The sequence below is a fragment of the Mobula birostris genome, chromosome 29 (assembly GCF_030028105.1).
Source record: "Mobula birostris isolate sMobBir1 chromosome 29, sMobBir1.hap1, whole genome shotgun sequence".
NCBI classification, from domain to species: domain Eukaryota; kingdom Metazoa; phylum Chordata; class Chondrichthyes; order Myliobatiformes; family Myliobatidae; genus Mobula; species Mobula birostris.
The window spans coordinates 18,555,450-18,677,345 of NC_092398.1; the positions used below are offsets into that span (position 1 = coordinate 18,555,450).

Consider the following 121,896-nt stretch of genomic DNA (forward strand, 5'->3'; position numbering starts at 1 on the left):
AGTCAAACGCATCTCTCCCATTTCACGCACATCTGCTCTCATCTCATCCTCCCGGCACCCCACTAGGAATAGGGTTCCCCTTGTCCTCGCCTACCACCCCACCAGCCTCCGGGTCCAACAGATAATTCTCCGTACCTTCCGCCACCTCCAACGGGATCCCACAACTTAGCTCATCTTTCCTCCCCCCCTCCGCCCCCCCCCCGCTTTCCGCATTCGTCCCCCCACCCCCATCCTTTCCTACCGATCTCCCTCCCGGCGCTTATGCTTGTAAGCGGAACAAGTGCTACACATGCCCTTACACTTCCTCCCTCACCACCATTCAGGGCCCCAGACAGTCCTTCCAGGTGAGGCGACACTTCCCCTGTGAGTCGGCTGGGGTGATATACTGCGTCCGGTGCTCCCGATGCGGCCTTCCATATATTGGCGAGACCCGTCGCAGGCTGGGAGACCGTTTCGCTGAACACGTACGCTCTGTCCACCAGAGAACGCAAGGTCTCCCTGTGGCCACACATTTTAATTCCACGTCCTATTCCCATTCTGTTATGTCCATTTATGGCCTCCTCTACTGTCAAGATGAAGCCACACTCAGGTTGGAGGAACAACACCTTATATTCCATTCGGGTAGCCTCCAACCTGATGGCATGAACATTGAATTGTCTAACTTCCGTTAATGCCGCACTTCCCCTTCGTACCCCATCCGTTATTTATTTATTTGTTTGTTTGTTTGTTTGTTTGTTTTTTTCTCTCTCTCTCCTCGTACTCCCTCGTTCCCTCTCACTATACTCCTTGCCCATCCTCTGGGCTTCCCCCCTCCCCTTTTCTTTCTCCCTAGGCCTCCCGTTCCACGATCCTCTCATATCCCTTTTGCCCATCAACTTTCCAGCTCTTAGCTCCATCCCTCCCCCTCCTGTCTTCTCTTATCATTTCGGATCTCTCCCTCCCCCTCCCACTTTCAAATCTTTTGCTATCTCTTCTTTCAGTTAGTCCTGACGAAGGGTCCTGGCCCGAAACGTCGACTGTACCTCTTCCTATAGATGCTCCCTGGCCTGCAGCGTTCAGCCGCATTTTTTTGATGTGTGTTGTTTGACATTTAAAATTCTGTTTTGCTTTACAATGCCATTTTACTTTTTTATTGCTTTTACTGCAATATTTATTGTGCATCGTTAGACATAAATCGATTTTGCTGTTTCATATAAGTTATGCCGCTGTTGCTCTTCTGACATTTTATTGTTATTTTCAGGGCTTCTCCTTGCTGGTTGCCCATTTACTTCAGAAGGTTAGTACGGAAATAACTGTTAAGCTAACCTGTGCAGCAAACACAAAATGCTGCAGAAACTCAGTTGGTCTGGCAGCATCTACAGAGAACAATAAAGGGACGATATTTCGGATCGAGAAATTTATTCCTTTCCATGGGTGCTGTCTGCCCTGCTGAGTTCCTCCACCATTTTATTTGTGTTGCTCTGGATTCCTAGAATCTCCAGCATTTCGTGTGTTTATGTTAAACTACTTGGCCTCCTATTGCCTAAACTCCATTGTGAATCCAGAATACTTGTCAAAGTCACTGAAGCTCCAGGTGAAGGTGAATGAGGAGAACAAAAATAGAAAATACAGAAAACAGGCTCATAGAGCAAAACACACACCGCATGGTGACTCCACGTACTGTAATCACAAAACAGACAGACATCTTCTCTGGTTACTCGTCCTCTCAGCAAGTATACACAATGCACTGGGATATACAATAATCACGTTTGCCATCGACATTTGATGACTAGCTTTTTGTCCTGCTCATTTCCTTTGTAAGTATTGTGCGACACTCGCAGGATTCCTGAGGAAACTCCCCAGTTTCCCATTTTTAACGCGTGCCTCGTGCCTATTTTATAGTCATGATGTCCTCGGTGTTCCATCTCATGCCATGTTTCTATGTAGAGAAAAAAAAATGCTCTGACATCGAAATTAAATACTTACGGTGGTGTGTATGTTTGGTTCTGAGTGTGTTAGCATGAATATATTAATGTGTTTTATTTGTTTTGATTAGTTTTCAATCATTTTCAATGCTTCATTTTGTCCAGTTTTAATGGACAGACATTCTTAACAACAAAACAGCAATACGCACCCATGGCACCTTTTGAAAATCGCCGGTCCATAATAGACCATTAACGCTTAGACCATGAGTCCATAAGCCAATATGCCATTTTGTTAAATCTATTTGACAGGATATAAATTTATTTCGCGAGGGATAGTAACTGAAGTAATAGTGCTGAGGGTGAGGTAGTTTGTTTAGTTGGTTTATTAACAGAGGCAGTTTGTAAATAGACAATATAGACAATAGGTGGAGGAGTAGGCCATTCGGCTCTTCGAGCCACCACCGCCATTCACTGGGATCATGGCTGATCATCCACAATCAGTATCCAGTTCCTGCCTTATCCCCAGAACCTTTGATTCCGCTATTTTAAGAGCTCTATCCACCTCTTTCTTGAAGCATCCAGAGACTTGGCCTCCACTGCCTTCTGAGGCACAGCATTCCAGATATCCACCACTCTCTGGGTGAAATAACCGCCTAACAAGGAAAGGTTGATGAATTTACCGTCCACAGCATGAATACAATGTAAAAGGCGGACAATATTGGAAAAGGTGAATACAGAACTGAAGGTTTTATATATGAACGTGCGCAGCATACGGGTTAAGATAGATGAACTTTTAACACAGTTACAGGTCGGCATATATGACGTTGCGGGCAATACTGAAGCGTGACTAAAAGAAGAAGGTTATAGAAAGGAGCTTAACGTAAGTAATGTAAGATCAGCAGCAGCAGACGGGGTTGCGTAGCTCTGTTGGTAAAAATAAATGAAATCAATTTATTAGAAAGAGGTGACATAGGGGGATAATAAGTTACAAATTACAACGGCTGGAGGTGGGGGTGGTGGAAAATGCATGCCAAAAGATCAATGCTATGATAGTTAGGGGGGATTACAGGCTGCTGGTAGATTAGGAAAATCAGGTTAGTGCCTGCTTCCAAGACAGGGGTACTTCTAGAATCCCTACGAGATGGCTTTTTAGAGCAGCTGGTGGTTGAGCCCACTAGAAGATCCGCTATTCTGTATTAGCTGTTGTGCATTGAGACGGAATTGATTACAGAGATTAAGGTAAAGCAACCACTGGGGACAGGTGACCATTAAATTTTAGTATTCACGCTACAATTTGAGAAGGAGAAGGTAAAATCTGACGTATTGCATTGCAATGAAGTAAACGGAATTCCAGTGGCATGAACTAAGAGCTTGTCATCATTGTTTGGAAATGAAAATTGGTGGAGATGACGGCTGAGCAGTAACGTCTGGAATTTCTGGGACCAATTCTGAAGGCGTAGGGTATATGAATGATAAAGAAGTATTCTAAAGGCAGGAAGACACAACAGTGGCCGACAGGAGACTTCAAAGCCCGCATAAAAATCAAAGAGAATGCAGATAATATACCTCAAGTTAGTGGAAAACTGAGGGGTGAGAAAACTTTTAAAACCAACGGAAGGAAGAAGGATCTTGAAAGGCTGAAATATCTAATGATACACAATCACCTGCATCGGATGGCACATAACCCTGAGGTATTTGGCTGAAACAATTGTAGGTGAATTAGTGATAATCTTTCAAGTTTCAATTCATTCTGGCATGATTCCAGAGGAATGGAAAATTGCAAATATCACTCCAGTTTTCAAGGCAGGGAGAGAGGCAGAAGTGTGAAAATTATAGGCCAGTTCATCTAAACTCAGTGGTTTGGAAGATGTTGGAGTCGATTGTTAAGGATGTGGCATCTGAATAATTGGATGTTAAAATAGGCCGCAATCAGCATGGTTTTCTTTCGAGATGGTATTCTTTGAAGAAATAACAATCAGAAATGACAAAGCAGAATCGGTATATTTCGGTGACTTGGATTTTCATATGTCCTTTGACAAGTTGCCACATGAGGCAGCTTAAGAAGTTAAGATCCTATGGTATTATAATGAAGATAGGAATATGGATAAAGCATTGGTTGATTGGCGGGAGACAAAGAATGGGAAAAACGGACGATTTCCTGGCTGGCTGCCGGTAGCCTGGGGTGTTCCACAGAGGTCTGACCGCTTGGTGTTATGTTTAAATCCATGACATCGATGACGGAATTGATGGAATCATGGTCAGGATCGCGGACCATACTAAGATAGGTGGAGAGGCAGGTAGTTTTTAGGAAGTAGAGAAGCTGCCGAAGAACAGAAAGACATTAGGAGTATGCGCAAAGCAATGGCAAATGGGATATAGTGTCAGCAAGTGTATGATCATGCATTTTGGTTGAAGAAATAAAAAGATAAACTGTGTTACAAATGGAGATAAAATATAAAAGTCCGTGGTGCAAAGGGACTTGGGAGTGCTCGTGTGGGATTCCCTAAAGGATAATTTACAGGTTAAGTCTGTAGTCGGGAAGGCAAACGCGATGTTCGCATTCGTTTTTAGAGGTCTAGAAAATAAAAACAACGATGTAATGTTGAGGTTTGATAAAGCACTGGTAAGACCTCACTTGCAGCATTGTGAGCAGTTTGGTCCCATTATCTGAGAAAGGCTGTGCTGATATTGAAGAGGCTTCAAAATAAGCTCACGAAAATTATTCCGGATTGTCATATGGAAGTGTTTGATGTCTCGAGAGGGCGTTTTCTACGGCAGCGGTGTCGAACTCCGGAGCACACAGCCTCCGAGTAGAGCGGCGTCCTTTTAAAACGGGCATTAAGGGGAATTCCTTGAGGCAGATTGTTGTGAATCTGTGGAATTCATTGCCACAGGTGGCGGTGGAGGCCGATTCATTGCCTATATTTAAGACGGAGTTTGAGAGGTTCTTGATTAGTCTGGGAATTAAGGGTTTCCGGGAGAAGGGGGCTGAGAGCGAAAATGAATCAACCATGATGAAATTGCAGGGCCGACTCGATTGGCCAAATGGCCTAATGCTGCTCGAATATCTCATGTTCCTGTGGCCGTATAGTTCCTGCTCAGTCCTCCAGCACTTTCTATGTGTTAATCTCACTCGTTCGCTTCCGCCAGCCATTTGCTTACTTCTCCAAATTCCAGCATCTACATTTTCTTGTATCTCTGGCAGCGCTGAATAACATTCGTAACATTCAATTTTTTTTTGTCATTCCATGTTGATTTAATTATATTGCAAAGAGCGAGCAGATATAACTTCCTAAATGTTCAAAGAGAACCAATCCTGTAATTCCGCGATATCCTACGTCCAGGGAATAGCAATTTGAATTGAATGATTGGCTGAGCAATGGGAAAAGGGGAATTTCTTGATTATTTTCAAAATAATCAAAATATTCGTCAAAAAGCACATTAAAGCCAAAAAAAAAATCTGCATTGCAAAAAACGCGTGAGTATGTTTTTTTTTTAATTCCCTCTGACCAAGGACGAGAACGTTTGATGTTTACTTTGTCTGTTGCCAGGCATATTCCAGATACACCATTTTGTTTATCGCCGCAACTTTGCTTCATTAGTTATATTTTTTTCTGCTTATTCAAGGACAACGTAAACCGACGATGATGATGAATCCACCCCTGCAAGGTGTCGTTAAAGGGGAAACCGTTAACCTGGAATGCGCTGTTGGTTCTCCGTGTTCGGGTGGATGGCTTTCCTTGCACAAGTACAAACAGGAAACATTTGACGCTCAAATACGAATCTCGGAATCAAAATGTTCAAGCGCCTTTACAATTGAAGCGATTATAGACACGGTTTACACATGTGTTTTCAACTCAGTTGGAGCCCCATACCCGAGGAATGTAGTGTACAGTGATCCCGTGTCAATTTCTGTATTCGGTAAGGGATGCCTCTGGACGTGTTCACGCTGTTTTAGGAAGTTTTTTGTATCTATTCAGCTGCTCTTATAATGTTTTTAGACATTTGGATACAGCAGGGAAGCCAATAGCTTACAATGCTAGGCACCATAGATAGAAATTAAGGATGCAATTAATGAAAATATCCTTATAAACTGCGGGAGAGACACGAGAGACTACAATTGAATCTGGAGAGAAAAAAGGCATACCGTGGGATGAACTCAGTGCGTCGAGCACAATCTGTGGTAGGAAGAGATTTGCTGACATTGATTTCCAAATGAACTTGTTTACAGTGTATAGAACATATAACAGTATAGTCGCAAGAACAGACCTTTCAGTCCACAATTCCTTTCCTCTCATAAATGTGGCTTAATTCTGTTACACCCTACAGAAATTGATTTGTAGATTGAATACCAACCGCCTAGGCAGGTAAGTGGAATTATAGCATAGAAACAGGGCATTGAGTTCACCGAGACCATGAAAATCATAAAGCACCAATTTAAACAGACTCTACCTTAAACTTATTTTATTCTCGCCCTCAGTATATAACCCCTCACCAATGCTCTCAGATGCTTTATATTTGCCAAATAATCTAACACCTAGGAGGCATAAGTATGAAACGAACTACGTTAGGGAAACCCGTTCAGGAGAATCCTGCAAACACCATAGACAGAGAGAAAGGAAAATCACAAATGAGCCCGCTTTGCTGCCTCTGTGAGGCAGCAGCTGCTCGGTAAATTCAGGAACTTAAAAGCGATTTTGAAATTATGCTTAGTCTCAATATTTACTCTCACTGGCAGTCTGTTGGACACAGATAGGAATTTTGCAAAGTTATGGGTAAACGCTGGCAGATGCAATCAAACTTGGTCTGAATCATTGTGCTTGTCGAAATATACGTTCACATGTAAGTTAGTGTGTAGGTTTAATTTGAAATGCTTCTCGGGAACATGACCCCATCACGCATTCGCCAATGTTGCAAGGAAAGACCAACAGATATTTGCAGCGATAAGAAGCTTAACTGAATCCAGGTATCTCTGCGTATGTCAAATAAGCAATTTTTTATCCGAACAAACTAATGGATTCTCAAGCACGAATGAAAGTATATTTATTTTCCTCATTTGTACCAGCCTATAACATCAATGCACTGTGCTGCTTGCTGAATTCTCACCTCCCCACCCATATACACACGTACATACGTACGATTTATTCTCATGATAAGAGTCTCATAACAGCAAAAAAAAAAACAAAAACCTTTCGCCCCAATTTATGCACGGCAACCAGGGATAATATAATTTAGTATCACGGATTCATGAGGTTATGCAGCTTTGAATAAGGCCCTTTGGCTCATTTGGCCCATATCTGTCTGTTTATCCGATTTTCCAACGCGTTTGAACGATATCCACCTGAGGTTTTCGTACAGATATACCTGTCTCTTCAATTCCAGCTTGCATTTGTGCTCTCCAGTGTCTGCATTAATGACTTGGCCCCCGAGTCTGTTATTAATCTTTCCATTCTTAAGTTTAACCTCGGCCTTCTAGTTTTGATTTGCCTTCCTCTTCCATAGAAAACAATAGTTTGTCCATTAATGGTGATTATTCCCATCATGATTTCTACGCCTTCCGAGGGGTTACCTCTCAGCCTCTCATTCTTCAGCGAATGAAGTCCTAACCTGAGAAATTCATTACAAATCAACTTCTAGCAATATTGCCCTCAATGCATTTCCTCTTTTTGCCCCAAGTCCTCTGAACATTTTCTATCGACATGCCACTTCAAAGATGTTTTAATGTTTGTACTTATTCTAGCCTGAACCACATCGCGTGGCAACTTTTTCCATAAATCCACAGAAGTTTGATGCTAATCTACCTTGAATGTGGCAATAATAGAATTAGCCTAAATGGCAGTGCGATAGCAAATGCATACTGTTATGTTGCACTGTTTGTTTCACCTTTACCTTCCACTAATTTCAGATCGTCCGATGATGCCGGAAATACATCTGAATAGCCAATTTACAATATTTGTTAAAGGAGAGACCGTGAAGATTGCCTGTCTACTGAGTATGAGTTTCTCGTGTAATCAGATGTACTTGCTTAAAAACGATAAGAAAATATCCAAACAGGGAGTCCAACGTGGCGTCCATAACCATTTTGTCACCTCATTTGAAACTGTACCGGATGACTCCGAACATTACACCTGCCAATGTGCTTTGTTAGTATCTGGAAAGTGGCTGACATCATATCCCAGTGATGCGATCAGTATATCTGTTATAAGTACGTATGTTTGAGGTTTATTGCTTTGAAGAGTGCTGTACAGCATTACACCAGGTTTTCTACATCAGTGCAACAACTTTTTCCAATGTGTTTCGCGGCGACAGGGAGTGGATTTATAGTGGTTGCGAAGTTCCAAGGCTATAGACCTTTTATTTAAACTGTAAATATGTTTTCTAGGACACTCACAGCCGGCACTCTCCCCTTCCTCCACCCCCCCCCCCTCTCTCTCTCTCTCTCTCTCTCTCTCTCTCTCTCTCAGAATCACACACGAAAGAGGACAGGAAGACAGTGATTATGTGATTTCTATGTTGAGGTAACAATTCACTTACATTTCTTCCAACCTTGTGTGCTGTTATTCAATACCATTTTACTCATCAATGGCATCCCGTTGTGACCTATCGGTCTGTTTTAAAGCGCAAACATAAAGCAGCGCGTCTTGTCTCCGTGTTGAGCACGTTCGGAATTACAGTTAACTTTAATTTCTCTCTGTTACACTTGTCCGTACATAACTTTATATCAGGTTACACACATCAAAGTTGCTGGTGAACGCAGCAGGCCAGGCAGCATCTCTAGGAAGAGGTACAGTCGAAGTTTGAGGCCGAGACCCTTCGTCAGGACTAACTGAAGGAAGAGTTAGTAACAGATTATTAACTCTCTTACTAACTCTAACCAATCTCTTACTAACTCTAACCAATCTCTTACTAACTCTTCCTTCAGTTAGTCCTGACGAAGGGTCTCGGTCTGAAACGTCGAATGTACCTCTTCCTAGATATGCTGCCTGGCCGGCTTCGTTCACCAGCAACTTTTATGTGTGTTGCTTGAATTTCCAGCATCTGCAGAATTCCTGTTGTTTGCGTTTATATCAGGTTGTCGGTTTTCTTTTTATGTGCGTTTTTCGTCGGGGGCTAGAGGATTTCCTCTGCATTCCGCAGCCTTGCATTCTTTTACTAACGGTCCATCCGCTGCTCTGCACCCATTGAATAAATAATGTTCTAGTACCATGCGTCAAACGACATCCCCGACTGTCCCTGCAGTATTACACACATCTTTTGTCTGATAAACAATATCCGACCTGTAACATCGGTTCTGATTCTCTGTCTCACAAATGCGTCCTGACGTACTGAGTGTTGCATTTTCCTTTTTTAGTTTCGCAGTGATAAACCTTCCCCTTATCTATCTGCTTACCTGTCCTTAGGTCGGCCCACGAAGCCAACCCTCTCTCTAAATCACACAGAAGATCTAATTGTGAAGGGCGAGTCCGTGGAACTGAGATGCGCCGTTAAATTTTATGCTTCTTCTACGAGATATTATTTATACAAGACTGAACTCCAAACATTCGATTTTCAATATCGTACTGAAAAGGATCGACATTTCATGACGTTTCTGATTACACCAAGCGCCACTGACTATTACACCTGCGTCGTTGCAGTGTACGTGCTGGGACACTGGGAATATTCAGAACACAGTGACAGAATGATTGTCTCAATAATCGGTAATAATACCACAGATGAAATACTATATCACTATTGATCGTTAATGTATTAGGCATTAAAATAAGGTTTCCAAATGTAATAGTATTGCTTGTTATCCATTAATCAGATCGCCCACGGAAGCCGACAATCAGTACAAATTGGAATGGAAATGCGCTTCTCAAAGGGGAGACTATCCAGCTGAAATGCGAAGCTGAAAGTCAGTATTACGTTCGCAATTTTGCTTTGTACAAAGGCAAAGACGGCCACTTGGAGAAGAGCATACGTGTTGACTTTGATTACAATACTGTCGCGTTTGAAACTTCAGTCAATCACTCAGAAATCTACTGGTGCGCCTACCAAGCGGTGATATCAGGGCACATGATAGACTCAGAGAGAAGTACAAGCTTGTATGTACCCGTAGTTGGTAAGTCCAGCATTCCATAACAAATATTTTCTACATGACTAGAATCCATAAACGTCTGTCTAGATGTTTCAAAAACAGGTTTATTGCTGGCTATGTACTAACACACACAATATGGATCTGCCGACCTACCAAGACTCATATTTCTTTCATCCTCTTCAATCTCTAATTTTTAAAGATTATCGTTTGTTTATTTTTTAAGTAATCTGGTAATTTTCTCATTATCGTCTCAAGTGCCTAGATGCGGTTTAAAAGGAAAGTCTGTGTGCCCGAAAATAGATAGATAAATAGATAGATAGATAGATATACTTTATTGATCCCGAGGGAACTTTAATTAATTATCCCGTATACAAATAGGACGCCAATCAAATAAAAATATATTAAAGGAAAACATTCCGTTTTCAGGCTACAAAGAAGGCAAAGTTTAAATAAAGGAATGAAGTGCAAAATCTACGACAAAAGACAATGAAAGTTCAGTAATTTATCATTAGCGTATAAGTTAGTCCTTTCTATCAGTAAGATGTAAGATCACGGATTCAGTATTCAATTCAATAGCCCGTAGTCATCAAAATTAATTTGCAACATTTTTATTCAACTATACTAAGTTTTATTGATATGTACTCTGTCGATTCACTTAACACATAGGGTTTCCTGAGATTATAAATTTAGTTCCATGACATACGAAAAAATGAAATAAACATTAAATAATGTGTTTCTAAAAATAGCATGCCATTTAGTATTACTGATTTTATTTTATTTTAATTCATTTCAAGATTCATTTTGGATCAAAACCATCTGTCCCATCGTGCCGCACCGCCCAGCAATTCATCTATTTAACACCAGCCTAATCACGGAAGAATTTACAAATACTAATTAACCCACTAGCCTGCACGTCTTTGGAATGTGGGAGGACACCTAGTTGCTCATGGGAGAACGTGCAAACTGCATACAGACGGCGCCGGAATTGAACTATGCAATGCCCCGAGACATAATAGCGTCCTGCTAACCCATGAAGTACCGTGGCGCCCTTAGCTCCGTTTCAATAAATATTTCCAGCGTGTTTTATTTCATGCACCTCCAAAATCCTGACTAAAATGTTAAATTGCAGGTGTCTGACCTACGACAGCATATTAATGATAATTGAAATTGTTATATGATTGCAGGTCCTCTCAAGAAACCAGAGATTTTCCTGAACGAAAATTTCCCTATATATATAAAAGGGGAGATGTTGCTACTAACATGCAAAGCACCAGTGCGGGGTCCAAACAGAACATTTCACATCTACAGTGTAAATAAGACATTTCCAAATACGACATTCTGCATCATCGAGGGGACACTTTCGGTAACCTTGGACCTAACAGGGGTGTTGCATGCCGGGAAGGAAATCTACAGATGTCTTTATAAAACAATGGTCCGAGGACGTCAGATTGACTCGGAGCAAAGTGATCCATTGGTAATAAGTGTAACAGGTCAGTGGCTTCTACCGCATTGTTTGTTTTCATTTGCCTTCAATTTATTGTGTTCCAATCTATGTACTTTGGTCACACGGAGGCATTTCTGTTTGTTTTCATTCAGAACACCTATTCTTGCTGGCATTCTTATTAAATCATTTGGCCATATTTATAATTTGTTTCTTACTGTCACATGCACAAAAATAGAGTGAGCATAGACTCCGCAAAGACCATTCCTCACATAAGATTTCGTGGCAGTACAAAAAATTAGTATGCGAAATTTTCAAGTTTCAAAGTAAGCTTTATTATCAGGATACATATATGTCATCATATACAGCACTGATTTTTTTCCTGTGGGCATACTGGCCAAATCTATAGAATATGAACTATGACAGGATCAATGGAAATCAAATAGAGCTGAGAAAACAACTCTCTGTGTACATGCAAATATAAGCATATAGCAATATATAACGACAGCAAGACAAGCCAAGGTAAAGAATGGGATTATTGGTTGTGCAAACATCTCAATATGTGAGTGCAGTTATCTACTTTTGATCAAGAGCCTGATGACTGAGGATAGACAACGTTCTTGAACATGGTAGTGCGAGTTCTTAGGTTATTGGACCTTCTACATGATGGCAGCAGAGAGAAAAGAACATGGCCTGGGTGGTGAGGATCTTTCATGATGGATGTTTCTTTCCTGCGACAGCGTTTCATGCAGATGTGCTCAATAGATGGGAGGGCTTTACCCGTGATGTACTAGGCCGAATCCATTTTATTTTAATGGATTTTCCTTTCAAATGCGTCGATGTTCCCATATAAGGCCGTGATGCTGTCAGTTAATACACTCTCCACTATACATAGCCATAGTCATAGACAAAGTCATACTTTAATGATCACGAGGGAACTTGATTTTTGTTACAGTGGCCCCAACCAAGAATAGAGTATACATATAACAATATAAACCCATAAATAATTAAATAGTAATATGTAAATTATGCCAGGAAATAAGTCGAGGACCAGCCTATTGGCTCAGAATGTCTGACCCTCCTTGGGAGGAGTTGTAAAGTTTCATGGCCACAGGCAGGAATGACTTCCTATGATGCTCAGTGTTGCATCTCGGTGGAATGAGTCTCTGGCTGTATGTACTCCTGTGGCCAGCCAGTACATTATGTAGTGGATGGGAGACATTGCCCAAGATGGCATGCAACTTAGACAGCATCCACTTTTCAGACACCACCGTGAGAAAGCCCAGTTCCATGCCCACAACATCACTGGCCCTACGAATGTGTTTGTTGATTCTGTTGGTGTCTGCTGCCCCAGCACACAACAGCAAACATGATAGCACTGGCCACTACAGACTTGTAGAACATCTATAGATGTTTGTCAAAATCTTTGTTGCCATACCGAATCTCCGGAGACTACTAAGGAAGTAAAGGCGCTGACGTTCTGTCTTTGCTATGACGGTTATATGATTGGTCCAGAAAGAAATATCTGCAGCTAGACAACTGAGATGCAGAGGCCATGACGTAATACATCGAGAGTACAACACTTCATCGCTATTCTCTAGTTGCCAGTTCAATAGTCTTACCACAATGGAATAAAAACTGTACATGGGTCAGTCGGCAAGTTTTAACAAGCTTCCGTATATTGTACCCAATAGTAGCTGTAGAAGGTAAAACTGCTGAGGAGAGAAGGGTCTGAGATCATGTTGGTTGTTTACTGAGGCTTCGGGAAATATAGTCAGACGTGAAGTGGCAGATTTTCCTGATAGACTGGGTTACGTTCACAAGTGTTTGCAATGTCTCTCTGGAAGAGCTGCTGCCATACCATCCGGTGATGGATCCGGGTAGGATGCTTTCTATGCTGCATCTGTGAAAATACTGCTGAAGGTCAACGGGAATATATCGAATTTCATCAAGCTTGTGAGTACGTAGAGGCGCTTGTGTCCTTTCTTGACCATAGAATCGAAGTGGCTGAAGATGCAAATTATAAGTGATATGCTTACCTCGGGATGTGAAGCTCTCAAAGTCATGGACACAGACAAATTTGTGAATGTCACTGTACTTTCTTTTCATTGACGGGATCTTCAGTTTTGCTAACATTGCGGCAGAAATCGCTACCTTGTCCTCGTATCACTACATGCTCTCTACTTTCTTCCAAAATTGCAACTCGGAGGACTATATTTTAGAGACGCAGGAACATCATCCTTCGTTTTATCTCAAGGCACACTTGCCAATGTTACAATTCCAATATTTGAATTCTAATATTTCAATGTAAAGCTCTTCTGCATCCCTGGATGTATCAGAGTCTGAGTCGCAAAAAAAAAAATGGTTGTTATATAAGGTAGATATTTCCCCAGAAAAAAACGCAGTGGTTTTCATTTACATTTGCCATTTCGTAAGACTAGTAAAAAAAAATAATACTGAGGTTGAAGGACGACAGAGCTTGTGTGGTAGTGTTTTCTATAACGATGCCAATGTTTAACCAACTATGCATCACTGTTTTTGCGCTGTTTTGCAGATCGTCCGTTAAAACCAATAATTGCGCTGGAAAGTGATTACCCTATGACAGGAAGGGAACAAAATCGCAGTGTTCGTTGCACAGCTCCCCAACATTACACTGTTAATAAGTTTTATTTATACACAAATTATGGAAAACAATCTTATAGATATAGCAAATCAAACGGGTTACATTCCGCAACATTCAACCTCACGGAGCCCCTTTTAAATTGGAACGTCGAATATCTTACCTGTCAATATGAGGTATGGATATCCGGTCGATCAATAGTTTCAGAGATGAGTGATCGTCTGTTTTTCATCCGATCAGGTAAGAGAGACAATGCTCATACAACCCTTCCAGAATTATGGTATAACTCATAAACGGTAACTCATTTACAGAATAATTTAAATTTACCTTCTCCTTCCGTTGGAGCAGATACCTTTAGAGATCAATTACCTAATTCGTTCTATGTCATGGACTTTTCAACTCTGAAAATAAACCTTAACTGGGATTTAAGGTTTGAAATTTTTTGAGATTTGAAATGCAAGCTATAAATATCAAGAGACAGGAAGAAACGCAGTTTCTGTAATGTTCAAGCAACGAAGTTAAGACTCGGAGGTCCAAATACATATCACCCAAAAAAAAATAACAAGGCCATAAGATCAGAAGATTTAGGCTCAGAAATAGGCTATTCTACTTTTGGACACAGCACTGTCATTTCACCATGGCTAATCCCGGATCCCATTCACCCCCATACACTTGCCCTTCACCATAACCCTTGATACCCCAACCAGTCATGAATCGATCAATTTCCACTTTGAAAATTCCCACGGACAAGGCCTCCACGCAGTCTGTGGCAGAGCATTCCAAAGATTCAGCACTTTTTGACTCAAAAAGATTCCTTCTTATTTCTGGTCTGAATGATAACTCCTCAAATTTGAGGTTCTGTCCTCTAGTTCTGGAAGCATCCATCAAAGGAAACATTCTCCCCACATTTTCTATATCTTGTCATTTCAACATTCAGTAGGTTTCAATGAGATCTCCAAGCATTCTTCTAAATTTCAGTTAGCACGGGCTCAAATATGTGGAACACTCCTCAGATGTTAACCCCTTCATTCCCGGAATTATCCTCGTGAAATATTTCTGAATTCTCTGCAATGATAATAGATTTTTTTGAGATGGGGGGTCATAACTATTGACAAGACACCAAGTGCGGCCTGACTAGTGTTTCATAACGCATCAATATTATCTGCTTCTCTGTATATTCTATTCCCCTTGAAATAAAAACCAACGTTGAATTTGGCTTCTTTACCACAGACTCAATCTGCGTATTAACCTTCTGGGATTCTTGCACGAGAACTCCTAAGTCCCTTTGAATCTGTGATTTTTGAATTATTCCCCATTTAGATAATACTCTGCACTATTGTACCTTTTACCAAAATGCACTTTCATACACTTCCCAACACTCTATGCCATCTGCTAGATTTTTGTCCATTTTTCGAATTCGCCTAACTCCAGCTACAATCGCATTGCTCCTTCAGCACTACTTACCACTCCACCTACTGTATCATCGGCAAACTCTGCCACTGCCACAAAGCCATCTATTCCACTATCTAAATCATTGACAAACAACTTGAACAATAGTAGCCATCCCAATTCTGACCGCTGAGGAACACCACCAGTCATTGACAGCTAACTAGAAAAGACCCCCTTTATTCCCACTCGCTGTTTCCTGCCTGTCAGCGATCCCTCTATCCGTGCCTGTATTTCCTGTAACAGCATTAAGATTTATCTTGATAAGCAGTCACATGTGAGGCACCTTATCAAATGCCTTCTGAAAATCTAAGCAAGTGACATCCGCTGCCTCCCCTTTGTCCACTTTGCTTTCCATGGGACAGGATCATGGGACACCTACCCCTCGTACCCCATCCGTTATTTATTTATTTATATACACATATTCTTTTTCTCCCTCTGTCCATCTCACTATACCCCTTGCCCATCCTCTGGGCTTCACCCCTCCCCCTTCTCTTTCTCCCTAGGCCTCCTGTACCATGAACCTCTCATATCCCTTTTGCCAATCAACTGTCCGGCTCTTGGCTCCATCCCTCCCCCTCCTGTCTTCTCCTATCATTTCGGTTCTCTCCTCCCCCTCTCACTTTCAAATCTCCTAGTTGCTCTTCTCTCAGTTAGTCGTGACGAAGTGTCTCGGCCCGAAACGTCGACCGTACCTCTTCCTATAGATGCTGCCTGGCCTGCTGCGTTCACCAGCAACTTTTTTGTGTGTTGCTTAAGAATTTTCTGTCTGCCTATCACTGTTTCATTTGTAATAGCAATGGCACTCACTTTTGCTCCCGGACACTCGCGGATCTCCGGCGTACAGCTAGTGTCTTCCACTGTAAGACTGAGACAAAGAACTTATGAAGTACACCTGCCAATTCTTTGTCCCCCACTATTACTTCACCAGTATATTTTCCAGCGGTGCAATATCAACTGTAGCCTCCCTTTTATCATTTATAAAAGTGAAAAGAAATTTTAGTTCCCTGCTTTATAGTATCGGCTAGTTTGCCCTCAGATTTAATCTTTTTTCCACTTATAGCATTATTACTTGCCTTTGATCATCCAACTTCCCTGGCTTTAGTGCAGTCCTTAACTTCCCTTTGTCAGCCATGGCTACCTAGTCCTGCGATCTGCGAACATATTCTTCCGGGGACCTTAACTATCCGCCACCTTGTGAACTATTCCAGAAACTTCAGCCACCACTGTGCTGCTGTCATCTCCCCCAGTATCTTTCTCCAATCCACCTGGGCAAGCTCCTTTCTCATGCCTCTGTAATTTCCCTTATTCCGTTGGGATACTGATACATGTGACCTATGCTTCTCCCTCTCAAATTTCAGTATGAATTTAATCATGCTATGATCACTGCCTGCTAAGGGTTCCGTTACCTTAAGCTGACTAACAAAATCGGGTTTATTACACAACATCTAATCTAAGATAACTTTTCCCCTAGTAGGGTCGAGCACAAACTGCTCTGAAAAGCCTTCAACGTAGGCATTCAACAAATGCCCTCTCTTGTGATCGGACGCCAAACTAATGCCCTAGCTTATTGAAGCTCGCCATTACAATTGTGACATTACAGATATCATGCGGTTTCCAGCTCCCTTTGCAATCTCAACCCCACATCCTGATTACTATTTTGATGTCTATCTATGATTCCCATCACGATTTTTAACCTTAACTCCACTCACAAAGATTGACGATTCTCCTGCATTATGTCAACAGTTTCTAAAGATGTAATTCAATCTCTTACCAACAGAGGCACACCATCTCCTATGCCTTGCTGCCTGTCTTTTCGATACAAAATATGTCCTTTGATGTTAACCTCCTAGATATAACCTTATTTCAGCCACGACTCAAAACATTATACCAAGTAATTTCTAAATGCACCACGAGTTCGGCCACCTTGCTCCAAACGCTACGTACTTTTAAGTACAACACATTCAGTCCTGCATTCTTCGCCTTTTTGATTTTTGCCTCTGCAGTATGACTTAACTCTTTGCCCTCTCTGCAGTTGTACCGAATCATTGGCTTGTCCTTCATTACATTAATTTTACATATTGCATCATCTACTTGTAAACCTGCTGGTTTATCGTCAGTTCCATCATCTGGTTCCCATCACCCTGCCATATTAATTTAAACCACTCCCAATAGCTCTACCAATCCTGCCCACAAGGATATTGGCCCCCTCGGATTCAAGTGCAACCTGTCACTTTTGTTCAGGTCACATCTGCCCCAGAAGAGGTCCCAATGATATAAAAATCTGAATCCCTATACCCGGCTCCAATGTTTATCCGGTACTTCATTCTATTCCTATCCTTAACCTCACGTGGCACAGGATGCAATCCCGAGATTACTACCCTTGAGGTCCTGCTTCTCAGATTTCTCCCTAACTCCCCGTTTTATGTTCTCTGTATCTCCTCCCTCTTCATGCTTATGTCGTTGATACCAATATGTACCACGACTTCTCGCTGTTCAATATGTACCACGACTTCTCGCTGTTCACACGTCCTTTTCAGGATTTTGTAACCGCGTTCAGAAAAAAATCGTGGACCCTGGCACCTGGAAGGCAAACTTTTCTCCGTGTTTCCATTTCGCATTCAGAGAATTATCTTTCTGTCCCCCTCACTACAGAGTCCCCTGTTACTGTTGTCCTACTTTTCAGTTTCCTACCTTTCTGAGCCACAGGGCCGGACCCTGTGCCAGAGGCACGGCCACTGCTGCTTCCTCCGGTAGATCCCGCCCCCTACCCCCCCAAGAGTACACAAAATGGAGTACTTATTGTTGAGTGGGACGGCCACAAGGGCGCTCTCCATTATCTGACTTCGTCCCTTCCCTCTCCTAACAGTCACTCATTTATCTGTCTCCTGTAGAATTGAGATAACTACCTCCCTGTAGCTCCTGTCTATCATTGCTTCACTATCGCCAGCAAGCCGACAGTCATCGAGCTGTAGCTTCAGTTCTCTAACACGATCCCTAAGGAGTTGAATCTCGATGCACCTGATGCAGATGTGTCCATCGGGGAAGCTTGCAGTCTGCAGAAAATCCCACATCTGACACCCAGAACAGAATACTGGCACTGCAGACATAACACTATTCGCTCAAGAGTAAAATAAGAAATAAAGAATGAACTTACTTACTTACTTTGCGTCTGCCTGTTCCCGCCGAATTACTTGTTGAGCCAAAGCCTTATTACTCTGTCTCAGGCTACTCCAACGACGACCGTTCCCATGATAATCGCGAGGCAGTACCTTTCTTTTCTAGAGACTGAGTTTTAAAGCTCTTCACCGGACCTGCGCAGGGTTGCTTCTGATGCATCCGCACAGTACTCCAATTGAAGAGGTGTCCAGAAATATCCGCCAGAGGATTCATTATTTGTTGTCCGTTCTCTTGCCATCCTCCCTATATCCAGTATATTTATATTACAGTACATGAGTATTACTGCTTTCCGTCCTGACAATGTTCTCCTCAACTTTTCCTTCCAGCCTCCACTGCAGGATGTCAATTGAGCAATGGCTGGAACTGAGTTCACGAAAAAAGTTCAGACATTCCATGTTTTTTCCTGTAGTCCAGCCATACCCTGTATAATATCATATTATTTGAGCCATAGACCAATGGAACGCGAATACGCGTTTGTCGGCTCATTAGGCCATACGAATCGCATTGGCCGCATGATCCCAATTTCCTGCATTCGGCTTATAACATTCCAAGTTTCACCTTTCCATTCACGCATTCAGTGACTTCTTAGATGTATATTGATGTACATGCATTATCTGCTTCTTCTGGATGCTCATTCAGCTATTTATTAGATTTTGCTGATAAAAATTGGTCCTTGGCCCCCCACGCGTCATAAAGCTATGCCCCTATTTGTAAGATCTTGGACCTCGGGGAAAAGACTTTTGCCATCCACATTATGTCTCTCATAGTTAACAAAAATGGATAAGTTTTCCCACATTCTCCATCTTTCTAAGGAATAAAACCCTAGCTTGGACAGTCCTTCCCTATACATTAGTTTCTTTTGCTTTGGCAACGCCTTTATATATCAATCTAACCCCGGCTTTCCGATAGCATGGTGTTGAAAAGAGTGCACATTGCTCCAAGCGCTGTCTGGCCACGGTTTCGTACAACCGCAGCTCCTCTACTCAGTGTCTTATTTGAAGACGCCCGGCGTACTAACAACAATTCGCTACCTTCTCTACCTGTGGCACCACTATAAATAAACTAATTTGTCCCTCTATTCCATGACTCCCACTAGAGGTCTGCAATTTATAGTGGAATTTCTACGCTGGTTTAGCTTTCCATAATGCATCTGTTCACATTCATTTTTTATTGAAATGCATTTACCACTCCACGACCTGGTTCCCCAATTAATAAATCCCCCTGTAATCTACAGACGCCTCAGTCACTATAATGAAAACCTTCAAATTTCTGAACGTGCTGTAGAAAGAAGAAAATTTCCACAAGTGGAAACCAAAACTTGCTCCCAAATTCCTGCAAAACGAATGAAAGATCGACTGGCATGAGAAATAGATCTCTTCAATGAAGCTATTGCATAAATAGAGTAATATATTTAAGGGTTCAGCGAATCCATGACGAACCCAGTGGGGATTGTTTGTTAGTATAAGAATAAATTTACTTTAGTGCAGAGTAAAACATGGTCAGAGATTTGTTTTTTGCCCTCGACCGTATAACGGGTGAGAGCAACTCTCTGTCTGCCTGTGCTAGTCAGCTGCGCTTGAGACAGACAAACATACTTAGTGCTCATGCTGCAGACTACATGAACGCTGCTATGAGGGGCTATGGGCAGACTGCTCGAGGTATGACGCCTAGTTTCTAGGTGAATCATATTGATGTATACAGTGATTATCTTTTCGTAAGTGTGCATCGATAATTAGCGTGAGTCTGTTTGTAAATTGTTACTATTCCGTGCCTTGTTGCTGAAATAAAGAAACTCATTGTGATTCTTCCTCAAGATTCAATTTTCGAATGGCATTCCTGGCAATTCATGCTTTCCGTGGGAGCAGCGGTGCTTCTGTTTATGATCGCCGTCCTTGTGTCTGTTACTGTGGCGAGAAAGAAGAGAGGTAATTAGTCCTTGACTAACAGTATGCACAAATTAGTAATATAACTATATGGTAGGACGCATTGTGCAAAGTATAATATTATTATATTTGACAGTAATTATAGACTATCGGATGAACTACTCCGCAAAAAATCTCAGCGGGAATTAAATGAGATGATTTAATGGAGTTTTCTGAATATTTTGCAGAAGTGTTGAGAATATACTACATACGCATTAACATGAAACTTATGTATATGTTTGAGTTAATCGGATTTGTCGGGTGTAGCTGGGGCAACGTAGCTTGAAGGTCCGGAAGGGCCTTCTACGTGACGTATCACTAGCTAAATAGATAAAAATAGGTGCATGGGAAGGAAATCGTCCATTTCAAACCAGGATTATTTATTTCGACGAAGTTCTTCATCCATCTAAACGTCGATCTTCTACACTGCCCCCCAGATTTCCTGATTTCCTTACAGTTAGAGAGCTTAGGACCGAGGTGGAGCCCACAGGAATCAATATTGAACTTTTCATAACTTGTTTTCATTTATCTTTTTATCAGAAGTGCATATTATGATTTCATTAGTTTTCCTCTGTACCTTCTGCTATACGTGTGTATCTTGCCTACTAGGCATGTCGCAAGTATCACATATTATCACCATTACATAGACATAGACATAGACATAGAATAGTCCAGCGCAGTACAGGCCCTTCGGCCCACAATGTTGTGCAGACCATCAAACCCTGCCTCCCATATAAGCCCCCACCTTAGATTCCTCCATATACCTGTCTAGTAGTCTCTTAAACTTCACTAGTGTATCTGCCTCCACCACTGACTCAGGCAGTACATTCCACGTACCAACCACTCTCTGAGTAAAATATCTTCCTCTAATATTCTCCTTGAATTTCCCACCCCTTACCTTGAAGCCATGTCCTCTTGTACTGAGCAGTGGTGCCCTGGGGAAGAGGCGCTGGCTATCCACTCTATCTATTCCTCTTATTATCTTGTACACCTCTAGTATGTCTCCTCTCATCCTCCTTCTCTCCAAAGAATAAAGCCCTAGCTCCCTTAATCTCTGATCACAGTGCATACTCTCTAAACCAGGCAGCATCCTGGTAGATCTCCTCTGTACCCTTTCCAATGCTTCCACATCCTTCCTATAGTGAGGTGACCAGAACTGGACGCAGTACTCCAAGTGTGGCCTAACCAGAGTTTTATAGAGTTGCATCATTACATCGCGACTCTTAAACTCTATCCCTCGATTTATGAAAGCTAACACCCCATAAGCTTTCTTAACTACCCTATCCACCTGTGAGGCAACTTTCAGGGATCTGTGGACATGTACCCCGAGATCCCTCTGCTCCTCCACACTACCAAGTATCCTGCCATTTACTTTGTACTCTGCCTTGGAGTTTGTCCTTCCAAAGTGTACCACCTCACATTTCTCCGGGTTGAACTCCATCTGCCACTTCTCACCCCACTTCCGCATCCTATCAATGTCTCTCTGCAATCTTTGACAACCCTCTACACTATCTACAACAACACCAACCTTTGTGTCGTCTGCAAACTTGCCAACCCACCCTTCTACCCCCACATCCAGTTCGTTAATAAATATCACGAAAAGTAGAGGTCCCAGAACAGATCCTTGTGGGACACCACTAGTCACAATCCTCCAATCTGAATGTACTCCCTCCACCACCACCCTCTGCCTTCTGCAGGCAAGCCAATTCTGAATCCACCTGGCCAAACTTCCCTGGATCCCATGTCTTCCAACTTTCTGAATAAGCCTACCGTGTGGAACCTTGTCAAATGCCTTACTAAAATCACATCCTCTGCACTACCCTCATCTATATGCCTGGTCACCTCCTCAAAGAACTCTCTCAGGCTTGTTAGACACGATCTGCCCTTCACAAAGCCATGCTGACTGTCCCTGATCAGACCATGATTCTCTAAATGCCTATAGATCCTATCTCTAAGAATCTTTTCCAACAGCTTTCCCACGACAGACGTAAGGCTCACTGGTCTATAACTACCCGGACTATCTCTACTACCATTTTTGAACAAGGGAACAACATTCGCCTCCCTCCAATACACCGGTACCATTCCCGTGGACAACGAGGACATAAAGATCCTAGCCAGAGGCTCAGCAATCTCTTCTCTCGCCTCGTGGAGCAGCCTGGGGAATATTCCGTCAGGCATCAGTTACAGACATCAACATTATTCAATCGATTACATTTACTCTCATTCCCTGTATCTCAGGTAAATGCGCGTCCTCTGATTCACAGTCCGAATGAAAGGGCTTCGTTCAGAAATACAGAATTTTACCTATCCACAAACACTGCATGATCTGCTAGTTTTCTTTCCAACTTCTGATTCTCTTTCAGCATGCCGGTTTCTGCAGACGAATTTTTACCTGTTTATTTTATTTCCTTCTATTCATATTTGACTCAAGTGATCTCAGAACTTCTGCTCTGCACAGAGTGCTTTCTGAAACTTCCTGCCGCGAGCATGAAGAACCTTGCATGTCATTTTTAATCACGCTTTCAACCAGAGGTTTTACACTTTCCTGACAACTTCTAACGATCCATACGAAGCCTCGCAATCAAAAAAGGCGAGCGTTTCATTTCTGTCCACCGATGTAACATAACCAGATGAGGTAATCAAGTCATTTAATTGCTGCAACGCACACTTAGTAATGTAGGAACTCAGCAGGTCAGACAGCATCTATGGAAATGAATAAACAGCCAAGAACGTCGCCTGTTTCCATCGGTACTCATGACCTGCCGTGTTTCTCCGGCATTTTGTGTGTGTTGCTTTCGATTTCCAGCATCTGCCGACTTCCTCCGACTTCCTGGTATTAACTATGTTAAAATATTAACTATATTTAATATTTGATCCCAATTCAAGCGCATACAGTCTCTTGTACCTCCAATTCCATGATCCCCCTCCTTTCTACTCCTCGCGACGAATAGTAACTTTGTTCTTCCATGAAAAGTGTCGCCGTCCACAAACTCTTCGTGAAATTCATTGAAATCAATTATATTTTAAGTAAACCGTGTAGAATCTTACCCTGCGCAATCTCGGTTCATGCGATAAATTTCCCTTCCCTGAAGGTATAGGTCCAATGAATTAAATATTGCCTCTCTGTGTTCGTGTTCCCCTGTTAATTAAACAGACCAGCACTGGCCACGTTACTCGAGGTCCTATTTAATCAATGTTTTCCAAAGTTAGAGTAAGGAATCGTTAAAATCCTGCTCAAACCTTTTAAACATAAATAGAAAAGTAAACTCTGTTTTTTCTAATTGATTGAAACTTTGTATTGTCATTATTTAACTGTGTTGGCCTGTATTTACTTGTTTTCCTGTGAATAGCAGCATTATCCATTTGTTTCAACGCTATAAAATTCATTCTGTTGTGTGTTTAGTGACTTAAATCAGAATCAGCCCAAATGTCCAAATCTTGCAACTGTCCAAATGTGTATGAAACGTAAGGCCACTACCAATTCTTATGGCAGATTCTTCGCTATATCATCGCAGGCTACCTGATAATGATTCCAATAAGGTCCCTTTTGAACTTTTTTTCACCTCACTTTAATTCTACCATTTCGTGGCTTTCACTGTTCTGAGAACAGATTGCGACAATTCGTGATAGGATACCCTCCAATGACTTTATGAACCTCAATTACGCTACGTTGTGACGAATGCCAACATTTCACAAAATGTACTGATATTTTTTTCTCTGTCTTTTTTTTATTCTACCATGCGAACCGAACGACTCAGCGAAGAAAAGGTGCGATATTTGTTTATTTTCTTTCCTGAAATACCAATACACTGCTGCTCCCTCCTACGTTTAATATAAATACAGAACGTAACAATATAGTAGATCGCTCGACGCTTAAGTATATTTATAATTTTAAAAGTATGCAGTTATTGTTTACGCTTGCCAAGGATATGTTATGCAGTAGATTATATAACATTATTTATACTGTCAACTATATATATTTTTATGTCTTGACTAAGTAAATGCTTAGCATTGCGTGAGTTCATTGTAAGGAACAAGAGATGGCTATCATCTTATTTCTTGACATGTCGTTACTAATATAAGAGTATCTTCAGAAAGAAAAGCATACATTCCTTTTTCATAATTAACCTTGAATTAGCGGTGTTGGACGGCTTTACGGATCTGCAGCTTATTTTATTCCTCGTAGACGTTTACAGTATGATTTTGCTTAGAGAAGCCAGGGATAAATTGCAACAGTAACAAAAGACCAGTAAACACCGTGTGCGTTGCACCAAGAACGCATTTTTCAAGTCCTGGTCGAGGTGGACTGGAAAGGACACCCTCAGTATGTATATTCCACGGCAGCAGTAGATCTTGTACTTCCTCCTTGTATACGATGGTGGCAATAAAGCGCTGCTGCATTTTATATAGTAAAAAAAAATGGAAGTCTATGTTTTTATTTCAGTGTGCTGTTGCTGATAGTCTAATTAGAATAGAGACGCTTAACTGGATAATCACGTCAACTGTTCCAGAATTATAATTTTTCACAGAGCACGGCCGAAGTCATGATCCATATTTAAACAAAGGGCATTGATTCCAAAAGACAATGGATAATTTCCTAATGCAGATAAAAGAAACAAGATGGTATCAAATGAAACTAGGTACCGTTACAGATTTCATACAGAATTCATGGGGAGTAATATATCATTTTTTTCCCAATTTCTACTTTAGAATCCATGTTGAAATAACTGTCCTTCAGACTTGCGCCAGTTCTGAACAAAGATCACAGTTCACAGTAAATTCATTACCAAAGTACATAAATATCTCCACATACAATCCTGAAATCCATTTTCTTGTGGCATGCTCAGTATATCCTTGATAGAATAATAACCACAATAGAATCAATGAAAAAAACACAACAAATTATGCATTCAACCAGTGCGCAAAGAACAACAAGCTGTGTCAATCCAAAATAAAGGAAAATAGTAAAAAATAAACAAATAAGCAATAAATTTCGCGAACATGAGATGAAAGTGTGTCTGAGGGTTCTGGAAATTTTTCAGTGTTCTAGCAAGTGTGGTTCGTTGATATTATTCGCTTTCGTTCAATAATTTGATGGTTGAGGAGTAATAACTGTTCCTGAACTTGGCGGTGTGTGTCATCAGGCTCCTTTGCATTGTTTTTGACGGTAGCAGAGAGACGACACCATGGCCTGGGTGTAGTGGGTCCTTGATGATTGCTGCTGCTTTCCTGTGACTTTTTGTCGGATTTTCCATTCAAGAGCATTGATGATTCCTTAATAGGGTGTGATGCAGCTAGTCAGTATAAGCACAACCACGCACCTATAGAAGTTTGTCAAAGTTTTAGATGTCATGCTGAGTCTTCGGAAACTCAGAGGGAGTAAAGACCTTGCTGCTTTTTTAGATTTTTTTTAGATTATGAGGACACTCAGTCGTCGTTTATTGTCATTTAGTAATGCATGCATTAAAAAATGATGCAATGTTCCTCCAGTAGATATCACAGAAACACAAGACAGACCAAAACTAAAAAACTGACAAAAACCACATAATTATAACATATAGTTACAATAGTGCAAAGCAATACCGTAATTTTTGGTATGGACCATGGGCACGGTAGAAAAAAATCTCAAAGTCTCGAAAGTCCCATCATCTCACGCAGACGGTAGAAGTAGGAAGAAAACTCTCCCTGCCATGAATCTCCAGCGCCGCAAACTTGCCGCTGCAGCACCCGACCACAGCCGACTCTTGAGTCCGTCGGAAAAATTCGAACCTCCGACCAGCCCTCCGACACCGAACACCGAGCACCATCTCTGCCGAGAGCTTCGACTCCGTCCCCGGCCGCCAGCAACAGGCAAGGCCGGGGATTCGGGGCCTACCTCCCCGGAGATTCTCGATCGCACAGTAGCAGCGGCAGCGAAGCGGGCATTTCAGAAGTTTCTCCAGATGTACCTCAGTGCTTTTCACGTCTGTCTCCATCAAATCAGGATTGTAGACGGCATTCTACTTGATAGATACCGATATCATTCACCGGAGAGGCCGTGCGCGCTGCGTCGCGCCGCCATCTATTTATCGCGCCGCCGTTTATTTTCCGTAATTGCTTTTACGTGCTATTGCTAAGTAATTCTGGACACACATATAATAGAATGTAACCTTGCGTCTTCACCCTTTCAGAAATGATTCTTTACCATTGGGAGAAAGCAGACCTCCTGTTCTTATATGTGAGTTAAATATATTTATTCACACTTAACAAAAATGTTTTATTATTCTATTCGTTTCTTTATTCCAGAATGTTTTAACTTTCGAATTTGGCTTAAATGGGAGGCAAGAATAGCATAAAAAGCCAAGAGTTTTTTTTTTTTACTTGTTTATTATGCAGGGGGAAAAACGTATTGATTACCTTGATACATTGATAATTTTACCATGTTTTTTTCCGTTTCGAAGCATTGTTGTGAACCGTTTTTCATGATGTAGTAAAATCTGCCGTTATCACGTGAAAATCAAATGGAAAATGACAATGTTGCTCTGGTACCTGGTTTTTCACCAGGTAGAACTTCCCATGGAAATGAACAAATAATCAAATCCAATAATCCAAACAACCAAGTGGCATTTTATTCAGAAAGACAGATAACTGAGCACTAGATTATTAGTCACCAAGAGCTTGCAACCAACAAGTAGGACATAGGAAGGAAATAGAAAAGAATACTCAGACAGCTATCCAATATTTTTAAACAACAACAGATCCGAATAGAAAGACATTGTGAACCAGAACAAGGAACAGTCAGTAAAATGGACAAAGTATATGGAAACATTCGTAGAATCGACAAGGGACATAAACTATATTTAGTTAGTCTAATGTGCATTAAGGGTTCAATATATCAATATTATATTTCAGACGCAAACGTCGTTAATGAAGGGAGGACAGTTCAGTCAGATGTAAGTCTATTCAATTTAAATAAGTGCCTGTATACTATTCTCCATCCCTTTACCTGTTGGTCTCTCTCTCTGTCTCTCTCTCTCTCTCTCTGTCTCTCTCTCTCTCTCTCTGTCTCTCTCTCTCTCTCTCTCTCTCTGCCCGTCTGTCTATCATTCCATCTGTCCCTCCATCCATCCATCTCTTCATCTATCTACCTCTCTGTTTAAATATCTATCTATCCACCAACCTATCCATCTATCTACAAGGGCCTACAAAAATACTAACTTTCCTTGGAAGTTTTCATGTTTTATTGTTTTATAATATTGAAATCACAGTGGATTTAATTTGGCTTTTTTGACAATTATCAACAGAAAACGACTTGTTCATGTCAAAGTGAAAAGGCATTTCTACAAAGTGATCTAAATGAGTTGCAAATGCAAAACACTGAATAATTGACTGCATAAGTGTTCACCCATTTTATTGACGCACCAAATCATCATTGACGCAGAAAATTGTTTTAAGAATTCACAGAATTAGTTAAATTGAGATAATCTGTGTTCAATCAAAGTGTTTCAATTGATTGTACTAAAGATAAACTTGTATCTAGAAGGTCCAACTGCTGGTGAATCAGCATCCTGGGGAAAAAAAAACTCCATCATGAAAACACTCCAAGCAACTCCACGTAAAGGTTACTGAAAAACACAAGTTAGGAGATAGAATTATACAATAAAATTTCCACTGAATATTCCTTTTAATACTATGAAGTCAATCACCAAGAAATGGAAGAATCTGACTCAGCTGTAAATCTACCTAGAGCAGGGTTTCCTCAAAAGCTGAGTGACCGTGCAAGAAGAGGTCTAGTGAGGGAGGACGCCAAGACATCTATGATAATTTCTGGAGGAGCTGCAAACTTCGGCTGAGATGGGAGAAACTGCAAACGCAACAGCTGTTGCCCGGTGCTTCACCAGTCGCAGCATTATAGGAAGTGTAGCAAAGCGAAATCCACTATTGTAAAACAGATCTCATATGATATCGCGGCTGGAGATTGCCAGAAGGCGTGTGGGAGACTCTGAAGTCAGCTGGAAGAAGGATCTATGGCCAGATGAGAGCAAGATTGAGCGGATTGGCCATCAGTCCAAATATCATCAGATAAACAACCCGCATCATCAAAGCACACCATCTCTACCTTAAAGCTTGACGTTGGCAAAATCATGCTGTGGGGATGCTTCACTGCAGCAGGCTCCGGAAGGATTCTGAACGTATAGGGTAAAATGACTGCAGCAAAATACAGGGAAATCTGATGCAAGAGAACTGCGTTCTGGTAGAAGGCTTGTTTTCCAACAAGATAACGAACCTAAGCATAAAGCCAAAGCTACACGGCAAAGGTTTAAAAACAACAAAGTTAATGCCCAGTACAAGAGAAAATCTGCAGATGCTTGAAATCCAAGCAACACAGACACAATGCTTGAGGAAGTCAGCAGGCTAGACAGCATCTATAGAACGGAGTACTGTCGATTTTTCTTCCATAACACTTCATCGGAGCTGGAGGAAAAAAAAAGATGAGAAGTCAGGGTTAGAAGGTGGAGGTGGGGGAAGAAGAAACAGAAGGTGATCTGTGAAACCGGGATGGGGGTGGTTGAGAAAGGAGCTGGAAAGTTTATCGGTGAAAGCGATATAGGGTTGGAGAAAGGGGAATCGAATAGGACAGAACAGAAGCAATGGGAGAAAGAAAAGGAGGAGGAGCTCCAAGATAGCAGAAAGGAAAATGGGGATGGGGAATGGGGAATACGGAGGGGTGTCTATTACCAGTTGGAGAAATTGATGTTCGTGCCATCAGATTGTAGGCTATCCAGACGGAATATAAGGGGTTGCTCGTCCAACCTTAGATTGGCCCCATCGCGCAATACAGGAGGCCATAGATTGACATGTCGGAATCGGAATTGGAAGTGCCATTAAATGGGTGATTACTGGGAGATCGAAGAAGTCTCCCAATCTACGTCGGGTCTCACCTATATACAGAAGGCCACACCGAGAGCACCAAGTACCGTAGGTGACCTGAACGGACTCACAGGTGAAGTGTCACCTCACTTGTGATTACTGTTTGGGGCCCTAAATGGTGGTGAGGGAGGAGGTGTAGAGGCAGGTGTAGCATTTGTTCCGCTTGTGTAGGGTACGATCCCCTTGGAAATCAGAACGTTAGAGGGAGGTGGGGTGGAGGGAAAGACGTGCCTGCTGGTGAGATCTCGTTGGAAATGACGCAAGTTATTTGCTGGACGCGAAGACGGGTGCAGTCGTAGACGAAAACAAGATGAACCCCATCCCTCGTGAGTGCAGGAGTGCGTGAAATGGAAGAGTTCCGGTTAAGCACAGCGTTGACGGTGGAGAAAGAGAAATACCCAAGCTTTGAAGAAGAAAAAGGACATCGTTTTCGTTATCGAATGAAAAGTCCCATCCTGAGAGCAGATACGGCAGAGACGGAGGAATTGAGAGAGTGGGGTAGCATATTTACCAGTAACAGAAGAGGTACAGTACAGAGTGGGCAAGTCTGTGTCCAGATCTCAATCCAATTCAGAGTTTTTGGGTGGACTTAAAAAGGTACTACTCACTCAGGGCTCCCATGCAATTTGACAGAGCTTGAGCTGATTTGTGAAGAAGACTGGAGAAAGAAAGCAGTTTATAAATGTGCAAAACTGTTAGATACTTATCCACACAGATTTAAGGCTGTAATTGTTGCCAAAATTGCATCTACTAAGTACTGACTTGAAGGAGGTAAGTAATTATGCAATTAATTATTTAACATTTAATAATATTTACTAATTTTAGAAAAAAATTGTGGAAATTTGTTTTCACTTTCACCTGAGAGAGTCTTCTCTGTTGATCCACTCTAAAGCCAATTTATATCCACTGTGATTTAATGTTGTAAAACTTTAAAATATGAAACCTTCCAAGGGGTGGGGTGAATACTTTTTTTATAGAGGCACTGTATCTACAGTATCTATCTAGGCCGGCTGGTGGCGTAGTGACATCAGCGCCTGACTCCGGAGCGAAGGTTTCCATCCGTGCCAGGTGGAGTGTCGAGCTCGCAACTCTGCCTCGTAAAAAAAAACTGCGCTGTGAGAAGGAGGTGGGGGACCCTCACAGAATCTTTCCACCAAGACAACCACTTGGGAAAAAAAGTGGTCGCCGAGGCTGAGGCAGATTATGGCACACGAAAAACAGTCTATATATCTATCCATATCTTCCTCTGCCTTTCTATCTCACTATTTCTCTCTCTCTTTCTCTTTCTTTATATACATCTATGCTTGTGTCTATCCATCTATCCTTTCTGTCTGCTTTCCTATCTGTCCAATTAGCTTTTCAATTAGCTATTTAATTATCTATCTATCTATCTAGCTATCGTTTGTGTCGATTTATGATCACAGTGAATGGCGATGTTGGCTCGAAGGGCCGAATGGCCTACTCCTACACCTATTGTCTTTTGTCTATTTGCTCAGTAGGCCATATAATTCCTTACTTTTCACTTCGTTTATGTACCAGCAGCAAATACGTATTGATAAAAAGTTTTGAATTATGTGAAATATGTGATAAATATTCATCAGGTTGAACACGAATATGCCACGATCCTTCAGCCTGAAGAAACTGAAGCTTCGAACACCTTTTGGACGAGACAGGTGTCGCTCTATGCCGCAATCAAATAAGCCCTATGAATGAACAGGTTTGCGGATTTCCTATGTGTCTATTCATTATATTCTGAAGCAGATTCTCGACCACAAACATTGACACTTTCCTTTCCTCATTGATGCTGCCAGATATGCTACGTTAGTCCTGCAGTGTTGTTTTTTTAATATTTCGCTCCAGACTCCAGCAACTCTAGTCTCTTGTACCTTTGCTGTAACTGCTATATCTATTAGATCTCCATTCCTAGAACTTATTCGTTACAACGATGATTACCTCTAAGAATTTCTATTCAGCATACTTTTTTGTTATCCAATTATTCCAATGTATATTTTCAGTACAAGGGAATGCCATTGTGCTGCCTGAGGGCCTGGAGAAGCTCCGCATAAAAGAAATAAATGTATTTAGGCATTTTCTATGTCTGAGTGTTTTCTTGATCAGAAATTATTATAACATGCATCTGCAATGTTCTATTTTTCGGCAGTTTTACAGTGCAGGACGTAAAAATAATGCAAGTTTCGAAAGGGGATTAATGATGCGGTGTTCATTAGTTCACGAAACGTTCAGAAATCTAATGGAGGAAGGGAAGAAGATGTTTCTATGATTTTAAGCCTGACTCTTCCGCCTCGAAAACCGCTTCGACGATAAGTAGTGACGCAGAGGGAATATCCTGAATAGTGAGCGTCTTTAATGATCGATAACCATCTTGAGGCTCCACCTCTGTAAGACGTCCTCAATTGTGCTGAGAATCGTTGCTGTGATGGAAATGGCTGAGTCTACAACCCGCTGCAGCTTTTTGTGATCATACATATTGGGGCCGCTACAAATGACTTTGATTAGACCAAACACGATGCTTTCTACAGAATATTGTCAACATTCTAAATCTACTCAAAGTCCTCATGAGGGATAGCCGCTAGCGTGCTTTCTTCGTGACCGCATAAATATGCTATGCCAAGGTTTATATTTTAGAGACGTTAATGCTAATTAACTTCAATCTTCTCATGCCGAAACCCCACTGACAAAATGTATGTGTTCGCCAGGATACCCTTTCTAAAGGGCACAAATAATAGATTGGTCTTGCAGACGCTGAGTACGTAGATGATATTAGTAGCATTGGGGATGTCCTTGTATTCTGAACCAGTCATTATTGAAATGGATTGAAGTGAGTTGGAGTAAATCATTTATTTTTTACATTTAGCAGCGGCCACGACACATTCTGTCCGCAACAGTGCAGTTTGCATATAACATAGTGAGGCAGCAGGTTAGGATGCTCTCCACCGTGGATCTGGAGAAGTGCTTGAGTATAGCTGTGCATATTCCAGCTTTGTCCAGATTCCTTAATAAGCAGAGGCTTTGCTGAGAATTTTAGTTGTGAAGAATGTGCCCTGAGAGCATGAAATGCTGTTAGAGATGTGTACTTCCAGGAGTTTGAAACTGCTGTCAGTTTCCACTGTTATACCGCCGAAGAATTGCACTGTCCCTGATCTTTCTTGTAAATGTCAAGAATCCTATGAGATCTACCGCGTCTGCACAGTCACAGTCCAAAGCGCCTAGTAATATTTTTTCCCATGATTCTTCTCTTACGGAGATTCGAGGATAGAGTACAACATTGCAGAGATATTTCAGGATTTTGGTCTGGTGCGCAGCTGTTAATGTGCAGCGCCACTGCTCCAGGCACCAAGTTCGATCCTGACCTACAGTGTTAATACGCGCACATTGTTCATTCCCCGTTTGACGCAGTGGGTTTTCTCCACCTTTTCTGGTTTTCTCCACCTTTACTGGTTTCCTCCCACTTTCCAATGACGTCCGTTTAGCAGATCAACTGACCAAACTACATTGCCCGCAGTGTGTAAGCTTCTGGTAGAATGAGAGAAAGGGATTAATTGAATGCAATCTAAGTCCAACGCATGGAATTTGTGTTTGCTGGTGTTTGATTATTGGGCTAGATATTGTAGGCTATATGCTTTCTTCACGGCTGTATGCTCCTGTGAACTCGGCTGCTGATTCCATGCGGGTAATACATGGCATAGGATTCATTGTTTCAGGAATATCTTTCGGGATTGGGAATGAGGGAATGAAAACTAAATTGCAATAAAATTGGTCTTGTTTATTCTTGTAAATACTTGCTTCTTAAATATTACTTTTCTGATTTGAATTATACTGTTGCTCACTTCACAGCTATTTAAGATAGAATTTACAGTTTACATTGCTTTTCCTTGATAGCTTTACCAGTCGAGGATTAGGGGACAGGTTAACTCAATTGAAAGATACCAAAACGCATTACTTTCCAGACATCGCCGCGAGAATTCAAGAGACTTCGAATCAGACCATTGATATGGTGTCTTCCGATTCATAATGGGACATTCTGCTGTAGGTGGACAGTTATCAACTGATCAGTGTTTTTTTTTTATCTGTGGATATCATTCTTTACCTGCGTTTGAAATCAGTTTCGATCCTACCCTCCTCACCAACTAAACGCTGCTCGTTAGCACAATTGATGTGACTTCTATACGTTTGTAATTTCCTTGAGAAATATATTAGTGCATGTTTATAACAACCAGGTGTATAAAACCCTGGTGAGGACGTTGAAATAATATGAATTTGGCGAAACGTAGATTTTCTCCTTAATTCTGCAGCTTGTAGTATTTACATAGGTAAAAATGTATCATAACGACATACACTTTTATCAACGTGACTTAACTAAAATAAAACATTAAACCTGTGAACTTTTCATAAAGACATGTGTCTATGAGACGGTGGAAAGTCCCATTCACTTTCAAAAACCCGGCTTGGATAAGGGTCCATTTCACTGCGAGAGGAAATCCACAGCGGTCAGGTCTCTGCCGCTGGGTTTGGCTCTGTGGCTCAGAAGTGTAAAGGGCGTAGAAGAATGCTGTAGTGACAGTGGTTTCCATAGTTAGGGGAGCAGAGCCCCGAAAGGCTCCTCGCCCAACCCCGGAGTGCAATTTCAAATGAGCTGGTCCGCCACTTATTCTTATACGCTGACTTTTAGATATCTTCATGCAGGTGAGTGATGTTACCGGACCAGTCATGAATGTAGGTGGGCATTCTTGACTAATAACACTACAAGTTCCACTCTCCTTTGTGTGCAGGTAAGAGAAGACCGTGGAAATTAGTACCAGGGACAGCTTGGCCGTACATGCTGAGAGGGTATTATTCAAAACATCCTTTCTTTGTAGTAGCCTTCCTACCGACTAGCATGAGCAAGGGGTTCATCTAAGGCACAGCAGCGGCATACATACGGCACCAGATATCAATCGCAACACCCTTTGTGAATAATCGGTAGACCTAGGAAGTGCATATCCAGAAAGTGTCATTCATCTTCCAACGAGTGACCAGCTTAACAACACAATTTTTCATAGACACTGCCTTTCCAGGATATTGCTCCTGCTCACACTTGCCATCCACCTTGCACCTTGTACCTGTACCTAACATCCCATCTGCGCCAACACCCCCCAGCAGGTGGGGAAATCGTTTTAAGCGTCACGGAATTCCAATTATATAAATGGTGCGTCGGGAATTACGAGCCCTTAAAGCACTTACTCCACCAGTACTATTAAGGCTGTTCCCATTGGCTGGAATATACTACTGCCTCTCAGCTCCCCGAAAATGATAAAACCCAAGAACCAGATAATTGCCCCCAATAATCTTTTTATTTGTCATCGAAGGAATCGATATCAGTGGCATCCCTTCTGTGATGTATTAAGGAGTCTTCATAGACATTCAGCAATATGACCCGTAGGTCCAGTGTGCAAATTCAAACGCGATCTGCAGGATCGACACAACAAATCAGCATTCACCACCTTGCTATTCCGTCGTGCAATGAGGTACGAATACACTCGCTCCTGATTAATCACTGGATACGCAGAAAATAGAAAAGCAACAGAACTACCAATATTGCTCCCCAAATGCTCAAATCCCTCTGAGAAGCACGTGCTGTACCTCATATCAGAAAATAAAGTTGACCAAATTCCTACTCAAATTTCATATGGCCAGTATGAAAAATCCGCGATCCCTAAAACTAATTATATGGGGAAACAAGTAACAAAGTAACAAATGAAGACACAATAAACACATACCAGATTTAAAAAAAAAACAAGAAGCAAAATAACTGCCTGAATAAACGGAGGAAACAACGTAACCGATTAAAAAAAAACTCAAAGCAAAGAGCCCAAGCTGTACTCCTCTTCTTTAAAACTTCCTATGCAACTGCAAAAATGTAAAACAGACAATTATTTTCTCACAGAGATACAGCACACTTATCAGAGAACAACTGATAAGGATAAGGAAACTGGGCAGGTCCCAAGACATTCACAGACTCCCTTAAAGCTCTTAAAGGCTATGTCCTTTCTCCGAAACACACACACACACACACACACACACACACACACACACACACAAACTAGCCGTCTGGCCACACTACACGTTTCTCCGCATTCAATTTCTCACACTCCGTTTAGCGGAAGAGGGATGCAGGTCGAATACCCTCCTCCTTACAACAATGAGGCACTAACCACCGCGATTCCCTGGCGAACGTTAGAAAATATCATTTGTAGGGAACACGGAATGTAATGGGAGGACTCTGGCAGTGGACAAAAGTAACCCTTATCCACAGAGGACTTGAAGAATGACCCTTCCCTCTCAGCGGTGTCCCTTTTTTGCTTCTGCTGACACTATTTCGACATTGCATAGAGGGTGGAGGTTGGACATCCATTTATCTGCTCCTCCAAAGTCTCAGCTTTACGCAAGGCTGAAAACATTTTTTACGGGACATGCGGGATCCCCCACTCCCCGGCTGCTTATCTAACTTTCGTACTTGGCTACACGCAACCTCTTCTATAAACTCTAAACCTTTTATTAATTGAATGCATATAGGATAACCAACACCTGGTGCTATTAAAAACAACACTAACATTTTCATTAGAAAAATTTCGGAAGTAATCGCGTGTCCTACCATTCCAAAAGTTAATTCAACATTCTCTGGTGGGATATCGTAGTAAATTTCTGTGAAAAAACCCACTGGTGTAGAACTTTAGTGCCCGCCTCTACTGTGCTGTATTCCTTGTTTTTGTCTTAGAAATGTGCATAACAACAGATATCCTCACATTATAAGCAAAAGAGACTGTGCAGATACTGGAATCTAGAGCATGAGTCACAAGATGCTGAAGGAATTCAGCTGGTCGGAAAGATTCGACGCTTCGGGCTGAGACTATTTTCAGGACTGGGAAGGAAGGGGGACGACACCTGAATAGAAAGTTTGGGGGAGGGGAAGGATAACTAACTGGAACGTGTTAGGTGATGCCAGGTGGACGGGAAGGTAAAGGATGCATAAGAAATTTGACAAGAGAGACGCGTGAACCATGAGAGAGAGGGAAGAAGGAAGGATCCCAAAGGGAGATGATAGGTGGGAGACGAGAAGAGAGAAGAGGCTAGAGTGCTAAATACAATAAGAGGGAAAATGGAGGAAAAACATGTACTGGAAGGAGATTTCAACACCATAGCAACAGGTTGAAGGCTACCTTGACGAAATGTGGGGTATTCCGTCGAGGGAGCGTAACAACACAGGTGTGCGGGATAATGAAAATAGCATCTTTGATCCTCGCCTTTGTTATCCGGTGTATAGGCTACAGAACCCGAACTGCCATAAAAACCCAGGTTGAATCAAGAGCCTAGTTTCTACTTGTGTTGAATTTCCTCCTTACTCTGGTGATTACACGGCTTTCTACAGTGTACAAAGGAATTCTCGTACTTCCTAAGATGAGCGGGTCGATAGGTTAGTTGGCCCTCTGACTTGCCCTTATTCTGCTGTTGACTGGTTCAACTCAATGTAAGTAGATGAGAATGCGGAGATAACTCTGAAATATGGGGTTACTGTCAATTGGTATCAAAATTCTGCATCATCCTCTTAGGAGGAACGACGTGTTTATATATTGTATATTGGAAGCAGAAGAAAGGAAATTATAAACACGAGAAATTATGCAACACATACAGAATTCTGCAGAAACTCAGCAGGTCAGGCAGCATCTATGGAAATGAATAAACAACCGACTCTTCTTCATGCAACACACATCAAAGTTGCTGGTTAACGCAGCAGGCCAAGCAGCATCTCTAGGAAGAGGTACAGTCGACGTTTCAGGCCGAGACCTTTCGTCAGGACTAACTGAAGAAAGAGCTAGTAAGAGATTTAAAAGTGGGAGGGGGAGGGGGAGATCCAAAATGGTATGAGAAGACAGGAGGGGGAGGGATGATGCCAAGAGCTGGACAGGTGATTGGCAAAAGAGGTATGAGAGGATCATGGGACAGGAGGCCCAGGGAGAAGGAAAAGGGGAGGGGGGGAAGCCCAGAGAATGGGCAAGGGGTACAGTCAGAGGGACAGAGGGGGAAGAAGGAGTGTGAGAGAAACAATGTTTGTATATAAATAACGGATGGGGTACGAGGGGGAAGTGGGGCATTAGCGGAAGTTAGAGAAGTCAATGCTCATGCCATCAGGTTGGAGGCTACCCAGCCGGAATATAAGGTGTTGTTCCTCCAAGCTGAGTGTGGCTTCATCTTTACAGTAGAGGAGGCCGTGGATAGACATGTCAGAATGGGAATGGGATGTGGAATTAAATTGTGTGGCCACTGGGAGATCCTGCTTTCTCTGGCGGACAGAGGGTAGGTGTTCAGCAAAACAATCTCCTAGTCTGCGTCGGTTCTCGCCAATATATAGAAGGCCACATCGGGAGGACCGGACGTAGTATAGCACCGGAGGCTCCGGAAGACTTCTGATCGTATAGGGTAAAATTAATGCAGCAAAATACAGGGAAATCTGCTGCAAGAGAACTGCGATTTAGGAGAAGACTTGTTTTCCAGCAAGATAATGAACGTAAGCATAAAGCCAAAGCTACACGGCGAAGGTTTAAAAACAACAAAGTTAATACCCAATACAAGAGAAAATCTGCAGATGCTTGAAATCCAAGCAACACACACACAATGCTTGAGGAAGTCAGCAGGCCAGACAGCATCTATGGAACGCAGTACTGTCGGCGTATCGTCGGTGACACTTCATCAGAGCTGGAGAAAAAAAAAAGATGAGAAGTCAGGGTTAGAAGGTGGGGGTGGGGGAGGAAGAAACAGAAGGTGATAGGTAAAACCGGGATGGGGGTGGGTGAGAAAGGAGCTGGAAAGTTTATCGGTGAAAGCGATATAGGGTTGGAGAAGGGGGAATCGAATAGGAGAGGACAGAAGGCCATGGCAGAAAGAGAAGGAGGAGGAGCTCCAACGATAGCAAGAAGGAAAAAGGGGTGGGGAATGGAGAATACGGAGGGGTGGCCAGTACCAGAAGTTGGAGAAATTGATGTTCGTGCCATCAGATTGTAGACTATCCAGACGGAATATAAGGGGTTGCTCCTCCATCCTTAGATTGGCACCATCGCGCAATACAGTAGGCCATGGACTGACATGTCGGAATCGGAATTGGAAGTGCAGTTAAATGGGTGGCCACTGGGAGATCGCAGCCGTCCCCCAGTCTATGTCGGGTCTCGCCTATATACAAAAGGCCACACCGAGAGCACCAGGTACCGTAGGTGACCTGAACGGACTCACAGGTGAAGTGTCACCTCACTTGTAATTACTCTTTGGGGCCCTAAATGGTGGTGAGGGAGGAGGTGTAGAGGCAGGTGTAGCACTTGTTCCGCTTGCGTAAGGTGCGACCCTTTGGAAATCAGAATGTGAGAGGGAGGTGGGGTGGAGGGAAAGATGTGCCTGCTGGTGAGATCGCGTTGGAAGTGACGGTAGTTATTTGCTGGACGCGAAGAATGGTGGGGTCGTATATGAAAACAAGATGAACCCCATCCCTCGTGAGTGCAGACGTGCGCGAAATGGAAGAGTTGCGGTTAAGCACAGCGTTGATGGTGGAGGAAGAGAAATACCCTACCTTTGAAGAAGAAAAACGACGTCGTTTTCGTTATCGAATGAAAAGTCCCATTCTGAGAGCAGATGCGTCAGAGACGGAGAAATTGAGAGAGGGGGATAGCATATCTACAAGTAACAGGAGATATAGTATAGTACAGAGTGGCAAGTCAGTGTCCAGACCTTAATCCAATTCAGAGTTTGTGGGTGGACTTAAAAAGGTACTACTCACTCAGGGCTCCCATGCAATTTGACAGAGCTTGAGCTGATTTGTGAAGAAGACTGGAGAAAGAATGCAGTTTATAAATGTGCAAAGCTGATAGATACTTATCCACACAGATTTAAGGCTGTAATTGCTGCCAAAAGTGCATCCACTAAATACTGACTTGAAGGAGGTAAGTAATTATGCAATTAATTATTTAATGTTTAATAATATTTACTAATTTTAGAAAAAAAAGTGGAAATTTGTTTTCCCTTTGACTTGAAAGAGTCCTCTCTGTTGATCCACTCTAAAGCCAATTTAATTCCACTGTGATTTAATATTGTAAAACTTTAAAATATGAAACCTTCCAAGGGGTGGGGTGAATACTTTCTTTTATATAGGCACTGTATCTACAGTATCTATCTAGGCCGGCAGGTGGCGTAGTGACATCAGCGCCTGACTCCAGAGCGAAGGTTTCCATCCGTGCCGGGTGGAGTATCAAACTCGCAACCCTGCCTCGTAAAAAAAAACTGCGCTGTGAGATGGACGTGTGGGACCACTCACAGAATCTTTCCACCAAGACAACCACTTGAAAAAAAAGTGGACACCGAGGCTGTGGCAGTGTCTGGCACACGAAAAAAAATCTATCTATCTATATCTTCCAAACAACAGGAATTCTGCAGATGCTGGAAATTCAAGCAACACACATCAGAATTGCTGGTGAACGCAGCAGGTCAGGCTGCATCTCTGGGAAGAGGTACAGTCGACGTCTCAGGCCGAGACTGGAACGTCGACTGTACCTCTTCCCAGAGATGCTGCCTGGCCTGTTGCTTTCACCAGCAACTTTGATGTGTGTTGCTATCTATATCTTCCTCTGCCTTTCTATCTCACTATTTCTCTCTCTGTCTCTCTCTTTCTTTATATACATCTATGCATGTAGCTATCCATCTATCCTTCCTGTCTGCTTTCCTAGCTGTCCAATTAGCTTTTCAATTAGCTGTTTAAGTATCTATCTATCTAGCTATCCTCTGTGTCGATTTATGATCACAGTGAATGGCGGTGCTGGCTCGATGGACCAAATGCCCTACTCCTGCACCTATTGTCTATTGTCTATCTGCTCAGCAGGCCATATAATTGCTTACTTTTCACTTCGTTTATGTACCAGCAGCAAGTACGTATTGATAAAAAGTTTTGAATTATGTGAAGTATGTGATAAATATTCATCAGGTTGAACACGAATCTGTCACGATCCTTCAGTCTGAAGAAACTGAAGCTTCGAACAACGTTTGAACGACACAGGTATCGTTCTATACCGCAATCAAATAAGCCCTATGAATGAACAGGTTTGCGGATTTCCTATATTTCTGTTCATTATATTCTGAAGCATATTCTAGACCGCAAACATTGACACTTTCCTTTCCACATTGATGCTGCCAGATATGCTACGTTCGTCCTGCAGTGTTGTTTTTTTTAATATTTCGTTCCAGACTCCAGCAACTCTAGTCTCTTGTATCTTTGCTGTAACTGCTATGTCTATTAGAACTCCATTCTTAGAACTTATTCGTTACAACCCTGATTACCTCTAAGAATTTCTATTCAGGATGCTTTTTTTGTTATCCAATTATTCTAATTTATATTTTCAGTACAAAGAAATGCCATTGTGATGGCTGTGAGCTTTGAGAAGCTCCGTCTAAAAGAAGCAATTTTATTTAAGCATTTTCTATGTCTGAGTGTTATCTTGATCAGAATGAGGATCTGGTTTATTATAACATGCATCTGCAATATTCTATTTTTCGGCAGATTTACAGTGCAGGACGTAAAAATTATGTAAGCTTAAAAAGGGGATTAATGATATGGTGTTCATTAGCTCACGAAACGTTCAGAAATCTAATGGAGGAAGGGAAGAAGATGTTTCTAACATTTTAACCGTGTGTCTTCCGACTCCAAAACCGCTTCGACGATGAGTAGTGACGCAGAGGGAATGTCCTGAATGGCGAGAGTCTTTAATGATCGATAACTATATTGAGGTTCCACTTCTGTAAGACGTCCTCAATTGTGCTGAGAATCGTTGCTGTGATGGAAATGGCTGAGTCTACAACCCGCTGCAGCTTTTTGTGATTATGCATACTGGGGCCGTTACAAATGACTTTGATTAGACCAAACACGATGCGTTCTACAGAATATTGCCAACTTTTTAAATCTACTCAAAGTACTAATGAGGTATAGCCGCTGGCGTGCTTTCTTCGTGGCTACATAAATATGTTAGGCCAAGGATTATATTTTAGAGACGTTGATGCTAAATAACTTCAATCTTCTCAAGCCGACACCGCACTGACGAAATGTTTGTGTTCTCCAGATTTCCCCTTTCTAAAGGGAACAAATAATAGACTGGTCTTGCAGGTGCTGAATGCACAGATGATATTCATAGCATTGGAGATGCCCTTGTATTCTGAACGACTCATTATTGAAATGGAGTGAAGCAAGTTGGATTAAATTATTTATTTTTTACACTTAGCAAGGGCACGACACATTCTGTCCACCGCCCTGCAGTTTGCATATAACATAGTGAGGCAGCAGGTTAGGATGCTCTCCACCGCGGATCTGGTGAAGTGCTTGAGTATAGCTGTGCATAGTCCAGCTTTGTCCAGATTCCTTAATAAGCAGAGGCTTTGCTGAGAATTTAAGTTGTGAAGGATGTGCTCTGAGAGCATGAAATATTGTTAGAGATGTGCACTTCCAGGAGTTTGAAACTGCTGTCAATTTCCACTGTTATACCGCTGAAGAATTGCGCGGTCCCCGACCTTTCTTGTGAATGTCAAGAAGCCTATGAGAACTACCGCGTCTGCACAGTCACAGGCCAAAGCGCCTAGTAATATTTTTCCCATGATTCTTCTCTTACGGAGACTCGAGGATAGAGTACAACGTTGCAGAGATATTTCAAGATTTTGGTCTGGTGTCGCAGCTGTTAATGTACAGCGCAACTGCTCCAGGCACCAAGTTCGATCCTAACCTCCAGCGTTAATGCGTGCACATTGTCCATTCCCCGTTTGACACAGTGGGTTTTCTCCACCTTTTCTGGTTTACTCCCACTTTCCAATGACGTCCGTTTAGCAGATCAACTGACCAAACTCCATTGCCCGTAGTGTGTAAGCTTCTGGTAGAATGGGAGAAAGAGGTTAATTGAATGCAATCTGAGTCGAACGTATGGAATTTGTATTAGCTGGTGTTTGATTATTGGGCTAGAGATTGTAGGCTATATGCTTTCTTCACGGCTGTATGCTCCTATGAACTCGGTTGCAGATTCCATGCGGGTAAAACATGGCATTGGATTCACTGTTTCAGGAATATCTTTCGGGATTGGGAATGAGGGAATGAACACTAAATTGCAATAAAATTGGTCTTATTTATTCTTCTAGATATTTGTTTATTAAATATTACTTTTCTGATTTGAATTATACTGTTGCTCACTTCACAGTTATTTAAGATAGAATTTACAGTTTACATTACGTTTCCTTGATAGCTTTACCAGTCGAGGATTAGGGGACAGGTTAACTCAATTGAAAGATACCAAGATGCATTACTTTCCAGACATCGTCGCGAGAATTCAAGAGACTTCGAATCAGAATATTGACATGGTGTCTTCTGATTCATAATGGGATATTCTGCTGTAGGTGGACAGTTATCAACTGATCAGCTAATGCTCTAACCATATTAGTAACTTTCCTGTAAAAGCACAGGTTCTTAACTTGGTAAGTAGCCTCATGTGTGGCATCTTGTCAAATGCCTTCTGAAGGTCAAATATACGACATCCACTGTATCCCCTTTATCGATCCTGCTTATAATCTCCGCAAAGGACTCCGTTAGGTTCGTCAGGCAGGATTTTCCCTTAAGGAAATCATGCTGACTTTGTCCTATCTTGTCCTGTGTGACAAGGTACTCCATCACCTCATCCTTACCAATTGACTGTAGCATCTTGCCAACTACTGAGGTCAGGCTAACTGGTCTATATATATTTTTCCTGCTGCTTTCCTCCTTTCTTAAAGAGTGGTGTGACAGTTGAAAATTTTCAGTCCTCTGGTACCATGCCAGAGTCCAATCATTTTTGAAAGGTCATAGCTAATGCCGCTACAATCTCAAACGTAACTTCTTTCAGAACCCGAAGGTGCTGTTCATCTGGTCCGAGTGACCTGTCTTTTTAGGTGTTTTGGCTTTTTTAGCACCTTCTCCCTTGCAATAGTAACTGCACACACTTCTCTTCCTTAACACACTACAACATCTGGCACACTGCTTGTGTCTTCCACAGTGAAGACTGGTACAAAATATTCATTTAGTTCATATGCCATTTGCTTGTCCCCCATTATTTTTCGCCTGCCTCATTATTTAGCGGTCCTATATTCACTCTCATCTCTATCTTTCTTTTATTCTTTGTATTCTTGAAAAGCTTTTACTATCGACTTTGATATTATTTGCTAGATTCCTTTCATATTTCGTCTTTTCCCTTCTAATGATTTCATTAATTGCTCTCTGTAGAAGCTTCCAAATCCTCTATCTTACCACTAATTTTTGCTGTTTTGTTTTTACATTAGCTTTGACTTCCCTTGTCAGCCACAGTATTACTATTTTGCCATTTGAGTATTTCTTCATATTTGGAAAACACATGCCCTGCATCTTCTTCATTTTTCCCCAGAAATGCACGTCATTTCTGCTCTGCTGACATCCCTGCTTCCAGCTCCTTCAAATTTACTTTGGCCAACTCTTCTCTCATACCACTGTAATTTCCCTAATTCCACTGAAATACATCAACGTCAGACTTTACTTTCTCCCTGTGAAATGTCAAATTGAACTCAAGCGGATTGTGATCACTGTCTCCTCAGGGTTCTTTTACCTTAAGCTCCCTAATCGCCTCCGGTTCATTACATATCACCGAATCCATTATAGTTGATCCTCGAGTAGGCTCACTGACAAACTGTTCTAAAAAGCCATCTCATAGTTATTAAATAAACTCACTCACTTAAGACTCATTAGCAACCTTATTTTACCGATCCACCTGTAAATTGAAATCTCTCATATCATGACATTGCTCTTTTGACACGCTTTTTCTATTTCCTGTTGCAATTTGTGGTCCACCTCCCAGCCATTGCCGGGTCTCCTATATATAACTGCCATCAGGTCCTTGTGCATTTTCAGTTTATTAACTCAACCCAGAAGGATTCACCGTCTACAATGACGTTGTCATCTGCATATCGGATCACCATGGTGGAAATAATTGACACTTTGCTCTTTGCCTTGAACCTGTTAAGGTTAAAGAGCCCCTTATCTGTCCTATAGAGAATCTGGACTCCTTGTGGAAGGTTTTGGCCTGAGAAGTGAAGAATAGGTGCAATGAAAACGGCAGAGTTGAGGCAATGATGCACCCTTGTTTAACCCCCGTCTCACCTTTAAATAACAGACCAATCGCAATAGTCATGTCAAATCTGGAGAGTTCCAAAAGTTGCTCACAGACCCAGTACCGCAGAAATATCACTAAGATAAAGGTCACCAGTTCACTTATCTTGGATTAAAGCTGCACATCATCCTCAGGACATCGCCTTGATCCTTCATCTTCCTCTTTAGATTTACGAGTTCTGCTCTCAAAGCTATAAAAAATATCTTTATTGATGGTAGATTACAGGGAGCGATCCCTATGAGAAATATTGCATTCCACGGACATCTTAAAATGTTTTCCTCCTGCACAACTTCCATCTGCACTTCCCTCTTTCCTCTCTCTATTCCATGTTCCACCTTCCTGTAGACTTCATCAACTTCATCCCTTTGTCACTTCCACCTATCACGATGGTCCTGTTATTTCAGTCTCTGAGGCCAAGCATCCTTCAGGAGGGCACTTGGCCCAGTCAGGGGTACTTGACCATGGACGAAAGACCCGTGCTGATCAACTGACTGGAGTGTTCGGCAATATCTTTAACCTCTCATTTCGGCAGTGCGTGGTACCTTGCTGTTGCAGGCAGGCTCCATTTATACTGGTGCCAGGAAAAACAAGTTAATTTACCTCAATGGTTATCGCCCAGTGACACTTACATATACAATAATGATGTGTTTTGAGAGGTTGCTGATTAGATATATCAACTCCTACCTGAGAAATAATTTAGATCTGATCCAATTTGCCAACTGAAACAACAGGTCCACTGCAGATGACATTTCATGGGCTCTTCATTCTACCCTGAAACATCAGGCCAGCAAAGATGCATATCAGCTGAGCTCAGTACTTAAGACCATCATTCCCTCAAAACAAATCAATAAGCTCCAAGACCTTGGTCTCATTTCTACCTTGTGCAATTGAATGCTCAGTGTCCTCACTTGCTGACCCCAGTCAGTTCAGATTGGAAACATCATCACCTCCACAATCTCCATCATCACAGGTGCACCACAAGGCTGTGTGCTCAGCCCCCTGCTCGACTCACTTTATGCTTATGACTGTGTGGCTATGCACAGCTCCAATGCCATATTTAATTTTGCTGATGACACCTCTGCCGGTGGCAGAATCAGAGGTGATGACAAATCAGCATATAGGAAGGAGATTAAAAATCTTGCTGAGTGGTGCCACAACAACAATCTCTCACTTAATATCAACGAGACCAAGGAGATGAATATTGACTTCAGAAGGAGATAACTGGAGGTCCACGAGCCATTCCTCATCGAGAGAATCAGAGATGGAGAAGGTCAACAATTTTAATTTCCTCGGTGTTATTATTTCTGAGGATCTTCCTGGTTAAGTGCACTACGAAGAAAACAGGCCAAATCCTCTACTTTGTTAGAAGTTTGCGAAGACTTGGCATGCCATCTAAACCATTGACAAACTTCTATAGATGTGAAATGGAGAGTACATTGACTGATTGTATCATGTCCAGGTATGGAAACACCAATGGCCTTAAAAGGAAAAAAAAAACAACAAAAAGTACTGAACATGGCCCAATCCACCACAGGTAAAGTTCTCCCCACGACTGAGCACATCTACAAGTGCGCTATTGAAGGATAGAGGCATCCATTATCAAAGACCCACACCGAGACCATACTCTCTTCTCACTGCTGCCATCTCAAAGAAGGTACAGGAGCCTCGGGACCCACATAATCAGCTTCAGGAGAAGTTATTACCTCTTAACCATCAGGCTCTTGAAGCAGAGAGGATAATTTCCAGCATGCGTAGATGTTCTGATGTTTGTGTAACTTCATTCAACTTCTCTTCCCCTATCAATGAACTGTTCCCACAATCTATCGATTCACTTTCAGGGACTCTTCATCTCATGTTCCCGATCTCTTTCCTTATTTATTTATTTAGTCATTCATTCATTCATTTATTTATTTTTATTGTTGTTGTTATTGTTCTTATTTGCTTTTTTGCTTTTTGTACGAAATCACTTTTTATTGTGCTTCAACGGAAATGCGGCTTGTTAGCCCCTCGTTAACAGCCACTGGACTCCGCAGCGAGAAACCCACCTTTCTCATGCTTCGTACATCTAGGGTAAATATGCTTTTAGTTCCACCAAATCAGTGAGGCCCATCCAGACCACGGTTTGTGCGACTGTTGTATAATGTTCTGACCATGATAATTGCCCGTTTGGTAGAAATAACAGATCGCACACTGCATGCAGTTATAAAGTAGTATATTTACGAATGTTAACTTAAGCAAAAAGTTATTAAAGGAAAGAAAGCAAAAAATGAAAAAGGCCTATTATTCTTAAACGGTCAAATGTGCACTTAAGACCATAAGGCAAATGAGCAGAAGTAGGCCATTCGGCCCATCGAGTCTGCTCCGCCATTTTGTCATGAGCTGATCCATTCTCCTATTTAGTCCCACTCCCTTGCCTTCTCACCATAAACTTGATACCCTGGCTACTCAGATACCTATCAATCTCTGCCTTAAATACACCCAATGACTTGGCCTCCACTGCTGCCCGTGGTAACAAATTCCATAGATTCACCACCCTCTGTCTAAAAAAATTTCTTAGCGTCTCTGTTCTGAGTGGGCACCCTTCAATTCTTAAGTCATGCCCTCTCGTACTAGACTCCCTCATCATGGGAAACAACTTTGCCACATCCACTCTGTCCATGCTTTTCAGCATTCGAAATGTTTCTATGAAGTCTCCCCTCATTCTTCTAAACTCCAAGGAATACAGTCCAGAGCGGAGAAACGTTCCTCATATGTTAACCCTCTCATTCCCAGAATCATTCTAGTCAATCTTCTCTGTACCCTCACCAATGTCAGCACATCCTTTCTTAAATAAGGAGACCAAAGCTGCCCACCGTACTCCAAGTGAGGTCTCACCAGCTTAAGTGAGGTCTCTCCACTTAAGTTGGAGCTAATCTTGAATTTGTCTTTCACTCACCCGCTGGACCCTCTGTCTGCGGAAAAGAACACAGTACTTCCGAATGTCCCTTGAAATACATCTCGAACAATGGGACTACTGGTCCTCCTTGAAGCCATTCATCCGCCAAAGAACCTTGTGCAACAGGGACGGCATGCTCAGCCATCTTCTCTCCTGTCTTCCCAAGTCCCGCCCAAATAAGACCTCAACTAAGCATTCTCCTGAACCTTCTCCCAATTCCACTATCCTGATTGACTGACAGAACATTGTTAAGTTGAACAACAAAGCCTCTTTCTCTCAGCTCAAACCCCAACAGGCCGAAAGGAGAACAGAAAGCTCTTACAGAACTGCTCTAGTGAAATACCTACAACATAGCAATATATACAGTATCTTAACCAGGTCATTACATGTGTTACGTAACCGGCAACAATGAATGTCAATCGAGACAGGTTATATAAAAACAACCAAACATTTATTAAACACGGATAAACAATTTAAAAAAAACAGCCCAAGTCTCTAGCCAAGCCTCGCCTCAAGTCTCTAGCCGACCCTCGTCTCAAGTCTCTAGCCGAGCCTCGCCCCAAGCTAAGCTTCAAGACCCCAAGCCTCAAGCCTCTGGTCTCAAGCCTCGCCTCAAGTCTCTGGTCTCAAGCCTTGCCTCAAGTCTCTGGCCTCAAGCCTCGCCTCAAGTCTTTGGTCTCAATCCTCGCCTCAAGTCTCTAGTCTCAAGCCTCTCCTCAAGTCTCTGGTCTCCAGCCTCGCCTCAAGTCTCTGGTCTCAAGCCTCGTCCTGCCTGCCAGCCAAGTCACGTTCTTGCCTAGTTCTGGGATCCGAGCCAGAGGCAAGACCCAGGTTCTGGGTCCTTGTCCAGTCTCTGGCTCGCAGTCCAAGTCCGGGCTCCTAGCTTTCTTGTCCAGTCCTGTTCTGGTTCCCAGTTTTCGTGTCCATGTCCTAGCCCTCACCCTGTATCCTAGTCCTGTTACTAGTACTTCAGTGTCTGTTTCTTGTACTTGGGTCCGTTCCTAGCCACCATCTTATGACAGGAACATCTGGAAAGATAGATCTGTGAGCACTGACACCAGGATACACCTCCTCAAGAGTCTCGTCTGGCAAGTTACCCTATATGGCTGTGAAACATGGACTCTAAAAGCAGCTGATGGAAAGAAGTTGACAGCATTTGAGATGTGAACGTACAGTCAGATTCTCTGGGAGTCAAACATTGAAAGGAGGTCCAACAATTTCATCCCAGAAAAGATGGCACGAAACCAATACTTCTGGAAACCGTCAATTGGAGTTTTGTGCGATGTACAAACTAAAATAGAAGAGTATCTGTTTCGTTACTTTCCCAGATTTGCTCCCAATTTCTGGACCGGTCTCAGTCAATATTACAATGGGGTTCAAAGTATACTGCTGGTGCCAGACATGAACGTTTCCATGCCAAAACCTACTCAGGTATTTTGTTTTATTTACAACTGCGGCTTTTACCAATTTACTGCAGTATTGAACTGCTTAGGGAGAGAACGTCCTGCTAAAATATATTTTAATTTAAAAGTGTAGCTTGAACTTCCTCTAGCTTCTGATACATTAACGTAGCCACCGTGCATGTTTGACCTAAGCATTGTTCGGAAAAGGAGATCTGCTTTAGCAGGAGACAGCATATAAATTGTTGAACACCTCCACTCCATGCACATTAAGATTATCTTCCGGGGTGGTCTTAAATTTTAATTCGGACTCCCATTCCCTCTTTTTGGTGCCACGATGATGCTACCTTCATGGTGGAGGAAGAACGCCTTAAATTCCGTCTGGGTAGCCTCCAAACTGCTGGCACGAATATCACTGTCTCCTTACCCTAAACAACAAAAAAATCCTCACCGTCCACTGTCCCTCTATTCTTCACTTTGGTCACTTATTCTTCTCGCCTTCTTATCGCCTCCTCCTAGGTCCATCCTCCTACCCTTGCTCCTATCAGATTCCTTCCTCTCCACTCTTTAACTTTACTACTGACCTGGTTTCAGCTATCAACATTTAGCTACCTTCATTTCCCCTTCCTTTCTAGTTCTGAAAAAGGGTTGCGAATCCAAAAGTCGACTGTTTGTTCGTTTGCATAAATACTGCCTGACGAGCCGTGTTACTCTTGTGTTTTCTGAGTGTTACTGTGGATTTCCAGCACCTGCAGAATGGTTCGTGTAACATTATTAATTTCAAGTCCTGAAGGTTTTCTTTATCATTCTGTATTTTATTGCCGCTTTCTTTATCTGACAACGTAAACTACAATGCATTGCACAACACTATATATGTGCTCCAAAAGGTAAGAACTGTGTTCAGGGAGGTCAAGACTGTGGCTTTTCCTTGGGCGTCGTTGCTTTTCATTTATTCCAATCCCATTTAGCACATTTCCCTTTTCCTCCTGACTGGGGGAAGGAGCGGCGGTGGTGGGGCTGGAAGAACAAATTGCTGAGTTTCCCAATGACTGATTGTTACAGGTGTACCATTTCCAACTTATGGCAGGCATCGCGAAGCATGACGCGAAGTGATATAATCGCATGTCTTCTACATTTTCATACCTTGGCAACAAGTCGAAACAGACTCTCTCTCTCTCTCTCTCTCTCTCTCTCTCTCTCTCTCTCACTCACACACACACACACACACACACACACACACACACACACACACACAAAGACAGAAAGAACCGCCCACGAGTACGCACACCCACACAGGCAGACACATACAAACACTCACCGCGAGACAAGCACACCAAAACACACACATAATCAAAAACAAGCGCATTTAGAAGCTGACATAGAAATGTACGCACGCAAACAAATATAGATATCGAGGTGGATCGATGTACAAGAAAATGAAGGGCAGGCACAAGTACACACACGAGAAACACACGCAGAGTGACTGAGAGCACATAAATTTCTTACAGTAATGCAATAGAAAAACGCAGTAAAAGGTCATCTCACTTAACATGCCACTAAGTCTTCAGACGGCAGCCTGCAGTGGTTGAAAGCTCCTTCTTGAAAGTTTCCATTCTGCAGACACGGCAGGAAGTGCACCTCTCTATATAAAGACATTGAAATTCAGTTATTCCACAGCTCTGATGCACGAATGCTCTTCAACACTTTGGTGAGAACAAGCACTGCGGTTTTGTAAAACAACAGATAGCCTGTATTTGTGAAATTGTGAAATGAAACTCATGGTATTTTGCAGCAGGGAGGAAGTTTTGGCTGTGTGCATTGCAGCGGTGTTCCTTAAGCCAGCTTCAATTGGCATTTTATTCATGTTAACCGTGTAAAACAAACTTCTTTCAGTACATGCCCGTTCATCAATAAACGTTGCTAAAGAAACTGGCTATGAGTCGCAGATCTTGTGCGTAGATGTCCCGAGTATTTCTACAGTTCATTCACCAACTGCTCCTGCTCTGCGACTGCTCGTCCACTTCCCAAAGCTTTGCATATCGTTTACTAATCTTATAGTCACCCGCAATTTTGCTGAACGTATTTTCATGTCCATCGATAACTCTTAGAGCTTTTTAGACAGCAGCGACAGGCTGATTTTCCGAGTTCACAAGGGAACTAATCAACATAGGAAAGCTATTTAATACTGGTCACATCAAGTCTCGGTCTTCGTTTAGCTTTCCCAGCCACACTATCCGTCTAAGCATCCAATAGCAGTTTGTTTGAAGCATGTCAGTTAGTCAGACAGCTAATGCTTTCACTATTGTACTTTTTAATCCCTTGTGCCCCTGAATATGTTCTTCCCCTTGCAATGGTTCACCTTTTGTGAAATACCATCAGAGTGATCGGTTTCCGTTTAATGGCCCACCCTTCATTCTGTTCTTAATCACACATTTCATTCACTTTCATTTGCATGTGGCGTTCAGAAGTCACTTTATAAAAAAACTGCAGCACATTTGCTCTGGAAAAGTCAGCATGCTGACACTGTTTTCAACGAGATTTAAGCGTGTGTGCTTTAGGATCACCATGTTCTTCTGGCTATTTTGCCTCTCATTTGGGCTAGAGTCCATCTTGTACTTTTGCACAAAACTCATTTTCGACGGTGCTGCCTTCCATATGCAACAGATGGTATTTCATTCAAATTATTCACTACCACCACCTCCCTAAAGGCACAGACAGACACACAATAAAATAAATTGACACAGGCGAAGCGCAATTGCGCTGTGCTTTTCATAGTTACGGTCTCTGACGAACACAAATCCATCGCTGCCGAGCACATAACTTCTTTCATAACTGTAGAACCAAGCGGTGTCATGTTGGTGGTCAGATGTTGCGATTTTTCCGTTGTCACATAGTGTTGTCATTTGAGTGAACATCGGAAGTAACCATTTCCTTTCACCAATCCCTCAATTGCAGGTTAATTGTCCCCTGCCAATTCTGTTGTAACAGAATGTTGGGTGTTGTGAAATCGCGGGACCTTCAGTCATCAAGACGATGCAGAGTAAGTAATTTATTAAGTAGTCTAAATGCGAACTCTGCAAGAGCATAAAAGTGTGAAATATTCTGAACACACTACTGCACTAAAAGTTCAATTGTTGTAATTGGTCGTCGATGTGGCTAAAGAAAGATGAGTTATGATGGCCAGTAATATCCCTCATATTCGGGTTAATTCTGATATCATTAATATTTTGAGTTATTCTGATCTTAACAACAATAACACCTTACAATTATTGTAAGAACTGATGTACTTTATTCTGTGAAATATATTAGCAGTACGGCCTATTGCCAATTTGCCTACTTGTTATGTTCCTGAAGGCACAGAGCGAAACAGCATGGAAATAAACGTTTCAGATCGACCTGCCTATGCCAGTCAAGAATGTGTTTTGTATATTGCCCCATCCGCGTGTGTTCCGCCTGTGTCTGGGTCCTTCAAAATGGTCTCGGCCCGAAACGTCGGCTGTACCTTTTTTTCATAAACGCTGCCTGGCCTGTTGAGTGCCTGCACCGTTTGTGTGTTTTGCTTGGATTTCCAGCATCTGCAGATTTTCTCTTTATCGTGTCTAACAAAATCTTACCTCTCCAAATACCGTTCGGACATTTGAATTGGAACTTCCGCTAACATTTCCTCTGGGAGTTCGTTCCACGTGACATTCACTCATGTGTGAGAAGAATTCTCTCTCAGTTTCTTTTCAAATTTTGTCCTGTTGCCCTGCTGAAGGGTCCCGTTCAGAAATGTCGACTCTTTGATCTTTACCGTAGATGCTGCCCGACCTGCTGCATGCCTTCAGCATGTTTTGTGTGTTATTCTGTATTTCCAGCATCTGCAGAATCTCCAGTGCTCCAAGTATGTAACCTGTATTTTTAGATTTAACCAACCTGTGTCTGGACTTTCACCTTATTTAAGCCCCTCACTATAAATGCATTTGTGTTGCTACATCTGCAATATCTCCGAGCACTTCATAAAAGAGTAACACAAACAAAATGCTGGAGAAATGCAGGTCAGGCAGCTTGTATGGAAAGGAATGAACTGTTAACGTCTCAGAACAAGACCGTTCATCGGGAATGTAAAGAAAGTGAAGGAAGCTATAATAAGAAGTTGGGAGAAGGAGAAGGATTACAGGCGAGAATGTGATAAGTGAAGCCAGCTGATTGGAAGACGGCAAAGAAGAGAAAAGCTGAAGGGTGGCAGGTGGAAAAGGTAAATGTCTGAAGTAAAAGGAATCTGGTAGGAGAAGATAGTGGACCGTGTGAGAAAGAGAATGAGGAGGGGCACCAGGAAGAGGTGACAGGCAGGAAAAAAGAAGAGAAGACGTAAATAGGGAGCCAGAGTGGAGGATGGAAGAACAGGGACGTTGTATGTTAAAAAAAAATCTGAAGTTAGAGTAATTGATGATCCGCTGAGTTTATCCAATACGTTGTAGGTTTTACTCTGGATTTCTAGTATCTGCAGAATCTCATTAGTATGAACCAGTTGGGCTGAAGGTCTTGACTCCGTGATATATGACTCTTTGAATCTTCCATAGTCTAACAATATTTGAAGGACGTACGTTTGGTTGTTATGAAAATGGTTGACTTAAATCCCCGTTGTTATTAACTCCTTGCATACTTTTGTCAATTCCGGTTTCATCATCCTCATCTGTTGTTGTTTTTTCTTCTTGAATCTCTTTGCCGGTACTGTCTGAAGATTCTTAGTGAGATCTTGCAGCTGATTCCATCGACGGCACAAACCACTGCTAATATAGGTTGGCGGTTGTATGCGTGAATGGTTGTAGACGGAGTGCCTATCAAGCGGGCTATTATTTTCTGCATGTTGTCATGGTTTTTCAGTGTTTCTAAAGCTGAACAATCAAGGCTACTGGTGATTTTTCGATACTTCCTAACTTTAGACGTACAGATGCTGGACTGATTTTGGTGTGTTAGAAGATCTTACAGGCCGCAGGATTCTTGTCCTCTGATATGCTCTTGAGCAAAATTTTTCTAAAGTTTAATTGAGCGACTTGATACACTACTCACCACACGACCAAAGGAATACGCAACATCTATTGTTATTTTGTTTGCTTTGTTTTCAACAGATGTTTCAGCAAAAGTCTGAATTCACTAACTCTGTAGTAATCTTGGGTAAGTGATATAATTATTCTTCTCGTAAATGATCAATGTAGTTCGGTGACTTGAACTGTAAGAAGCAAATGCTTTTTTTGTTTGCTTCTCTCTGGTGACGCAATTTCTCATTTTGTGGGGCAGTCCATTCCTCTAATTAATGGGTTCAGTTTCTACAACCGTCTGCTCAGTTTGCAAATTCGCCATGTGCCCAGCTGAGATTTTCCGAGTGTGTTTCTGTTTCTGCTGCAGCTCTAAAACTTACTAAGGTATTAGTTGGGTCCTTCACTTCGCTTCCAGTGCAGCAGTCTGATGGTGCATTCGGATATGTATTAATGGAAGTATGTGCAACAATAAATACTTGTCAGATGGCAGCGTGCTCAGTTGCTGCGTCTTGAGTGCTGTCAGCCAAAGATTTCATTGTATTTTAAATCTATTTTCTTTACGATCGCAAGACCCTGATGGACAATACGAACTTAAAATATTATAGGTGTACCCAAAAACGAATTACTCCTTAGCGGAGAAACTGAAACAGTTGGACTTAGGATCGTGTTGCTGCCTACATCGGAGAGGTGTCGATGTGTGAAGCTAATGTGCAGACTTACGGACAGTGGTTGTCTTATTAGCTTTTCCTGTGATCGTAAGGCCCTACTGAACAATGGTGGGGTGGAATGCTGCAAGTCCAAATTATTAGTTTATTGGCTGACGGTTGGAAAGCAGTGTGACCTCGTTCGTAGAGAGGACTAGGCCTCAAGCTGCGGTTTCGCCTCTTTGCAGCCACCCAGCGGGTGGTGTCGGAGTGGGCGGCTCCGTTTTAATAACAATGGAAACCATCCTGTCCCCCAGTGTTTTGTCGACAAAAAGTAAGTTGTACGGCGTTCGTCTGCAGACTGCTGTGACAATCATGGATTTGTAGAGCTGAACTATATATATATATGTTATGATTGCATTTTACTGCTGCCAGACGTCTATATTTGCCATCTCATATGTATTGTATGTGCCTTGCGCTGTGTGTAAATGTTGGTACTGAGTTTTGCCCTTGGCTCTGGAGTAACCCTGTTCATTTTGGCTGTACTTGTGGATATTCATGTATGGGTGAAGGAAAATTAAAAATGAACCATGACGCATGAACCTGGACGAGAGTGCGTACTGGAGCGAGATATACCACCTAGTTCAGTGGTGCCCCAATGACAATCTTGCACACAACGTTAGTAAGACCTAAGAGCTGGTTGTGGGCGTCTGGAAGGGAAAGTCTATGGAACACAAACCAATCTTCATGGAGGGATCATAATTGGAAAGTGTGAGCAATTTCAAGTTCCTGGGTATCAATATCTCTGAGGATCTAACCTGGTCCCAGCATTTCGATGCAGCTCGTAGCAAGGTGCAGAGAGTTGTAAAATTAGTCAGCTCCATCATGGACACTAGCGGCCGTAGTATCCAGTAGATTTTTAAGGAGCTGTGCCTCAGAAAAGCGGCTTCCATCATCAAGAACACTCACCACACACTAATTCAGTTTTTTTGGGGGGAGGTTTATTTATCATGTATTGCAATGTACTGTCGGCGCAAAGTTAACGTACTTCAGGATTTACGCTGGTGATATTAAGCCTGTGTCTGATTGTTATTCTCATTCTGATTATATAGGGAAGTAATTAAATGACCACATAAGCAGTATGGGTCAGTATTCTCTGGAGGTGTGTAGAATCAGGCTTGAATATATTGAAACAAATGCATTCACTGGGATTATACCAGAGCATATGTGACACGTTTGAATTATTGGAAGAGTCCCACTGAACGTCCGACCAGTCATTTATAGTGTGCATTTATTATGTGCAGGTTAATGCATCTATGGAGTTATTCATTATATTTAAGTTTTTCAGGGTTATATTCTTCCCATGCAGAAGAGAAAACGAGGCCTGCGTAGATTTGCAATGATCAGGCAAATTTGAGGTGCCATGTCGCCTGTTCCTTCTCCTTTTTGGGTGTTGTGTCGATGATTTATGTTAATATCGTTCTGTATCATGAAAAAGTAAAGCAATGTATAACAAAATGTTCAGTCTGAACTGAAATGTTCTGTGAGATCAGCGCGTCAAGTAGTTCTCTGGAACCAAGATTCAACGTTTCGGGCCGAAACTTGCCATCAGTTCACTATAGATACTGATTGGCCCTCTGAGTTATTTCAGCAGATTAGGCTTTCTTTTGTTCTGAACACATCGTCTGTGTTCCCCTGTGTCTCAGGAAGATATGGCATGACTCCCAAAGTAATATTGACCTCACAGAACCATTGTTTGCCTGATCCACAGTTTAATCGTACCACTTATGCTGACGCTCTATATTTCATTTGCTTTTATTAGCGTAATTACCAATTGAATTGTGCTTCTTGTCACAGTGAAAGCAAGGTTGATCGTTTGTGCATTTATCGTGATTTTTTTTTTCAAGACGAAATCGTTTACTTTATTTTCTTGTCGTTCCAGGGATTATTTTTTACCAGATATACACAGTAAGCTCAGGAGGTAAGTCAGAGAAAACATATTCAAGTGTCTTCTGCACGTCTGTAGATATGTACATTAGGTACTTATAAATTTAAAGTCCAAAATGGAAGAGGATGTTATCTAGAAGATACATAAGGAGGTAGGTTGGTCGCGCTTTCTAGGATTCATTTCATATAGAGCTATGAGGAAAGTGAGGATAAAATAAGGAAACATATATGAATCCAAGGATATAAATGCTAAGTCTTATATAATAAAAAGAAAAAAAATCCACGAAAAGTTCAACGACGAATATGTTTCTCACTTTAGATATTTCAGACATCTTGGGAGACGGCCTTTCCTCACAACGGGAAGAGGCAACGGAGGCTCAAAATGCATCAATTTAATCAGTCTTCTGATTTCGATGATATATGTACTTATCTCTTTACCTGACGGATTTAGTTTTTCAAATTCGTTGGCAGAGAGGAGGTAAATGCAGTGAAATGTACAACAGATGGATCGAGGGAGAGATGATAAGAATGAAACAAATAATCAGAGGTTACAGAGTTCTGAAGAGGGACCTTTGAGTTCATACCAGTAGATTATCCTGCAAATCGGCAGACGTTTAATAAAGGTCAAAACATGAGCAAATGTATTTCCTACATATTGAAAGAATGCCCATGCCAAAATTAAGTTGTGCATTTGTTCGAATATTTCAGATATATAATGTTAGTGCGACGCAGAAGGGAGGAATAGCCCTGGAAACTTCACAATGTTTTCTCGTTTAACACCATGGTAGATATTTCAAAATAAAATTTTAGTATTGAAGGATTCTGATGTAATTGAAACCTTATCTGTGGAGAGAGAAATAGAGCCAATATTTCAAACCTGAATGAATGCAGCGAAGCAATTTCCAAAAGTTTGTGATGGAAGACATTGTCAATATTTCTGGCCTCAACTGAAAGCAGAAAATGGTGGGAAAAATCGGAAAGTCAGCCAGTATTTATAGAGAGTGAAAAAGAGAGTAATTGTTTCAACTCGATATCTTTTCTTCTAAAGAAGTCGATTTGTATACGCTTCGGTGATATTCCCTGGAGCAGGGGTGGCCAACCTTTTACATTCCATGCATCAATTTTTTCACTTACGAATTCAGATGCGCCATACAACTCTTGTGCCCCCCATTTAATTCTTGTAAAAATATGATAATATAGGACTCATGCGGAAAAAAATTGTCGACCCCTGCCCTGGAGAGCAGGAACAATTGAGAATATCGTAAGATCGTAAGGCAGAGGAGCAAAATTAGACCATTAGGCCATCGAGTCTGCTCCGCCGTTTCATCATGGCTGATCCATTATTACTCTCAAGACCAATCTACTGCCTTCTCTGTTCATGCTTGACTGATTAAGAATCTATCAACCTCTGCCTTCAAAATTCATAAAGACTTAACCTCCATAAGTGCTTGTAACAACGAATTCCACCGATACATCACTTTCTGGTAATAAATTCCTCCGTTCTAAAATGATGCCCTTCTATTCTGAGACATTGCCCTCTGCTCCCTAAAAAACAGGATCATTTACTTGAGTACATAGCTGGAACAATTATCATTGGAGTAAGCGGAAAAGGCTGAAGGGAAAATGAAAAACTAACCACTAGAAATAATTGCGTCTGCCACTGTCCTAAGAGGATACCTGTAACGTTTAGTTGTGCATACGTACAGAGTAAAGGCCGCAAATGAATTGACGGAGAGTTCACTCTGTGTAAATAAGTCTCTTCTTTACCCTAAATATAATGTCATGGAAATCGTTCGGTGTGAACATGGGGTATCCCACCTTTCAATTAAATGCCATTGTGTTTACCCGTTTCCACTGCAGTGCTCGCCAATGTTATTCGTCTTAGTACCCTCTCTAATCCCAAAGATTGGATCTCTGAATCTTGGCACCTGCATAACATTCTTATTATGTGATCTCAATGGATTGTCTACATACGGAAATTGTGGCCATGTTTGCAGCATTCTGCTACACAAGCATTTTATTTCACGATGAATTACGTTTTTCCTCCAAAAGAATTCAACATATTATTCATCGGCCTGTTATAGCTTCTATGTGGTGTGCTATATATAGTTCAGAGGAAACACTAAAACGAAATAATTAGTATTGGCTACTATGTTAACAGTTCTCGGAAGGCACACGGAAACCATTGTCTTACACGAAGGTTTTATCTCAACATACGGGATGTTACCCCAGAACATACAGACGTTATTTATAAATCTCTTATCTGTGCCAATTTTCAATGTTTGCAGTTATTGGAGTCTTGGAGTACACGGCAAGGAGAAATGATTTTGGACCATGTCGTCCATGACGCACAAATAGCCTTCTTTAGAGAAATTCGATTGTTTATCATCTTTACTAACCCACTTGAGTTGGAGGCCAAATGTAGGTTCTACAGATAAAAAGTGTTAAAATCCAAAGCGAATGCTTGCAGATTACTGAATGTTTCTTTATGTACGGTGTATATATAAAATCCCTGCATCTGCTGAATTCCTCCAGTGTTCTGACAGTGTTGTTCAAGTCTTCCAGCATCTGCCGAATCTCTTCTGACAAAGTTAAGACTGTCCAGTTAACGCCGTTCACTCCAGACCAGTGTGGGAATTCTTGTTTGCAATGTTATTCACAAGGTTAGCTGTTCATAATCGATTCACGATTGTTATTTATGGATCAGAGAACACCATTTCGCCTGCATTTGACATAAATAATGAAAAAGAAATAATTAGAGGCTAATGACCATAGCATGTCAAACAATATGATTTTTTTTTACAAGTTGCAGTAAAACACGTAATGATTTTGCAGCTCCTTAGTGCCGTTTAAAAAGCAATACTTGCACCCACGGTGAAAGCTATAATTTATACAATATTCGGCATTCAAAGCACGATGGATAATGTATTTTGTATTTGATGAAACAGTCCGAACTTCCCTGCAGAAAACAATAAAAAAAGAAACAGAAACGTTTTCCCAATAATTTTGTAGTATTGTATCTCAGTGATTCTCATAGATTGATGTAAACTCCACTAAAGCATGCATCAAAATAAAAATATGGGGATATAACGGGTTTCTTTTTCTCTCATAGGTCATATTTAACTCGTGGCCGGACCATTGTTAAACTTGTTTCTCTTTTTTTCATTTTATATTTCTTTCGTTCCTCGAAGGTCAATATAATCTTACTATACGGCTAAACCCAACGTTGCAAGCAGTCGTTAAAGGAGAAAATATAACCATCCTATGCACTGTCGAGCCTTCTTGTTCAGATGGGTGGTTTTATTTATTCAAAACCGGCCGAATCAACTATGAAGATAAGAGCCGAGCATTTGACGGACAATGTACGGTCTCCTTTGAAATTCCAAGGAACTTAAGTGAAAATTACACTTGTAGCTATGCTGCACCTCAGTCTGGAGGGTGGGCAAGCCTGTGCAGTGATCCGATATTTGTTCTCGTAACAGGTAAGCTGTAAGCTGGAATGATCTGTACAGTTATGATACTTACATTTAGAAATGAAATTGACAGTGTTCTGCAATATTTGTCAATGGTAGGGTGCTTTGGTTAATAATATATTCTGAGAGTTTGCTGTGCGAGTGGAGAGGACAGATGTATTTCACAGGAAAACATCGCAATGTCCCATAGAACAAATACGTGTTGACTCACATATGTCAAGAAACCAATTTTGAAAACAATAAATTTTCATTCATTTATGCATAAGTTTGGTATAAACTCCGTAGCATTATAAGCCATTAAGTTGAAACAGTGCAGAAAATATTTCGGTGTCTGCTAGCGATATGAAGAGATTAGACAGGATTAACTCCTTGGAGCAGAGGAGTCTAAGGAGTTATCTTATAGAGGTATATATCACATGAAGGCGACAGGTAGTGGGAAACGATGCAATAATTTATCCCTATGGATGAAGAATCAAGAACTGGAGGGCACAGATTGAAAATTATGATGGAATGAATTAATAAGATACCGACGGAAACCCAGGAAGCCTTATATAAATGGAACGAACTGCCAGAAAAACTGCGTGATGAATATAAAACAATAAAAAATAGAAAATACCTGGAACAATACAGGTACCTGAAAAGTTTAAAGGGACATAGGTCAAATGCTAGAAAAAAAGAAGGCAACACATGGGCATGTGTGTCGGCGTGGACGAGTTAGGCCATGAGTCATATATTGGAGATTCACACTCGACTCCTTGACTCTAAACGGAAATATTATTTCATCTCTCACCAATTTCCTTAGTGATTTCTAAATTATTTGACAACCGAAGTCGATAACACGAATAGACTGCTTGAAACAAGTATGCACTATTATCTTGGCAGAATCTCTCAACATAATCTGGCCTTTAGAAAAACAAATCAACCCGAATAACTACAAAACTTATTCTCATAAATGTCATTAGGGGCAATAAAACGGTGACTACTTACAAGTGTGAATTGCATATTATTCTAGACCCGTAAAAATTCAGCTTTGCATTGCTCCCTGACTAAGAGTCTACAATGCAGGAATTTTGGGGTATACAGCCACAGTGGTCAGAGAGACAGTGAATAAATTCGTTTTTTTTCTCATGGTTCAGAAATCAAGAACTAGAAAGCATAGAATTAAACTGAAAAGAGAAAGATTTAACTCCACCATGTACAGTCCCAAGCCGCTGAGAAAGGAGAAGGGGCAGACATGGGCCTAGCGACTGCATCCCATAAAATTCCAGTGTAACAAGAACACCAACAGAAGTTCCATCAACCTCATTTCTGGTAGAGGAAAGATCTTCGCTTAGAAGACTTATCAAGTCATCTGACTGCCGAATGTCAGTGGAAGACACAGGGCCAATCAAGCTTTAACATCCAGGACCAATACCAGCTTGGCCTAGGACAGAGGAAAATGGCGAGCTGCAGTAACCTACTCCCCAGTAGGAGCGATTGAGCTGAAGTAAAAAAAGAAGATAAAGGTTTATTCCAATCATTACAGCGAACAATTTTTTACACAAAGTGTGGTACCTATATGGAATGAGCTGCGAGTGAAAGTGGCTGTGCAAGTGCGATAACAGACTTTAGAATTTTGTTGGACAACTGCATGCAATGGAAGGGTTTAGAAAGTGTAATGAGCTGGATTATATTTTTACAGTTATGCTGTATGTGTTTCATTTTGGCAGTTCTGTAAAAGCAGCTTGTTTTCAGCTTCCTTCATTTTCAGTTTATTTGGGTTATCTTTGAAGACGAAAGATGAGGAGAAACGTGTGTCATCGAATTAGGATCGTCGAATTAAGAGGAGTTTTCTCTGGTGAAAACAGGAAAGCACAACAAAAATTCTACATTTACAGAAATAGTACAGAGCGGGCAGACAGTAAGGTGCAAGGCCAAAGTGGCGTACACTGTGAATACAAGAGCCCAGCTGATTGTACTGGGCGACAGGTGAATAGTATTAATAACACCGAGATAGAAGCTGTGACTGAGTATTGTAATACGTACTTTCAGATTTTTGTCTCTTCTGCCCGATTTTTGAGGGAAGTTGTGGAGATACTAGGATGTGAGGGTAGGATACTAGGATGTGATATAGTGGCTGCTTTAGCTAGATATCATAGGGACCAAATACTGCGCCATGATTTGACCAATATCACAGCCTTTAAACCATGTGTACACGGCTTTTAATATCGCCTCCATACTAAAATTATGTATGAGCTACATCACCAGAGCTATGAGTAACGTCACATTAAAGAGAAATAAAAGCAGTCACCTTCTTATTGATGGATCCCAAACAGAGATTGAAACAACGTTTTCCCACATATTTAGTCACATCCGGTTGGCTTAAGATCGTTGAGTTGATTTTCCCAACGCCTTTCGGGAGAATACCAGTGGATCAGTGTATTTCCATTCTACTTCGGAAGTAATGAAAATATCTACGTAGGAATATAATGGGAGTCATTTGTTAGAAGTCTTTGAACTTATATGTTACCAGCAGAACTATTAGTATAATTTTGCACTGACTAACTGTGCATGTGGTTCATTGACATTATATTTTTTAAAAAATGTCTTCTGAAACGCACAGAATACTGGAGGAACTCAGCGGGCCGGGCAGCAACCATGGAATGGAACAGTCAAAGTTTCCGGTCGAGAACCTTCTTCGGCACTGAAAACCAAGGGAGAAGTGCCATGATAAGCAAGTGGAGGGAGAGAACGTAGGATAGCCAGAAGCTACGTGAAACCAGGCGGCTGTGAAAGACGTGGGGGTGGAGGAGAATGGGAGGAGTAATCTAATAGGAGAGGAGAGTGGACCTGAAATGGACGGGAAAAGGAAGAGCACCAGTGGGAGCTGATAGATAGTCAAGAAGAGGATTTCTCCTTTTATCGGACGGTGAAATCGTTATTTATGCTATCAGTTTGGAAGCTATCTAGATGAAATATAATTTGTTGCTCCTCCACCCTGAGGGTGGCCTCATCATGGCACTACAAGCGGCATTGGACCGATATGTGGGAACGTGAATGGGAAATGAAATTGAAATCTTAAACCAGAGGGATGCGCTACTCCGGCGAATTAAGCGGACGTGCTCGAATAAGCGGTGTCCCTATCAGCGGCGGGTCGCACCAGTTTAAAAGAGGCCGCATCAAGAGGACCAAAAACGATAGTAGACCCCAGCCTATTCATGGTTTAAGCCTCGTCCCATATGGAAATACTGGACGGGGCCCTGAATGGAGATAAATAGTCATGTGTAGCACCTTGGCCGCTTGCAGAGTTAAGCGCGAGAAGGCAGATTAGTGCGGAGGAGCAGATGGACAAGGAAATCACGGAGGAAGCGATCTCTGTTGAAAAGCTGAGATTTGTGTGTGTGTATGTGTGTGGGAGGGGGGTAGAGCAGGATGAGGTAAAGATATGATTGGTCTCGTGATCTTCTAGTAATACATTATAGAAGAAGTTGACACTGAGGTCGAAAATGAATTTTCCGTAAAACTAAGAAAGATATTTCAATACTAATACAGGTAAATCAATTTAAACAAAACTGCTTTTTAACGGTGTGCGCTGGCAACAACGGAACCCGGGTGCAGAGGAAGTACAGACTCCCATGTAGAGACAGCAGCTAGAGTTTATATATGGGAATTGCAACTGAACATCAGTGACTCTGTGGAGAGACACTGAGAGATGAAACGTTATGAAAACTATGACCCCATAATAAACGCTAAGAAGCATCCTTTTATGTTATACAGATGTAAGAAATCCCCGAGCTTAGCAAAATGAACAAAAAAATGTTAAGCAATTAACGACACTCGATCGATAACATTTAACCAATTGAAGTTTTCTGGAAACCTTGGAGCCGAACACTCTCCTGCTGACAGCACAGGGCCAAAAATCTCATTGCAGTCTTTCAGTGTTGGCATTTATCATCGCGAAAACGATACTATTTAGAATGCTGAATATCCATAAGAGAAAAAAACACATACACAGAGAATGGTGCAGGAATTCGGTAACTTGTTTATGAAAACTTATAAACCTACTGATGAAGGTTTATGGCTGTTTATTTATTTAAATGGATATTTTTCAGAGACTTTTTCTTTCTAGGAAATGACAGTAATTGTCGACCTTGTTCTATAGTTTCTTTTGTTTTATACCTAAGGTGTAGGTTTCTTTCTTGTTGCATATAAAGATCGATGATTTTTTTTCAGTAGCTTATTGTGAGAAAGTTTCAGACAATATGGCATTCTTGCTAAATTGATGGACATGAAGGGATAGATGGGCATGTTGCAATACATTGAAAAGCGATTCTAATCAGTTACTCAGATAGGCTGAGGAATAGCAAATTGATTTTCACTGAGATAAATGTAAGTTCATGCATAACAGAGTACAATCAAGGATAGTAACTGTACACTGAATAGCAAGGCACTGACGAATTGCCAAGGTACATATATATACACATGTACTCCCAGATCCACAGAGGTACCTGGGAATACAAATACACAGTTCGCTGAAAGTTGCCGCTCAGGTAAACAGTGTGGAAAAGGTGTTTCTCATTCTGAACAAAGAAATTGTAGATAAAATATGCGGGTATACTTCCACCATATTTCATAAACTAGGAATACAATATCCCACGAAGCCAATGTGAATTAAGGCGTTACTTTAGACTGGTAGGCTTCCTTTAACGAATTAGTGCATCATGTCATAAAAGATGCTCTATTTATGTGATGCATACTCTGAGTAACTATCACCCAATTAGACCATAAGACAGAGGAGCAGAATTAAGCCATTTGGCTCAGCTCTGCTCCGCCATTTCATCATGGCTGATCCGATTCTTCTCTGGGCCCCAATCTCCTGCCTTCTTCCCGAATCACCTCATGCCCTGACCAATCAAGAATCTATCAACGTCTTCCAGAAATATACATTAGGACTGGGCCTCCACGGCTGTCTGTGACAACGAAGTCCACATATGCACCGCTCTCTCGCTAAGGAAATTTCTTCCTATCCGGGTACTAAAAGGATGCCCTCTATACTGAGGCTGTGTCTGCAGGTCTTGGACACTCCCACCATATAGAACATCTTCTCCATATTCACTATATCAAAACCTTTCACCATTCGATTGGTTGCAATGAAGTCACCCTTCATTCTTCTAAATTCTAGTAAATACCGGCCCTGAGTCATCAAATGCTCATCATACGACAAGCCATTCAATACTGGAGTCGCTTTTCTGAACCTCCTTTGCACCATCTGTAGTTTCAGTACATCCTTTCAAACATAAGGGGTCGAACCCTGCCTATAATACTCCAAGTGAGGCCTCACAAGTGCTTTATAAATTCGCAACATTACATCCTTGCTTTTATATTCTAGTCCTCGTGAAATGAATGAAAACATTGCATTTAACTTCCTCACTGCAGACTCAACCTGCAAATTAACATTTAGAGAAATCCTGCACGACTTCAAGTCCTATTGCACCTTAGTTTTTTGATGATTTTTTTTTTTCCATTTAGAAAATAACCTTTGCATTTCTGCTGCCAAAGTGCATCACCATACACTTCCGGACCCCGTATTTCATCTGCCATGTCTTCGCTTTTTCTCCTAATCTGTCTGTCCTTCTGTAGGCTCTCCGCTTCCTCAATCCTTGGCCATTAAGCTCCCGGCTACAATCTTTCAGTCGTGATTCAGTTATGCTGCAACATCATACCTGCCAATCTGCAATTGTGCCGCAAGTTCATCTACCGCATTCCGCATACTGCGCAGATTGAGATACAACACCTGTATTCGCCTTTTTCAATTCTGTTGCACCATGCCCAGCCTTTTGTTTCCTACCTTTTTCTGAAGTTTTACCAACATCTGTCTTCACAACCCGTTTACTAATTGTTCTGACGCTCTGGTTTCCATCCCGCTGCAGCATTAACTAGCCTTCCAGCTAGGATTTCGGGCCACCTCCAGTCCAGGTGCAAACTGCCCCTTCTCTACAGGTCCCACCTCCCCTGGAAGAGAGCTTAATAATCCAAAAATCATAGCCTTCTCTCCTACACCAACTCCTTAACCTCACAGTATCCTGTATAGTCTACCTAGTTCTAGCCTCACTAGCAAATGGCGCAATTAGCAATCCTGAAATCACAATCCTAGAATTATCGCCCTTAAGCTTACCACCTAACCCTTTGAACTCCCTGTACACAACCTCGTCACTCGCCCTACCCTTGTCATTTGTAACTACATTGACTACAGCATCTGGTTGTTCTCCTTCCGACTTAAGAATGCTATGGTCCAGATCCGAGATCCGAGATATCCCGGACCCTGACAACCAGGAGGCAACATATCATCAGTGAATCTCCTTCTCGCCAACAGAACCTCTGGTCCGTTTCCCTAATTAGTGGCGTGCATCTTCTTTCCTTCTGAGTCAAAGAGAAAGACTCAGTGCCAGAGACCCTACCACTGTGACTTCCTTCTGTTAGGCTATACCCTCGACAGTATGCAAAGTGATTTATCTGTAGAACATAGAACATAGACATAGAACAGTACAGCCCTTCAGCCCACAATGTTGTGCCGATCCTTAAACCCTACCTCCCATATAACTCCCCACTTTAAATACTTCCATATACCCATCTGTTGTTGCGGAGCACTCGGCACTAGCACCTTATTCCCTTTCCCCTTCCTGGCTGTCTCCAAGTTTCCAGTGTCATGCACCTTGGGTGTAGCAATCTCTCTATATGTCCTATCTATCACACACTTCTGCCTCCCGAATGATCCGGAGTTCATCCACTTCCAGATCCAATTCATTGACGCCGTTTGTTAGAAGCTGCAACTGGATACACTTCCCGCAGTTGTAGTGGTCAAGGATACTGGAGGAACCCTGCTTTCCAACATTCCGCAAGAGGAGCATTGCAGTATGCTGCCTGTAATTTCTACTGTCCTAGCTGAGCAGATATAAAGAAGAGAAGGGAAAAAAATTGTTTTTCTTTCTTTTGCTTTCTGTGAGTGAAGCCTCTCTTCGCTGAAACCTTGAAGAGCTAAAGCCCTAAGATCAACAGGCTGACGATGTTCACGCAGGCGAAGGCCGCTGTGCTTGCTCCTGCCTTCCTATAATTTGCTCTATCTAATCGATCCCCAACGCCAATTAGCCGCTGGTCAGAGCTCTATTGCGCTGCCGCGAACTACTCCTGCCTTTTATCCTCGGGCAGGGAGGCTGAATGAAATCCCCTGGTCTCCAAACTTCCGATATCCAGATAGGCCGCTGGCGAAGCTGTATTAAGCTGCCGCGAATCGTTCCTGTCCTTTGCCATAGGCAATCGATCCGATTGAAGTTTCCTCCTTTGTATGCTTCCGTTGTCCGGGTTGACCATTGGTCAAAGCTCAATTACGGTTGTTACTTCCAAGAACAACCGAAGCCGTCCAGAGTTTTGAATTCCTCTGTTTATCTTCCTATATATTTCCCTACAAATTTGTCATTGCATTAGTCTTGCCTCCTAAATATTCTGTTTTGAATATTATTTCCTGAATGTGACCTAATCACATTTACCTAAAACAGCTGTCTGACATTGCTACGTTTGTTATATTGAATAACGTGCTTTGCAATGATTTTCCTGCCGTTTTCTGCAGACCGTCCGAAGACACCGGAGATTGATTTGAACAATCAATATGAAAAATTCGTCACAGGAGAGACTGTGGAGATAACCTGCAAATTAAGCGTGAACTATTCATGTAGTTCTATGCACTTACTTAGAAACGGCGAGTTATTATTCAACCAGACAACCGTAACCAGCTACCATTACCGGTCCTGCTCTTTTCAGATTATTGCAAATGCTACGGGTTATTATTCCTGTCGATGTGCTTTATATGTATCAGGAGAATGGCTTCTATCAGAGCCGAGTGATTCACTTAATATAACTGTTATTAGTAAGTATAAACGTTCATATTGCATAATACAGTCATAGAGTCATGGAACGCCGCAACACATAAACAAGATTTTTGGCCAATCTAGTCTATGCTAAAATATTAAGCTCCGTACTCGCAATTACCTGCTCCCGGACCATTGCTCTCCATACCTCCCCTATTCATGTCCATACTTATTCAACCTTTCCCTTTAATTCAGGTCCTCAAATTCCTACAAAAACCTTGTGAATTTCATCTGAAATCTTTCAATTTTTTCTATGGGTAGGAGTCCAAAACTGTACGCAATACTCTATGTTAGACTTCACTAACGTCTTATACATTTTCAACATAACATCCCAACTCCTCTACTCGATAGATTTATTTATGAACACCAATGTGCCAGCAAATTTCGTTACAACCCTATCTATATGTGACTACGTTCAATGAATTATACATCTGTTTTCTAAAATCTGTCTGTTATATCGCTCTCCTCAGTGCCCTACCGGTCACTGTAAGGCCTACACAGATTGGTTCTCCCAAAATACAACAATTCACAATTGGATAAAATTCCACCTGCCATTTTTCCATCTACTCCAGATACTGCTGCAAGCCCTAATAGTCTTCCTCGCTGTCCACTGCTCCCCCTAATCTTGGTGTCATTCGAAGAATTGAAAATGCGTTGTACCACAACAACACCCCGATCCTTGATATAGAGGACAAACAAGAACGGAACCAGCAAAAATTCCTGTGGCACATCACTAATCACAGGCCTCCAGTCGGAGAGGCAAACATTTACGGCCACTCTCTGGCTTTTTCCGCGTAGTCAATGTTTAATTTAATTTACTACCTCATCTCGAATGCCAAGCGACTGAACCTTCTTACCCAATACCCCTTGCAGGAATTTGCCGAGGGCTTTGCAAAAGTCCATGTACAAGACACTGTCTTGTCTTCAGCATCTTCCTTAAAAACGCTGTATGTTTGTTTAGACACAACCTACCACACAAGAAGTCATGTAAAACATCCCTAATACGTCCCTCTCTATCAGAACATTTATATGCACGGTCGCTTAGAATACCTTCCAATAATTTTCTCACTATTGACTTCAGGCGCACCTCGCTTATTCATAGAGCCTACCTTAAACAACGGAGCAACATTAGCTATCATAATCTGGGATATCTGCCGTTCGAATTGTCATTATGTTGCATTAAACGCACCGGCATTTCATTCCACCCAGAATCTCTCAGCTATTACTGAAACCAACATAGAGTACCGAATTCTCACCTTCACCTACTATCTATCTCTTCAGATCAACCCACGAAGCCAATCATCGCACGAAATCAAACTGAAAAGGTACTTATTAAAGGCGAGTTGTTGCAGTTGACATGCGCCGTTGATTTTCAGGCCAACAGTACAACTTATCATTGGTACAACAGCAGCCATGAAATTCATCTTATCAAATCTGATGTTACAAATGACCGCCACATTGCCACTTTCCAAATTGCGCCAGATAGAACGGATTATTACACCTGCGTCTCCGGAATATACGTTTCTGGACAGTGGCGATTCTCAGAGGAAAGCGAGAGGGTCAACGTCACAATACTCGGTAAATGAAATGCCTTTGATCGAGCGAAATGCACGTAATCGGAAAGGTAGCGGCAAATTCAAGGGATAAGTTAAGGGATCGTTGCCTGCCTGAGTTTAACATTAAACTTTCTATATTAACTAGATCACCCAAGACAACCGGAAATCAATGTGAATTTCACCGGAAATGCGTTTATCCAAGGGGAAGTTGTCCGTGTAACCTGCAAGTCTGAATATCCACACAGAGCTCACAAGTTTCTTCTGTACGAGGGCAGACATGGCAGATTGCTGGGGAACATGAACATTGACATCGGGCTCAACCTGGCTACCATTGATCTCTTACCCAATGAGACGGAGATCTACTTCTGCGCCTACCAAGTTACGATATCAGGTCGTTTTGTAGATTCGAAAAATAGTACACGTTTGCAAGTCCATGTGATAAGTAAGTGTACCGAAATAGTAATCGTGTACAATGTGCACTAAAAAGAAACAACATTTGTTAAAGTGTCAAAATCCTTAAGTATCTGCTTGCTAGCCAGACGACATAGTATTATATTCGTCGACATAGGGCTGCGTGCATAGATAATTACCATTAACCAAACACTTTGTTTCCAATTTCCATTCGGATTCCGACGTGCCAGCACTTGGACTCCCCTTCAGCAAAGCTGGGTCCACCTTCAGGTTAGAAAGGTAACACCTTATATTCCGTCTGGGTAGCCCCCAACCTGACGGCTGAATATCGATTTATCTATCCGGTTAAAAAAAACAATTCCCTCTTCTTCTATTCTTCCTCTATTTCCCATTCTGACATTTTACCTGTTATCACCTACATCCCCCACCCCCACCCCGGATCTACAGTTTCTTCCCTTTCTCCGATGGTCCACTGTCCTATCCTATCAGATTCCTTCTTCTACAGCCCTTGACCTTTCCCGGCCACGTAGGTTCAACTATCATTTTCCTGCTAGCCTCCGTCCCTTCCCCCACACTGCATCTTACCCTTCTTTTTTTCAATCCTGAAGAAGGGTCTCGTCCCGAAAAGTCGATTGCTTTCCAACGCTGACTGACTTGCTGAGTTCGTCCAGCATTTTCTGCGCGCTGCTTTCGATTTCCAGCATCTGCAGATTTTCTCGTGTTTAAACAAACAAAGGCTGACAAGCAAACAATGGTCCCTGCTACTTATTTCCTGTCCGTTGAATTTCCAAAGTACTGTCAATATGTAAGGTTAGAGAAAATAATGAAACTTTATATTTGTCGGTCCTCCGTTTCGTTTGTAGAAAATTAAACGTCGACGATATTAGTAAAGACTTTCAAATTCACTTCTGACATGCATAGTTGCCATTTCGGTCCATTGAACTCTAAGGTTGGAGAAAATAGAAGCAAACATGGGTCTGAAGATCGTGCATGTTATGTAACAGCGGAGGTGAAATCAGAACATTACCGCCGGAATTTTAAAAAAAAACTCCAACTGGTCCATTATTCCGCCAGCTTGTTTTCCAATTCGTCGGATATGTAAATATATGTTACCTATATTTAGTCACAGTTACGTACTCCGCAAGATGCCTACAGTGAACAACGGTGACATCTTGACACAGCTCACAGAACTACTGGACATTTGTCTTCTAAACTGAGATCAATTGCAGCCTGTAATTTCTCGTTCAAGAATGTAGTTTTCGGCCGACTGAACTATCTGCAGTTTCTGTGATCTCCTGGGGAATTAGGCTTTGTTAAGATTCTGAGTCGATTCCTAATGTCTATCATAAACCCGTGGTCATTTCCATTACTCTGCCCCGATTAAAATTGCCGAGGACGGGATCAGGAAACAAACCGGGGTTCATTGTCGTCTGCCTCGATTTAACAGGTCCATTTCGCTGCTGTTGGCGGGCGGAAGCTGCAGAAGTCTTTTGACACACGCCGGCTAGTTCAAGAACAGCTGTTGCCCTGCAAATATCGGGCTTCTAGACGTGCACGCCTCAGGAATGAACGCACTACGCAATTGTGGGCTCGCTTCCGGGGACTCTGCTCGTATTCCTTGTGTTTCTGTTTATTTCCTTTTTACTATTTGCGCGATTTGTTCGGGGCACTTCAGCGCTGAACTGGTTCTGCAGCCTTAGGCTGCGAACATCGCCACAGCGCCTATGTTTTCGCAATTTGTTCCTTTCTTCGCTCACTAGGGATTTAGTCATAGTCATAGTCATAGTCATACTTTATTGATCCCAGGGGAAAATGGTTTTCGTTACAGTTGCACCATAAATAATAAATAGTAATAAAAGCACAAATAGTTAAATAGTAATGTGTAAATTATGCCAGGGAATAAGTCCAGGACCGGTCTATTGGCTCGGGGAGTCTGACCGTCCAAGGAATAAGTTGTAAAGTTTGATGGCCACAGGCAGGAATGGCTCCCTATGACGCTCTGTGTCGCATCTCGGTGGAATGAGTCTCTCGCTGAATGTACTCTTGTGCCCAACCAGTACATTATGTAGTGGATGGGAGACATTGTCCAAGATGGCATGCAAATTGGACAGCATCCTCATTTCAGACACCACCGTCAGAGACTCCAGTTCCATCCCCACAACATCACTGGCCTTACGAATGAGTTTGTTGATTCTGTTGGAGTCTGCTACCATCAGCCTGCTGCCCCAGCACACAACAGCAAACATGATAGCACTGGCCACCACAGACTCGTAGAACATCCTCAGCATCGTCCGACAGATGTTAAAGACCTCAGTCTCCTCAGGAAATAGAGACGGCTCTGACCCTTCTTGTAGACAGCCTCAGTGTTCTTTGACCAGTCCAGTTTATTGTCAATTTGTATCCCCAGGTATTTAGATGGAAACAGGGGTCACCGGTACCTTAGCTCTCCTCAGATCTACCACCAGCTCCTTAGTCCTTTTCACATTAAGCTGCAGATAATTCTGCTCACACCGTGTGACAAAGTTTCCTACCATAGCCCTGTACTGAGCCTCATCTCCCTTGCTGATGCATCCAACTATGGCAGAGTCATCAGAAAACTTCTGAAGATGACAAGACTTTGCGCAGTAGTTTAAGTGCGAGGTGTAAGTGGTGAAGAAAAAGGGAGCCAAGACAGTCCCCTGTGGAGCCCCAGTGCTGCTGATCACTCTGTCGGACACACAGTGTTGCAAGCACATGTATTGTGGTCTTCCAGTCAGGTAATCAAGAATCCATGACACGAGGAAAGCATCCACCTGCGTCGCTATCAGCTTCTTCCCCAGCAGAGCAGGGCAGATGGTGTTGAACGCACTGGAGAAGTCAAAAAACATGACCTCACAGTGCTCGCTGGCTTGTCCAGGTGGGCGTAGACACGGTTCAGCAGGTAGATGATGGCCTCCTCAAATCCTAGTCGGGGCTGGTAGGCGAACTGAACGGGATCTAAGTGTGGCCTGACCATAGGCTGGAGCAGCTCCAGAACAAGTCTCTCCAGGGTCTTCATTATGTGGGAGGTCAATGCCACCGGTCTGTAGTCATTGAGGCCGCTGGGGAGAGGCGTCTTCGGCACAGGAACGAGGCAGGACGTCTTCCACAGCACAGGAACCCTCCGAGCCTCAGGTTCAGGTTGAATACATGGCGAAGTACTCAACATAGCTGAGGGGCACAGGCTTTGGCACCCTGGTACTGACACCATCCGGTCCTGCAGCCTTGCTTGGGTTGAGACGTTTCAGCAGTCTTCTTTTGATGGTCTTGTTGTTTTTTTTTCTTTGAACGGGTTCTATTGTGTCTTTGTTTTCTGGTTGCCTGCCAGGAAACAAATCCCAGGGTTGTATACTGTAATAATGCAGATGTACATCGATAATACATCTACTTTGAGGTTATATATCTGTAGATAAATAAATAGATAGATAGGTATCTCTTAGATAGAGGAACATCATTATTTTATATATCTGGTTTCACAGTTTCAAATTGGTCATGGATGACATGCAACTATATATTAACGGGAATGTATCTGTTGGTGTGTTTCAGAGCCTCTGATGAAGGCAGAGATTTATCTCAAACGGAATTTCTCGATATACATAGGAGGAGAAACGTTGTCGTTAGCTTGCAAAGTTCCAGATCAGGATGCGAATGGAACATTCTATGTGTACAATGTGAATAGCACTTTTCCAGCGGCAGCAGATAGAATCATGAAAGGATCAAATTCGGTAACGTTTAATATAACAACTATGATTAAGTCGGGAGAAGAATCCTACCAGTGCATGTACAAAGCAAGTGTCGCAGGTCGAGTGATTGAGTCTGAACGCAGCCGTCCTTTATTCATAACTGTAAAAGGTAACTATATTTTGTTCTTCATCGTAGGCAGAAATCTTTCCTTGTCGTTTTGCTGTATCTAAGCAATGAACTTAATTTCCATGGGCAGTGGCGCAATTAGCGGATCGCAACTCTTTGATGCTGTGGAATTTGCATGTTCTCCATGGACCATGTAGGTTTTAGCTGTTTGCTTATAATTCTTTTCACCTGTCATTTGGTAGCGAAACCCACTGCTGTAAATTATCCCTATTCTGTAGAAGTGTGGTAGAAACTAGGTGGAGATCATTCACATGTAGGGAGATTGAAAATAAGTGGAATCAATATGATGTGTGTCGTTGTGAACTACATGGGCAAGGGGAGTTGTTTCAGTAATTGCATGAGAATGATTGTGCAGAGTACGGTCATTGTTTTTGAATAAGTATAATCGTAAAGGAGCGTGCATAAATGAATAATGTGCAGGTAGAATAGACTTCATTTAATGCGATATGGTGTTCGGACATCGTAGTCCAAAGTGCCTACTCATGGTCCTGTGCTCTACTGTTTTATGCGCTGTGCTTCACTACTTCCATGTGCAATAATATAAAGACATCCTACTTCTCTACTCGCATGAACATTGAACCGCTTCATATAATACAGACTATTGGTTTCGCAGTCAAAAAACATCCAGTTAAATCTACCCTGTATATGATACTATTACAATAACCTACATTACTCTAATTTACCAACACGAGATATTCAATAGAATGATGATCCAACTATGTGTCAAGCTTTCTATTCAATGTAAAGGGACTACCTGCGCCGACCACATTTTTCATATAACACATTTGAAATTCCAAACACACAGTGTTCAACAACCCCGTCTAGCATGATCGTGAAGCCCGATACATCTCGGTTTATATTTGGACTGTCTTTCTTCGGATGTCCTCAACGAAAATAAACCCTGCTACTTACCAACCCCGTCTATCTCTTTCGAAATAATAGTTGTTCCTTTCCAAAGTAAACAAGACATACAGAGTAGGATCGTGAAAGGATGTAATGCACAATAAACTGATCGCAAGGAATTTGACGCCTGGTCTTGTGCCACGGAATTAAAGGGCTATCGAATCTACAACGTCCACGCCGTCTGAGTTACCAATCTGCATTACTCTTACTTTCCACCAATAGACCCCTAACTCTCTATCCACACCTATAATATTCAACTTCCCTTCCAAATGCCTATTAAATTTCTTGTTTTATCCATCCATACCAATCCGGTGGCAGCTTGTTGTGTATTAGCAACACCTACTATGTCTTAAGCTTGCACTTCATATCTACTTTAAATTCCCTCTTCTCAACTTAATCAGGACTCGTCAAGCTTCAGACTCTGCTGCCTACGAAAACGGATTGTGACTCTGTTACCTCTGGTCCCAGTAATTGAACCATCGTAACCTTGATCGGGTCCCTCTCCAAGTTCATCCTTTGCAGGGGTTATTAATACAAACTGCCAGTATTTCCTCTTAATTATAATCATTTTTAAGTATATATTCATTGTCCTTCCCTCTAATTAATTACATGCCCACCGCTTCCATTACACTGTATCAATACTAGTGTGAAAACATCAGACTACAGACACGCTCAAAAGCTTGGATCGAGCGAGATTTGTCAGAATTGACTTCAAAAGCTCTAACGTTTCTTACATGTAATTTCGAATCTTCCTAAAATGGGTGGATTTTAACAATTTAAGGATGAATCAAAACCAGAATATATCGAAGCACATAATTAGTTTCTCATTGTGCATGTTAGCAAATTGTAATTCTATTTAACCTATCTTTCTCCAATTCTCATTACTTTAACCAGAACGTCCTCCAAAGCCGACAATTGTGATAGAAAGACAAGGCCCCCTGACAGAAGAGGGGCTAAACGTGACTCTAAACTGTACAGCTCCAGATATGTACGCTGCCAACGTTTTTCACTTATACATTAATTCTGAAGGACAAACTCACGAATACACAGAAGCGGAAGGGGGGCATTCCGCTACATTCACTTTAATGGTACCTCCCTTAAAAATGAGCGAAACATATTATACATGTAAATATGAGGTGAAAATTGCTGAACGATCGATATATTCGGACTTAAGTAATCCACTGGCCTTGTCCACATCAGGTAAGTGGGAAGTCATTCATGTAACCGGTGAACTATAGAAGTAGATAAAAGCATTGCATATCAACACAGCATACTCGAGAATTATCCTGCTCGAATCTTAATTATATTATCATTGAAAACTAAGTTCAGCATCGTTTGCCAAGGCATGTGCTAGCTTTTCTTAAACGTAAGCACAAAATTTCAATTTGAAAATGTAATTTCAGAGTCCTCAAGTCCTTCGAGATAAGTATGCAAGTTGAAAATATAACTATGGCGTTTAGATAGAGAATGAATTAAAAACTGTGATTTGATCAGGTTCAAAATATATCACAAAATTGACCTCGTGTGAAAACATGCAACAGGATGAAGCCTTGAGTTTCGAAGAAATGACACTCCAACTGTTTTTAGGGTGCATGCTTTAATAAAGAAGAATAGATATTGTTTCGAATAATTAGTCGCTGCCACTCTATGGAAACCGCATCACCTTTGAGTTGGAACACTGCTAGTTTTCAAATAAGACAAAACAAAATGACAGCACCAGAGTCTGTATGTAGAAGGAAACTTAAACTAGGGATACTCTGAACGCACACCTGTACCAGCGAAAATGATTTGCACATTTCGGATTGCAACCAGACCAGAAAATTCTCGATGTTGTTTTGTAGAAATGCTATATTTAATCAAAATCTAACAAATCCATTGGAAGCCAACACTTAGCATTAGCAAACAGGGATTCACATGTGGGAGTAATTTTGCAGAGAGAATGGTAAATGATGAAGTCACAGTTGAAGGCAAAGTAAGCCAGTAGACAATTTGGCAAATAATGGTTTAGAATTTGTGGATCGACGCTCATGAATTAGAGAGAAGTGCTATGAGGTGCTGGTAAACATTGACTTGTGGAAAAACAAACACAACGCTCTTGATCGAAGGTGTTTAAAATGAAAAGAGAAGTATCGGACGTGTAAACAATACTGACGCAAAGCGTTCAGAAATATAAAGTGCTAAGTGTTGATTTCGTAACTGATTAAGATCACGATTTAATAGAGATGGATCGAAGAAACGAGGGCTCAAGAATGAAATGCATTCCCGTACATTTAATAAGTATCTGGTAGGATTGGCATGTGATGCTACAGCTAATGGGAAACATGTAATTACGGACAGGAATGGGAAATCGTGCACGTTGCTTATTTCTAATATATATTTGTGATTTGGCCCTGGGTGGTTTCAGCCGTGTTTGTGTTAAAATGAAAAGTTTTATTCAAGCTTTATGCAAAAGTTTATTGTTTGGTACCACCAATTCGAAGCTCCTCTATGGCCATTTCTAGTACTGCTGCGTCTTTCGATTATGGGTAGAATTATACCCGCGGCATGATCATGGCTGAGCTGGAGTTCGTGAATAAACAGAGTAAAGCATTTTCCCTTATAATCTGTCATATTGATGACAAATGGAATAACCTTATGCCTTCTTCCCCGTTGGTGGTAATATGTCATGAAAACTTTGATGATCTATGAAAGTACCTTCCAAGAACCATTTCGGCCTGTAAAAATGTCGCTGCCCTGCAATGTGCTGTGGAATCCGTGACTCGATGCATTTCCTCAGTCGCGCTCCATGGAAATTCACACATGTATCACCGACATTCCACTTGGACGTTCGGGACTATGTACTACCACAGGCTGAAATCTCGTATTTATTTTCAAACAAGTTTGCATATTTGTAATATTCGTATTATCTGCAATATTAACTTCCCAGTCAGCTAATTGCAATTAATAATTGCCAAGATCCTAGAGATATCCAGTTGAGGTGAAAAAAAATGTCCAGCAACCATTGAACTTTCCTGTATGTATCAGGGGAAAAAAAAAACATTATCGAGGTTAATTTGCACAGACTGAAAATTTTCTGAAAGGAGTGAGGGAGGTTTTATATGTTAAGAGATTTTACGGGACTGTATTTGGTGAGTGCACCATGTTGCGGGAATGCAGAATTGGAAGCCGCTATTTATAAAGAAAGGGGTAAAGCATATTTTATTTCTCACGGTGTGTCGAAGCTTTGCAACATCTTTTTCCATAAGCTAATAGAGTACTTGAATACCAAAATGCATAGATATACGGGTCATTCATAAAAACAAGAGCCTGACAAACTACGGAAGGTAGAAAGAAATGGCGCTGTAGTAAATTAGTAGGTTGGAAAGTGAAGTTCGTAATTGTTAAAGATTTGTAAAATCTGAACAAAGTAATGTAACAAGTTACAATTAGCTGATAACTGGAAAACAATGACTAATCGAATTATCCTCCTATAGCAAATTACAACTTGGCTTTAACTAACTAATGATTATCATGGAGGGTGAACAAGATCATCTGAGTCCATTCGCATCAGGGGAGCGTAGGTCTGGGTTGGGGTGGGGAATTGTGAATGTTTACGTTCAATTACTAGCTAACGGGCAAAACTTTCCGGTTGTCAGGAATGGTTGGAAGAAATCTCTGTAGAGTTTTACCTTTGAAAAGATGTCAGGTGTATGATATTTGATATTGTATAAGCACTGCAATTATTTCATAGTTTATCTCCGATTGTGTCTGAATTTTAGATGGTCATTTTTGGGATTATATTCTGGGAGGGGTCCTGTGTCTACTGATGCTCATCTGCCTCGTGTCAACTATTGTGGCGAGAAAGACAACAGGTAATAATCGACAATCTACTGTCAATTTACTGAAATTAGCCATCGAGTCATATACTCTGACCTACTGAGTCTTCGCCGACCAACAAACCGTGATTTCTACAAAACTACCCGTATATTTAAATCTATTGTGATACACCCTACATGTCATCAACTGCACCACCCTCCACCAGTCACTAACAAAACCAAAGGCAAATCCCAACTGCAAATACCCCTTCCAACTCCCATATCTTTGGGATGCTGCAGGAAAGCGAAGCAAACGGAAGAGATTCACTAGATCATTGAGAGAACGTGAAAATTCCACACAGACTGCATGCGGTCACAGGATTGATCCTAGATGGATTTTGTTGCGAGGAAACATCTTTACGAGCTGCACTCTCTGCGGTATACACTGTAAGAATACGTGATTTGCGACGTGATATAAGTTCAGTCCTCAACAAATTGACGATTTCAGGGAAATTTGGAGAAATCAGGGGGAAAATGGATAGGTTAAGAATGTTTTCCCTGATAACCTTCTTGATTGGCTGCTAAACGTAAACAAAATTTTCATTCGCAAATACAGTCATGCCACCTGTATTTTCATACAATTCCTTAATAGAAGTTAAGAATAGCAGTATATACTCTATTTCTGCGGGATATCAGTCCTCCGGTCTGGAAAACAAAATCCAACGACAAATGTTCACCACCTTCTGTCTTCGACAAACAAGCATATCTGTGAAACATTTAGCTCCCACACGTTAGGTCCTATGTCATCTAAGCTTCTGGTCTTGCTAAAGTACATGTCCTTCTGTTCGCAATTACCTTCTCGTATCTTCGACAAAGTAAGACAATGAAGCAGACACAGATCTAACATACTTGATGGTAAGTTACCTTCGTTTTTTTTTCAAGTTATCAGTTAGACTGACTTACAACTGGTAAAAGAATTACCAGTATAAGACCATAAGACCATATGTTATAGCAGCAGAATTATGCCATTTAATTGAGTCTCTTCCGCCATTTCATCATGGATGATCCATTTCCTTCTCAACCCCGTCCCCTTTTCTTCTCCCCATACTTTTTCACGCCTTAACTAATCAAGAACCTATCACCATCCGCATTTAAATACACCTTATGACCTGGATTCCACAGCAGCCTGTGACAACGACTTCCACATATTCACCACCCTCCGGTTAAAGAAATTTCTCCTCTTCTCCTTTCTAAATGGGCGTCACTCTATTCCGAAGTTTTGCCCTCTGGTCCGAGACTTCCCCACCACGGAAAATTTTCTCTCCAAACATTCACTCTATCTAAGCCTGTCAACAGTCGATAGGTTTTAGTAAGATCTTATAGAAACATAAAAACATAGAAAAAATACAGCACAATTCAGGCCCTTCGGCCCACAAAGCTGTGCCGAAGATGTCCCTACCTTATAACTACCTAGGCTTTACCCATAGTGCTCTATTTTTCTGAGTTCCATGTAGCCATCCAGAAATCTCTTAAAAGACCCTGTCGTTTCCGCCTCCACTACCGCCGCCGGCAGCCCATTCCACGCAGTCACCACTCTCTGCATAAAAAACTTACCCCTGACATCCCCTCTGTACCTACTTCCAAGCACCTTAAAACTATGCTGTCTCTTGCTAGCCATTATCGTCCTGGGGAAAAGCCTCTGACTATCCACACGATCAATGCCTCTCATTATCTTGTAAACCTCTTTTACACATCGTTGAAAATCTCCACTACACCCTTTCTATGGTTTCCAAGTCCTTCTTACAGTGTGGCGACCAGAATTAAGCACACTACTCCAAGTAGGGTCTGACCAGGGACCTATATAGCTGCAACATTACCTCTCTGCTCTTAAACTTATTCGCATTATTGATGAAGTCCAGTGCACCTTATGCCTTCTTAACCATAGAGTCAACCTGCGTAGCACCTTTGAGTGTCCTATGGACTCGGACCCCAAGATCCCTCTGAACCTCCACACTGCCAAGAGTCTACCATTAATACTATATTCTGCCATCATTTCGTCTAAGTTCCAGCGAGTGCAGGCCCGGAGCCGTCAATTCTCATACGATAAGCCTTTCATTCCCAGATCATTATCGTGAACTTCCTCTTTGAACCTGTCCGATGTCAGCACATCCTTTCTTAGATAAGCAGCAGCCCTAGACTGGTCACAACACTCCTTGTGAGTCCTAACAACTTACAGCCATCTGGGTTATTTCTCCTTTTTTATCATCAGACCATAAAACTGTCAGACATCGGAGCAAACTTAGGCCATTTGGTTCATCGAGTCTGTCCTACCATTCTCTTATTCGATCATAAGACCATACGGTATCGAAGCAGAATTAAGCCATTTGAGTCATTGCGTCTGCTCCGCATCTCATCATGGCTGATCCAATTTCCCTCTCAGCCCTAATCTCCTGTGTTCTCCACGCATGCCTTGAACAATCAAGAATCGATCCACCTCTGCCTTCAATATAGATAAAGACTAGGCCTCCACAGCTGCCCGAGGCGACGAAATCCACAGATCCATCACATTCTGGCTAAAGAAATTCCTCCTCATGCCGGTTCTAAATGAGGCTACGTTGTCTCGTCTTAGACTCTCGCACCATAGAAAATATTCTTACCACATAATGCCGAATTTCTTATCCTTCCCAATCCCAGTATCCTGCCTTCTCCCCATAATTTTGACGCCCTGACTAATCAAGAACCTATCAACCTCGGGTTTAATTATACTCGATGACTTGTATTCTCAGTCTGTCTTTAATTACCTCTGGCTTTTGCACGTCTGTGTAAAAACAATGAGGAAGTTCCCTCTTTGCATTTTGTGCTCTAAGGCTCGTTGACCACAGCACTGAGTCTATTCGCTGAAGCGAATTGGTGACAATAGTACCTTAAAGCAACCACCTTAGTTTTGATAATTAGCTGGTAACTTTAGCAGAGTGATGTTTCTGATTTGTTTTCGCTGACTTCATTTAGTTTATTTATGAGTTATTTAATTGCATTTTCAGTTTGTACTTTGTTATCTTCTTTCAATGATGTCATTATTTGTTCAGTTTAATTATGCTCGTGACAAACACTAAATTGGGTGGGACTGCAATTAATGATCGTGGGTTAAGGGTGAAAAGTGAAATATTTAAGGGGACCATCACGGGAAACCTCTTTACTCAGGGGGTAGTGAGAATGTGGAACCTGCACAAGTAGTGCATATGAGCTTAATTTCAACGTTTAGGAGAAGTTTGGAAGGGTGCTCGGAAAGTAGGGTTATGAAGGGCAATGGTTCCGGTGCAGGCCAATGGGCGTAGGCAGTTTAAATGGTTTAGCACGAACTAGATCTGCCGAATAGCATGTTTCTGTGCTGTATTTTCTATGACTTCATTACGCTATGACCTTAAATAAGCAATGTTCCTGAAAGTCTTCAGGATTTTCTGACGCTTAGGTCAGGCACTTGACATCTTTTCGAAGTGGGCCTATTCCGAGGGATGCCTGGTTTAATGGGTCAACTTGAGTTTACAATGAGGTTCCTGGGACCGGGCGCTGGCGGCAAATTTATGGACACTTTAGTCCGTTACTACCTCTTCAGTGCTATGCAAACAGATATAAAAAAACACGATTTCCTTCAGAATTTACTAATATATTTTCTTCACTTTTCTACAATCAACTCAGGGAGAAAAAGGTGAGACATTTATCGTTTTTGCAAATATCGAATTTTCTTTAAATGTTTGAACTAATGTTTGATTCCCTAATAATAGTGCAAATAGTGGCCGAGATATGGTATGACGATAAAGTCTGGATGTTTGCACTTGCACATATAAAGTAGGGCATGGAGCAGTGCACAACGGCAAAATGCCACTCCGCCTCCATATATGCGTCGACCATTCTGCCTGAGTTAATCTGTATACATAGTGCACATCTCTCCATTTGCTGTCGTTCGCGTACTGCCTGAATATCCCAATCGTAACTATTTCCAGAAATCTGGTCAGTGTTCCTGGCACTTAAAATTTCGACGTAAAATAAACTAGTCTTATATATCTTCTTGGAACATCCCCTTCTTATCCCAAACCTGGAGTATCTGACAATTCCACACTGTGGAAAAATACGTGTAGTAACCTATTTTTGTCTCTCATAATATGATAAATTACATGAGGTATCATCTAAGTCTTCCACACTTCGGAGAAGGCAATCCAAGATTGTTCAACCTGCTCTTATACCTAGTGCACAACAAACTAGTTCAAATCTCTGCGAACATTTGCAGTTCTCCAGGCCTCCATACACTTTCTGTTGTGCGATAAACTTAACTGCACGTATCACGCCAAAAGGGGAGGAAGTGAAGTTTTATTATGTTTTTATTATCAATGCACAAACCGATAACGCCAACAGGTCATGCGCATTTTAACACCCTATCTACTTATGTTTCTTGGGGTCTGTGGGCTCCAACCGTAAGATAACTTCCTTCTTCAAAGATCCTCAGCGTCCTAGCACGTATAGTATAGTTTGTTCTTGTATTTGACTTCTCAAACCAAATCATCTCACACTGTCTGGTTTCAATTCCTCTTAAGAACACTTCATATAATGTAACTCACATAATGCTACACATGATCTCCAAGCTGCCTGGTGTTGTTCACCAAACAATGATATGTCAGATAATTCGACATCAATTGTGTTAAAAACAGTCACGCCGAATCAGGTCAACGTGCACTATAGTGATGGGTGATACAAATTCCTATATTAATCCATATTTTTTGCATCAAGTTGCGAACGCCCGATTTTTGGACACCCCACACATATGTGAGAACTTTTCGGTGTCCATTCGGATTTTGCGGCCATTGGGGGACTGCAGGCATCTTCTGTTGGAGAGCAATGGAACATCTCCTACTTGCTTTTTCTCTCCAACTCTCCCATCTTCATATTCCCAAACTGCAATAATCGCGGGCTACATCAGGCCGACGGGAGCTGGGAGCGCCATGCAAACTCACTCGGTGATTGCGGCCGGATGCCGGCCTCTCTCGCCAATTCTGCTTGCTCTCCCATCACAGTCGCTGCTATGACCTCTCGCACAAACTGTTTTTCTCGGTTCCCTCATTAGAAATTATTCTGTTCACGAGCAATAGTCAGGAAAGCAAACACGTCGCAAACTTGGGACGGTGAAGTAACGCTAACTTGTTAAGATGTTATCTAAGTGCCATTAAAGTAGATATCAAAAGCTAAAGCTCTTATGCACACGAAATAGTTCGTGAACGTAACACAATGAATACATCAATGCATATGCTTGTGTGTTTGTGTGTGTGTGTGTGTGTGTGTGTGTGTGTGTCTTGTACCCGACGGAAAAGAAAAATACTCCTTTAGCCTCGGAGGCACCGAGTGATTAATAGTGGAAGAGTGGAAGCATGCCCTCATGCCCTTTTAGTTCAGCACGAATGATAAGATGGATTCTTGACCTCATAATCTAACTTATGATTTTGTACTTTGTTGCTTACCAGTAATATTGTGTAAATTCTCTATAGCAGTTACACTTTTCTCCGCATACATTGTTGGGGTTTTACACTGGTTCACCTCAATGCATCGTATAGCGATTTGATCTGTATGAACAGTTTGCAAGATAAACTTTTCACAGTATCTTAGTAAATGTGATCATAATAAACTAATTACAGATGGATTCCGACCGAGTTGCCCAACGAGCTAATCCCGTCTGAGAGCCTTTGAAATACGGCTCTCTAATCTCTTTCTTTCATTGTATTCATTAGGATAATTTTCAAATGCTGGTAGTACGTATACCCGCCTCAATCGTGTAGTGGCAGATCATTCCAAATACGCACCTCCTTATGAATGGAAAAGTTGTGCCTAATGCTCCTTTTAAATCACTTGCGCCTAATCTTAAATCTATGCCCTCTTGCTTCTAGATTCTTCTTCCTGGAAAAACGAGCATTGGATTCATGATCTTATACCTCTATCAGCTATTCCATTCCTTGATCTTATACAGCTCTATTAGATACTTACGCCAGTTTTCCCCCAAAGTCAGCACATAGATTCCACAATCTTCCTTGCTTTCATAATTCTTTGGTGCCAACCGTTGACAAAATAAGCTAAAGTGTTACACATGCAGTCAGAAGAGCACGATGAAGTTGCTGATATTTGCATTGTTCTAAAGTGGTCTTAAAACCGTTATCAGTCATTAATAATTCCGTACACCTATAAATAATACTGAATGAAATTACCGATATTCGTTTCAGGAAACAGTCATTTCCCTTGGACGAAAGCACAACACCACCTGTCTGTGAGTACTCGTCCAAGTTAATTTCCATCATTTAATTTACTTACATGCTTTTGACAGTTTTATTAGTAATATTTTCAATTGCTTGTTTCTATTCTTATTTGATCATGTTAAAGTGTGGAACAAATTGTTGTGTCGGAGCTATTGCAGGCGTGTTTCTTGTTCTAAGACAGCAGGACGTTATGCTCGCTTCTGATCCTAAACCACTGTAAAAAGATCATTACTCAAACACTTTAGTTAAAATGGATTAGAAGTCACAATTAGCCTCGCAGTTATTCTCTTCCTAGTTATACAATCACTTGCTGTGATTCACCTAAGAAAATTCCGCCAAATCGGTTCTACTCTTCCCTTTAAGTTGATCAAATAAATCATCTGATTGAGTTATCAGCTGATTCTCATATAGTCCGTGGTAACATCTACGTTTTTTCTTACTGTACTTTACTAACACCATCTGCATATCGCGATGCTCACAAGCCTGCCATTATAGGTAATCGCATCTAAAATATGCTAATGAGTTTGAGTATGTTCAATCACACAACCAACTTTCAAAACAATTGTTCTGTTTCCCTTTACACTTTAGGCTTAACCATCAAGATTGGCTCGATTTCTTGCACGATAAGTTGTTTTCTATAAATTCTCCATGCAAATAAATTTGACAGAGCTAGACAGAAGAAAATGCTATTCGTTCTGATCCTAAAATCAGTGCAAACTTTCCAAAATTTTATCAAGCCATTCTCGATGGAACAGCAGATAATCCATCAAAGATTAGGATTAGGGAGTTATGTGCCTCACAACACGTAGCTTCGAATCCTTCCCCCCCCCCCCCCAGCTAAAACTAATTTTCAAGAGAAAGATGACGGCATATGGGCGACTATTCAGAAATAGAGACTGTTTATCACCACTAGCGATTAAAAAGACAAATAAATACTAGGCTCACCGGGATCACAAGAGATTCTGCAGATGCTTTGTCCTAATGAAGAGACTCAGATGGAAAAGTCGATACTTTCCATATATGCAGCTTGGCCTGCAAATATCCTCCAGCATTTTGTAAGCTCCCCAATAAGCAGGGTAAGCTTTGCACGTCCTATAAATGAATTACATATAGATGCAGATTAATTTATTAACGTTTATTCGAACATTAATATCCCCCAGATGCAGTGGTCGTCAAGAAACACCGCACGACTGAGCAAACTGTAAGTTGATCACGATACTGCTCTCGTTCCTTACTGCTTGACATTTCCAGAAATGTATTTACCGTCACTACCCGTCTATTGACCATATACAATCAATGGACACTTTATTAGGTACACAGGTACACCTGATTGTTAATGAAAAGCCTTGGGAGCAATTTGTTGTACAAAAGCATGCAAACATAGGCAAGATGTTCAGTTGTTTCGAGTAAATAGCCAATTAGGGACGAAATGTAATCTAAATGATTGACATAGGATGAGTGTGGGTGCCAGACCGGGTTGTCTGAGTATTTCAGAAACTGCTGATCTCTTGAGATTTTCATGTACACCATTTTCTAGGGTTTACAAAAAGTGGTGTGAATAAAATTAGCCAGTGAAGGCAGTTCTGTTGGCGAAAACGTTTTGTTAATGTGAGCGGTCAGAACAGAATGGCCAAACTCGTTCAATCTGACAGGAAGGCGACGGTAACGCGGATAATCAACCGGTACAACAATGGTGTGCAGAAAAAAAATCTCTAAATACACACGTCGAATATTGCAGAAGAAGGGAAGACCACGCCGGGTTTCATTACTGTTCCTAATAAAGTGACCACTGAGTGAATATTGATATCCCATCCCCTATCGTGCTAACAATACGAAAGGCAGAGACAGAATGACTGAATTTTTGAAAAGCTGTGTTAAGTTTGTGTTTTCTTTTTTATATCCAGCTTCAACATGAATATGACACAGTCGCACTTAGTGAAGTGGACGTTAGGTCGAATGCGAATTTGATGAGGCAAACTTCTTTATATGCGTCTGTCAAATAGTCTCTGTTTTTGTGGGGCAGCCGTGCGGGTAAGCCATACAACATGTCTACGCCCTTAACATAACTGGGGATACTCTGCGCAGTATGGCCTCTTTTGTCGCGTTATTCCGTTAAAATGTTTATCATATTACTTGGTGTATTTTTGTTGAGGGCAGAATAATTAAGTAAGCCCCTGGAGAAAGTAGATTCAAAGAAATGCGTTCGGCGAGTAAAACTGACAAGCCCCCACATTGTAATGGATGTAGTTGAGGCGGGTTTCGGTGTGCATTCGGTCTGGAGTGTAAGTGTCAAATTCACCTAGCTTGTGAATGCTTTCAATAAATCAGTGATTATTATTTTGTCAATTTGGGGGATTCTTTTTGTTTGCACAAACTTCATGATTCGGTGTCGTTACATTAATCGTTTATTCCATTCATAACGACAGTGCAGAATTAAATATTGGGTGATGAAAATGTTTATGGTGCATGCCATTAAGAGGAGAAAATCTGGACTTGGGCAAGTTGACAGAGAACTACTGAGCATGACTTACAATGGCTGTCACAATGGGCACGGCTATTGAAACTCCTTTCGTATCCGTAAGGTGGCGTGTCGTCTTGTCCTGGCACGTCAGTGTCTGAGTGCTCTGATTCCAGTGCAGGTTCCAGACTTCCCAAAATTTAAACACGGCCGTATGTCAGTGGAGATGAAATGTATGTTTTGCTTCCATTGTTTTAAATGACATCTCCTATTTTAACGGGTCTAACACATAAATCATGAGCATCTTATAGGTTAGTTTATAATGTTTAATTTCACATTTGTCATTTCTATAAACATTAATCCTTATTGCCTTGGCTGCAGAAATTTCTGAATTGGAACTTCGGCGGTGCAGAACTGAAGGACATGCAGCCAATCGGATGTCGTTGCTAAGCGCTGGTTCTTCGAGTCACAAGCATGTGCACTGCAAGCGCTGCGTGGTTGTTACGAAACTCGAGGTTTGGTTATGGAATTTGGTGATGAGAGCACTGTCCAAGTAACTTATCATCTAAATTGTGACATTTAAATTTGTTACTTTAATTTGGGACGCAGCTATTTTTTGACGGCAATTTAAGTGCAGACTTCCTTAAAATTTGCTTTTATTTTATACAGACAATATATGAATGCATATCGCAAGAACGTGTATGCTCTCTTTCTTGTTTGTTTCCCCCTTGTTCAATCTGGTATCGATGTAGATTATTAAAGTGTTACGTTTATTGAAAAATTCGCTCCTTTAATTTTCTTTCACCCATGCATCGAAAACATCCACCACATCCCCAGACACTCAAACTCAAGAAAGTTTCATACATTCATTTATTCACAATTCTACTTATCTGAATATTTGGCTTGAGCTTTATTCTGTGGTTTCTGAAAATGGACCACTTCGCCTTGGGAATAAGTTTGCCTTTATATTTTCACGTGTTTTCATCATTTCAAGTGTAAAATACATACGTAATTCATTTAGATTATAATTCGTAATTCATTTAGATTATAATTTTTATAAACGATTTCCATCTGAATATACAAGGCATCGTTGGTAATTTTGCGAGGTTAAGTGCTTTTGCAGATAATGTAGACGATGGTGAAAAATTACAAAAGGATCTTAATGGCTTATACATGTGTGCTCAGGATCGGCAAATAGCTATCAGTTACAAAATACACGTGGACTAAGCTGTTAACTGTCCTGTGCTAGCACCAGTGGGATCATCATTTGATCTGCCACCTGTCTTCAGGAGTTTCTGTCCGCTTATGATCCAGACTCCCTCGAGGTGGTTGGCCAGCAGTGCTAAAGCACCACCTCTCACTGGTGAGCTTAAAAACTTAGCATCTGCCTCTATCAGAGTTGTTGGTCACTTCCATCCAACAGATAGTCTGCTCTTCAGGTGTCTATGCAACTACTGAAGGGTTTGCAAGATATGTATACGCTGTCTGACTCTCTGCCCCTCTGGACATATTTGGTCCACACCCATGCTGGACCTTTCTCTGCTCCCTCAGCAACAGCCCTGCTGGTTGACTTGATCTCTCTTCTAGTGAAGCCAAGGTCACGCAGCCACTTCTGGAGAGTGAACGCAATAAACCCACGGCAGCCTACTTCGAATGGATAGCGTGAGACCTTGCACCCGGTGTCTCTGCATTCTGATCTTAATTCTGCATACTTGGTTAACTTGCGCTCGTGGGCTTCATCGATGTTGTCTTCCCAGGGGACTGTGAGTTCTCCAATAACCACTTCTCTACCGGTGTCAGACCATATAATTTTATCTGCACGCAATGTCCAGATATAATCTTATGGTCTGACACCAGTAGAGAAGAGTCAGATAAGTAAGCACTATCCCATTTTGCGGTATGAAATTAGTGCATGGCTGGACACTGAGGAGTCCTGTGAAATATAGAGAAGGAGGACTGCAGATTCATAGTTCGCTGGCAGCATCTTCTTATGCAGACAGGGCCAAAGAAGACATTAGGCAAGCCTTTTCATTCACGGCTCCGCGTTTAAGAGTTCCCCGAAGTTACATAAAACAAGAATAGACGAACATGATAGATGGGCTGACAGTGCATGGCCTTTTCTCGAGGTAGATTTGCTAAAATAGGAGGTCACATTTTGAAGAACAGAGACGCGGAATTTAAAAGGAGCAGCGGGGATAACTTCTTCACACAAGGAGTAGTGCATATTTGGATTGAGATGTTAAAATTGCGCTTGAGGTTAGGCACGTCACCAACTTTTAAAATTTATCTGGCGATAAGAGCCTGTTTCTATGTTGTGTGGACATATGATTTTATAACTATTGGTGCTAAAGACATTCGATTGCTTTATGCAACATTACTCAAACTTAAAATTCATATGACACGAATATTGGACAGGTTTCTAACAGTAAGCAGACTAATTTCAGGATAAAGAATGATGCATATCAGGCAGTAATTTGGGCAGACAACGCCTGATGACTTTTAATGCTGCCAGATATGAACACAAGAAAATGGTACAAGTAATCTAGTTGGCGCCTCCTCTACAGTGCTCTTCAATAAGATGGTGGCAGATATATCGTGAAGTAACGTTTCCTCTGTGCCAGATCCCATAACCACTAATTAGTAAATATTTGAAATACTTCGCTAACCTCACAAAAAAATAAATCAAATTATATTTTGTCCTTCTTCAACTACAGAGAATTCCAGAATGCCACTTTCTTTTGTGATTAGAAAGTGGCATTCTGGAATTCTCTGTAGTTGAAGAAGGACAAAATATATCTGTCTTGCATCTCAGATATTTATAACCACACTCTAATTTGTAAACATGGTCCTTCTCTTGTTTCACTCTACCAGTGAAAACACCTAATGTCACACCTCCTTAAGATCGCATGTGTTTGTTTAACGTCACCCAGCATCTCGATGAGCTCTAGGGAATGTAGTTCCGGACTGTACTTACACTACTGAGAGATGACATACTTTGTTTCAGGGATTGGCTAAGGTTAATCTCACGTGGGTTTTTTCCAGTGCTTTAGTGCCTCCTTTTCAGGCAGAAAACCAAAACTCTGCCCAATACATCAGGTGTAGCCTCACGAATACTCCGTATGCCATAAAGAAACCGCTCTACTCTACTGCTCGTAACATGTAGCAAAGAAAGTCCAACAAGCTACTTGCCACTGGAACTAGTTGTGTGATTTTCCCGCTAACATTTTTTTGTGATTCGTGCATTACAACACTCAGAAACCTTTGAGCTGAGCTTCACACGTTTGCATCTTCCTTCCTCTTCATTAAAAGTATACTTGATTCCTCTTATCCATGTGTATAACCACAAAGTTCCTTACATTATAAACACAAGAGATTTGGCAGATAGTAGAACTCCAAGGTAACACATACACAATTCCGTAGGAACTCAGCTGGTCAGTCTGCATCTATAGAAATTGATCACAGTCGACGTTTCGCTCCCAGACACTTCATCGGGACAGGGATGGAAGGGAGAAGGCGTCAGAATAAAAATATGGGTGGAAGGGAAGGAGAACTAGCTAGACAGTGATATGTGATTGCAAATGGCTTGGAAAAACAAAAGGTCAGTGAAGGAATCTGATAGGAGAGGAAAGTGGACCACGTGTGAAGGAAAGAAGGATGAATGGTAGAGGGTAATAATAGGTAGGTGAAGAGACGAGGTAAGAGGCCAAAGTGGGAAATAGATGAAGAGCAAAGGGAGAGAGAAAATAACAGAAGGAAAAATCGATGTTCATGTCATCAGGATGAAATCTGAGGTATTCCTTCTGGGGAGCGTAACAACGTTGGTCTGCAGTTTGATGCAGAGTCAATCTTGGGCCCTCGCATTTGTTGTCCGGAGCGTATGTTACAGAAGCACGAAGTCGCTGCGCTAAAGACCCCCGTTGAATCTTGACCCTAGATTCTGTTTGCGTGGAGTTTGTGCATTGGTCTGTACCCCTGTTGGATCCTGCATACAGGATTTTCTTCGGTGTACACGGAATTCTTCCCACATCCTAAGGTGAGCGGATTGATAGGTTAGTTGTTTACTCTAACTAGCCCTTATTCTGCTCGTTAGTGATTGATCTCGATATTAGCTGATGAGAATGTGGAGATAAGTTTTAAATATGGAATTACTTTGTAATCAGTATCAAAGGATATTTATAATCTGCAAGGTCTTCTTAGGACGAACAACTTGATTACATGTTATATTACAGAATGATCCCCATGATATCCCCAATTTAGGTTGCAATACATATCTAACATTTATTACACAAAACAGCTATCGTGTCTCCATTGCTGAACGGTATTTTTTTGCATATTACAGAATTCAAGGTGTATTGGGCTGTACAGGATAGAATGCTGAGGACTAGATTTATTAAATGGTATAACGAATACGAGGGATGAATGGCCACTGTCAGTTTCAATGTCTTAAGCTTTGGCTCTGTAGCGTGCAGCATGAAAATGACAACACCAGATCTCTCGAATGCCTGCCAGAGAAGATGGTTGAGTTAGGTGCAATAGTAACTCCTCTAAGCCAGTTCGCGGGATTCATGGATAGGTGGTTAAAGGCGGCACATGGTTACGGAGAGAATACAGAAGATTAGGGCAGAGAGGGAAATGGATCAGCCATGATGAACTGGCAGAGCAGAACAACTGGCCTAATCCTGCTCCTATAACTTATGGTCCTGGCTTTATGGGAATGGATTATAAGTATATACAGTACATTTTATATAGTTCCAAAGTGCGTTCAAAGGACATAGATGATATCTGTCGGGGAGATAGAGGTCTGAGCAAAATATTGGCTATGGTGTTCCTAGCTCCTGGAGTCTACTCCGTCTTGCAGGAAATGTTTACGAAGCTAGTTTCTGCACTTTCATGCGCCTCCGGTACTGATTAAGGTAGCGCAGTTCTATCCTCTCTATGAATATCCGTGAAACTGGATTATCAAATAGCCGTGCTGATTTTGTGTTTTTTTAAAAATTCATTTGATTGAGATTGGGAAATAGAGCTTTGACTTGTGATTTTAGCTGCAAGAAGACAGCTTCCCACTATGGAGTTGAATTCCAGTTTAGGACTGCGTTGTACTCAATTCACAGAAGTGAGTCAGCAAGAAATCTCAGTTTCCTTCCCCAAAATCTACGAGGAACTGGTAGGTAAAAATGGAACCAGAGTATTGACACACTGAGGAAAGAGGATGTAACTGCCCAGAGAAACAGAAAGAGAGACAGAGAGAGACAAACAGAGACAGAGACAGAGACAGAGACAGAGAGAGACAGAGAGAGACAGAGACACGGAGAGACAGAGAGAGAGAGAGAGAAAGAGAGACAGAGGGAGAGACAGACAAAGACAGAGACGGAGACAGACAGAGACAGAGACAGAGATACAGAGACACAGAGAGACAGAGAAACAGAGAGAGACAGAGAGAGACAGAGAGAGAGGTGGGGATGGATTAACATTCTGCAAGATTCAAAATTGCAGAGCCCGATCAAAGAGGAGAAAACTTAGACTGTTTCTCTGTTCCATGCAGGGAAGATATACAAGAGCTGTTGAATTAAAAACGTTCAAGTTCAGAAGCCAAATATGAGTGGTCAGGAAGCACGCATTTACTTCCGCAATACTCTGATCATTATAAGCCATTGTTCGTTTTTTGTTTTCATAGAGCTGAGCTTGCGAGAAGGATTTTCTTCAAGTGGACAGGCGGAATGAGAGCGTGGCCGAGGGTGTTGAATATTAACGGTTTAAAACTTCCCGCCGCATAAAATGACTGAAGAAAAGTCTATCATCATATTCAGGCATCATTAAGTATGACATTCATCAACATACGATAAAAGCTGAAGAAAAACAAGTGGGATTGTTTCATAAATGGAAGTTTAAAGTAAATACATTATCAAAGTACGCATACGTCACCGCATAGTACCCGGAGATTCATTTACTTGCAGGCATTCACCGTATGCAGCTCATAGGTACAGCGCACCGTACGCTACCCCTGTTCTGTGAAGTTTAGCATTCCCATGCCATTTTGCGAACAGTAGAACGCTTGGCTAATTGAGTCCATGGAACTTACAGGTGAATCACATTGTTCCAATATGTTGAAAATAGGTTATTAGGACTATAAGGTATAGAATCAGAATAAGGTCGTTTGTCCCATCGAGTCGGTTCTGCCACTTCATCATGGCAGATCCAATTTTTCGTCTCAGGCCAAATCTTCTGCTTTCTCCCCGTATCCATTCATTCCCTGGATTATCAAGAATCTGTCAATCTCTGCTTTAAATATAGATAACGGCTTGGCCTATACAAATGCCTGGGGCAAAGAATTCCACGGATTTAACACCCTCTGGTGAAAGAAATTCCTCCTCATCTCCGATGTGAAGGGACGAACCTCAATTCTGAGGCTGTGTCCATTGGTCTTCTATTCTCCAACCAGAGGGAACATCCTATCCACTTCCACATTATCAAGGAATTTCACCATTCGATAGGCTTCAAATAGGTGAACACACATTTTTCTGAATTCTAGTGAATGTAGGCCCAGAACTATCAAATGCTCTTCATATGACAAGCCATTCAATCATGGAATCATGTTCGTGAAACCTCTTTAAACCCTTTCAAATTTCAGCACATCCTTTCTAAGACAATGGGCCCAAAACGGCCCAGAGTACTCGAAATGAGGCCTCACCAGTACTTTATGAAGTCTCAACATTGCATCCGTAATTTTATATTCTAGTCCTCCGGAAATGAATGTTAACATCCGGTTTGCCTTCCTCACCACAGAATGAATCTGCAAGTTAAGCTTTAAGGAATCATGCACAAGGGACTCTGGAGTCTCCTTGCGCATCAGTTTTTATGTTTTCTCTCAATTTAGAAAATAGTCAACCCTTTCATTTCTTCTACCAAAGTGCATGACCATACACTTTCGCACATTGCATCATAAAAATCATTGATATAAATCGGAGAAAGAACCAGTCCCAAGACACACCTCTGAGGAACACAACTACTCACCGGCAGCCAACCAGAAGAGTCTCCATTTATTCCCACTCTTTGTCTCCTTCTAATAGGCTACTATTTTACCATGCTAGAATCTTTCCTGTGATAACATGAGCTCGCAGCTTGTTTAGCAGCCTCATGTATGGCACTTTGTCAAAGGCCTTCTGAAAATCCAAAGACGCTACATCAATTTTCCTTTGTTTATCCTGCTTGTTATTTCTTCTATTTCATGTTATGTATCTGAAGAAAGTTTTTCTACCCTCTTTAATATTATTGCCTAGTTTACTTTCGTATTCAGTCTTTACCTTCTCATTAACCATCCGGTTGCCTTCTGTTGCTTTTTAAAAGCTTCTCAATCCTCTAACGTCTCACTACCTTGGCTCTATGATATGCCCTCCCAGTTATGTTGCCTTTGACTTCTCTTGTTAGCCACAGAATCAGAATGAGGTTTATGATCACCGGCATGTGACGTGAAATTTGTTAACTTAACAGCAGCAGTTCAATGCAATACATAATCTAGCAGAGAGGGGGGAAAATAAATATAATACAACATAATTACAAATAAACAAGTAAATCAATTACCTGTATTGAATAGATTATTTAAAAATGCGCAGGAACAGAAATACTGTATATTAAGAAAAGTGAAGTAATGTGCCCCGGGCGCTGGGTCTTTAATAATGGACGCTACCTTTCTTCGTCACCGCTCCCTAAAGTTGTGTCAACTTGCCTTTAGAATACTTGCTTCTCTTTGGGATGTACATATCCTTTGCCCTCAGATTTGCTTCCAGAAATTCCACCATTGCTGTTCTGTCGTCATCTCTGCCTGTGTTCTTTTCGGTCAAATCTGGACAACCTTATCTCATACTGCTGTAATACTCTTTTCTCCACCGTAATACGAGTACATGTAGCTTCAGCTCCTTCTCAAATTTCAGGTTGAATTCGGTCATATTATGAGCACTTCCCCTAACGTGTCTTTTACCTTAACATCTGTAATCAATTCTAGCTCACTGCACGAGGCCCAATCCAGAATGGTTGATCTCCAAATGGAATTAACCACGAGCTGCTCTAAAAGACATAAGAAAATATTCCAGAAATTCTCCCTCCTGGAATCCAGTACCAATCTAATTATAACATTCTTCATACATATTGAAATCACCCATTATAACATTGCCCTTTTGGCATGCATTTTATACCCCTCGTTCTAATTTGCAGACCACATATTTACCACTGTTTGGAGGTCTGCATAAAACGCCCATCAGAGTTCTTTTACCCTTGCACTTCCTTAGGTCTATCCACAATGACCCGACACCTTCCGACCCTTTGTCACCTCTTTACGATTTGATTTCATATTTTCACTCACAGGGCAACGCCGCCCCCCTGCCTTCCGGCCTGTCCTTTCGATACAATGTGTATCTTTCCACATTAATCTTCCATCTAGAATCTTCTTTCAGCCATGAGTCAGAGATTCCTACAACATCATATGTGCCAACATGTAACGTGCTGCACGTTCATCTGCCGTATAGTGCACGCATAAGACCTTCGGTCCTCTATACACCCTCTTCAATTTTGTCCGACTTTTACGTTGCAATTCATCCTACGATGGCTGTTTTGCCCTGTCAACAGTCTCACTTCACCATATATTGTCCATGCTTGTAAACAACTACGTCATCTTCAGCACAATCACTCCGTTTCCCATCCCACTGCCAAATTAGTTTTAACCCTCCCAAAATAATTACCCAACCTACCCGCAAGGATATCGGACCCCCTCTCGTTCAGGTTTAACACCTTCCTATTGTACAGATCGTACTTTCCCTGGAAGGAATCGTAATGATCGATAAATATGACCCCCTTCTCCCTGCACTATTCCCTCAGTCACCTGCGTTCGCCTGCTAACTCATCCTATTCCTACCCTCACTGGCACGTAACGCAGGCTGCAATCTAGAGGTTACCACCCGGAAATCCTGTTTCTCATCAGTCTACCTTTCTCTCTTGAGGACCTCATTCCTTTTCCTACTTTTGTCATTCCTGCCAATATGTATGAAAACTTGGGAATGCCATGGACCTGATCCAGGTACCAGGAAAGTAACGTACCATCCGTATGTCTCTGTCATGCCCACAGAACCTTGTCTCTGCTCCTTTGACTAGGGAATCTCCTGTCAACACTGCTCTCTTCTTTACCTCTCTGCGCTTCTGATCACAACAGCAGACACATTAATAAAATAATTAAATGCATCAATACCTTTGTAAGCATCACCATGATAAAGACGTAGGCTTTGGGCTAATATTTGTGGTCACCGGAAAGTAGACAGAATATCTGTGTGGACTTTACAGTTAGTGAACAGAACATTAAAAGGACACACATGAACTTGTTGGAAAGCCGGCCACTGAGTACAGGAAACCACGGCCTGATACCGATGAAGTGCGTATCCAATTCTACAGAACTGCTGGATGTACAGCAATGCCAAAAGTCTCCTCCGAGATCATGAACTGACGATATTGCGACATAGGGAAGAGGCCATTCACCATTTTACAAAATTTACCACTGAGTGTGGCCAAGGCGAAAGAATCGGGATTGGATGGAAGTAAATCCGAGAAAAGGAAATTATTCAAGGTGGAAATTCATGTAAGGTAACTGGCAATGAATTCAACCACGAAAGAATGTATTGTTTTTAATGCAGACGCTGCACATCCAGTAAAGAGAACAGAAGTAGCAGATCGGACAGGGTCTGTAGAAACGGTGCAGTGCACCGAAAATTCACCATTAATTCAGAAGTGTCGGTTAGCATCTTTCGAAATGAATAAACAGTCGACCTTTCGGGCCAAGACCCTTCACCAAGGCTAGTCCTGACCATTCCATGTCCTGAACATGGGTCTTGTAATTCACTTCCGTAAATGCTGCCTGACCTTATTGAGTTCATCCAGCATTGTGTGTATGTGTGTGTGTGTGTGTGTGTGTGTGTGTGTGTGTGTGTGTGTGTGTGTGTGTGTGTGTGTGTGTGTTGCTCTGGATTTCCAGCATCTGCAGAGTGTCTTGTATGCTGTGGGAAGGGAAACAGTTATAGTTTCAGATCGATAACGTTCCGTCGTATTTGGGTCATTACATCATCGCAGATGACAAGGAAGCTGTTCTGTTGTTATTTTAGCTGTTCTGATGCCTGCTAAATACCTGAACTATTTTATAAGAACATTATAAGATATTAAGACCATAAAACATAGGAGCAGAATTAAGCCATTGAGCTCATCGAGTCTGCTCCTCGCTGATCCATTTCCCTCTCAATCATATTATCCTGCTTTCTCTCCGTAACCTTTCATGGCCTGCTTAATCAAGAACTATCAACCTCTGCTTTAATTATACGAAATAACCTTGCCTCCACAGCCGCATATGCAACGAATGCCACCGTTTCACCGCCCTCTGTCTAAAGAAATTCCTCATCTCTTTAATTCTAAATGAACATCGCTCTATTCTGAGGCTGTGCACTCCAGTCATAGACTCCCTGTGGAGAACATTGTCTGCACATCCACTCTTTCCAGATCTTTCAATATTCCATAGGTTTCAATGACATCTTCCTCATTCCTCTAAACTCCAGCTAGTACAGGCCCACAGTCATCAAAAGTACTTCATATGATAAACGCTTCATTCCTAGGATCATTCTGGTGAGCCTCCTCTGAACCCTCTCCAATATCAGCATATGATTTCTCTCGATAATGAGTCCATAACTACTCACAATACTCCAAAAAATGCCTCACCAGTGCCTTTTAAATCTCAGCATTACATCCTGGTTTTCATACACTGGTTCTCTCAAGAGAATGCTAACGTTGCATTTGCCTTCCTCACCACCAATTCAACCTGCAAGTTAACCTTCAACGCAAACTGTACTGGATTTTCACATTTTGAATTTTCTCCCCATTTAGGAAAATAGTCTCCGTTTTTATTCCTTCTAACAAAGTGCATGACCATACTCTTTCTGATTCTGTGTACAATCCGAAACTTCTTTGACTATTCTTCTAATCTTTCCAAGTCCTTCTAGAGCTCCCTGCATCATCACTGCTATCTTCTTATCTTCAGCAAACGTGGCCACAAAACCGTCAATTCCATCATCCAATTCATTGAAATACAACTTAAAAAGATGCGGTCCCAACACTGAGCCCTGCAGAACACCACTAGTCACTAGTCAGAAAATGCTATATTTACTCCCACTCTTTGCCTCCTGACAATCAACCAATCTTCCATCCACGCTAGTATATTTCCTGTCATACCATGGGCATTTAGTCAGCCTCATGTGCTGCGTATTGTCAAAGTTCCAAGTATATGACGTCCACCGATTCTTTTTTATTTTCCTCTATCTTGATTGTTATTTCAAACGTATGTTTTTTTCAGGCAAGTTGTTCCTTCATGGAAACTAAGCAGCCTTTGGCCTATTTTATCATGTGTCTGCCTCCAGGTACCCTGAGACATCATCCTTAACAATCGACTTTAACATCTTCCCAACCACTGATATCAGGTTAACTGGCCGATAATTTCCTTACTTCTGCGTCCCTCCTATCTTACATAGTAGAGATATTTGCAATTTTCCTGTCCTTTGGAACCATGCTCGAATCTAATAATTCTTGAAAGATCATCACTAATGCTCCCACATAATGAATAGAAACGAGGGAAGACAATTGATACTTAGAGCCTCATTCGAGATGCAGTAAGATCATTTCCACCATTTCACCTCAGTCCACATCTCCGGGACTGGACTGAAATTCCCACCCACTGACAAGTATTTTTTTTTCATTTTGGAATCCCCCTGTCCTTTCTACTCCTGAAAAAGAATCCCGGCCAGAAATGTCGACTATTTGTTCATTTGAATGGATTCTGACTGACCTGCTGAGTGCCTCCAACATTTTATATGTTACTTTGAACATCTAAGCCCAATGTTTTGCTTGGATTTTATTTGTGCAAGGGGGTTTCGTCTTTTATGTTACTGCGGAGGCTAATTAAAATGGCTTCTTTGTTATGTTATAATCGGGAATGCTTCTTTGATATGTTAAACGCTGAGAAAGCTTTGCGCTAGCAGCTTGTTGGGGGTTAGGGGGTGATAAGAAGATGTTACGAACCAATTGGGATAGTTATGACTTTGGTGAATCTGGAAGATTTGTATGCGCGGGGTTTTGAGGCAGGAGACGGGAGAGGAAGACAGAGGATGGACCAGGTGCTGTGAGTCCGCTAACGGGGTCGGACCCCGAGGAGGGCTCTCGGCGAGGAGAGGAGACGGAGACGGACTCGTGTGGAGCGTCTGGTCGACTACCGTCGTTGGTCACAGGCGGCCGGTCGAGGTGGTCCGAAGGGTCGCAGGGTGAAGAAGAAGGGTCTTGAGCTCCAACTGTTTTGTGCACGAGGATATTGAACTTTGATAAGTGTGGCGCCTTTTATTTTCCTTTCATATTTTATTCTCTATTAATTATATAGTTCCAGTAATATGTATAAACTGTAAATCATTTAATTGTATCTGGTGTATTGTCTGTTATTTGGGCGGGGTGGGGTACATCACACAGCATCCACACAAACTATTACCCAGTTTGGCGGGGCCGAGGGCTGTTTCCCTAGACGACAGCGAGCCGAGCGACCTTGAGGGTGGCCGGGGGGCTATATTTGCAAATTGTATTCTGGCGGATATGAGGCAATTTCCTTCCTCTTTTTGTGTCGCTCATTGTCTGCGAAGGGAGATATATGTGGAACATGCTGCAAAGTTTAGATAGCGTTGTTAAACAGTGACTTCCGTTTCAACCAGAAGATATATTATATTATAACCACTTTGTCGCCGAAACTGAATTTACGACGGTCTACGTGGTTGCTCTGGACTTCGTGTTTCAGACAAAATGCTGTCGCTGTTCATCTTGTTGATGTTAGGTAAGTATCGCTTTACACTTAACCGTCCCAACCGCAATCATATGCTCTTATAGTAGCATTGCGCAACGGGTTTCATTATTAGATACCGTACATGTAGAATATTGTGCTCGGAGTTGTTCTTTAATTAACGTTAGGTAACATGCAGCCGCCGATCTTACAGGCTGGGCAACAAAGTGCGAGAGTTCAGCTACAACAGATAATTCTGGTTTTCGCCTCTGGTACCATTTTTGTGTGCGAAAACTTAATTGTGGCTGTTATCCTGCTCTCCCCGCACCCCCCCCCCCCACACACACACCCATCGGTTCACTAACACACTCTCTCACTCTCTCTCTCCGTGCTCTCCTGCTCTTTTGCATATAAGTAGGGAGACGTGAGACATGCACAAGAGCGCTCTCTCTCTCTCTCTCTCTCCCTCCCCCTTTCTCTCTCTCTCTCTCTTTCTCTCTCTCTCTCTTTCCCTATCTCTCTCTCCCTCCCTCTCTCTTCATGCTAGAAAACTCACACGCTACCCTGTGAAGCAACACACATCAAAGTTGCTGGTGAACGCAGCAGGCCAGGCAGCATCTCCAGGAACTGCTGCGTCACCAGCAACTTTGATGTGTGTTGCTTGAATTTCCAGCATCTGCAGAATTCCTGTTGTTTACGCTACCCTGTGAACGATGATCTGTGTCTTATCTTTCCTGCAGCACAGTGTCAAATCAAGAATAGAAGATGAAAAGGAAATACAAGCCCTAACTATCTGACTCGTCAAGGCTCTCACTTTTTCAACATTGCCCACTCTGGTTCTATGCCATTTATCTATTGCCCTCAATTCCCCTAAAACAACTGCTGCTTTTCTTTGGCCTCTGCCTTTGTTTGCTTTCCAGAACTCCACCTGCCTTTGTTACGATATTTTATCCCCTCTAGCTTGAATTGCTTGTCGGTCGATACGCGAAGTTAAGAAACTCATCCATCTTCATGCTTCCCTAGCCTTCCTAGCATCAGTGTCCTCTTCAAAATCAATGCCTCAAAAATCGGCCTGCTTAATTAAGGACTCTCCTCCATCACTTCGGGTATGTCCTCTTCTCATTGCTACCATCTATGAGGAGCTACAGGAGCCTGAAGACACGCACTTAATTTTAGGAACAGTTTATTCCCTACCGCCATCAGATTTCTGAATGGACAATGAACCTAATGCCGATTGCGCCCTTTGCTCAAGGCTTCTCCTCGACTACGGCTGATTCCTGCTTCTGTGGCACTTGAAAAGCCCGTTAAGAGCTTACCTTTTATCCGGGAAACTGGTAGTCCTCTTCGGCTTCAGAGGGGCCTCGTGTGCAGTCAGTCGAAAGATTTGAATAACTTTATAAAAGTGGACTTCCGCTTCGTGTTATCCAAGGTGACGTTAATGTAGATGCCAATATCTGTGAAGGAGGCAGACTTGTCAACAGGAGGATTCATCAGACGTCCAAAATAATAGAGATTAAGGTACTAGAAATCTAGAATAATACAATAAAAATGCTGGAGACACTCGGCTGGTCAGGCGGCAACTATGGAGCTGAATAAAGAGGTCGACATTTCGGGTCCTGCTCAGCGGACTCGACTAATTTAATCGATTCTTTGTTCCTCTCCATAGATGTTTTCAACTCTTTCTCGTAAAAAGCCCTGTACTTTACAAACGACAATAGGAACTCTGGGAGAGGACAGATCTCCATCTCGAAGAAGTGTGAAGTCGTGTGGTGAAAACAGCAGACACATAGCCGATCATCCTTCGGCCGAGGACAGTGGACTTTGGCCAGTTATTTTGGTGGCCCGGTAGTGGGGATGGATTTGCGAAGCAGAATAGATGCTAGCTTATCGACTAAGTTTCTCCAGCATTTTGTGTTTATTGCACTGGATTTCCAGCATCTTAAGAAAGTTTTGTGTTTAACACAGTAAATACCCTGACAGGCATATAGCTTGACCAAAAACTGATAAGATCTATCGCATATGCCGACGAGAGGTGACGGAAATGATCGCTAGACATTTAGGCGAGATCTTCTTTGATCGTAGTCCTCGGCTGCTGGAGGGCATATAACAAGATAACAGTTGTTTTAGTATTTTTAAATATCGGCAAAAGAACTAAAGCCGTCCAGATTTCTGCACTGATATTTGAATTTATTAATTCATTCTCCGGGGTGAAAACATGTTACAGAAGGTAGCAAGAAAGTCATTTGTGGAGTGAAATAACCAGTGGAAATTGCTGGTACAATTGTTTCATCTACTCCAGCACTTGCAGTTGAATGCGCCTTTCTTATCATTAACATGATCATCATGATTACCTGTCATGTCATATGACGCAGGCTGTAGTGGTCTTAGACCATGTTGTACTTGCCGATTTTTTTCCACAGTAGTGGTCTGTCATTGCCTGATAGGCAATGTCTTTACAAGACGGTGACTCCAGTCATCATTTAGAGGTTGTCTAGCTGGTGTCAGTTGTTCCATAAGCAGGACTTGTGATATGCACTAGCTACTCGTTCAGGTTTCGACCTCCTGTACCATGCTTTGGTGACCGTGATCTGGGGGCTAAGATGGTGCTACACATTGCGCAAGTGTGACCTGCAGGGTAACGGAGGGAAGGAGCGCCTTGGACTTCATTTAGTATAGACGTATCTCCACCTTGCTCCCGTCGTAATTATTGCGGATAGCAATTCAAACGCCTTTGTCAGGACTCTGTATTGAAGAACACCGTTCAAATGTATTTTTCAGTGTTACTGATATTAACACAGTGAACTGGAGTCTGTTACTTATTCAGTATTCTTTCGTCAATTTCCTACAGATCTACTTGCAGAAAACGGAAGAGCTCTGGGTAAGTTCTTGCAATGAATACAATACAATGATTGGTACAATCGTTACAAACAATTTCTATTGAAAGTATACATTCGTTGTTGTAAACTTGTAGTTTGTAGATCTGAAGAACTGGGAGAATAGGAGCATAAATAGAGAGATACACTGTTGTTCACGGTGACAATCTACTACTTATATTGTGTCACACACAAAAGTCCATGACATTCTCTAAATGTCCATTTGCGTATCTTAAGTCTTCTATCATATCCCTACTACATTCACACCAACTTCGAAATCAACTCGACATTCACTATTGCTAGTATTAGAAAATGTCGAAATGCCTCTTGTGATTATATATGGTTTATATGATACCGTTACAGGATAAAATAAACAACAGATACTTGAAACAATGAATTTATTTTTGGCACATTATATTTAAATCTAAAGCGCTTAACATAACATTCAGTTTATTAAGTTCCATCTACCTGAATAGCCTTGGATTCCGTGTCAAAATTACGATGCCGGCCCATCACTTAGATGTCACATATCCCAAACAAAATCTGAAGTCTGGCTCCTAAAACGAATTGCACTTTTCATTGGGACATATAGCGGCTGCAGAAAGAATAAAGTTGAGGAAGTCCACTGAATCAAAAAATAGGTGAAGAATACATCTATTCCATTCCCTAATGCATCTAGAGTTGGAAAAGTAGAAACTGTTTGATAACATGGAAAGAGAAACGTTGTTGAGATACAACTATAATAAATGTGTTGAGACGTGCTCGACGCATTTAGAATAAAAACTGACAAAGGATTACATTTTATATACTGTTAAACAGATTACATGGAACCCTCTGTTTTGAGACACTTTGCCTCCCTAGGCAGTAATATTCCAGAATACATGCAAACTATTCAAATATACATAGGGAAGGCTTCATCAGCGCCTCGATATTCAGCTGGCTTATGAAAAAAAAAACTGAATATTCTTTGAGCTGGACGGTCGCTATCACATCACCCACTGTATATTCAGGCTTTTTATAAAATTCGGTGAGCCGGGTTAAATTTCACCATCGTCTGTAAGGAGTTTTTACGTTCTCCACGTGACGGCGTAGGTTTCATTCCGCATTTCATTCCGTGGGTTAATAGAATAATTGTGAAATCGGGAGGTGAGGGTTCGTTGGGCTGAAGGGCCTGCTACCGTGCTGTATCCTTAAATAAATAAACAAATATAAATATATTGTTCACGTATCTTGTTCGTTTGACAAAACTTTGGGTGGATAAAAATAAGGAAAAATAATTACATATTAACATAACTTTTCCAAGATCGAAGTTCACGAATACAACACGTATTGGGAATTGAAGTCATAGAGTGACAGAACAATAAAGTTCAGAAATAGGCCCGACGACTCATCTGGTTCATGTCGAACTACTATTCTGCCTTGTCCCATCGACTTGCACGCGGAACTATGCAAATTCCTCTGGCAGCTCTCTCCAGACTATCACCACTCTCTGAGTGACGAAGTCGCCCTCGTATTTCCCTTAAATATTTCATCTTTCCCATTTATACCTGTAGGTCCAGTTTCATTCGACCTTACTGGAAAAAGCTTGCTTGAATTTACCCTTTCTCGAAACCTCATAGACATTATGTCAGCTTCAGCCAATAAAAATCAAATTTAACTGACGTACCAATTCCTTGTACTTTTAGAAAAGGTTCCGACGCCCAGCATCACTACCGAGCCCACAAGTGCAACGGGACTGCAAGGTGGTGTCATCATCTTCAAGTGTAATACTCTCATCGACAGGGATAAAACAGTCTATTTATTCAAGGGCTCTGAGATGATTTTCCAGTTTCGTTCCATTTCGGAGCCAGTAGCATTTTTCACACTTAGAAATCTAACTTCGAAAAGCGGTGGAACGTACCGGTGCATGTCCGAAATTTTCCGACCCAGACGAAGGAAATCGCGGCCTAGTAATGCAATACGATTAACAATGCGCGGTAAGTAAAAGAAAATTGCACGTTGTCTGTGTTATTGCGTTTACCCTAATAGTGATCTTCACTGTAAACATGCCAGAAGTACACTGTGTATTAATACCGTTGTAGCAAATGGACCCCTCCAAATAAATTGTTGGTATTGTATTTATATTCATCCTTTACTAGCGCATATACTGACATATGGAGAAGATATTACTTGTGCATACGATACGTAGAGGTAATTTCACACAGAAGAAGTGGGTAGTACAGGGCGTAATCAGTAGCAGGATGACGAAAGCGATGTTACTGTTTTTCTTTTATTATAGAGGAAGTACTGTGCAGGTAAATTATAAGATGGAGTAAGAGCAGATTTTGAGGTCACGAGATAATCTTTAAGGTGAGAGAGCTTTTGGACTGAGGAATATTGGCAGGGGTCTTCTGTCCGTTGGCAGAGAGAAGAGGAGAAGAAATCCGCGGTTGGGAGACATATTTGCTCATTTTGTATGCTTTACCGAGACAGCGAGAAGTGTAGACAGTGTACAGGTGGGTCAGGCTGGATTCCGTGACAGACACTCAGAGCCCAGGGCCGCATGGAATTGCAGCTTTAAAAAAAGAAATTATTCATGCGTTTGGATGAATGAATATTTTTCATTCTGTACCAAGCTATACTAAACTATAATATATCTGGGTTAGTATGCCTTCAATGGTTCGTCTATATAAAAAAAAAAAACACAGGGGTATACGGCCGTTCGACTGCAGAAAGTGAGAACAGAGCAATTTCGTACAGCTTCCAATTGGGTTTGTCAGAGGTAAACCCAGAACCGCACAGTGAAAAAAAATTGTTACGCACCTAACAAATCTAACGTTATTTGTATAAATTAACCTGAGCGATGGAAATTTAGATTACTTGGAAGGGTCATAAACCACACTTCTAATTTTTTCCAAATTCAAACACAACATAGTTTGTGAAAACCAGTGAAATACAGTAGGAGGGTTAATCTCTTTCCAATTCAGTAAAATGGATCTTCTAGCCATTATTTGGATCTTCTAGATTATTTGGAATGATTGGGCTGGGTCGGTTTATTACTACCAATTCGGGGTCGTTACATGTCTAAGTGATCTCAACTCATTCGATATGTTCCTCGCACAAAGATTCTTAAAATGTGTACATTGAAATAGAATAATTCATTGAGTGTATTGAAATTGAAGACCAAGACGTCTCAAAGCATTTTAATAATTAGAATCACAAAGAGAAATCGTGACAAACAATACCAATCAGAGGCAGCATTATGGATAGGCTTGGCTATAGGATAGATTTAGCTCTAGGGGCGACATTGTAGTATAGTAGTTAGTGTAACGCTTTACGGTGCAGGCAACCCGGGTTCAATTCCTACCGCTGTCTGTAAACACTTTGCATGTTGTCCCGTGTCAGCGTGCGTTTCCTCCGGGTGCTGTGATTTCCCCTCATAGTCCAAAGACGTAAGCGTTATTAGGTTAATTGGTCACGTGGATGTAATTTTACGGAGCGAGCTCGTTGAGGCAGATAGGCCTGCTACCGTACAGTAGCTTTTACTGAATAAACTTTAAGAAAATAATTTTAAGCACTTTGCCAGCTGCATCCCTGAGGTGCAGTTTTATTGTGGATACAGAACGCGAGATAGATGTTCGTGTTTCTAAAAAGGCAGGTCTCACTTATTACCAAAGATTCTGTGCACAGGACCACTTCTTCATAATGAACACAGAAAATAGAACAGTAGATGACATGCATAGGCCGTTTGGTCAAGAGTATCAACGGCAACCATATTGACAAATTAGACGGAACTGAATACCATAAGGTGTTTTCATGTTCATTGTCTACTTAAACGCATCTAAAACATCACCAACAGCATCTTCTTCTGCATTTGCTACATATAAACAGAGGGTGAAAATGTCTTTAGTACTCTAGCCTTCAAATAAGTACATTGACTATAGGAGTTGGATATTATGTTGTTGTTGTTGTATAAGTTGTTGATGAGGTTGTACTTAGATTGCTGTGTACAGAATTTGTCACTCTATTACGGAAACGAATTTTCAATGTTTACGTTCTGGATTTTCCAAAAATAAAGAATAAGCGTTACTTCGTAAGAAGAAAACTTCCCGAGAAATAATGACTGATCAAGTGTAGCAACAGCAAATAATAATATTAAATATCTTATTAAATATAAGATGCTGTCCCTGTCCATATCGTTCATCGCAATATGCAATATAATCAACAAGGTAATATGGGTCGAACCAATCTCATGCCTACTGGTAAATCAAATTAAAGTAGTTGTAGTTCACGAACTGTTCTTAAGTTGCTGATAGGACGGAGCGGTAGATAATGACTGCAGGGGAATTATATAGGTAGTACCACCCTTCAGTTACATTAATCTATTTCGTCTAGCCTTCTGGAAGTACAATTGCCCCAAAATGAATTTGAGTTCAGCTAAACAGGACCGGAATACGATTATCAATGTGCTTGCATTTTCTTGTAATATCTTTTTCCTCCAGTTGTTTCAATTGCCTCCCATAGACGTAGCTTCTTAGATTCTTTGCCGATGGTAAATTGACGAGCCTCGCTCGTCATCGGTGTATGGTTGTGTGTTGAAATTTCCCGGCTATTGATAAAATTATGGCTAGTAGAAAGCAAGAAAATTGGCAGGTCAGATCAGATGGTCGTTGATATTTTTTAATCCCATTCTCTCCCCTACGATCTGAAACTCTTAACCCGTAACTCCAATCCACAACCGACCAATCTCTTCCTTAAATAGAGCCAATGACTTGTACTCTGCAGCCCCTTGTGACAACGATACAATAATTATCACAGAATTACCATCTGAAAAAAAAAATCCTCTACATTTCCGTTTTAAAGAAACACTTCTTTATTGTGAGGATGTTCCTAGGATCCTAGAACGTCATAAGAAAAGAAATATTCTCCCTACGTTCACTCTTGCATTGTACGGTACGTTTCGAAGAGATGCCCCCTCATCCTTCCTAACTCCGTCGGATTCGATCACAAACATGTTAACCGCTCTTCACTCATGACACTTTTCTGACCTGGGATCATTCTTAGAAATCACCTTTGAAACCTCTCTAAGATTAGAATGCCTTCCTTAGATACGGACTTCCAATGCATCGATATAGTACAAGGTTCAATTAAAGCAAAAGTAATTGATATAAATGTACACTTATTATAGCTCGGTTCAATCTTAATCTTCGTGATTAACTCTTCTCAACCTTGTGACATTTGCTTTCTACAGACACCCAAGCACCATTGAGCATACTTCGCCCACCATCAGCCGTGGTTACTGAAGGCAGCAATGTCAATATGACCTGCACAGCGAACATGGGAAATAACTGCGTATTCTACGCATACAGAGGAAATCGGTATTCGCCAATCCAGCTGGGACAGCGAAGGAACAATACCAGTATTTCAATACTGAACGTGACTCTCGGTGACGCAGGAAAATATACATGTCATTGCCTGGTGGAAGTGAACGGTATTTTTGTATTCTCAGCACCAAGCCACTTCATGGAATTGACTGTGAGAGGTGAGTTTAATGTTTCCATGTGCAGTTGACATGGACAGATGCTGCCATGGCATGGCAGTACCTATGCCAAACTCTTCCCAAAACAGTCTTGTACGACGTTGCCCAGATCTCGTTGCATGATGTCAGTTCTTTTTCAAATCTACATCCTCAAGCATCTGTGCTGTCAATAAAGTCAGGAACTCATTACAGTAACCGTGTAATCATCGGCATTTAGACATGCAGGCAGCTTTTAAGTATATTGCTTGCCTTTATCCTGATATTTGAGAGTTTGCATTCAAAGTGAAAGGGGAAAGTTCAAACCTCACGAGCAGGCTCTTTTATTTAAGACGGAAAGGGGTATATCTCTGGAATGTGCTGTCAGAGGCATGGAAGGAGTCCCTAGTTAGGATCACAAATAGGCCTATGTCACATTTCTCGACAAATAAATACATCTTAAACACGAGGAATTCTGCTGATGCTGGAATTTCAAGCAACACACATAAACGTTACTGGTGAACGCAGCAGGCCGGGCATCATCTCTAGGAAGAGGTACAGTCGACGTTTCGGGCCGAGACCCTTTATTCTTCAACTCTGGAGATTAAATCCTGTCCGATTTTGGCCTCACGCCAAATAAAATAGAATAAAATTCAATTATTTTAATATCAGCTGAAGTAAATATTTTTGATATTTTATAGTCAAGTTGAATTAGGTGCAAATATCAATGATATTTCGCATTTATCTAATATATTTAATTTATTTAGCTCGATCTGACCAAAACACCCAAGAGGTAGAGGCGATTAAGGCCATTGAGTCTACTCCGTCATTCCATTCTGGCTGATCCATTATACATCTCAACTCCATTTCCTTGTCTTCTTCCATAACCTTCAATGCCCTTACTAATCAAGAATATGTCAATCTACGGTCTAAGTATGCCCAGTGAGTCGGCCTCCACAGCAGTCTGTAGCAATAAATTCCACAGATCTACTACCCTCTGGCTTAATAAATTCCTTTTCATCTCTGTTCTAGAGAGATGCCCCACTTTTCTGAGCATGTGCCTTCTGGTTCTAGACTCTTCCACTATAGAAAATAACCTCTTTGCACATCTGTGTAATCCTTTCAATATTCGATAGGTTTCATATGATCCGCTCCCATTCTTCTAAACTCCAGCGGGTGCAGTCCCTAAAACGAGTTCATGCATTAACCCTTACATTAGTTGGATCATTCGCGTGAGCTTCCTCTGGAAGCTTTCCAATGCCAGCTCATCCTTTCTTACATAAGGTGCCTAAAACTGCTAACCGTGCTTGATAATATCTCTGTATACCAGAGTTACAGCATGTTGGAGAAGCTGAAGATACTTTTACCAGGAACGGCCCATTAGGACGATGTACGCTGAGGCCAAGTTGGACCAGGTTGTTACATGGAATGCTTTGTGGAGAGCAGGGATCGGCGCATCACTTTGGCTCAATTTAATACAGCAGAAGCACACTATCCCTCTTAAGTCTTCGAAACGGCTCCATAAATCTTCTCTGCTCTTTTTCCATTTTAACCTGGTTTTCCCTGTACATAGTTCTCCTGTTCTCAATTCCCTGTGATGTCTCTTCCAACAAACTATGCACTTGAGTTCCCGGATTCCTCTGTTCAATTGCAGCCCCTGGCGTTTGATATCACATAGTATAAGTTCCAGCTTGGTGTGACTTTACGAAGTGCTTCACCTCACATTTTTATGTATTGCCATCAATTTCTAGAATACTGGAATTCTGTTCATGAATGTTTTTGAAATCTGGAAACAAAAATAAGTCTTTGCTACTGCAAAATACTGAACAAATCTTACTGATCATATAAGTACTTTCAGTCCCCGGCTGCCATGTTAACAGTGTAGGAAAACAAATTTGCCAGAGCATTTGATTTTATACATGATCATAAAGGTGAAAGGAGACACGCTTCACATTCCCACTGTGGAAGGACTGAAAGCACCTGAACAGCATCAAATAAACATTCGCCTCCACAGCGATTCTGCAATGTTATTAAGTCATGGTGCAATACAGCACAGAAACAGGTCCTTCGGCCCATCTGATCCATACTTTCTGCGTGTTACGCTGCTGACGTTTAGAGCAGCAATAACAGTACCTCTGTCCCTGTGTATCTTTGATCGGTGCAGAACTATTATTCTGCATAGTCACATTGACCTGCACTTCGATCATAGCCTTCCACATTCCTCCCAGCCATGTACTTATACAAACGTCTCTTGAATATCGAACTCGAACCCGCTTCCGTCACTTTCGCTGGCAGCTCGTGCTACACTGTCACCACCTTCTATGTGAAGAAATTCTGCGACATGTTCTCCCAACCTTTCACGCTTAACCCATGACCTCTAGATCTTGTCTCATCCAGCAACCGTGGAAACAAGTCTGTTTATATTTATCCTATCTGTACCCCTCATAATTTTGTGTTCCTTGCAAACTTTGTAGAAACTATATTTTGTATGTAATAAGTTGGATGCTATTCCTGAAATAATTGAAGGCAAAACAATTAAATTAATAGTTTACGATTACATTTTGGGATGAACTTGATGAACACTTATCGAAAATAAAATTTAAAATAAATTACAAAATAAATCGATAAACTGGTTTACTGTTCGCCCATGTGCAGAGAAAGAAACTTTTGCTTACCGCCGATACAGATAAGTTTATTTTGACTGTGTTTCAGCTGGTCGAGTTAAACAATAACAGAGTTCACAACAAAGTGTTGCAAAGAAGGTGCAATGCGGGTAGACAATAACATACAAGATACAATGAGGTAGATTTGCAAGGTCAGGAGTCCGTTGTTCCGTACTTTCTGAGTCATGTTTTTCTCTATTAATAGTGGAATAGCAGCTGTTCTTGAGCCCGGGGGGTCATGCTTTAGGGCTTTTTCAGTTTTATGCCAGATGGGAGGGGGAAACGTACGTACGTCCGAGATGAGTTGGACATTGAACTGACTTCATTGCAATTCTTTATATTTTCAGAAAGTGTTCCAAAACCCAACATCACGTTCGAACCGATGTCAGGCATAGGACTTCAAGGAGGCATCATTACCGTCAAGTGTGAAATTCCTAGTGCCGGAGAGAAAGTAGTTTATCTTTTAACAGGTTCTAAAAAAATTTCCAGTACTGTCACCCTTTCGGAGCCGGCAGTATTTTTCACACTAGCCAATTTGAATTCGAAAACCCCAAGAAATTACCGGTGCATGTACGAAACGCTGCTACCCAAGAAAGGCAAATCGGGTCCGAGTGATGAGATTCAATTAACGGTACTTGGTAAGCAGGTTAAACCCTTTTCACTGTCTGTGCTACTAAGTTCATTGCGAGCAAAATTTTCATTAGAACCATGTTGTACTATGGACATTGATGTAAAAATCCCCGGTTGTGTGTTATGGCATGCTGCACCCCATTCACTGAAACGCAAGCAGGGCTGCCTAAAGCACACTGCTGGGCTCAGTGAAACTAAACCTCTCTGCGTGGAAAACTGATGATTATTTTCCCATCTTTATCTTATCTCCACTTAACAATACCAATTGAAACGAGTTTCTCCTTTCTTGGAAGATGGGACTGAGTATTCTCGTTGATTTTGTACCAAAGTCTTGGTGAATTCCGAATCATTTTAGAGGCTATTGAGGAAAGCATGATTGACTTGAATGAATATCACGTCGATGCAGGTCACAATTTGTCAGAGTTGTTGATATTAATATTTCTTTCCAAATGAGTGTCCATGCTTTTAACTTAACTTCATTGTTAAATCTGTCTGTTCTTTTGAAACATCGTTCTTCACTAGTACATTCTCTAAATCGGTCTAACGTCACTTGTGCTATCAAATCTCGTGCAGCATAAGCTACTGACTAATAACATTAAGGCACAGGGGTATCTTATCACGGATGCTAGCAACATCTCAGTCAGTAACTTTCTATTAGCTATAAAGTCCAAATAATTGAAGGAAGAAGTTATATGTTGTGTCGTGTTATCTTCTTTCTTTCTCTCTCTCTCTCTCTCTCTCTCTCTCTCTCTCTCTCTCTCCCTCACTCCCTCACTCCCTCACTCCCTCCCTCTTTACCTGTCTATGTCTCTCCTTCTCATGGCACCTACTAGAATGGACGGCTGGAACTACTCAACCCTTACCAATAATTTGCAGAGCCCCATATAATCTATATCCATTAGTAAAGGCATCCGTCAGTCTTGCGAGACCATGGATCTGCGCCTGGAAAGTCTTCACTCTCCAGGGCGCAGGCCTGGGCAAGGCTATATGGAAGACCAGCAGTTGCTCATGCTGCAAGTCTCCCCTCTCCACGACACCAATGTTGTCCAAGGGAAGGGCATTAGGACCCATACAGCTTGGCACCAGTGTCGTCGCAGAGCAATGTGTGATTAAATGCCCTGCTCAAGGACACAACACGTTCCCTCGGCTGGGGCTCGAATTGTCGACCTTCAGGCCAGTCCAATGCCTTAACCATTAGGCCACGTGCCCACACTCCGCGGGATACACTTGTAGATGCAAACAGGAACCGAGCAATGCAATGCTCTCAGTTACGTATTCTTACTGAAGTAGAATATATCCACTTTAGAAAGGAACTCTATTATCCAGATGCATAATGGGATATACCACGTGGAGTTGTTTGCTCTCTCTGTGAATGCAGTGGTGTCCTCCAAATGACCATAGCAAATTGTTCTGTGTGCATAGTTGAGTGTATAATCTCCAATAAAATGGTATACAGTGCAGGTAGAATTAGTACCAATCGATGAGTGGATATAGTTTAATGCTCTGTTGACTGTTTCGGTGTCGTGCCACTACATCTCTCAGACTCTTGTATTACTCGATGGTGCATTAAACATAGTGCAGTACAGAAACAGGCCCATCGGTCCACAATGTTGTGTAGAACGATAGAAGGTTAATCTATGCAGGTCGTCTGACGTCTGTCGTATGTTGGAATATGGTCATTGAATTTGTTCAGTCATGTTTGCCTGATTCTCAGACGTTGCTTTATCCACAGACATCCAAGCACCCTCAAGCTTTTTGCGCCCAACTTCAGCCAAGGTAGCCGAAGGGAGCAATCTCTTCTTAACCTGCATGGCCAACACGAAACATCAATGCTTCTTCTATAAATATAGTGATGATGAATATTCGCCTTACCAGTCGGCGGCAGCAAGGAACAAGACAACCATTTCAATGTATAGCATAAGGCGTTCTGATGCCGGAAAGTACGTATGTCATTGCCTCGTGGAAGTGAACGGTACTTTTTCATTCTCGGCTCCGAGTAACGTCATGGAATTGTCCGTGATTGGTGAGTTTGATCTTAACCAAAGGCGCTTTACAATGCAATATTGGTGGATTGTATAGGCATATGTTTCTGTGCGGCCGTTCCAGAAACGGCAAGTCTTTACCTGAAGGTCTTTGTCGCATATTGTGCAATGTACACGTGTTGCTGCTTGATTGAGTTAATATTACTTGTGTTTACTCTGAAAGAAACAAGATACCATTAGCAGCCTCGTGTTTATGAATACATCGTTCACTAGGTAGACTGCGTTTAGCTGTTTTGTTTTCACTGAGGGCGACCGTCTAACCTGGCGTATCATCTTTGACTCATTGCCATGAGCTCAGCGACGCCCATAGACCTCTCTCTGATTCACAGCACACCGGTGGTATTCTGAAGCGTCTCATATATAGACATCGAGGAAAACTGTTGCAAGGACGTGGCGGTGGTACGAACCCAAGTGCTGAACACAGGCGCGGAGGCCGAGTCGGGAAGCGATATGGTCGTAGCGAGCGTGGAATTAGTGTCCAGAGAGAGTCGTTAGCCGAAGTCTTGGTTTTAGCAGAGAATTCAGGAAAGATGCTAGACTTAGAACTGATACTCCTAAGAACCATGGAACGAGTCTATTCATACAAGAGTCGACCAACGAACTGGCAATTCCTCGTTGTGGTCACAGGGTTTTTATCCTGCAGTTTCTGATGGGAAGCAGGTGTGTGCAGTTAGTGGAACCTGGGAATGATTGGCATTTAAATGAGGTGATTGAGGCCCAATTCCTGAGGTAAATGACATGGTGGGGGGTTGCCAGAAGGGACCATGAAAAAAACTACTTTTCCTGAAATCATAATTTTAGGTAGACAGGGTGGCGAGGAAGTTTCTTGATCCATGACATTCATCAGCGTCAGTGGTATTGTAAAGTAGTCCTGATGAAGGGTCTCGGACAGAAACGTCGTCTCTTTATTCTTTTCTAATACCCTTTATATTTTTCAACACCTAGCCTATTATAACGACTCTTGAAAATGGTGATCATACCCAGGGCATGGGCTCAGGGATAGGAATTTCATGAGTATTGCAACAGTTAAGAATATTCAGACCGCAAATTTTTGCTGTCTTCTGACGTCGGGGAAAATGCAACCATGCGTACCCAGTGTAACCGTTCTGAAATGAGACTTTCTCTGTTAGAAGGCACGAGGTAATCTGTCGTATCAAACAGCTCCATCAAACAGACCTGCCAGTTAATTGAACTGAAAATCTAAAGATACTAGTTTAGTTTGATAGAGCCTTACAGTTACAAGGTACAGAAAAAAACTGAAACTTCGGTCCATCCATCCATGCCGACCAAGATGTTTATCTATACTAGTTTTATGGTTCTGCATTTTCCTTATGTCCAATCTGGGTCTGTTCTATCTAAGCGTTATCTACATATCTTTTTAACATTATTCTCTTTTCCTGCCTTAACAGCTTTATTAGCAGATGCTTCCACGTACTCACTAACCTCACTGTTTTGCCTTCCGTTTGTATTATTTATTTTATGTAATACTTATTGTAATGGTGATAAATGAATATAATGATGTTATATATTGCATTCTACCGGTGCTGCAAAACAGCAAAATTCCATGATATATACCTGTTACAATAAGACTGATTTCGGTTCTGAACTTTGTATGATCAAGCTGCCTCTTGAGTCCTGATTAAATCTTTCCACTTTCACCATAAACCTATGCTGTCTGGCTTTAAAGATACCTACACTGGAATAAAGGTTACGGCCATACATACACCTTATCGACACCTCGAATGATTTTATCAGCTCCTATATGGTCCCCCCCCCCCCCCCACTACCACCACCACGACCACCACTACCTTATTACGCTGAAGGAGAATAAACTTACTAATCCATTGGTCCTCTCCTTAAAACCCAAGCTCTATATTCCAGGTAAAATTCCTAAGAATATTTTCAGTTCCTTTCCCAGCGTAACAGCATCGTTCTGGAAGCTGGCGGCCAGAGCTACTCGTAATACTCCAAGCGTTGTTTCACTAACGGCTTCTACATTTTAAATCACTTCCCAATTATCGCCCTTACGCATTAAAGCCTGCAGGAAATATCGCCTTTTCCCCACTCTATCCTATCTCCGCCTTTAGGAATCGACCTGTACTCCGAGGCCTCTCTGTTCTTCAGCATTCTGCAGCTTTCCAGCGCTTATGGTTTGACTGACCAATTGCAGCGCCTCGTACTTGTCTGAGTTAATTTCTGTTTGCCATTCCTTTTTGCACTCCTCTAGTTCATCGAGATTCAGCTCTAATACTAGGCGATGTTCTTCACTCTCCACATCAACGTCGATTTTGGTGTCATTGATGGTGGCACAAATATCGGTCGGGCGTAAATGAATGTAGAATTAAGAATTCTCCACAGCGTTAAACTGGAGGATACGTTTTCTTCCTTTCAGTTGTTAGCCACATTAGCTTCTACAGTTGTAATATTCTTGACAGTGGCTGCAGTGCTCTCGGCCTTAATTCAAGATTCGTCTTCCCATAGGATTAAAATACATTTATCTTGGGCATAGCATATCGGAAATGTAATCTGATGTCAGTTTTTTTTTCCCTCTCCGAATCAGAGGTACTGAGGAGGGATCACACTCCCGCTTGCCCCACTTCTGCTTGTGTCTTGAACACAGTCATTTATAATTCTCTTTTGTTTACATTGCAGAAATTGTTAAAAAGACTTCAGAAAAATGTGAAGGAGATGTCTGTAAGTACAAAGTAGATTTTTCACGTACGTTATGGTCCCGCGCAGTGCGTTGATAAGTCGGCACCTTATATATATATATATATATATATATATATATATATAACTACAGTCACCGTCCAAATTGAATATAATTTCTAGCTTAAGCAATTTTCCGCAAACCTATAGTCCAATTTGATAAATCACCATCTTAGCGCAAAGAGGTGTTGAATGCAACTTTAAAGAGAAAGCTTCAAATAACCATAAATTATTTTCAGCCTCAGAGTATGGTGGACTTTTAGTAGTAGCGTTGGGCGTTACTGTGTTTATCGTCCTTATCCTGATGTCTGCAATCCTGGCTACCCGCCTGTCTAAAAGAAGGTAAGCTACAAGAGCTGTGGTATTAATATGTTATTGATATCTGCTTCTACTCCGGAAATCTCACCAGAAGTACAACATTATCTCTTGTAAACATTAACGAGGAGGTTAACAGCATTGACAGCTAGGATTCCTCAATATTTCGCCCTTTCCTTATTGGCAAAAATATTCATATGCATAGATAATATTGGGTTAGCCGTAGATTTCTGAACGTTCTTCATGCATGAACAAGTTGGAGTCATTGAGGGGGCGGCATTTGTAGTGTGGCGGTTCGCACGACGTTATTAAAACGCTACCAACCCTAGTTCAATTCCCGCTGCTGTCTGGAAGGAATTTGTACGTTATCCCGGTGACCCCTGGGTTTCCTCCGGCTGCCTTAATTTGCTCCCACATTCGAAAAGCCGTGCATGTTAACAGGTTAGTTGGTCACATCGATAAAATTGCCAGCACCGGCTCGTGGTGACGGAAGGACCTGTTAACTTACTGTGTCTCGAAATAAATATATAAAATACAGTGCAGAAGCAGTCCCTTCGGCCCAGCTCGTTCACGCGAAAACAGATGGCCATATCCAGCCAAATATTCCTTATCCATAAACCTGTTCAAGCGAATTCTAAATGATTTACAGACAGTTTTAGGTGTTTTGAATGCACTAACGTGGTGTCAGAAATTATTCTCAGATTAATCCTTTTTGTGATAGATGTCCGGGGCAGGTAGCCTCTTTAACTCATATGTTTTGGTCTTGTCCTACTCTGGAAACTTTTTGGAGAGACATTTTTAATATTACCTCAAAGGTATTCAATATAGATATCTCTCCTCACCCTATTACTGCTATCTTTGGACTACCTAAAATTTCCAGTATTCTTTCTCCTTCAGCCCGTAGAATGATTGCATTTCTTACTTTAATGACGAAAAGATGTATTTTACAACATTGGAAAGAGCTTAATGCTCCAACTACCTTTTTCTTGGTTTTCTCGGACGATATTATGCTTGAATTTGGAGAAAATTAGAAGCAATCTTTATGATTCCTCACTTAAATTTGAACAGACCTGGAGATCTTTTATTCAATATTTTCATTTAATGTAATTTTTTTTCTTCTTTTTTTGCTCCATATTTATATACCCTTCTTGTTTTTTTTTTACTGTCTTTAATGGAGGTCGGGTTTGAGGACGTGATTTTAAGTTCTTTAACTCTACTTGGTCCCAAGTTAGCCCATTGCTTTGCTTTGCTTTTAGTTTAGTTGCACGGTGGGTTTTTTGGGGGTTTTTTTGGGTTTGTTTTTTCCTTTTCTCTATTGATATATATATAAATTAGTATACTATTATGTTACCTTAGTATGTCCTGTTTAAATGACATTGTTTGTATCATTTTTTTCTGTATTAATATCTCCTGTAATTTTATTTTATTCTAACAGCGTATTAGCGCCTATATGGCTTACCTTTTTGTATACTTATTCAATAAAAAGATTTAAAAAGAAAAGAGAAAAGACGAGAACGACGATTTACTGACGTATATACAGGCATGTCAATAGACGGGCAATGGGTGGAAAATGGACTGTATGCAAACAGATGGGATGAAAATAAATAGGTTACATTTTAGGCACAAACATCGTAGGTCATCAGACCTTTCCGGTCCATTGGTGTTCTGCATGTTAAAATTTAAAACAAGGCTAATAGTTTCGAGCACCATTGCAAATAGTGATAAAAGGGTTCGATCAATTCAAAATTCAAAGTAAATTTATTTCCAAAGTACGTATCTGTCATCATATACTACCTCGAGATTATGTTTTGCAGGTATTCTCCGGAAAACAAAGAAATTCAAAAAAATCAATGAAAAGAATCTACAAGCAAAGACCGAAAATCAAGCTACAAAAGAAAACAAATTATTGAATTAAATGTAAAGCGAATATTTACAGAGCATTTCTAATTTTATCGTGATTCAGCGGGGTCTTAATTATGTAATATATGACAAATAATTATTGTATTGCTAAGAAATAACATTGCACAATTCTCTATTCAACTGATATCTAGAAAGCACGTAAGAAATTCCAGTAAAGAAGAGCATGGAATTTCTGAATATTGTATTTGCTAAGTAATGCGCAAATAGCACGCTATAGTGCACAAATTACATAATACTTCCGTTTGTAAAGCTGAAAACATTACAGGCTGTCCTTCAATGTTGCTGCAGTATAGTTCAAGACAATTCACGCCGTCATTCTGAGAAGTCAATCAACTCGTCAACAATAAGAACATGTGGGTGACATGAGGATAGTAAAAATCAATCTGCCTCATAAATTCGCATGTAAACTGGAAGTAAGCAGTGTTTCGTGTGATCATCAGACTGCGAAGCGGAATTAGGTCATTCGTCCTATGGAGTCTGCTCTGCTATTTAATCATGGCTGATATTCTATCCCTTTCAGCCCCTTTCACCTGCCTTCTCCCTCTAACCTTTGAAGCATTAAGTATACACAATGCCCTCAGTGACAATGTGTTCTATAAATTTACCATCCTCTGGTTTAAGAAATGTCTGCTCATCTCTGTTTTAAATGGACATCTTTCTATTCTGAAGCTGGACACTTTAGTCTTAGACATTCCAACCATTAGAATCACCAGCTTCACGTCCTTTCTATCTACTTTTTTCAATATACCAAATAACGTGGCCTCCATTGCCGTCTGTGGCAACGGATTCCACGGATTCACCACCCCCTAGATAAAGAAATTTCTCCTCTTTTCAGTTTGAAAAGGATTGTCTTCTATTTTGAGTCTGTACCTCCTTCTACTAGACTGACCCACAATAGAAAACATTGTCTGGCAAACGTCTGCCAAGCTTTCTGACATATATCCCAGAGAAGGAACATAACACACACTGACTGCAATTGGGTTTCACGGGACAGGATGTCGGCAAGCATGCAAAGTGCCAAATACCACTCCAACTTAACCAAGACAGGAACCAATCCCAATCACATCAGTCTTCCCGGATCCACATCCTCTTACACGTCATTACAGTGAAGTACGATTTGCAAAACGTTAATTTGCATGTGTTTTCGATTACTTCTGTCAATGATATGTGAGTTTATATTTGTTTGAATTGATGCGTTACTGGTTCTTTAATATGGAATGAACTGTCCAACACTTATTGTATTCTCGCAATATTTTAAAACAAAATTGCTACCCATAAAATAACGATAGGGTCATAGTGTTGTTTAGTGAGTCAATTTTCTCAATATCTTCGAAAACTGACCCCACTCGACCCTTGCAGTCTCACTGAGTTGACCATACAAATATACATTATTTACAGCAACAATTAACCGCCACACCTGCGCGTTTTGGGGATATGAGAGGAAACCGAAGCATCGGAAATATGTTCACGGGGTCACTGAGATAACGTGCAAACTCCGAACAGCCAACACCAGATTTCGGAATTAACCAATAATAGATGGAGATGCATGATTGTGCTCCCTTATGTTGTAACACGTGTGCCCTTACCCTGCAACGTGTGTCGAACAAAGGTTGAATGACTACAAAGAATAACTTGCTCATATCATATAATATTTCTTTTACGTTTCTTACGCCATGGTAACCCATTGGCTTCATTAATTCTACACTTTCTCTCCGAGCATTTCTCATCACCTACATTCTCCCATTTATTCTCCTGTAATTTATTTCCTCTTACATATTAACGAACTACTTCTAATCAACATGCAACAGGAATGATTTATAGTAAACAAAAAAGCTTCTGGTTTGTGCAACTATAACACACAAAGGTAACTCACACAACCGCAGTAGAAATCTATAATCTCTACACTTACAGCATTGGAGCTCATAACTGAACATATATCCCAAAGAAAGTACTACCTACATCAATTGGGAATGTCCCGGGGAACTTGAAATAGTATGGACAGTAAGTGAAATTGTCGCAGTTAAATTAGCTTTTGAGATGACAGCTTTTCGGTATCTACACTCAGAATATTTACCGTTGACGGATATCCTGCTAGCTCCTACAGCATCACATTCAGAACCCATAGTTCATAAGACCATAAGACCATGTGATATAGGAGAAGAATTAGGCCATTTTGACCAAGCGCGTCTGCTCCGCCATTTCATCATGGCTGATCCATTTTCCCGATCACCTCCTTTCTCCTCGTATGCTCTGACATAACAAGAATCTATCAGCCTCTGCCTTAAATATACTTAATGACTTGTCCGCCACACCCACCTGTGGTAATGAATTCCACAGATCCATCATGTTCTGGCTCTAGGAATTCCTCATCAACTCCGTTCTAAAAAGACGCCCCTCTATTCTGAGGTTGTATTCTCTAATCTTGGACTCGACAGGTTTCAAAGAGGTCACCCCCTTATTCTTCAGATTTCAAGTGAGTATAGACGAAGAGCCATCACCCTCTCTTTATATGACAACCCTTTCAATCCCGGAATCATTTTCGTGAACTAACTTTGAACCCTATCTAATCTCAAGACATCCTTTCTTGGATAAGTGGCTCAAAACGGCTCACAATACTCCAAGTGAGGCTTTACCAGTTCTTTGTAAAGCCTCAACAGAACATCTTTCATTTTCTGTTCTAGTAATCTTGAAACGAATGCTGACACAATCTGATACACTATAACTTAGCAATTCATAAAAATTCCAAAAAGAAATGGCTTCGCTCGTAAAATTTAGGTGAAATCAAGTGCGTAGGTAATCTTTAGCAACTATGAAAATAATATCACTTCATCTTCAGGCTCTTATCTTTAATTTTATACTAAGTGAAGAAAACAGAGATGACCAACCCAATGATTAAGTCATGAAAAAATGTGCTTGCTTTTGGGAAAATGTTATTTCTTCCCGTCCAAGACCACAGTGTGGGAACTGAAACTGCTTGTTCCATAAGCAAACAATTTGCTGAATTAGTCATTGGATTCGTCAGCGCTGTTAACTCCTTCCCTTTGCAAGATTGTTG

General features: G+C 41.5%; 2 protein-coding genes and 1 long non-coding RNA gene across 4 annotated transcripts; all 3 read left to right on the top strand.

Moving 5' to 3' along the window:
• Window positions 1-52,018: 52,018 nt before the first annotated feature.
• Window positions 52,019-83,687, top strand: LOC140189910 (uncharacterized). Its single transcript, XM_072246255.1, has 11 exons — window positions 52,019-52,111; window positions 54,183-54,228; window positions 56,679-56,717; window positions 59,875-60,165; window positions 67,760-68,056; window positions 69,339-69,635; window positions 69,759-70,055; window positions 73,589-73,894; window positions 75,710-76,015; window positions 78,574-78,666; window positions 83,392-83,687. Exons 1-11 carry the CDS (start codon window positions 52,061-52,063, stop codon window positions 83,685-83,687), a joined length of 2,319 nt encoding a protein of 772 aa, XP_072102356.1. The 5' UTR covers window positions 52,019-52,060.
• A 447-nt stretch (window positions 83,688-84,134) lies between these two features.
• Window positions 84,135-88,118, top strand: LOC140190218 (uncharacterized). The gene is made up of 4 exons (XR_011883557.1): window positions 84,135-84,913; window positions 86,063-86,103; window positions 86,807-86,933; window positions 87,742-88,118. It is a non-coding gene; the product is annotated as an uncharacterized lncRNA (long non-coding RNA).
• Window positions 88,119-100,039: 11,921 nt separating this feature from the next.
• LOC140190216 (immunoglobulin superfamily member 1-like) lies at window positions 100,040-120,135 on the top strand. 2 transcript variants are annotated; one of them, XM_072246764.1, is made up of 9 exons: window positions 100,040-100,249; window positions 103,044-103,073; window positions 104,754-105,044; window positions 108,299-108,589; window positions 111,573-111,863; window positions 113,588-113,878; window positions 116,550-116,591; window positions 116,846-116,948; window positions 118,736-120,135. In XM_072246764.1, the coding sequence occupies exons 1-9, from the start codon at window positions 100,219-100,221 to the stop codon at window positions 118,773-118,775; spliced, it is 1,410 nt and encodes a 469-aa protein (XP_072102865.1). In that variant the 5' UTR covers window positions 100,040-100,218; the 3' UTR covers window positions 118,776-120,135. The 2 variants fall into 2 exon arrangements, with proteins under 2 accessions (XP_072102865.1, XP_072102866.1); XM_072246765.1 differs by lacking the exon at window positions 103,044-103,073.
• Window positions 120,136-121,896: the final 1,761 nt, after the last annotated feature.

Bases quoted from the DNA above. Each gene is read 5' to 3' on its own strand.
- LOC140190216 (XM_072246764.1), top strand. From the start codon at position 100,219: ATGCTGTCGCTGTTCATCTTGTTGATGTTAG. The intron at 100,250-103,043 runs GTAAGTATCGCT...AATTTCCTACAG, and splicing joins GTTCATCTTGTTGATGTTAG to ATCTACTTGCAGAAAACGGA. The intron at 116,592-116,845 runs GTAAGTACAAAG...AATTATTTTCAG, and splicing joins AAAATGTGAAGGAGATGTCT to CCTCAGAGTATGGTGGACTT.
- LOC140189910 (XM_072246255.1), top strand. From the start codon at position 52,061: ATGTTGGGTGTTGTGAAATCGCGGGACCTTCAGTCATCAAGACGATGC. The intron at 68,057-69,338 runs GTAAGTATAAAC...CTATCTCTTCAG, and splicing joins ACTTAATATAACTGTTATTA to ATCAACCCACGAAGCCAATC. The intron at 76,016-78,573 runs GTAAGTGGGAAG...TCTGAATTTTAG, and splicing joins ACTGGCCTTGTCCACATCAG to ATGGTCATTTTTGGGATTAT.